The sequence below is a fragment of the Staurois parvus genome, unplaced genomic scaffold (genome assembly GCF_062004578.1).
Source record: "Staurois parvus isolate SC_StPar_1 unplaced genomic scaffold, SC_StPar_1.0 ptg001349l, whole genome shotgun sequence".
In the NCBI taxonomy this organism is placed as follows: domain Eukaryota; kingdom Metazoa; phylum Chordata; class Amphibia; order Anura; family Ranidae; genus Staurois; species Staurois parvus.
The window spans coordinates 3,267,003-3,411,181 of record NW_028319145.1 but is presented as its reverse complement, the minus strand read 5'-3'; the positions used below and the strand labels follow the sequence as shown (position 1 = coordinate 3,411,181).

General features: G+C 42.8%; 2 long non-coding RNA genes across 4 annotated transcripts; both read right to left on the bottom strand.

Annotated features, from left to right (window-relative positions):
- Nucleotides 1–22,771: 22,771 nt before the first annotated feature.
- LOC149436730 (uncharacterized) lies at nucleotides 22,772–132,403 on the bottom strand. Of its 3 annotated transcripts, XR_016308274.1 has the most exons (6): nucleotides 132,250–132,403; nucleotides 130,887–131,039; nucleotides 123,427–123,573; nucleotides 38,734–38,775; nucleotides 29,274–29,340; nucleotides 22,772–26,478 (listed from the first exon to the last, which is right to left on the bottom strand). It is a non-coding gene; the product is annotated as an uncharacterized LOC149436730 (long non-coding RNA). The 3 variants fall into 3 exon arrangements; XR_016308272.1 differs by lacking the exon at nucleotides 29,274–29,340 and having other exon boundaries at nucleotides 132,250–132,402; XR_016308273.1 differs by lacking the exon at nucleotides 29,274–29,340 and having other exon boundaries at nucleotides 130,887–131,076; nucleotides 132,250–132,383.
- On the bottom strand, nucleotides 43,566–44,185 carry LOC149436731 (uncharacterized). Its single transcript, XR_016308284.1, has 2 exons — nucleotides 43,949–44,185; nucleotides 43,566–43,843 (listed from the first exon to the last, which is right to left on the bottom strand). It is a non-coding gene; the product is annotated as an uncharacterized LOC149436731 (long non-coding RNA).
- Nucleotides 132,404–144,179: the final 11,776 nt, after the last annotated feature.

The window sequence follows — 144,179 nt, the reverse complement described above, 5'->3', positions numbered from 1 at the left end:
GTTTCCAAATGGTCAGTCCGCCCCTGGTCTAACCATTAGCTCAGTGGTTCTTAACCTTGTTGGAGGTACTGACCCCCACCAGTTTCATATGCGCATTCACCGAACCCTTCTTAATTGGAAAAATAAAATATGATTTTTCAAATTCAAAACATAGGTATATATTTAGGTATATATTTATACATAGGTGCGCAAAATGAACAAAACCATTAAGAACAAAGAACAAACCCATTAAAACATGATTTTCACACAAAAACATAATAATGAATATTTACTGCACGAATCATATGAGTCGGGTGTGGGTCTTCACCTCTGCCGAACCCGCGACACTGACTCACCGAACCCCTGGGGTTCGATCGAACCCAGGTTAAGAACCACTGCATTAGAGGAATGTAGGCTGTGTTCTAAGCATAGATAGAAAACTGATCATGCTGTGCTCATGCCTAGTGTGATAATTTTTTGATAGTAAAGCAAAGGGAATGGCAGGAACAACAGAGATTTCACACAAAGAATGCAATACAAAGAGACCAGGATACTTTTTCATACAAGTACATGGTACAGCGGGCACATATCAGGAATATGAAATGTTGGGTTTACATATTGTTTAATCAGACAAGGGAAGCTGAAAAGCAAGTGTTTTTGATGTACTGCGTCTAGCAAACCCCTAATGCTTTGGGAACCCGTTGTCATATTTTTACTTTTTATTTATAAAGCTCAAAATTTCAGGTGTGTTAAGGGGGGGGGGGGGGGGTCAGCTGCTACCTGCTTACCTTTTTGAAACGTTTACTGGGATATCTTCCTGCTCGACTTTTGTTTGGTGATTGGTGTGCATTATTGATAGCCCATTAAGGGAGGGGGTGCCAAATGTCACTTGATTTATAAAGCTGAATAGATGTTTTGGATGTAGAAGGTCTATAAATTAGTGTTAAAGTATTATATTTTAGGGTATTTAAATGATCTGTTTTGACCTTCTGTACTGAATACAGTAAAGTTACATTGCTGTAATGTTTCAAAAGTGTATTTTTATTTCAAGGCTTTGATTCGGGAGTTCTATAAACTATGTGTCTTTTTTGCACAATGCTATTCAAGAGATTAAAGGAGTAATTTCAGTCAGCCGTTCTACTTGTTTAATGAGCAGCAGAACAAAGCATCGCTACTCATTAAGTTAATTGTCTAAATTACGCAAGGAGCGACAGTCAAAATGGCCACATTATTAAACCATTTTGTCATACCTACCTTGTTCATTTAGTCACTTACATAAGAGCAGTGGATTGGCTGCAGTGCCATAAGCTCATTAACGCATAAAGTAGGCTGCCAGCGTGTCAGTATGTTCTTTTGCTCAGTGCGCCTTCTGATGTTCACTGGTTACCAGAGGCGGACTGACAACTTTGTCCTTGCCCAAACTCAAAAAAGCCTATGAAAAAGGTACCAGGGGCATCTCATGGGGCCCCCTACTGACGCCGGGCCCTCGGGCAGTGCCTGAGTTTCCAAATGGTCAGTCCGCCCCTGCTGGTTACACTACCATAGACAGCAGACACATCACTATGGCATTTCCAGTGTGAGATGTAAACTAGATTCTGAACTCAGGACATACTGAGCCTGTCACTGTCTCTTGTGTAGTGTGTGTGGACTTCTTCATGGGGGGTGTTGTTGCTTTTTGGTGGCCGTGGATTAAAAGGAAACTCCACCTAACATTGTTTTTTATCAAGTTTTGTCTGATTGCTGATGAATTGAATTACGTGGTTAGATTTCTTTTGAGGCTTTTATTGTCCATCCAAATAATTTAGCTATTTCAAAACCAAATCTTACTGAAGCCCTCTTAATCATGCCAAACCCTTTAGAAAAGTAAAAAAGTTAGTAAAATGACTTACCTGGCTGCCAACTTCCAAACCGCAAGGGGGTGACTCTACCATCGTTCCAGCAAGATCCTGGAAAATGCTAAGTAGCCCATATCTCACCAGAATTCTCTGTTGTACTGTGCTGGAACACTGTCATCCTATGAGGTTTGGGCCACTTAACATTCCCCAGGATTTCATCAGGACAGGTGACTTCACTGTCACCTATGCATTGTAGGTAAGTAAATTTACCAGTTTTCCTCCCCCACAGGCCATTTTGTTTATTTATATTAGTGGGGCACCTTGGGAAATAGAATTTTTTTAGCTGTCAAACTCCTGAACAATGCTTTTGCATTTCAGGCCTTAAAGTGGTTATAAAGCCTAAACATTTGTTATCTTAATGCATTCCTTGCATTAAAGTGTTAATAAACACCAGTCAGGTAGCCTAAAATAAATGTAAACCCAAACCCTTAAATCTTAGAAAGTTTACCATGTCAGTGTTATTTTATATTTTTTAATCTGAAACTTTCATTAAAGTGTTACTAAACTCCGCACCCTGAATTCACTATATCTGGTCTCCCTGGACCCTGCATTCACTATATCCGGTCTCCCCAGACCCTGTATTCACTATATCTGGTCTCCCCGGACACTGCATTCACTGTATCTGGTCTCCCCGGACCCTGCATTCACTATATCCGGTCTCCCCGGACCCTGCATTCACTAAATCTGGTCTCCCCGGACCCTGCATTCACTATATCCACTCTCCCCGGTCCCTGCATTCACTATATCTGGTCTCCCCGGACCCTGCATTCACTATATCAGCTCTCCCCGGACCCTGCATTCACTATATCCGCTCTCCCCGGACCCTGCATTCACTATATCTGGTCTCCCTGGACCCTGCATTCACTATATCCGGTCTCCCCGGACCCTGCATTCACTATATCTGGTCTCCCCGGACCCTGCATTCACTGTATCTGGTCTCCCCGGAGCCCGCATTCACTATATCCGCTCTCCCCAGACCCCGCATTCACTATATCCGCTCTCCCCGGACCCTGCATTCACTATATCCGCTCTCCCCGGACCCTGCATTCACTATATCCACTCTCCCCGGACCCTGCATTCACTATATCTGGTCTCCCCGGACCCTGCATTCACTATATCCGCTCTCCCCGGACCCTGCATTCACTATATCTGGTCTCCCCCCGGACCTTGCATTCACTATATCTGGTCTCCCCGGACCCTGCATTCACTATATCTGATCTCCCCGGACCCTGCATTCACTATATCCGCTCTCCCCGGACCCCGCATTCACTATATCTGATCTCCCCGGACCCTGCATTCACTATATCTGATCTCCCACACTACACACAACATGGAAGTGCAATTATTTTCGTAAATTTAAACTGCTAAATACCTTTTCTCATCAGCAGTATAGAGCAGTCTTGTGACTTCCATCAGTGTCCAGCAGGTTATTTCACATATACAGACTGATTTTACTGTTGTGGGTTTAGTAACACTTTAAGGTTAACATGTTTAGGTATCAGTACCGCCCCCTCATGCCTCCCCTTAACTTTCGATTATTCGATCCAGCACTGTGCTCGTCTGTAGCTCTTCTCTCCCCTCACTTCCTGGTCTCACAGGCTTTGTTCAGGCTACTGTTGTGCTGTCAGTCAAAGGCAGTGATGGGGACAGGGCCAAGTCCCTCTGTCTGTGTCTGTAGATGCAGGCAGTGGGGTTCGGAAGCGAGCCTGAATGAGTGCTCCCATAGGATGCAGATTCCTATGGGGGCACTCGCTGAAAAGGCCAGGAGTTTTTTGGAAAGGGTCAGGGACTTTTTTAAACTCAAAAAGTTGTGTTTTTGGTTTATAGATTTCAATGGAAACGCTGCAGAAAAGCATGCAGTGTGTTTTTTAAGAGTTTTTGCAGCATTTTGTGTTTTAAATCTGCCTAGCAACAAGAACAAAAGAAAAAAAGAAAAAAAAGCTGCTCTGGCCTGTTGTCTTGATAGTGATAATGATGGACCATGTCTGCAATTTGCGTTGGCACAGCTGCCTGTAGTCTCAACCAGGGGTGTATGTGTGGTGACAGGGTAACAACGAAGAAAAAGATTTAACAAGTACCTTCATGACAGAATCACTATATTATTTTAAATAAAGTTTCAGATTTAAAAAAACGATTGAACACTATTTTTTAAAAGCAGTTTAATGTGTTTAAAGCTATGAGATTTGAGATTTTAATAGATTGGGTTCAGATCTGCTGTAAAGGTGGAGTCAGGCCTTTAAAGCTCTCTATGGAGGATAAGTCATGCAGTGTGAACAGTTCTTGTAAAGAGCGCTTTGAAAAAATGAGGGCCAGTGTATTCTACAAATATAGACGGAATGCTTTTACTTGTGTTTTTATAATAAAAAATAAAATGACCAATAATATTAAAAAGAAGGATATTGTTCTACGCAACCAGAAGAACCCGTAATCCTCTACCTTTTCCTTTCTTTTGCTTTATTTTGTAAGCCCTCTGCTAGAGCTCAGTAGTTTGTGAACGGTCCTCAATGTTAGGAAACAACTGATGTCTTGTGTTTAACAGGATCTTGTGCTGTGCTCCAGTGACAGCAAATTTGGCAGACCACAGTCATTAGGTGACCATGCCACTAGCTCTGGATGTCATCTGATCACATGTTGGGATTGCCAGGAATCTCTGGCCCATGAATGCAGGGTTTGGAAGACAGTTTTCCTTTTTTGGCCAAGTTCCTGCTTGCTTGGGCAGTTTGTTTGAGTGATAACCACATGTACATTACTGGATCTCAACAGCTGGGAAACCACCATTTTTTAAATAATTTATTAATGCTTACGATTTTACAGTCTGTGATTGGGAAATACTGTCAGATGTAGAAGGGTTTGTAGGTTTGTGGACAGTTTATTTTGGTATAGCAGAAGAAAATTTGAAGGGCGGTACATTGCATCATAAAAGCCAAACAAAACAAAAATAAGAAACTGGGAAAGCTTGATACCAGGATATACAGGCACTATCCCCCAACAAGTAATTAATATGTGGAAATTAATTCCCAGTTGCAAATTAGGAAAAACTGGAAAGTTGGGATTTTTGATGTTCCAGACAACCAAAAAATATACCAATAAAAAAAATACTTCATGCAAAAATTATAATAGGTACAAATCAAAGCACTATCCATCAATGATAGTCACTCAAATAATTGGTACACATTTTTTGAGATCGTAGTGGACCAACGCATTTCGCTTTTTGCTTTTTAAGGATCCACTCACTTGTCTTTACCTTGGAATATAGTAACTAACAAGTAAAATGTGTAAATAAGTAAAAATGTGTACTAATTATTTAAGTGACTATTGTTGATGGATATTGCTTTTCATTTGTACTTATTTTGATTTATGAATAAAGATGTACTTTTATTGCTATATTTTTGGTTGTCTACCACATAAAAAAAAAAACACTTTCCAGTTTTTCCTAAATGGCAACTGGGAATTAATTTTCTCAAGTTTTGTTGCTGCATTCACAGCAGAAGTAGCTCAGCTAAAACCTAAGCTTGGCTTGTTAGGCAGAGGGTTGCTTTTCAGAGGGAGGCTAAGTAATGTCTTCCAGGTGTTCAGGAGGCAATACTGGCACCTCCTAAATGCCTGTTTTTTTGTTTTGTTTTTTGCCTAGTGCAATTTTGAATAGAACACACTGCAAATGTCACCCATGCATTTGGCTTGTAGTTGCGGCACAGCCCTATTGAACAAACCTTCTTAACCTTCAAAACCAGAGACAGACAAGCAGGTTGAAAATGTGTATCACAATCGAAGTTTTCACACGTAGCCAACCCTGATGCGTGCGTTTAAATGTGTGGGAGGGGGCTCAAAAAAAATGTTTTCTGGGGGGGGGTGGATGGTATGTGCTTGGGTTTTAACTTTATTTTTTTTTGCAATAAAAACTTTTTTTTTAACTTAACCTTATATTCATATTAACTTTATATTTAAAGTCCCCTATGTGTTGATTTGTAGGTGACAAGTTCCCTTTTGATGAGAAATGCAGGGTCTAAAGGACCCTGCATGTCTCCTCTGGGCTCCACTGGATGTATTGTAATGCAGATCAAAATGAAATCAGTGACCCGGAAGTGATGTCATACACGTCGCCTTCCGGGTCACAGCAAGAAGGGGAGGAGAGCAGCTGTGTGTCCGCTCTTCTCTCTCCTCTCCACCATGTCGGGCCCGCAGATGGGCAAGCGGCATCCGGAATACATGGCGGGAGCATGCTCGTGGGGGGAAGGTGGGGTGGGACCGTTACTGGGGGCAATGGAGGCCACCGAGTGACAGTGCAGCTGCTTGACTGCTTTTACCTCATAGGCAGGAGTCTGCTTGTCAGATTCACACACAGTCCTGGTGGCTGCAGCCACTGGTTTGTGTGTAAAACGCCCCACTGTCAGGTCTGTACAATGTACAGACCTGGCAGCAAAAGGGTTAAATCCGATTGTCGAGCAGTGTGGACAGTTCTTGCAAAGAAGTCTTTGAAAAACAAGGGGCGATGTATCATTCAAATTGTATTGTACAAGTATAGATTAAATACTTTTTTGCTTTGGTTCTTTTGAAAAATGCTAGTTGTCTGTCTGTCTGTCATGTTGTCTCCAAAGCTTTAATTTTGAAGTCACTGACCCAGAACGAGTATGCAGGTAAGGCGCAGCACCTGCTTGGATGAACAGCCAGTTACCATGAAGTATAGTTTGTACAGTTGTTATGAAGTTGCAGTTGTGGCAGATAGCAAGCTTGCCTTTGATCTGATCATAATAAGAGCTGCAGGAAACCTATAACATGTTTTTTATATTTCAATAATGATATTTTTCCCTGTAGCTCCTACTTAAACCAGATGAACTCCTAATGAACTCCACTCTCCCCCTTCTTTTTGTTTGCTTAATTTTTTAAGCCCACTGCTCTGAGCTCACCCAGTCAGTGGTCCTCAATGTTGGGAAACAACCAACGTCTTGTGTTTAATAGGATCTTGTGCTGTGGCCCAGTGACAGCATATTTGGCAGACCACAGTCATTAGGTAACCATTGCACTAGTTCTGGATGTCATCTGACCACATGTTGGAACTATCAGGATTTTCTGGTCAATGCATGCAGGGTTTGGAAAACAGTTTTCCTGTGCTGGCCAAGTTCTTGCTTGTATGGACAATTTGTTAGAGTGATTACCACACGTTAGCTAGGAAACCACCATTTCTAAAATAATTTAGGTTTTGTAAGATTTTTGACAGTATACTTTGGTTAAGCAGAAGAAAATTTAAAAGGCGTAAAAGAGGCACATTGCATCATAAAACCCAAACAAAACAGAAGAGTTTTGTTCCTCCACTCACAGCAAAAGTAGCGCAGCTAAAACCTAAACTAGGCCTTTCAGACAGAGGATCGCTTTTCAGAGGGCAGTCAAGTAGTGTCTTATTTTTTAAGCTGAATGGCAGTTTTAAACAGAATGCATTGCAAACACGAGCCAAGTGCAGCTTCATTGACTTAAATGGTCAACAAGCCTCAAGGCATAGCACCTGTGGCATGTGAACAGCTCTGTATGGCTATTTGCCAGGTTTTGTGTGCTACCGTCAGGTGATTGGACACTAGGCACAGAACTGTAAGGACCCCCGTATAACCCCTCCCACTGTCAGCTATCCTCAGTTTATTAGCAAGAAATAAAGATAAATATAAACAGAGGGGAGGGTCCTGTGTACTGTACTCTGCTTTATTGTACAGTACAGGACACAAATTCTTAGGCAACTGCAATACAATACAAAAAAAAAGAGGAGTGGACAACACAGCAAACAAACATCCAACAAGCCCACAAACAAGGGTATAGGACCATAACTAGACAGCTGCTTGTAACACCTTATGGCCATAATCGGCATCAGCAGAGACTTGAACATCCACCTGGTAAATCTTAGTAAACATGTGAACAGAGTATCATGTGGCAGCCTTACAAATGTGAAAAACACATGCTTGATGCTGGAAGGCCCAGGAAACTCCCACAGACCTAGTGGAGTGGGCCTTAACGGAAGGGGAATTTTAACTGTAAAGAATAGGCTGAAGCAATGACTTGATAAATTCACGAGAAGCAGGATGTTCCCTGCAAGAGCCTTCAGGAAGAATCCATGAGAAGCAGGATGTTCCCTGCAAGAGCCTTCAGGAAGAATCCACAAGAAGCAGGATGTTCCCTGCAAAAGCCTTCAGGAAACATCCACAAAAAGCAGGATATTCCCTGCAAAAGCCTTCAGGAAGAATCCACAAAAAGCAGGATATTCCCTGCAAGAGCCTTCAGGAAGAATCTACAAGAAGCAGGGTATTCCCTGTAAGAGCATTCAGGAAGAATCCACGAGAAGCAGGATGTTCCCTTCAAGAGCCTTCAGGAAGAATCCACAAGAAGCAGGATGTTCCCTGCAAGAGCCTTCAGGAAGAATCCACAAAAAGCAGGATATTCCCTACAAGAGCCTTCAGGAAGAATCTATGAGAAGCAGGATATTCCCTGCAAAAGCCTTCAGGAAGAATCCACGAGAAGCAGGATGTTCCCTTCAAGAGCCTTCAGGAAGAATCCACAAGAAGCAGGATGTTCCCTGCAAGAGCCGTCAGGAAGAATCTATGAGAAGTAGGATGTTCCCTTCAAGAGCCTTCAGGAAGAATCCATGAAAAGCAGGATGTTCCCTGCAAGAGCCTTCAGGAAGAATTCATGAAAAGCAGGATATTCCCTGCAAGAGCCTTCAGGAAGAATCTACGAGAAGCAGGATGTTCCCTGCAAGAGCCTTCAGGAAGAATCCACGAAAAGCAGGATATTCCTTGCAAGAGCCTTCAGGAAGAATCCATGAGAAGCAGGATGTTCCCTTCAAGAGCCTTCAAAAAGAATCCACGAAAAGCAGGATGTTCCCTGCAAGAGCCTTCAGGAAGAATCCACAAGAAGCAGGATGTTCCCTGCAAGAGCCTTCAGGAAGAATCCACGAAAAGCAGGATATTCCCTACAAGAGCCTTCAGGAAGAATCTATGAGAAGCAGGATATTCCCTGCAAAAGCCTTCAGGAAGAATCCACGAGAAGCAGGATGTTCCCTTCAAGAGCCTTCAGGAAGAATCCACAAGAAGCAGGATGTTCCCTGCAAGAGCCGTCAGGAAGAATCTATGAGAAGTAGGATGTTCCCTTCAAGAGCCTTCAGGAAGAATCCATGAAAAGCAGGATGTTCCCTGCAAGAGCCTTCAGGAAGAATCTACCAGAAGCAGGATGTTCCCTGCAAGAGCCTTCAGGAAGAATCCACAAAAAGCAGGATATTCCTTGCAAGAGCCTTCAGGAAGAATCCATGAGAAGCAGGATGTTCCCTGCAAGAGCCTTCAAAAAGAATCCACGAAAAGCAGGATGTTCCCTGCAAGAGCCTTCAGGAAGAATCCACGAGAAGCAGGATGTTTACTGCAAGAGCCTTCAGGAAGAATCCACGAAAAGCAGGATGTTCCCTTCAAGAGCCTTCAGGAAGAATCCATAAGAAGCAGGATGTTCCCTGCAAGAGCCTTCAGGAAACATCCACAAAAAGCAGGATATTCCCTGCAAAAAGCCTTCAGGAAGAATCCACGAAAAGCAGGATATTCCCTGCAAGAGCCTTCAGGAAGAATCCACGAGAAGCAGGATGTTCCCTTCAAGAGCCTGCAAGAAGAATCCACAAGAAGCAGGATGTTCCCTGCAAGAGCCTTCAGGAAGAATCTATGAGAAGTAGGATGTTCCCTTCAAGAGCCTTCAGGAAGAATCCATGAAAAGCAGGATGTTCCCTGCAAGAGCCTTCAGGAAGAATCTATGAGAAGTAGGATGTTCCCTTCAAGAGCCTTCAGGAAGAATTCATGAAAAGCAGGATATGCCCTGCAAAAGCCTTCAGGAAGAATCTAGGAGAAGCAGGATGTTCCCTGCAAGAGCCTTCAGAAAGAATCTATGAGAAGCAGGATATTCCCTTCAAGAGCCTTCAGGAAGAATCCACGAAAAGCAGGATGTTCCCTGCAAGAGCCTTCAGGAAGAATCTACGAAAAGCAGGATGTTCCCTGCAAGAGCCTTCAGGAAGAATCCACAAAAAGCAGGATATTCCCTGCAAGAGCCTTCAGGAAGAATCTACGAGAAGCAGGATGTTCCCTTCAAGAGCCTTCAGGAAGAATCCATGAGAAGCAGGATGTTCCCTTCAAGAGCCTTCAGGAAGAACCCACGAGAAGCAGGATGTTCCTTGCAAAAGCCTTCAGGAAGAATCCAAGAGAAGCAAAATGCTTCCCTGCAAGAGCCTTCAGGAAGAATCCACGAGAAGCAGGATGTTTCCCTGCAAGAGCCTTCAGGAAGAATCCACGAGAAGCAGGATGTTCCCTGCAAGAGCCTTCAGGAAGAATACAAATACAATTTGTAAGTCTAGGCGAGGTCGTAGCCAACAGGTAAACTCGTACAGCAAGAACCACATCCGAGCTGTAAAGAGACCTCTATAGGGTGCTTAGGGGCCAGACAAAAAGATGGCAGGACAACATCCTGGGTAAGGTGAAAGGAGGAGACCACCTTGGACAAAAAGGCAGCCTTTGGTTTCAGGACAACCCTATCCTTGTGGAACACCAGGAAATTCTCCTTACAAGACAAGGGCGCCAGCCTCAATGTTTGCCTAGCGGAAGTGATGGAGACAAGAATAACCACCTTGCGAGTGAGCTCAGCTAAAGAAATCTCCCGGATAGGTTTGAAGGGAAGCTTTTGAAGAGCACGTGGGTAAACGTCCTTCTCTCACATTTTCATTCTGCTTTAACTGATTTTCGTTTAGTTTTCATCACTGAAAACATGCTGCTGACGAAAACTATGCCAATAATATTTTCATCATTGAAATTTACACTGTATTATAGTCTAAACTGAACTTGAAGTGGCTTTTTTTAGCCTTTAATTCGTGTTTTTTTTTTGGAGGTGTGGGCTCTGAGATATGAAAACGTTGATTTTAAAGTTTTACTAAACCCACATCAGTAAAATCAGTCTGTATATGCAGTAAAGCATGCTTGTTATACTCACTGTGGGACCTAAGGGGTTAATCCTCTGCACTGTGTGAAAAGGATGTTTGATCCTGTTTTCTCTGCCCCTCCTCTTTTTGAAATGACCACCTGATACAGACTGAACCCGTGGTCACATGCACATGCTCAGTTTGGTGTGTATTGCTAGAGAGGTTTTTTTGTTTTTTCTTGGGAGGGTACATGTGATCAGCACAGGACCAATCAGCACTGTCCAGACAGAGGGTTAGGGGTTTCACATCCTCCTAGAGAAGAAAGAAAACTCCTCTTGCAAGCTTTAACCAGCGCTCTGCTGAAGTCACAAGACTGCTCTAACTGCTGATGAGAAAACGTATTTAGCAGTTTGTATTTACTAAAATAATTGCATTTCCATGTTGTGTGTACTGTGGGAGATGAGATAGATTGAATTCAGGGTCCGGGGAGACCAGATATAGTGAATGCAGGGTCCGGGGAGACCAGATATAGTGAATGTAGGGTCCAGGGAGGCCAGATATAGTGAATGGCTGGTCCGGGGAGAAAAGATATAGTGAATGCAGGGTCCAGGGAGAGCGGATATAGTGAATGCAGGGTCCGGGGAGACCAGATATAGTGAATGCAGGGTCCAGGGAGAGCGGATATAGTGAATGCAGGGTCCGGGGAGACCGGATATAATGAATGCAGGGTCCGGGGAGACCAGATATAGTGAATGCCGGGTCCAGGGAGACCAGATATAGTGAATGCAGGGTCCGGAGTTTAGGAACACTTTAAGATCAACTTGTTACTGGCTAACCAGTATATACACTAGTTGCCGAGCTGTGTGTAAGTATAGCCTGACTGGATTGCAGGCTGTGTGCTTTCAGAGATAAAGAAAGGCTGCACCCCTGACCACAAATACGTTAGGAAACAACACTGTAACAGATTACAGAAAACGTTGTGTAAATTGTATTCATTTACATTCTTGGTTGATTTTACAGCAGTTACTTTTTAATACACTTGCCTTTTGAATAAAGTGTCTTAAAGTGTTACTAACCCCAGACCCTGCATTCACTATATCTGGTCTCCCCGGACCCTGCATTCACTATATCTGGTCTCCCCAGACCCTGCATTCACTATATCTGGTCTCCCCGGACCCTGCATTCACTATATCCGGTCTCCCCGGACCCTGCATTCACTATATCCGGTCTCCCCAGACCCTGCATTCACTATATCCGGTCTCCCCGGACCCTGCATTCACTATATCCGGTCTCCCCAGACCCTGCATTCACTATATCTGCTCTCCCCGGACCCTGCATTCACTATATCTGGTCTCCCCAGACCCTGCATTCACTATATCTGGTCTCCCTGGACCCTGCATTCACTATATCTGCTCTCCCCAGACCCTACATTCACTATATCTATCTCCCCGGACCCTGAATTCACTATATCTGGCTTCCCTGGACCCTGCATTCACTATATCCACTCTCCCCGGACCCTGCATTCACTATATCTGGTCTCCATGGACCCTGCATCCACTATATCTAGCTCCACAGACCCTGCATTCACTATATCCACTCTCCCTGGACCCTGCATTCACTATATCCACTCTCCCCGGACCCTGCATTCACTATAGCTGGTCTCCCCAGACCCTGCATTCACTATATCTATTTCCCCGGACCCTGCATTCACTATATCCACTCTCCCAGGACCCCGAATTCACTATATCTGGTCTCACCAGACCCCGCTTTCACTATATCTGGTCTCCCTGGACCCCGCATTCACTATATCTGGTCTCCCCCCGGACCCTGCATTCACTATATTTGGTCTCCCCGGACCCTGCATTCACTATATCTAATCTCCCTGGACCCTGCATTCACTATATCCGCTCTCCCTGGACCCTGCATTCACTATATCTGGTCTCCCCAGACCCTGCATTCACTATATCTGGTCTCCCCAGACCCTGCATTCACTATATCTGGTCTCCCCAGACCCTGCATTCACTATATCTGGTCTCCCCGGACCCTACATTCACTATATCTGGTCTCCCCGAACCCTGCATTCACTATATCTGATCTCCCTGGACCCTGCATTCACTATATCCGCTCTCCCTGGACCCTGCATTCACTATATCCGCTCTCCCGGACCCTGCATTCACTATATCCGCTCTCCCTGGACCCTGCATTCACTATATCTGGTCTCCCCGAACCCTGCATTCACTATATCTGATCTCCCTAGACCCTGCATTCACTATATCCGCTCTTCCTGGACCCTGCATTCACTATATTTGGTCTCCCCAGACCCTGCATTCACTATATCCGCTATTCCTGGACCCCACATTCACTATATCTGGTCTCCCTGGACCCTGCATTCACTATATCCGGTCTCCCCGGACCCTGCATTCACTATATCTGGGCTCCCCGGACCCTGCATTCACTATATCGGGTCCCCCCGGACCCCACATTCACTATATCTGGTCTCCCTGGACCCTGCATTCACTATATCCGGTCTCCCCGGACCCCACATTCACTATATCCGGTCTCCCCGGACCCTGCATTCACTATATCTGGTCTCCCCGGACCCTGCATTCACTATATCGGGTCTCTCCGGACCCTACATTCACTATATCTGGTCTCCCCGAACCCTGCATTCACTATATCTGATCTCCCTGGACCCTGCATTCACTATATCCGCTCTCCCTGGACCCTGCATTCACTATATCCGCGCTACCGGACCCTGCATTCACTATATCTGGTCTCCCCGGACCTGCATTCACTATATCTGGTCTCCCCAGACCCTGCATTCACTATATCTGGTCTCCCCGGACCCTACATTCACTATATCTGGTCTCCCCGAACCCTGCATTCACTATATCTGATCTCCCTGGACCCTGCATTCACTATATCCGCTCTCCCTGGACCCTGCATTCACTATATCCGCTCTCCCGGACCCTGCATTCACTATATCCGCTCTCCCTGGACCCTGCATTCACTATATCTGGTCTCCCCGAACCCTGCATTCACTATATCTGATCTCCCTGGACCCTGCATTCACTATATCCGCTCTTCCTGGACCCTGCATTCACTATATTTGGTCTCCCCAGACCCTGCATTCACTATATCCGCTATTCCTGGACCCCACATTCACTATATCTGGTCTCCCTGGACCCTGCATTCACTATATCCGGTCTCCCCGGACCCTGCATTCACTATATCTGGTCTCCCTGGACCCTGCATTCACTATATCCGGTCTCCCCGGACCCCACATTCACTATATCCGGTCTCCCCGGACCCTGCATTCACTATATCTGGTCTCCCCGGACCCTGCATTCACTATATCGGGTCTCCCCGGACCCTACATTCACTATATCTGGTCTCCCCGAACCCTGCATTCACTATATCTGATCTCCCTGGACCCTGCATTCACTATATCCGCGCTCCCGGACCCTGCATTCACTATATCTGGTCTCCCCGAACCCTGCATTCACTATATCTGATCTCCCTGGACCCTGCATTCACTATATCCGCTCTCCCTGGACCCTGCATTCACTATATTTGGTCTCCCCAGACCCTGCATTCACTATATCCGCTATTCCTGGACCCCACATTCACTATATCTGGTCTCCCTGGACCCTACATTCACTATATCCGGTCTCCCCTGACCCTGCATTCACTATATCTGGTCTCCCCGGACCCTGCATTCACTATATCTGGTCTCCCTGGACCCTGCATTCACTATATCCGGTCTCCCCGGACCCTGCATTCACTATATCTGGTCTCCCTGGACCCTGCATTCACTATATCTGGTCTCCCTGGACCCTGCATTCACTATATCTGATCTCCCTGGACCCTACATTCACTATATCCGCTCTCCCCGGACCCTGCATTCACTATATCTGGTCTCCCCGGACCCTGCATTCACTATATCTGATCTCCCTGGACCCTGCATTCACTATATCTGCTCTCCCTGGACCCTGCATTCACTATATCTGATCTCCCCGGACTCTGCATTCACTATATCCGCTCTCCCCAGACCCTGCATTCACTATATCCGCTATCCCTGGACCCCGCATTCACTATATCTGGTCTCCCCGGACCCTGCATTCACTATATCCGGTCTCCCCGGACCCTGCATTCACTATATCTGCTCTCCCCGGACCATGCATTCACTATATCTGGCCTCCCCGGACCATGCATTCACTATATCTGGCCTCCCCGGACCCTGCATTCACTATATCTGGCCTCCCCGGACCCTGCATTCACTATATCTGGCCTCCCCGGACCCTGCATTCACTATATCCGGTCTCCCCGGACCCTGCATTCACTATATCTGCTCTCCCCGGACCATGCATTCACTATATCTTGTCTCCCCGGACCCTGCATTCACTATATCCGGTCTCCCCGGACCCTGCATTCACTATATCTGCTCTCCCCGGACCCTGCATTCACTATATCTGGTCTCCCACAGTACACACAACATGGAAATGCAATTATTTTAGTAAATATAAACTACTAAATACCTTTTCTCATCAGCAGTATATAGCAGTCTTGTGACTTCTATCAGAGCACTAGTTTGTCCTGTGGGAGGAGTTTTCATTCTCCTCTGACTGTCCTATGAGTCTGCATAACCCCTTACCCTCTGTATGTAGAGCGATTATTGGCCTTGTGCTGATCACATGCACCCTCTCAAAAAAATAAAAAACTCTCTAGCAATACGCACCAAACAGAACATGTGCAGACTTACCACTACTGCTCTGTACTATGGCAGATGGTTTGGGGACAGCAAAAGAAGGGGAGCATCAGAGAAGACAGGATCAAACAACCTTTTTACACAATGCAGAGGATTAACCCCTTAGGTTCCATAGTGAGTATAACAAGCATACGTTATTACACATACAGACTGATTTTACTGTTGTGGGTTTAGTAACACTTTAAGGCATCGATTCATTTGTGATTTGAAAAAAAACACAAGATGAATCGTGATTTCTAATCTGGAAAAGTTATGAATAGGTATTGTTCAGTAAAGAAGATTAACCATTTCATGAACAGAAAGATGATAGAACACAAGCAATCCATGAGATATCCTGTATTCTTGTAATGTCTTATCTACTAAATTCTGAAAGTGGGTTCATCAGATCGGTCATTTTCCGCAGTTACTGGCATTCCTGCGCCCCCCGGTGGTGAAATAAATGTAGTTCCGAAAAGCTACCAACCCTTATTTCGATCATTTGTTTCAAAAAGAGATTTGTGAGCTTTTTGAAAATGTCAGAGAGGGGCTCAGCTTATACCAGCAGTATGTCTACTTTAGTTTCCTGCCCTCATCACCAGTCTTCGAACTCTTAAAGAGCTAAGCTTGCTGAAGCATCTTCATCATCCGACCAGGGGAGGACTGACAACTCATGGGGCCCCCGGGCAATAGGGGATCATGGGGCCCCTGTGTCCTTGCCCAAACTCAAAAAAGCCTATGAAAAAGGTACCAGGGGCATCTCATGGGGCCCCTACTGACCCCGGGCCCTCGGGCAGTGCCCGAGTTTCCAAATGGTCAGTCCGCCCCTGCATCCGACACTTCTGGGAGTGTAAATGCCTCATCCCCTTGCTGTGCTCTCCACCAGCCCATACATCACTACTATGTCCTCAACCAGAAGGAAGAAGCAGCAAGGAAGAAGGCTGGAAGCAATGCCCGGAGTGTACGATAACCAGGCTAACAGTGATGGGTGTTAACGGCTCCATGACATCTTCTCCAACCCTCCAGTACTCTGTACAGAGCAGCACATTGGTAAAAGGCATGACCAGGGGCGGACTGACCATTTGGAAACTCGGGCACTGCCCGAGGGCCCGGGGTCAGTAGGGAGCCCCATGAGATGCCCCTGGTACCTTTTGACTTAATTTCCTAAAACCACGAATGATCAGCAACAAGGTTTTTGGTTTTTTTTTGTTTCTTGGTGGTCTAGGAACAATGAGCTGAGGTTCACACTTTGTGATGACTGCATTTGTGCCCATTCATTTGGAGGGGCTGCCGTGCCTCGCAAAATCCAGGGAAAAGGTCCTTGCACCTTTCCAAAAATTGCAGCCCGCACGGGAAATGCACTACAGCATGGATCCCAGAGCAGGTGCGATGTTCAGTGCGGGCGGTATGCCATTAGGATTAATGACCCCCCCCCACAGGGGTGAACTGAGCTTGACCCTAGGTTCACACCTAATGCAGGCCATAAACGGGTCATTATCACAAAAATATCGGCCCATATTTACGCCGTTAGTGGGGCCCACCCTTCGGCCGTTTTACTTGGATCGTCTTGTTTACTTTTATCGGTCATGCTGGAAAATCCACGAAAAACAGCCGTTTTTCGCAGACGATGGTGGCAGCATCAGCAACGGCGCCGACTGATTTTTCGTTTATCAGCCTACAATTCGGCCGATAAACGGCCCGTCTATGGCCTGCATAAGGCCGGCCATACACTATACAATTTTCTGCCCAATTTCCTTTAGATTTACCTTCAACTGTGTAGTACAAGGGCCCGCCTAATTGGATACAACTGAAAGTTGACCTCATATTATATGGTTTTTGGTAAATCTAAATCAAAAATCTCAAGAAAATTGTATAATGTATGGCCAGTCTAAGCGTTCTCTGCAGCATTTTGCAGAAAAGTAGCACAGTCCATTTAACATGATTTCCTATGGGACATGTTCATATCTGTGCATTTTCACCCGGTGCGTTTTTTGGAAAGGGTCAGGGACTTTTTTTTTCATTTAGATTTTTTTTTTTTTTAAAAAAGTTGCGTTTTTGGTTCTATAAACATCAATGGAAACGCTGCAGAAATGCATGTAGTGCGGTTTTGATGCGTTTTGCATTTTAAATCTGCCTAGCAACAAGGAAAAAAATTTAAAAATGAAAAAAAAAAGCGAAATGCAGTAAAAACTCATCGATAACACAGGTGCAAAAACGCAACGCAATGCAGAAACGGCTCAAATGCAACCTGCATAGAACCTAGCCTTAGGCCCTGTCCTCACCTTTACATTTTAACATGTGTTTTAAAGCAAAAGAACACATTTGTCATAAGAAGCAGTGCTAGTCAATGAGGCTGTTCAGATCTCTGCACTGCATTGTGCTGCAGTATGAAAAACGAGGCATGTCCACCTTTCTGTGCATTTTCATGCGTTTGTGATGCATAACGGGAAAAAACACACTAAAAAAAGACAAAAGTGGACATGGATAGTGTGAACATGGCCTTAGAGTTTCATTATATGTATGTTTCAGCATTACTTTAGCTACTATTTGTGCAGCCTGGACCTGTGCTGTAAAATGCATCAAATATTTTAAAATTGTTCGTTGACCTGGTCTACACCCTACGTCACTCAGTGATTCCTGGAGAAATGAAAGAACAGTGACCCCTGCTGACCAAGTACTATCATTAGCAACTTATTATTACCTTGAGCCTGGGTTCACATATATGCGGTGCGGGTATCGCATGTGATTCACACAGGAACCGCACCACATTTCTGTGCAAATCACATGCAATTTGTGTTCAGTGCAATTGGAGCCATACATTTTTTATGGTTCTATTCGCACCGCACCCGCACCAAAAACGTGCAGGACCCTTTTTTTGGATCAGATCGCATGGGTATTCACACCTATGCGATTTGATTCTTCACATTGTACCACGTATTGTGGACCACTTTCAGGGTGTTGTCAACTTAACATACACACTTGTAGCGGTTCGCATGAACGTGGTGCGATTCTGATTCGATGCGGAATTCGCACAGAAAACGCTGCAAATTCCTCACCTCAGCGTGAACCAAGGCTGAAAGGAAAGCTGATGAGCCTGGGTTCACATATATGCGGTGTGGTATATCGCATGTGATTCGCACAGGAACCGCATCGCATTCCTGTGCGAATCACATGCGATTTGTGTGCAGTGCGATCGGAACCATACATTGTGTATGGCTCTAATCTAATCGCTCCACACCCGCACCAGAATCGGTCCGCACTAGAATCGGATCACATGGGTATTCACACCTATGCGATCCGATTCTGCACATTGCATTGCGTTTTGCGGACCGCTTTTGGGGTGTTGTTAACATACACACCCGCAGCGGTTCCGGTTCGCATGAACGGGGTGCGATTCTGATGCGGTGCGGAATTCACACAGAAAACTCTGCGAATTCCGCACCGCATCAGCGTGAACCAGGGCTGAAAGGAAAGCTGATGCTGTTTAGTAGGATCATATATTTTTCTTTTCCTCCCTTCGTTTTCAGCTTTGACGTAGAGAATGAATGGCCACACACAGGTCTGATTTTGTTCCTCAGGTGTATGGCGTATAAATTGAAAACTGTTCAGGGTCATGTTACGTGGTCGGTATCAATGCAGATAGTGCATCAGTGGTGTTCTTTAACTGAGCCAATAGGGCCTTATGGTAAGAACCTCCTTGGCGTTTTCAAGGACACTTAGCTGATATTGGTGTGCTTTATGCAGCCTATAACTGGTAACAAGCACTACTGTAATTTACCATTGCATTCTTTATTGTCCTTTGTTTCTTGATTGAAGCTGGCGCTATAATTCCTAATTGTACTGCAAAATCAATATACTTAGAGGCTCTCCAGCTCAGACAAGAGATCATGGTGGGCAGTAAAAGTAATTCTGTTAATATTTATCAGTCAGGAGTCCTTTTTCCTGATTTATTTTATACTGGCCTCTTTATGGTTTTTCCTCTTATTACAAGTCGCTTAGAATTAAACAAACAAACGTCTATTGCTTTAGAGACGCCCCAATGGGGATTGCAGTATAATCGTCATTACTTTCAAGTGGAAAATTGGTGTTTATATATTTTATGGGCCGAGGCTGGTGTTGGCTTTCTCTGTGGCAGCTACAGACCTCTCTGGGTTATCTTTAATTATGGGGAGGGGGTGAAGCCTTTGTCAGGGCTTTCTCTGTTTTGATTTACGCTGTGCGGATGTGAACAGTAGTTACGCCAACAGGCAAAGAGACCGTCCTGAGGTGTGAGTCCGTTAGTGCCGGCCTGAATTTCAGGTGTACCCATACCTTTTATCACTTGACCATTTTTTTCATGCTATCAGCTTGTTCCAGTTTGCTGTTTGATACCATGAGGTGGCTGCACCTGTACTGTGCATGCTGTATATAAATGCTGAATGCGATTGCATATGCCCACAGCTAATACGATTCAAGCTGAACTCCAGGTTTTCCTTAAAATCCACCTCTGACAGCCTTCCCACCCACACACACTTTTGCAAATAATTAGAATTTATTTTTCATATCTTTTCACAAAGAGTTTTCTTGCCATTTAGGTTACTTGGGTTGTGCTTCTTCTGCTTGGGTCATAGGTTGTCTATTCTGCTTCATTGCAAGACAGTCCACTGCAGTAATCATGTTAACCCAGGCTTCATGTTGACACCAGTACAAAAAATGGCCACTGCCCCAGTCTATAACTGACATTCATGTTGACACCACCCTAGAGGCAGGTTCATGACAGCCTGGGCTCAGAGGAAGTGGGTTGATTGACACTGTCTTGTCATTAAACCAGCTTGTGTTAGAGACTGCTGTCCAAGCAACTAAAGCTGGCATCCTGCCATTATGATTTCTGAAACCTTGATTGAACATAACCATTCATGGGAATTATTGCAATTAAATATTACGCAGCAACAGCCCTGAAGAAGGAGGAATCTCTTCACCCTGAAACGCGTTGGCTTGATGTACATGTTGCTACTTTTTAATAAACCTCTATGAACCATGCTTCAGAAGTTGCATTTCTCTGGATACTGGGCGGTCCTTTGTTTTTATCCAAGTTGTCATTAAACCAGGAAGACTGAGGACATCTACAGCAAAAAATCCATCACTAAACTGGACAACTTCTGATTTAAGGTATTGCAGAAAAGCAAGGGACTCCAACCCGCAGCCTGCAGGCCGTATATGGATCAAGAGCGTTAAGCATCCATCTGGAGGGATGCTGTGCAAGTATTGCAGCCACTGTGCTTGGCAAGGACTAGCCAGTCCCATTCATGTCTGGAGGGATGTCAGGTTTGCAATAGCAGTCACAAAGGCAGGTACTGACAACAAGCCAGGCACAAGCACATCTATCTGAAGGGATGTTGGACCTGTCCTCTTTGCAGTAGCAGTGAATGCAGGGACTCCCAATAGCACGAGGCAAGTAAAAGGCTGTATCAGAGGGGTGCTGGGGGTGGCTGTGCTTCCCCCCCCAACACAAAGCCCCCCACCCACAGCTACCTACGACCTCTCTCTACCTTCCCACACAGCACATATAGTTGAAATCCAATCCTCTTATCAATTTTTTTTTTACATTCTAGCACAGTTGCAGAAAAGAAAAGTTCTTGATTCCCCCATCAACACTGTGTTCTCTCAGTGGGTGAGGGGGGGAGTTGTCCCCACCAGGAGAACACAGTGATTATTGCTAGTGGCTATAGCCGCTGGCAATAATTACATGCAAGATCCAGCAGGCTGGTTGTACCCAAGTCGTACAACAACTGATTTGGGTACAATCATCCTGCCCATAGATGGTTTGAATCTCGTCCGGTTCCTGCTGAAGCAGCTGAGATTTGAACCATCTTTGGCCAGCTTTAGTGTATTTTATGTGCGGCCCAAGACAATTCCTCTTCTTCCAGCGTGGCCCAGGAGATATAAAGGGTTGGACACAAGGGTTTTGTAGGATTTTATCACTAGAACACAACTTGTGGTAACACCTGAAGTAAGCTGTATAGATTTATTTGGTAATCATTACATACTGACAAGTGTCCTCTAAAGGAATATATATATATGGGAGCAGTGAACTTCTGGTATACATATTTCTAGGTCAGTGATTGACTTAAAGAAAGTCATGATGGAAATATTAGAACTGATACTGTTTGATTTGTTTTCAAAGATACTGGCTGTGGAGCCATAATTCTGAGCCTGACTTCTCTAATATCATTGAGTCTCAGACCTTTAACAGTCAGGTCCATAAATATTGGGACATCGACACAGTTGTTTTGGCCACGCCTAATGTTTTTGCTATCTCTCTGATGGGTTTGTTTTGTTTTTTCAGCCTAATGATGGCTTACTTCACTGATAGTGACAGCTCTTTGGATCTCATCTTGAGAGTTGACAGCAACAGATTCCAAATGCAAACAGCACACTTGAAATGAACTCTGGACCTTTTATCTGCTCATTGTAATTGGGATAATGAGGGAATAACACACACCTGGCCATGGAACAGCTGAGAAGCCAAGTGTCCCATTACTTTTGTTCCTTTAACAAGTTGGAGGCACATATGCAAACTGTTGTAATTCCTACACCGTTCACCTGATTTGGATGTAAATACCCTCAAATTAAAGCTGACAGTCTGCAGTTAAAGCACATCTTGTTTGTTTCATTTCAAATCCATTGTGGTGGTGTATAGAGCCAAAAATGTTAGAATTGTGTCCATGTCCCAATATTTATGGACCTGACTGTATCTGCATACCAGATGTTGGGGCATCTAATGTGCATATATTTCCAGATGAGGGGCTCATTAAGTAAGAGTGTACACCTTCCAAAACAAAACTGACAATGACAGCTCCCAAATTCGTATCCTGTTATATTCTCTCTTAGCCCGGGTTCACACTGCTGTGGTGCGAAATTCGCAGCATTTTCAGTGCGAATTCCGCACCGCATCAGAATCGCACCCCGTACATTCGAACCGCTGCGGGTGTGTATGTTAACAGCACCCCGAAAGCAGTCCGCTTTGAAGAATTGGATCGCATAGGTGTGAATACCCATGCGATCCGATTCTAGTGCGGACCCAAAAAAGGGTCCTGCGCGTTTTTGGTGCAGGTGCGGTGCGAATAGAGTCAAACAAAATGTATGGCTCTGATCGCACCGCACACAAATCGTATGTGATCTGCACAAGAATGCGGTGCAGTTCCTGTGCGAATCACATGCGATATACGGAGCCGTATGTATGTGAATCCAGGCTAGTTTCCCATTTGTGTGTGAGGATGGCTCTGAGTTACAAGTGAGAAGTCAGGTGACATCCTATAAGTGAGTTTTGTTTGTGGTTTCCTAAATGTGGATAAGTTGAAAGGACTGTAAATGACATGGCTTTGTGTATGATATTGCTATGCTTACATTGGAGTTGGAATTATCAGCCAGCCTGAGTATTAGGGAAATGTGTGACCATCTCTCTTTCCTGTCATTTTGTAGTGCATAATACCTAGGTGGCCAATTGCCTAGCTTTGTCAGGGTACGCCGTTACTGTGGGTAAAGACCTTTAACTCCGTGTAAGCTTTGATTCTCTATCTGGGGCTGCGATGGAGGAAAAGTGATGTGGGGGAGCGCCAGGAGCACAAGTGTTATTATCAATAGCATAGGAGGTGGGTTGTAAGGAAATTCTTTTACTTTGCCCTGCATGATCAGAGTGACAGGTTCACTTTATGGCCATTTCCAGAAAGTCATTTAATATACATATAGGTATGCAGATTAGATGAGAACATTTAAACTGCTTTACCTGCTGTAGCAGTGAGGAAACATGTAAATGGTCCTAGAAAGTTGATTAAATATACATGAGAGAACAATGTACAGCACATTTTATAAAATAACAAATATGAGGACGGTGAACCTGAACTCCAAGGCTCTACGGAGTGAGATCATGACTTTTGTTTTCCTTTGCTGTAACATAACAATAGTGAAAGTCCATCGCCTAGTAATGAAGAAAATCCATCCTCTGCATTACCTTGGCTTCCTGGAGGATTTCATTGTACTCTTGTCTAAAGAAAACAAGTTAAATGAAAGTGCAATACAATGTGACACTCATAGAATACAGAGGTGCATCGATGTATTAAGCAACGGCCCAATCAATGTGCTATTTGCATTACCTTTGAGGAAAGCTCTCATGCTCCTCTTCTTCGTCACTCCAATGGAGCACGCTTAATCATACCTCTCAATTCCCCTGTGCTCATGGCGGCATTGTATTGCTATTCTTCTTCTATGATATTAGCATTTGTTCTAGCTGTGTTCTAACATCCCAGTGCTAACAAGATCTGGCTCCCTGAATTACCACGTAATTTACATTTACATTACAGTGAGACCTAAGCCCCATGAGTTTCACTGCAGGAATAGAAATATGACTTCAGCCTCAAAATCTCAGGAATTTGGAATTGTGAAATGCTTTGTGGTAGCTGGTAATAATTCTTAGCAGTAAAAACGGGTACATTGTAAAGTGGAGGTGTTGCATACAGTAACCATAAAATGTCCACCATTTTCTTTTTGTACATTAAGAATTTGAAAAATGAAACAATTACTGTAGAAACTGTAAAACAATGCATACATTATTAGTTTTTGTTGCCCTTTCCAAGCATTTGGAATCAGGAAATCAGAGGTTATGTTAGTGCTTAATCACTGACTTAATGCAGAGCTATACTCACCTCTTTCCAGCACTGCCATACCCCGGAGATCCCTTACCAAGTTATGACATCTTCGTCTGGTGTTCTTCTGGGTACCAATCATCAGCTGTGTTATTGGCTGAGCTGTGATGACGTCACTCCAGTGCATTCACAGGAGTTCTTTCACCTTGGCATTGCCAAAATTGTACACTGGGCTGCATGTACACAGCTCACTGTGCAGCACAGACAGGCAGGTAAGGATCTTTAAAGTGATAATAAAGGTTCCTTTTTTATTTTTGTAAATAATAAACACATCATACTTACCTGCTCCTGTATAATGGCTTTGCACAGAGCCGACCCGATCCTCCTCTTCTTGGGCCCCCCAGAACTTCTGGCCCGCCCCCCTTGCAGAGTACACCCAGAGCAGGCTGCTTGCTCTGGGGGCACTCGTGTGTTCTCACTCCACCTCCGTGTGTCCATAAGACTCAAAGTGCAGCCTGGCCCTGCCCCCCGCCTCCTCACTGGCTGTGATTGACAGTGGTGGGAGCCGATAACTCCCACTACTGTGTCTCAGCCAATAAGGAGAGAGAGATTCAGGAGAGGCTTGGCTCTCATACACATTGCTAGATCAGGATTGGGCTCAGGAACGTATAAGGGGGAGCTGCACATGAAATGCATGAAGGTAAAAAACCTTCTGCCTTTACATCACTTTAATGTGTCTTCTGAATTTAAAAAACTGCCTGTTCACATTTTTTTTTTACAGTTCCACTTTCATAGCACAAAAATGCATGAAGTTCTGGGCATTAGTAATAATTCTTCATAGCTGCTTTAGTATAATTTAAAGCTGAGGCTGCCATCTTGACCTCAGTTTGATGTGCAGTTGTCATGGTGCTGCACATGCGATCAGTTACATGAGTCTTGCTTGCGCCCCCTACCCGGAGATTCAAAATCACATATATATACGTAATTTTGTGCAGCCCTGCCACCCTGTAGCAGTATTTCTACTATAGGGTGGTGGGAAAGCGGTTAAATAAATAAAAAGAAATTAAAAATAGCTAGATCAAGATTTAAGTTAGGATGAATGTCAGGGTCAAAGGTCAAGGGCAGGGTCAGAATATTTTAGGTAGAATTTTTTTTAGTATCAGTGTTAGGCTACGTTCACACTAGCGTTGTGTGCAGGCGGCAGAGAGAGTTTTTACCGCTTCCCAAATGCCTCTGCCAATTCTGCACATTACAGCACATGGTGCTGTTCTAACGGGAGCATTTGCGTTGCGGCAAAACGGACGCCTCTGGTCGAGTCAGGAGGCGTCTAAGCCTCCTATACTTGTCTATGGTGCCGCCGGCGTTTGCAGTGCGGTTGCGACACGGTTGCGGGGCGTTTGCGGAGCGGTAACACCACTCAAACTGCATTATAGGCATTTGTGGGGCGTTATTAACGCTCGGCAAACACCTAGCAACTGCTGCTAAACCACGCATGCGGCGTTTGCGTAGCGTTTGCCGAGCGTTAAAAAACGCTCCGCAAACGCCGGACCAACCCTTGCCAAACGCTATAGGGGCGTTTGGCAAGCGTTGGAAAAACAGCCAAGTGTGAACGAGCCCTTAGTGTGTTTTAGGTAGGATAAAACAAAAACGAAATGCTCACCATTGTTTCTGGGCCGTACGGGTACAAATCACATACACAGATGTGGAATCGCCAGGAGCAGGAGAATGTTTTTGGAGTTGTTCTTTGGTGGTATGTTATGGAAGGAGCAAGAAAAGTCCAGCTAAATGTATTTATTTATTTTACTATTTTGTGTTAGTTTATCTTTGATAAGTGTAATATAAAATTGGAAACATCCATTACCATTTACCGCCAAATGTCCTGAAAAAAAAGAAGGTATAATCCACCTAGATACACAAAGTAGTTGCAATCATATGTACAGTATAACATACGTCAAAGCTGCAAAAGTGTATTTATATGTTAGGATTTGTTTTACCATCGTCATGAAGGGGTTTATAAATTGTATTTATTTTGTCCACCCTTTTTGTTTTCTTTTTTTACACTGATTAAACATTGCCACAAGTGGGTGCTTGTTTTTAAAAAAAATGTTAGTATCCTTTCATTTTGAAGCTGAATCTTGTCCATCTCTTCTGCTTTGTTCAGTTGTAGATTATGAGAAATTGAATACCGGACTGCAGAAACAGGCAGACCGCTTAGCATCATATTCTTCCAGTTACTCAATCCTTGGTCCCTTCTTTCTTCATCAATATTGTGATGCTTATGCAGTTGATGGTATTGTGTTTGTTTTGAGTTCTCTGTGTCTATAGGAGAAAAAAAAAACAATATCACATGGTAATGATTGAACGGATGCATCCATTTTATCTTTCAGCATTGATTTGAGTTCTGCCCTGTTTCAGACTCTCTATAGATTGCCTTTACGCTGCCCGCCCCGTCTCCCCGGTGCTGGCAGGACACAGAAGGATGTCAGCAGTTTTATTGGAAGATAAATAGCATGCCACTCAGTATATATGAGGCCTTATAGAATCAGCCCGGGTTCACACTGATGCTGTGTGGATTTCGCAGCATTTTCTGTATGAATTTCACACCGCATCACAATCGCACCCCGTTCATTCAAACCGCCGCGGGTGTGTATGTTAAGTTAACAACATCCTAAAATCGGTCTGCAAAATGCAGTGCGATGTGCTGAATCACATTGCATAGGTGTGAATACCCATGCGATCCGATTCTAGTGCGGACCAAAAAAAGGGTCCTGCACCTTTTTGGTGCGGGTGCGGTGCGATTAGAGCCATACATAATGTATGGCTCCAATCGCACTGCACACAATTTGCAGTGCGGTTCTTGTGCAAATCACATGCGATATACTGCACAGCAAATGTGTGAACCCAGGCTCATGGTGCTCTCATAGGTATGCTCATAGGGTGCACCTGTGTACACCCTAATCACCCAGTGAGCATTAGCATATCGTTCTGTGTGCTGGCGGGTAGATGGGAAAGATCTCCCTCTGATTGGCTGTTCCATGAGAGAAGTACTCCTCTTTCACTGTGCCGGCAAGGAGATGGGTAGGATCTCCCACTGAGCTGCTCTCCTCTAAGAGAAGTTTGGAAGCACTTCTCTTTCACTCCGAATCTGCAGGAAGGAAGATAATGTGCCGGCAAGGTGATCAGAAAGATATCCTCTCTGACCAGAAGAGTGCTTCAAGGGAGAGCGGTACTGGCTTTACAATCAGGACACCTGGCAGGAGCCTATGTGACCTTACACCAAGCTCTCCGATTGGTTATAAAGCCAGTATCACGGGACTTCTGCAAAGAGAGTTAATAAAATGATGATGGAGTGTGAATCCCAGATCCTTTACCCCCATGTTCCCTTCCAAATTGATCCAATGTGTATTTAAGTTCATGCAGATGCAATGCGGGTATTATCACTGCAACAGCTGACCTTTTTTAAACACCTAGCCTTTAGATTGTCATAAATGGGGTTTATTCACTAAACAGGTGATTATGGGCAAATATATATATATATATATATATATATATATATTTACACACACTCACCGGCCACTTTACTAGGTACACCTGTTCAATTGCTTGGTAACACAAATTGCTAATTAGCCAATCACATGGCAGCAACTCAATGCATTTAGGTATCTAGCCGTGGTAAAGATGACTTGCTGGAGTTCAAACTGAGCATCAGAATGGGGAAGAAAGAAAATTGAAGTGGCTTTAAACGTAGCATGGTTGTTTGGGCCAGACGGGCTGGTCTGAATATATCAAAAACTGCTGATCTACTGGGATTTTCACGCACAACCATCTCTGGGGTTTACAGAGAATGGTCCGAAAAAGAGAAAACATCCAGTGAGCGGCAGTTGTGTGGACGAAAATGCCTTGTTGATGTCAGAGGAGATTGGGTTCAGCTTTTGAACTGGTTCACTGATATTGCATTGATACTGATCTCAGTAGCTACAGAACAGTAGCAGGTGAGAAATTGGAAAAAAAAATTTTAAATCAGAAAAAAAAACAGCCCAATGTACCGTTTGGATGCCAACTCCCGGGAATATTGCATTTCTCTTATCACTTCTGCCCCTTACCTCTTCATACATCTCACCTGTGTCCTCACCATATCCCAGTCTTCTAACACGTCACTTCTGTTCAAGTGCAATCAGGACATCTATGCATTCTGATCGGCTCAGTGTCCCCAAGGAGCTCTGCCCGTCACTGATAAAAGCCCAGACTCTATGTGAGTTTCCTTAACAGGCCCTCTTGTCCTTAGTGGACCTTGAAGATCGAAGTTGAGTGCCTCTGATTTAGGACATCAGTTGATTTCTATAGCGTTAGCCCTCCCAGTTTAGTAAGCAAGGGCACCATGTTTAATAGACTGTATTAGAGAGCTAAACTGTTCTGTCATGAAACACTGTAGAAGAATTTTTGTTTGGATCGGAGATTAACCCTTATTTGTAAATGATCATAGCATACATAATCCATCCAGGGGCGGACTGACCATTTGGAAACTCGGGCACTGCCTGAGGGCCCGGGGTCAGTAGGGGGCCTCATGAGATGCCCCTAGTACCTTTTTCATAGGCTTTTTTGAGTTTGGGCAAGGACATAGGGGCCCCATGATCCCCTATTGCCAGTCCGCCCCTGAATCCATCTTTTAATTTAGAGCCTCTCCCTGTAAACTACATGTTAGCGGCATATGCAGGCCATACATGGTTTGAATTCTGAATGATTTTTCATCCAAAAATCAAAAACATTGTTTGCTCGGTAATCCGCTGGTGCCATCAATGATTTAAAAAATCAACCGACCGAGTCATAAAGTTCACCCCATATAACAGGCGAAACTTCTGTTCCTTCCAGGTCACGGCTCATGTGCATATTCTTTTTGTAAAAAAGATCATACGATTTGACCATCATTGAGTTGAAAATCGGTCGTTTTTCACAAATTTTCCAACATCACCGAAAAGGGGAGGAACCACAAAAATCACCGGTGCCATTGACCCACTAACAGAGAGAAAATTGGCCGATTATTCTTAGTTTTTCGGACGAAAAATCGGTCGATTTTCGACCCATGTATGGCCGGCCTTAGTATGTGACTTGTGTACCTTCAATCCGACTCTCGTTTCTGATTTGTTTTCTTCCACAACTGTCCCTTGTGTCTAATTTTTAGTTCTGTAGAAATACATCATTATGTAGTTTAAATGATCCGTAATATCACTGTGAAGATTAATGTCAGAATATTCTTGTAATGTGTATCTGTGTCACTTATGTGAAAAAACTAGGATAACAGAAAAGTATTAATGTTCCAATAGCAGACAGTCAGAGGTGTTCTTATATTTTCTGCTTCTATTTCGTCCGTAAACATGATGGAGTTTTATCTTTTTTTACAACTTTGTGTTTGAGTTATTTGTGTTTTTCCCGAAAATGTATGTGTTTTCCCAAAATCGTTAGCCCTGAAAGGCGTCCCTCCTTTCCATGTCATAAAACCAGGGAGTGATGTACGTATAACCCCTTTACTTACACCATTTAGTGGATGAGGCGTATCACTCATTGTCTGGCATGTACCTCCGGACGGGGTAAGGCTTTTTGAAAACAGAAGACAGAACTGCTTGTGCAGCATTTTATTATCCAGTTAGTTATTTAGAAAGAGCCCAGCGTCTCCAAGTTAATAAACTAATAAATGTATTGCAGGTTATGAGTGAAGGTTATTCAGATCCGCACGTATCACACTGTACTGCGGCACACTCCAAGTGATTGATGGCCACACCAAGAGCTGCCAGTGCTGAAATCCTACTATTCTCATCCCTGTCGTAGATCCAAGCCATGCAGCAGTGGGAGGAACGCTTAGAGTGGTGCAGCAATAATGCCTCTTCTAAACTTTATTGACATGGTTAGGTGTGAAGCTGCATGCAGATCTTTCAGCGTTTATGGAAAGGTCATATGAATGATTTTAGACTTTCTAAAAGGATCGCTCCAAGCAATGTACAACATTTGTATAGTAGCTGCAAGCTGTGATCTTCCAGGAGATAACACCAACAGTAACGCAGTAGGGTAATAACTGAAAATTATTCAAATATATTTTTAAAGTGCGAGTTCACCTTTTCACAAATAAATGTAAAAGGTGAACTAACACCTTACACCCCCCCCCCCCCCCGATCCCCACTGCATTTAACCCTGTGGGTGATTAGCTGCCACTGCCCGTGCAAGCCGGTGCAACAATCCAGGAATTTGAAAGCAAAGTTCTTCTTCACCTTCTTTCTTTAGGGTTACAGATCAGAGTGATTCGGATTGGTCAAATTGGTCACGTACCAGCTCATGACCAATCAGAGCTACAATGATCCATCCCAGGAAACCCTAAGGAAAGAAGGGGAAGAGGAGCAGGGATTTCAAATCGCAGACCACTGCATTGGCTGTGTGGGCTTTGACAACTCGAATAAGCAGGTACCAGACTAAGACGGTTTTATGGTTGGAATAGTTTGTGTGTGTTACCTTGTACTTGTATTAATCAGTACTTTGTTCTCTTTCCTTTGTGCAAATTACCTGGTGATCCTGCCTGCTTTCTTATTTCAAACTGATCACACCAGGTAGAGAAGCACACACACACCCCAGCTTGGTCAGTTTGCTTCTTCTACTTGAGAGCACAGCCTGCCTGTACTCCAGTGGTCAGACATCTGCTGACACGCCCCCCTGCACAACTTTTCACTCAGAAGATCAGTGTGCTGCTGTTTCTCTGCCTACTGTTGACACACCCCCTGCCCAGCTCCTCACGATGTATATCTGCCTCTGCATTTTAAACAGGACTGTGTTTGTCCTCCGTTTAAGCTGCTGCTGTAACAACCCCCCCATCATCATAAGGAGTCTCCACCCCACTTTTCTAAGCCCCTCATGCAGCTGAGAGCAGAGGTTATGTGATCACTTAAAAAGAAAAAAAAGGTTGTTTAAAATTTATACATATATATATATATACACACACAAGTGTTTTGACTTGCATTTCTATTTTAAAAATGAGTTGTTTTACAAGGTAAAGGTTCATATACTTTAACAAGTGCAACAGAGGAGCTCCTTTCCAAAAGTTAAAATCGAGGCTGCACACTGGTAATGTTAGCCACAGTGACAAGAATCCAAGTAGTGGTTTCAGCTCCATCTCCTCCCCTAAGACGCACTCCTTTACGCGTTTCACCTGGGTAGGGCTACAATTAAGTCCTGTCCGAGTACAATGCCTAAGAGGGTTTGTCTTATGGGAGGAGATTTGGCTGAAGCCGGTCCTTGGATTCTTGTTACTGTGGCTAACATTAACAGTTTGCAGCCTCATTTCAACACTTGTAGATCTGCAATAGAGTGACACATGCTGAGCTAGAGGATCAGAACCTGGTAACCATAGTTTAGGCAGGAGGGCTAAGTATGCTGTGGCATTCAAGAGGTGCTAATTCCAATATGCATTAAAGGAGCTCCTTTGCTGCATTGCTGCACTTGTTAACGTTGCCTTAACCTGCCTTCTGAAACTACTCCAAGCAGAAAACCAGAGTACAGATTTCTATCTGTTTATCTGAGCAACTTTAAGGCACAGTCAAAATCCCTGAGCCCTGACGAAGGGGGAGCCTATTTGGCCCCCAAACCATGTTGGCTTCTGGGTGGAGGGGCGGAGCCTGAACATGGCGGCAATGTAGGAGCTCGTGGACGGAGCTCCGTGGTCTGACCTCCCCAGGCCTCCAAGCTTATCCCCTGGAGTATGTTAGAGCCTAGCGGTGGGGGACTTACCCGGTCTGACGGCTCCCGGCGGAGGAGAGACTGATGCGGGTGAGGGAAAGGAGAGGAGCGGCTGGCGATTGAGGAGGAGAGAGTCCCTGGACGCTGGGAGACGAGAGGGGCCGGCGCGATCACGTGACCGGCCGCAAAGCACCTCTGGGAGACCGGGAAGCCGGCCGGCCGGCGTTTTGTGGAGAGAGAGCAGCGCTGACCTGTTTGCCGGGGGCCGATACACTCTCACACTCTCCCACTTTCCCCCTACCCCCCTAGTAACCCTGGAGCCTAAAAGTAGGAGAAAGGAGAACTACTGAGACCTGGACAAGGAGTCTGAAGAGACCCTGGGGAGTTCCCCCCCATGAACAGACCCTCAGAGGAATCGACCGAAAAGGCACTCACTGGAAGAAGACATAGGAGGAGGGTGAGTGACACTTATGAATAGCATTTTTTGAAGATCTATCATGCTGACCTCTAAAAAGTGGGTATAAGAACGGGGGACCCCTAGAGACTGTATAAAAAGTGGAAGAGGTACGCAGAGAGAAGAGGAGAGGCTCGGGGAGAAGAAGGGGGAGAGGGGGGAAGGAGGAGGAGGAGGAGAAGAGAAGGAGAAAAAACCAGCAGGGGGACAGAGCAGAGACTTGAAAGATTTAAGAAATAATTTCCCGCCCTACCCACAAACTTACAAAGGACCATAAGAAGGATAAGTGCCACAGAGAAAAATGAAAAACAAAAATGTAAAAGGAAGTGGGCTTAAAGGGTCCCAGACTGGCACAATTAAAAAATACACATCCCAAGGAAACGTAACCCCAGAAAGACCTCAGAGCAGATCTGAAAAAGGAGAAGCAGACCTTAGTATGGAAAGAAGCCCTAGAGTATCAATGGGCCCGGACACTAGTAACCAGCAAATACCAGGCAATACAGAGGCGGAAAAAGACCTACAAATACCTAATAAAAAGGAAATGGCAGAAATGTTTAAAGAACTGGAGAAAACAATAAAACAAGAAATGGTAAACATTCGCAGTGATCTGGGGCACCTCTTGGAGAGAATTGAGGAAACGGAGGAGAAAGTTAAAGGTCAGACCCAGGCTATCTCTGAACTTGAAAAAGAACTAATTAATATAGGGAAAGTCCAAGAAAAACTGGTATATAAGGCTGAGATACAAGAAAATAAAGATAGGAAAAGAAACATCTTGATACGTGGGGTTTCAGAAGACCTAAAGGGAGAAAGCTTGCAAGAGGTGGTTTGCAAAATATTTAACATTATAACAGACAGCTCTGAAATGGAAAGCTCTAAAATAGAAGGAACCTTTAGAAAAGGGAAAATCTTGAGAAACCAGGGGAAAGAAAGGCCGAGAGATATAATTGTCAAATTTTATGAATTTCGGGATAAAGAAAAAATCTGGAAGAAGACTAAGGGAAAATCAGTAATTAAGTATGAAGGAGGAGACATACAGATATATGCGGATCTGGCGCCAGAGACTTTGTGGAGAAGGAGAACTTTGAGACCCCTATTGAAAAGGTTGAAAGAACAAAAGGTGCAATATAGATGGGGGACTCCCGAATGCCTAATAGGATGGAAAAATGGGACTACAGCATACCTTAGGTTTCCAGAAGATATGAAAAATTTTTGTGACAGTTTAAAAATTCAAAGAATGGAAATCCCTGGCTGGGAAGAAGAACGATGAGAAAGTAGAACGAAGAGAAAAGAGGACTGGCAATTTGTGAGGGGGAGGAGGTGGAGGGGGCGAGAGGGATGGAGGAAGAGAGAGGTGTGTGGTTTTTTTTTTTTTTCTTTTTTTTTTTTTTTTTATCTCCTTCTTCTCCTCTCGCCACCTACCCCCACTCTATTGCCTTTGTTATGGATTTTTTCTTCTTTTTTTTTCATTTTTTCTCTCTCTCTCTCTTTTCTGCCGGTGATAATATCCAGGTGGGGCTTGGGAGGTTATGGGGAGGTTAGTCAAGGGGAAAGTCGTCCATGGACGGAGTTTTAGCCCAAGGATCAAATCAAAGGTGGATTTTTAATCCATAAATGATTAGTAGGCAAATGTTAGGCCTAAAAAGAGGGGGGAGGGGAGGGGGGAGGGAGGGAGGGGGTTGGAAGGTTGGCAGGGTGGGAAACGGGGGGGAGGGAGGGGGTTGGAAGGTTGGCAGGGTGGGAAATGGGAGAGGGAGGTTGTTTTCTTTGCAAAATAAAAGATGATATAAAAACAAGTGAGAAGGGAGAAGGAGAGAGAAATAAAAAATATAGATGGAGGAGAAAAGAGGAAATTTAAGGAAGATGGAAGAGATTCAGTTTATAACATATAACATAAATGGGTTGAACTGTCCCGGGAAAAGATATAGATTATTTAAAGAATTACATCATAGAGAAGCCTCAGTGATATTTTTACAGGAGACACATCTTGAGATAAGCTCAAATGTTAGACTGAGGTCTAAAAAATACCCAACATGGTACTATGCAGATTCCCCGGTTAAAAGAGCAAAAGGGGTAGCAATAGGCCTGGCAAAGAACGTTAGGTTTGAGTTGGAAGATAGAAAAACAGACCCAGATGGGAGATTTTTGTTCTTAAGGGGCAAGTTACAGGAGATCGAGTGTACACTGGCCAACATCTACTGCCCTAATAAAAAACCGGAGGAGTATCTGAAAAAGGTGTTGAGGAAGTTGATGGACTTTAAAAAAGGACGTTTGATCCTGGCAGGGGACTTTAACTTTTGTATGGACCCACAAAGGGATGCCACCTCCCATATAAAGACAGAAGGAACTAAGGCCCTGAAATTATTGAAAAAGGAATTACACATAAGTCAACTGGTAGATGCCTGGAGAATTACACACACGCAAGATAGAGATTATACTTTTTTCTCAAATATGCACAAGAGATATTCAAGATTAGATTATATATTAATAGAACATCAATTAATCGACCACCTGACCCAGGTAGATATAGAGACAATAACTTTATCAGACCACGCTCCAGTTACTATGAAAATGGAATGGGGGAGAAGGAAAAGCGGAGGGCTGGGATGGAAATTGAATGAGACACTTTTAGTGGAAAGGGAAATAGCTCAGAAAATAGGGGAGGAGATCGAACGCTTTTTTAAGGAGAATGAGACAGGGGAGGTGTCAACAGCCACAGTGTGGGAGGCTCACAAAGCTTATATAAGAGGAATACTAATGGCGATTGGGGCTAGAAAGAAAAAAGAAAGAAGGGAGAAAATGAATGAGCTCTTAGAAGAAATAGATAAATTAGAACAAATACATAAGAATAGAATAACAAAAGAAATAGAGCTGAAGTTAAAAAAACAGAAGGAAGAACTGAAAGAAATGATAGAAGAGGAGAGGAGAAAAGTATATAATAGAGTTTTAAGTGAGAGATATAGATGGGGAGAAAGACCTGGAAAGTATCTGATGAGAGCCCTGAGGAAAAAGAAAAATAGAAATTATATAGAAAAAATAAAAGATGCTAAAGGAAACATGAAACACTCAAATAAAGATATCACCAAAGCCTTCATAGAATATTACAGGAAACTGTACAATATAAGCCCCTCGGAAAGTTCAGAAACTATAGACAGTGAGAAAAACCAGAAAAGAAAGAAATATTTGGAAATGGCTAGGTTATTAAAATTAAGTGAGGACCAACTAAACTCCCTAGACGCAGATATCTCACAGGAAGAAATAAAACTAGCATTAAAGGGGACAGTGTCGGGGAAAAGCCCAGGCCCAGATGGTTATACAGTGAGATACTATAAAAAATTTAGTGAAATCTTAGTACCAAAACTCAAAAACTACATGAATGCACTAGGTGGAGAGATGGAAGTAAGAAGAGAATCATTACAAGCCCAACTCGTGCTCATTCAGAAAGAGGGAAAAGATCCCTCTCAGTGTTCTAGCTATAGACCTATTTCACTACTGAACACAGACACTAAGTTGTACGCAAAGGTCCTAGCAAACAGATTGAAAGAGCTAATGCCTGGATGGATACATGAGGATCAGGTGGGCTTTGTTCCAGGGAGGGAAGGAAAAGATAATGGGGTACGATCATTGATGCTAATCCAAAAGAGTAAAAAGGGAAAAGAACCGGCGGTACTACTGTCTATAGATGCTGAAAAAGCGTTTGATAGGGTAAATTGGAGATTCATGATGGATACTCTGGAAGCTTTGGGAATCGGGCCTAGGATGAGAGAATGGATAGGAAAGCTGTACAGATACCCCTCGGTGGTTATTGGGGTAAATGGGGAGAGGTCAGAACCCATTGAGATGTCAAACGGAACAAGACAGGGATGCCCACTATCTCCATTGCTGTATGTTATATCTCTAGAACCTCTACTATCAACAATAAGACTGAATAGAGACGTAAAGGGAATCCGAATAGGAGATACGGAACATAAAGTTGCTGCCTTCGCAGACGACTTGTTGTTCTATGTAGGAAACCCCAGGATAACACTTCCAAACTTAATGAAGTCACTAAAGGAGTACGGAGAACTATCAAATTTAAAGATAAATCCAACAAAAACGGAGATTCTAAATATAAACATCTTAAAAAACGAAAAAGAAAGGATACAAAAAGAATTTCCCTTTAAATGGAAAGATAGAGATATAAAATATCTAGGAGTAAAACTCACAGCCTCACATAAACATCTATATAAACTAAACTATATTACACTGATAAATGAGATTAGAGATGAATTAAAAAGATTGGAGGGAGGAACCCCGACATGGATGGGCCGTATTAATCTGGTAAAAATGGTAATAGTACCAAAAATCATATATAGATATCAAATGATCCCAATTAAACTCCCAGAGATTTTCTTTAAAATAATTAAGAAATTGATAACAAGATACATATGGAGGAATAAAAAACCAAGACTGTCATACGAACTGCTAAGTAGGAGGAAAGAAAGAGGGGGTTTAGGGCTCCCAGACTTTAAAAGATATTACAAAGCGGTAATACTGGCAAGAACCATAGATTGGATATTTAATAATAAAAAAAGCTGGGTGAGAATAGAGAATGAACTCAGCGGAATAGACTTGGGAAGAATGATATGGGTACCAACACAGTATAGGGGTTTAAATGACAATGTAAATACATACACTTTGAATGTTTTAAAGATTTGGGATAACTTACACAGAAGTATGAAATGGACTTTTAATTCTACACTGATTCCACTAAAAAATACAGAGTTTTTCCCCCCAGGTAGAGAAGAAATAGGAGGGAAGTGGTTTAAAAAAGATAAGGTGCAATTAGGAGATATCTTGGTGGGAGATGAAATAGGAGCATATGGCGAATTGAAAAAAAAAGAGGGAGAGATTTTCACTAAATTAGACGAATGGCGGTATTTCCAATTGAGGTGTTTTGTCGGAAGTTTGCCAAGACCTTTAAGGACAAGAGACAATTGGAACTTGTTTGAAAAGACATTGGGAACACAAGGTGATGGGAAACACGGGACTGCTAGAATTTATAAAATACTCACTGAACTAGACACAAACACGAAACCAACATATTTAACAAAATGGGAAATGGATATGGGAGTTGTGATAGATGAGGAAAAGCAGAGGAGAATGTATAGATTAATTCACGAAAACGTCTCTATGAGAGAAGTAGAAATGAACTATAAGTGTTTGACAAGATGGCACATTTCACCAGTAGTAGAAAATAAGATGTGTGGAGAGAGTACACCGCTGTGTTGGAGGGGATGTGGAGAAATAGGCACAATATACCATATATGGTGGGGATGCCCAAAAATCCAGATATTCTGGACAACAATAATCCACTTAATAAGAAAATTGACAGAAATAGATATAAATCTAGACCCAGAAGTATGTATTTTGCACATCACGGATATAACGGTAAATAAATATAAAAAATCAGGGATATGGAACTATATAAATGCTGCAAAAGCCCTGATACCCAAGTTCTGGAGGCAAATAGAGGCACCAAAGGAAGAGGACTGGATTGAAAGAGTTGAGCAGATTAAAAAGATGGAAAGGCTGTGCCATACCCAAGAAGATAAGATGGAGGTTTATCATGGGAAATGGGAGAACTGGGAAAAAGCCAGATTATATATGAGGTGTAGGAAAGAATAAAGATAACAACAGAAAAATTCCACTTGTTGATATAAGAAGACGTAGAGAAAAGATAGAATAGGCAGAGGGGACATAGGGTGGGGGGTGGAGAAGGGGGGAAAAGTTTGCATAGAGTATATAAAGTAGAAATGTTGGTTAATATAATATTATAGAATATATTTTATATATATATATATATTTATATTGTGATGATGAAATGTAATTGAAATGGAAAATTAATAAATATTTGAATTATAAAAAAAAAAACCATGTTGGCTTCTTTCTGTTTTAAATCATTTTATCAGCAAAACTTTGGATCCTTGGCACTTCCATTGGACTGTATGTATTTGGATCCTCAACTCTGGGTCAACGTGTTTTTTTAAATAATGTATGACATCCCGCATATCAAGGTGTAGCCCCTTTTTTTTTCTTTTTGTGTTACTTTAACTGATTTATTGAAATTCTGTATCCAGTGTGTCACTTTTACTTGTGTTTGGGCAGGACAGAGCAGAGTGATGATCCAAGAGGGTGCGACTGCTTCTTCACTGCCCATTCAGCAGGCTAATAGTTTGTCCTTGAACCATTCTGTGCTGCCAATGCAGTGAAGGTTCAGAACCTTGTTTTTCTGTCTGGCAGCATGCATGGATTACAAGAATGGCTGTACAGAATCCAAATCTATAGGCAGGCTTAATAGTTCATGTGTATTTATTTATTTTATGTATTTATTTGCTTGCTTGGAGTTCAGTGTTAATTAAAATTACCTGTCATCCTTGGCACAGCGACATACATTTCACCACTGGCTGCTGAAATGAAAAAGAAGGGACAGAGCAGGGGTGACTCAGGACATCATTTCTTTAGTCTTTTGTATATTTGGTTCTGGTATTCTCAGTTTACATGCACTGGTTGGACAGGAGGTCAGATGTGTCAGGAGAGAGCTAACATTCTGTTTTTAAATAATCTGAAGAAGATCTATCTCTGATTTCATCATTTTACTTTCCTGCTGTCAGTTCTCAATTTAATTGATTGCGCTGAGGCAACACATATAGTTCTTATCTATGTTGTTTTTTTTGGTCATTTACATGTTTATATATATTTTTTAAACATCTTAACTTCTGTCTGACTAAATACTGTATCTATATGATCCTGAGGATGTGGTTGTCCTCTAATTTATTCATCTATGTATATTACAGTATATCTGGACAGCAGAAGATTAATTTACACAGCCTGAAGACTATTAACAGTTTAACAAACAATTGACTGTACAGAATACCTTCAATTAGGTCAGCTGCCTGCTGGCTGCAAGTGGGAAATATGAAGCATTTGAACTATTGGATCAGGATAATTATTAGAAATTTAGCATTTTTTTTAAATGTGAGGTCAAAGTTGTGGCCTATTTTTCTTAGTGCAGATTTCCTTGAAGAACTACAATGTAGAACTTAAAGTGTTATTCTGCAGTAGGACAACAACCCCAAACATACAGCCAGTGTCATTAGAGTGTTACTAAGCCCTCAACAGTAAAATCTGTATATGCAGTAAAGCATGCTTGTTATACTCACTGTAAAACCTAAGGGGTTAATCCTCCACATTGTGTAAAAAAGGCTGTTTGCTCCTTTCTTCTCTGATCCTCCTCTTCTTTCACAGCCCCCAATCCATCTGCTGATAGTACAGAGCCCTAGGAGGCACTCTGCACATGATCAGTTTGGTGTGTATTGCTAGATAGGTTTGTTTTGGGGGGAGAGTGCATGCGATCAACACAGGGCTAATCAGCACTGTTTAGAAAGAGGGTCAGGGGGAATGCAGTCTCATAGGACAGTCAGAGGAGAATGAAAACTTCTCCTACAAGCTTTAACCAATGCTCAGCTGAACACTGATAGAAGTCATATACTGCTGATGAGAAAAGATATTTAGTCATTTATATTTATTAAAATAATTGCATTTTTATGTTCTGTGTACTGTGGAGGACCAAATTTAGTGAATGCAGGGTCCGGGGAGACTGGATATAGTGAATGCAGGGTCCGGGGAGACTGGATATAGTGAATGCAGGGTCCGGGGAGACTGGATATAGTGAATGCAGGGTCCGGGGAGACCAGATATAGTGAATGCAGGGTCCGGGGAGACTGGATATAGTGAATGTAGGGTCCTAGGTTTAGTAACACTTTAATGTATGTTTAGTACACATAGAAGACAGGGTAGACCAATAGGATTTACAGTTAAGGCAAACATCCGAGTAACCCCCTTGGTGATAAATAAAATTTTTAAACAAGGGAAATATTTAAATGTACATGTTAACAACCATCATGAGAAAAGTATGGAGCCTTCAATTGCTGGTCTTTAGAAAATGCTGTTTTCCTGCCTGTGTCTGGCTTCACTAGTTATAGGTCACAGACTGGAACAGACTTCTGCATCTGCATGAAAGCCAGGGAACTAGCATACTCAAAGGAGGTCAGCATTGATAGGTGACAGTTTCTATAATTTTCTCATGACAGTGTCACTCTAACCAGACCCACCAGTTGGTCAGATTATACTATCTCCTTTAGAATGATCAACAACTGTATAGTGTGATCTCCTACCTGATTAGATATACATGAAATGGTTTCTTTATTTGGACCTTAGTTGTACAGTTAGTCTGTATGTGTTGCCAGCTGAACATTGCTATTTTGTGGGCTAGATCAGTATTTCAAAAGAGCCTATTGGTTAAAGGATAAGCTCTCCTCCTGATCCCCCTCCTCATTGTGACGTCGGGCCAGGGGTCTTCTCCCCGCACCCGCTGTCACAATTTAAAAAGAGCGCAGCCCTGCAGGGCTCTGTCCACATGGCCGTGTCATGCCTTCACAGAGTTCTGTAAATGAATATAATACAACTGACCATTTGGAAACCCGGTCACTGCCCGAGGGCCCAGGGTTAGTAGGGGGCCCCATGAGATGCCCCTGGTACATTTTTCATAGGCTTTTTTGAGTTTGGGCAAGGACACAGGGGCCCCATGATCCCCAATTGCCCGGGGGCCCCATGAGTTGTCAGTCCACCCCTGTACTACAATTACGAACAGCCTCTGAGGCTGATGGTTTGTAGTTCTCAATGAACTACGAGGGCACTGGTGAGCATTCTCAAAGTTCAATTGATTCTTCCTGGTCTGAAGTACTGTAACTGCCTGCTTGTACAAGGTAGAGGCACACAGCTACAAAGACAGTCTGCAGGAGCCTGACAGTGCACCCACGGTCTGCTGATCGCGGGTACAATGCTTTACAGGCTCCTAAATAAAGAAATGATAAATACACATTTTTCTGCCTGCAAAAAATGTGCATTTATTTATTTTTTTTTAAAGGTGAACTTTATTTAGGCTTTGTGAAATCACTATAAGATACTGTATAGTGCTTGTTTTGTCAGCAAAAAGCAGTGATATTTCAATGACATAAGGAGGCAATACCAAATGGTATAGAGTCTATAAAGCTGGCCATGCATGGTTCAGCTTTTCTGTTCAGCCCAGGGGCGGACTGACAACTCATGGGGCCCCTGGGCAATAGGGGATCATGGGGCCCCTATGTCCTTGCCCAAACTCAAAAAAGCCTATGAAAAAGGTACCAGGGGCATCTCATGGGGCCCCCTACTGACCCCGGGCCCTCGGGCAGTGCCTGAGTTTCCAAATGGTCAGTCCGCCCCTGGTTCAGCCGGTATGCTGAACAAAAAAAACTGAACCGATTCCCCCATCCACAAATTCCAGGTGCAAGGGGGAATCCTCACTGCGCTATTGTAATCTGACAGCAGGGAGACTCCCCCCACTGTCTGAATACACAAATCAGGACTGCAGCCATTGGCTGCAGCTGCTGATTGAGCAGCTTTTATCTAACAGGATGGCTGAACAGAAGCTAAATGATGTGCAACTGCAGTGGCTGTACATGGATCGAAATTTGGCCGGTTCCTGCTGAACTGGTTGAATTTTTATCTAAGGCCACCTTTAGTTTACTATAAAATAGTGACACCACTGATGGCATGTATTATGTCAAGGGATTAAGCTTTCTAGTAGACTTTTTAGTACACTAAGAATACAGTGCTGAAGCATGAGATGACCATTTTGTATATATTATATCAGAGAATACAGTAATAACATCACTGTGGCAAGAGGCCACCATCTTGTATTGAGAAACATACTGGAGAACAAGTGGTGTCATTTTTTGATGGATATCACTGTAAGATAAACAGGTGTCATATTTGTTACCAACATGTCAGATAATACAAACTATCAGCTGACTAGAAATTATTCATATTAACATGTCACAAATAGCAGCTTTTTGGTTGCATTGTGGATTCACATATCTGGTATTTTCCCTATGTGTCAGGGAGTATTTGTTCAGCCAGTGTACACCGATAGCACAGAAAAGCTGCAATCACCAGTGTTTTCTGTAGTTCTGATAGGGTGAGGTCCAGTCTGTATGATAGCAAATGATCTGAATTCCCCTCTTGCCCAAACTATGTGCATGAAGCAAAGCGCTGCAGCAACTTGTGACACCTTCTGGGACAGGAATCTGAAGTACCGCCAGCTAACTGATTAAAATCACCCAGAAACAATGATTCACTTAAAAAATGGCTTAGTTAATGTCAGCAACTTAGGATAGTGCTTTCTTGGCCACTGTCCCAGCCAATACAGGTCCGGAGGGTCATGAGTTAGACCAATCGCATCGTCTTCATCATCCATTCCTTCTTTACCGTCTTGGACCCTGTTCAATAAGGGTAAGAAATCTTTATGTGAGGCTGTGCATATTCATTATGACGTTTAACACTTCCACTGCAGCAAGACGACCATTACAAACCTCCATTCTTAAAGGGATATTAAACCGAAATGGAAAGAATTATGTAATGTGGAAACTTCTCAACATTTACAGACTTGTATGCAAAGGTACATAAATCTGTATTGCAAATGAGAACTTGTTACATTCATGTGCATATTGCAGAAGTAAATAGTTTCTGCCTACTTTGACCTTTGTATGTAGAGGCTATGATAAGGAAGGTAGATTGTAAGCCTCTTGCACAGGGAATTAATCGTTTTCTGTGACCAGGAAATAGGTTAGTGACGCATAGATTAGAAGACCACTGAAACGGAAATGACAAAAAGGACAAGCATTCAATTCTTTGACATTCATGAGACATTAGTACAGAAGCTGTTATTCTGTTGGCTGCCATTTTACATAAAGGATAAAAGGAAAGTTCAGTTCATAGTGTTTTTCTGTGGATTAACAAAACATGACATCATACATTTGATTTAAAAACTATTGCCCCTTCAGAATGTTGCCGGGTGTAGATTTTGTATTTTTACCCACTAGGCCATAGATGACCAAATAGTAGATTTACATACTGCACACTTTGTGATCTCCAAGACCATTGCTCAGTGCTCGCCATCAAGTTTATCACAATAATAAAGCAAGAGCAAGCCACCAAAAATGACACTAATTGTTAATGTCATAAGCACCTCTCCGACTCACTTGTACAAGTGTGGATACATAAACCCAGGGGACAGCATACTAAACAATATGATAGTGTGACAAGAACACGCCTATCTGAAAAAGAAGGTTTCTAAAAGATCCACGCGGAGTAGTATGAATTCAAATGAATTTAACAATACTTTATTTGATCACATAGATCATGGGGAGGTTAAACATGAGCACGGTGTACATATGAAAAATAAAATCATGTTTAAAAACACTTAGCGTCTTCAATTTAGGGTCATCTTAGCCAACAGAGCACCATATAAGGCAGAGTAGTGTAATGATGGAATAGTTATCCTGGATTTCCGTAGGTTTCCTGCTTAATATTTGTGTGAACCGTATATTCAGTGGGTGTGTTCCCAGTATATGTCAGGGACCTCCTGGAATGTACAAGCTGGAACACAAAAATACATGGTATGTATCTAGCAATATGGAAACCAAATCACATCCAAAATTTACCAGGCCTCCCTCCACAATAGTCAATGGATACTACTGTTACCTTCTCAAAGGTGAGACTATCATACCCGCCTCTCAAATGTAGGGACTTCCTGGATAGCCACCCCAAATGGAACAAGGTCCACAGTACCAAATGATTCTGAGGATATACATAGAAAAAGATAATAAATGTGTAGATCATGGGCATCAGGTAACCCCGAAAACAAAACACACATAGAGATGTGGATATATTACCATCAATGAGGATCAAGAAGACTCCTGTCGACTTGAACTAAGATCAGGTCCTTTATGCTTTTCCAAAAATGCATATGGGGGTGAGGGACCAGGTATACACGATGCGTGGATTTCAAACACATATAGTGTGTATATAGCATATAGCAGGCCGTAGATACCTGAATTTAATATACCCAGTAAAGGGTTTCCAAAAATTGCTCAATTTGAGAAGGTTATTTGCGGTTTTATAAGGATGTGGCTATGTCACAGCAAAAGAATACCTGAATAGGATAGCGTATATATATATATATATATGTAGATTCTCCTCCTGAGAGGATTTCCAAAAAATTCCCCGAGTATACAGGGTAAATTAGGCCCATACAACATGCCCTATGAACACCATGTAGGCTCTGTAAATCTCAACAGCCGTAAGCTTTTAAATAACTTGCCACCGGTGGAAGATATGTTTCCCTGAGGGATTGCCGTTTGCGAACCGCTGTGATAATAGCCCACTGGTAGTTCTCAAAAGGTCTTGGGCCTACCTAACAGGGAGCTGTGACACCGCCGTTCCTTCCCGCCTCGTGGGCGCCGCACCCTGTGAAGACGCCGAGCGTAGTGACGTCAATACGTTGACGCGTTTCGTCCGCCAATCACCGCAGACTTCGTCAGAACTGGGAGGGGACTTCAATCCTTTGCCTTATATGGTGCACTAATTGCATACCAAAAAGTCTCCACCTCGCCATCTTGTGTTGAAAGAATATCACTACATTGGGAATATCCAAAAGTGAATTAAAACATATATCTTGAATTTTAAAATGATTGCTGGATGTGGAAGAGGAGCCCAATTACTATGGATCAAATCATCTTCCAAGAGAATGATAAACAGGAGATTATTATTAGCATATTTCACTTTCACATAGGGAAACATCAAAACCAAGTCCAGCTACCAAGATTTCAAAAACAGTCCTATTGTTCTATATGCTCACCACCTAATAAGAGTAGAAAGAATTGAACAATTGGGTTCATATTTTGTCCACAGAGGCCCATATTTAGTTTATATATAAGGTATCGCAATGTAGATTATAACTCAGGGTATATAGAGAGTTCAAGGGAATTTATTTCAAAAACACCCCAAAGTTAAGTTCTGTGTTTAGTCCAGATGGGACAAGTGCCCCTAGGGTATAAATCCAGAATTTTTCTTTTTGTAGGAGGACTTTATCAAAATCACCCCGACGAGCCGAAATATTCAGCAGAAAGATCCCTTTTACTTTTAGACCATCTGTTTTGCCCCCGTGTACTTCTTTAAAGTGTTGCGCCAATGGGTTCACTTTTTCTCCCTTTCTTACATTCCTATTTTCATTTCTAATGTCTCTCAGATGTTCACCAATCCTAGTCCTAAGGCTTCTTTTGGTTTTACCTATATAAATCTTTTTACATGGGCATTCTATCATGTTTTTAAACATGATTTTATTTTTCATATGTACACCGTGCTCATGTTTAACCTCCCCATGATCTATGTGATCAAATAAAGTATTGTTAAATTCATTTGAATTCATACTACTCCGCGTGGATCTTTTAGAAACCTTCTTTTTCAGCTCGCCATCAAGTTGCATGCCACTAAAATATTGCACTTGCTGCCCTGTTGACGGCCATGTTCCTTTCCAAGTGTTATAGGCAAAATGTACCAAACTACAAGTGCACAGATAGTTAATGTGAATAGTCCAAATGCATCAAAGTAGGGGAAACTAGTGGCTCACAGTGCAAGGAACTCTTGAAAGTTCCGGATCTGGTCCTGCAGGCTCCATTAATAGACCCGGGCTGGTTGTGGTTGGCACCAGGGGCGGACTGACAACTCATGGGGCCCCTGGGCAATAGGGGATCATGGGGCCCCTGTGTCCTTGCCCAAACTCAAAAAAGCCTATGAAAAAGGTACCAGGGGCATCTCATGGGGCCCCCTACTGACCCCGGGCCCTCGGGCAGTGCCTGAGTTTCCAAATGGTCAGTCCGCCCCTGGTTGGCACTCAACCCCATTCCTGTCTGCTTTGTTATGCTGTCATAACCTCGTACATGTTGTTTGTGACTTTCCATACGTTGACTTTGTATTGGCTTGTCTCAGACTTGAATATTATGTATGTATGTACATATGGCATGTATTGTAGCTCTTGAAAACTTTCTAATAAAAATACATTTAAACAAATAGTATATTTTTCCCTGCTATACCACCTAAATTTTAAAGTGAACCTGTAGCAAACGTGAGGTTATGCAAGGTCAGTCTGTAAATGTGAGCACCTAGGTGTCAAAGTCCATTTTGTTGCAGGCCGCATCAGCATTATAATGTATATAAGATCAAGCCGCGCATATCCCCAATCCACTGAAGTCACAAAGCATCAGCATTATGGTTGCCCTCAAATGGCTAGTTGTATCTGTAAGATTAAAAGTCCAGAAACCCCCCCCTTACATCAGATGTCAAGAGCCTCTCCACCATCAGAAGTCAAGAGTCCCCCATCCTCCCTTTCATCACAGTGCATCTTCCTTACCGTGTGCCACTGTTGGGATGAAGCTGCGGGTGGAGCTGGGAAGCAGAAAGTGCGGACTCTGGAGGAGGACCAGAGGAGGGCTGGTGTTAACTGCCAGAGTCTGCTGAATGCTGAGACCAGGGGAGGTGGAGATGAGGGGGTGCTGGGGCTGCACAGAGAGGCACAGGATCTGTAGCAGGTGTTCTGTCCTCCTCTCTGCTGCCAATTGAGACAAGGAAAGGGGGCGAGGGTGGTGCTGCAGCTACAGGAGAGGTACAGTTGCAAGAAAAAGTATGTGAACCCCTTGGGATTACGTGGAGTTTTGCATGAATTGGGTATAAAATGTGCTCTGAACGTCATCTAAGTCACAACAATAGAAGAACACAGTCTGCTGAACATAATACTACACAAACATTAGATGTTGCCATGGTGTAATTACACATAACATGTAAACATTCACAGTGCAGGGAGGAAAAAGTATGTGAACCTTTGGACTTCATAACTGGTTGACCCTCCTTTGGCAGTAATAACCTCAACCAAACGTTTCCTGTAGTTGCAGATCAGACCTGCACAACGATCTGGAATCATTTTGGACCACTCTTCTTCACAAAACTGTTTCAGTGTAGCAATATTCTTGGGATGTCTGGTGTGAATCGCTCTCTTAAGGTCATGCCACAGCATTTCAATCGGGTTGAGGTCAGGACTCTGACTGGGCCACTCCAGAAGGCGTATTCTGTGCTGTTGCAGCCATTGTTTTGTTGAATTACTTGTATGCTTTGGGTCATTGTCCTGTTGCATCACCCATCCTCTGCGGAGCTTCAGTTGGCGGACAGATGGTCGTACGTTTTCCTGCAAAATGTCTTGATAAACTCTGGAATTCATTTTCCCATCAATGACGACAATCCGTCCAGGCCCTGAGGCAGCAAAGCAGCCCCAAACCATGATGCTCCCTCCGCCATGTTTTACAGTGGGGATGAGGTTTTGATGTTGGTGTGCTGTGCCTTTTTTTCTCCACACATAGTGTTGTGTGTTCTTCCCAAACAACTCAATCTTGGTTTCATCTGTCCGCAGTATATTTTGCCAGTAGTGCTGTGGAACATCCAGGTGCTCTTTTGCAAACTTCAAACGTGCTGCAATATTCTTTTTGGACAGCAATGGCTTCCTCCGTGGTGTCCTCCCATGTACTCCATTCTTGTTTAATGTTTTCCTTATTGTAGATGTGTCAACAAAAATGTTAGCATGTGCCAGAGATTTCTGTAGGTCTTTAGCTGACACTCTGGGATTCTTCTTTACCTTATGCAGCATTCTGCGCTGTGCTCTTGCAGTCGTTTTTACAGGACGACCACGCCTAGGGAGAGTAGCAACAGTGCTAAACTTTCTCCATTTGTAGACAGTCTGTCTTACAGTGGACACATGAACATCAAAGCTTTTGGAGATACTTTTGTAACCCTTTCCAGCTTCATGCAGTCAACAATTCTTGATCGTAGGTCTTCTGAGAGCTCTTTTCTTCGAGGCTAGGTTCACATCAGACAGTGCTTCTTGAAACCAGTAAACAAAAAAACAGGTGTGTGTTTTTTAAGGGCAGTACAGCTGTCAGCAACACATCCAATATCATCACACTGATTGGAGTCAAGGTTGGCTCACTCCTGGCTCCAATTAGCTCTGGGAGAAGTCATTAAGCTAGGGCCTCACATACTTTTTCCTCCCTGCACTGTGAATGTTTACATGTTATGTGCAATTAAACCATGGCAACATCTAATGTTTGTGTAGTATTATGTTCAGCAGACTGTGTTCTTCTATTGTTGTGACTTAGATGACGTTCAGAGCACATTTTATGCCCAATTCATGCAAAACTCCACGTAATCCCAAGGGGTTCACATACTTTTTCTTGCAACTGTACACGGGTCACATGAAATGGCCTGGCAGGCCGGATTCAGCCTGTGAGCCTTGTGTTTGACACATGTGGCCTAGAGGACCCTTCACGTTTTTGTCGAGTTCCCAGGAGTCCAGACATGTTAACCTGCCACTAAAAACAAAGTCCAATCACTAGTTAGTATTATTGGTTTGGAAATTAGAGGGGTTTGGCTAGTGCTAGGACTTTGACGTATGTACATATGCCTATTACGTTCCCTAGGCTTAGGAGTGTACAGTCAGAGCCAGAACCATATGTCAAAATGACCAGTAGACCCAGAAATAGAGGCATCTGACATTATATGCCTGTCTTGACATTGCCTGCAAGATTTGATCTTGGCTTCTTATTGCCTCTCTATTGGCCCTGCAATGTAATAAGCCATCTTACTGACCAGTAGTGAGCGTATAGAGGGAGTGAAAAGCCAATTCTTGCATATATCTTTAGTTTCCTGTATCTCAGGATCTGCTATTTGGATTATGCAGTATTTGCTGAAGGTAACTTTTATTTTGCATTTTCCATCAGGTTTTGCCTGCGTTTGTGTCATTACCATGAGTGTGTCACGCCCTTTTTCATTTCCTAATTTTGCTATTTTATAAAAATGGTCCAGCTTAAAAACACGTAGTCAGACTTTCCCAGGCTGCACCTATTTGCGTTAAAACTGCAAAACAAATAATGTTTATTTGTTTTGCTTTTTTAACTCAAATTGGTCATTTTAAAAATTTGACCTACACAAACTATACTTCCTATTTTTTTTTTATAGCAAACCTATTTAGGGTTCGAAATATAATTTATGAACAATATTTTCACAGTTTCCGAAGCTGGGGGAATTGTTGGCGTGGAAACGATGTGATCTCAGCTTCCAGAATGATTGGTTATCCTGCCTTGAGGTTCAGTGGTGTGGTGTGTCAGCAAAGTCGGTCATCAGGACCGACTGATGAGACAGAAACAGGGTGGTCGGTATAGAACTTTGTTTTAGTTTTAGAAGCTGATTCAGATTGCAGTGGCAAGCTGAGGTGGAGGCTCTAAACACAGGCCTTATTTTTTTATTTTCTATTTTCAAATTCCTTTATATGATTATGGTTGGCAGAGGCAAAACAACCTACTAAGCATGGAAATTTTATTGTGGGTATTATATTAGACCTGTTTAGGTGCAATGATTTTTATTAATGAATACTATGAGGCTTTCGGTTATGTTTTAAAATGTATTTTGGTATTAAAGATTGTTGGTATTAAAGATTCTGTTCCTGCTATACCATTGGTATCCCATTTGTGAAAGGAACTATGTACTTGCAAGAAAAAATATTTTATTGGTTAACATAAGAGCAAGTTCCCTTGATGGCAAATGGTTTAAGCAAACGCTTGAAAAAAAAAAAAATTAGACTTACTGGAAACGGCAATAGCAGAAAAATAATGGCAAACCAGCAAAAACAGGGGTGAAACTGCAGGAAAAAAATGCTTCTGCCTATTTAATTATGCTCTGCAATGCGGGTTCTGCACACCGTGGAGACGCAAGCACTTCTGCATTCTTAGTAGCCTATAGGGTGTAAGGTTAAGAAAGATGGTTTTAACCTCCCTTGAGCCTCTTTATTAACCCTGACCTTGCGTAACCTCATGCTGGTCTTCTAGTCTTTTCATATCGCCAAAGTGTAATCAATAGTCCCTCTCGCATTAATGTATCTGCTTCCCGTCACAGAAGAGGGTCGAGAAATGTAAAGTGAATAAAATAGACTGAAGAAGCTAGTTTGAAATGATGTTGTTTATTTAAATGTATCAAAAAGAGGAGAGGATGCCAATGGTACAAGTAAATATTAGTATATCCAGTTAGTTTTTTGTTGTAAGTAATGGCAGTAAAAATCTGCAGAATCACACTTCAAAGCTTTCCAGTGAAAAAGGAATATACATCTTCAAGCAATTTTTAGGCACATTTGGTTAAAATCCATTTTCTGAGCTTCTAGTCTTCAGTTGTAAAAGTGTCCCCCATGCTGTAGAGTAACCTCACCCCCTGTCTGCACACCTTAACACCTTTCTTCACCCCCCTCGCTGCCTGAAGTCTATCACAGCTGCCATGCATGAAAACCCCATTTACACTGCAGGTAGTTGTCACTCACTACTGTTCTCTGCCTCAGCAACCCATTCAGGAACTCAAACTGTCAGCCTGTTTTGAAATTTCATCTTGTGTACAGACAAGGATTGAGAAAATGGGAAAAAAAAAAAAATTGGGTAACAACATGCAGAATTTTGAACTTACTTATTTATAAAAGTGCTGAAAAATGTATTTAATCACTTGAAGGTTCTACCCCCTTTCTGACCAGGCCATTTTTTGCTATTTGGCACTTTAAAGTGGTTCTAAAGGCTCAAGGTTTCAATGGCTTATACCGGAGCTGTGATAGTGCGGCGGGCAATCTGACACTTTGTAGGAACTGGCTAACTGACACTGACTTTACCAGTGACACTAATACAGTGATCAGTGCTAATATTATACACTATCATTGTACTAATGACACTGGCTGGAAAGGGGTTAACATCTAGGGGCAATCAAGGGGTTAACTGAGAGCCTAACAAGTGTTAAAGCGGAGTTCCACTCACACTGTAAAACAATTACAAAACAGCCATTTCAAAACTTTTTTTTTTTTTTTTGTAAGACACAAAAAGATCCTTCCATAGTGCAATGATGTTTTATTTAGAAGTGAAAAACAGAAAAAGATTGCACTCAAATGTATTCCCCTAGTACATCAGCCTGCCACCACAACCCATGGGTGTACTGCATGGAACCTGGGGAAACCAATATGGCTGCTGCGTCCGGACATGCGTCACCTCGTGACTGGAAATGGCGTACCGACGCGTTGCGTCACGTGCGTTGTGACTTCATCAGTGTTAACGCCCACCGGTGACCATGAAACCTTTATATAGGAACAGATCAAATTATCTGAACCACGATCTCGCGGTGTCCTCCCTGCAGCCTGTTTCACCGGCCATCCTGTATTCCAGGCGCTGGCATCCTCAGTGTGGGCACCCTGCTGTGACAGCTTGCAGCTTCATAGCCGGGTGTCCACTGCGTATGCACGAGTAGCGCAGCGCTTCCTTGGCTGCCCCAGGTCTCATTGGCTGAGACACAGCAGTTGGAGTCAATCACAGCCAGTGAGCCAATGAGGCGAGGGCAGGGGGCAGAGCAGAGTCACAGTTCTGTGGCTTATGGACACAAAGAGCCAAACTCAGGAGCAAGCACGCACCAGTACCTCCATAGCAAGCGGCTTTCTATTGAAGGCACTGGTCAAGGGGGAGGGGGGAAAAATACAGAACCTTCAATACCACTTTAAAATTAGAAGTTTACCTCAATTCAGAATAGTCCAATAATGCAACCAGATAGCTTAGACAGGGTGGGACTACAGCAGCTGGTCACATGATTCTGTACTCTGCAGTCTACCTTGTGTGTGTAAGCAAGGTTAGGGAGAGGCCTCAGAGGAGTTGAGCTGAAGTTTATAGGACATGAAGTTTTGTGGCTGATATCAGGGTTATTTATTTGAGGATACCCCAAAAGGAATTTAGCTAACATTGTAGCTCATTGCATGTCAGGGTGAAGCCTGTGGTACTTAGCAGACAGGTAACATCTCCGGAGTGAATTAGAAACTGAATCGATTGAAAACTCTAAAATTGTATTTGTTAAAAAATAACAAACGGGTTTATACTTACCTGCTCCGTGCTATGGAATTGCACATCTCTGCCTACAGAATCCTCACAGTACCTTGGATTGAAGGTGTGGCATTGAAGCAAAGCATGTACTATCATCATTTCTGCTATGACTGGTTGATCGCTGTAATAATCTGTAGAATTACTTAGCAGTGTAGCAAACGGAATGCTTTTAGCTGCCTCTGTTAATATCTGCAAATACTGAACTGTATTAATCTAACCAATTAAGACAGCGAAATGGAGCCTACAAAAATATTTCACATACATTAGATGATTAAGTAATTACTTAGTGGCATACATATATATTTACATTGGGAAAGCTTATGTCATAAAAGGGAAAAGCAAGCAGCCTGGTGTACGCAGGCTTTCGGAAACTTTGAATTTAATGCGTTGGGCAATCGGGAGCCAGTGGAGGGAATGACAGAGGGGGTGGCAGAGGTGGAGCGGCTGGTGAGGTGGATGAGTCTGGCCGTTGAGTTCAGGATAGACTGAAGCGGGGATAGTCTGCGATGAGGTAGACCGGTGAGAAGGGAGTTGCAGTAGTCCAGACGTGAGATAATAAGGGAGTGAATGAGTTGTTTAGTAGTGTCTGGGGTTAGGAACGAACGTTTTTTGGAGATGTTTCAGAGGTGGAGCCTGCAGGAGTTTGCCAACAATTGGACATGGGGTTGGAAGGACATGTTTGAGTCTAGAGTGACACCTAGGACTTTGGCTTGTGGGGTGCGACTGATGGTGGCGTTGTTGGTCGTGATGGAGAGGGTGGAGGGGGAGGCACGGGCTGGGGGGAAAATCAGGAGCTCGGTTTTGGAAAGGTTCAATTTGAGGAAATGGAGCGACATCCAGTCTGATATGTCGTTCAGCAGGTGGGTGATACGGTCGGAGACTGAAGGGGTGAGGCGAGGGGTGGAGAGGTAAATTTGCGTGTCATCGGCGTAGAGGTGATAGTTGAAGCCGTGGGAGTGTATCAGTGCTGCACCGCACAAGCGTGAACTCAGGCTAAGTGAGACTACAGGTCTACACGTTGGGTGCATTGTTCAGTAAACTATATAAGGAAGCTGGTGGGAGAACATCTCCAGTTCCAATTGGGACTAAACTGAGCAGGTGGGACAAAAGTGATGTCCAGAAGCCAGTGCACAGACTTGTGTATAAGGGTGGCATGCACAACCTGCAACCAAGAATAGCACATTAGGAAATGATTACCATTTATAACTAACTGAAGCCTGTGAGATTAAGATTGTACCCTTTCTTTTACCCACACCCTCCCCTAATATTAAATGACACCTTAAAAACCCTCTTTATTATCAATCAAAGCCTCCTGGCATTATAGGTGACTACACTTTGACACTTTCACTTTAATAGTGTAGCCAGAACACTCCTGTTATAATAGTTTACAGCAGCCTTTCTCAACCTTTTCTTTTTTGTAATTCTTTTATTTATGAAATAGAGTCACATTACAAAGAAACAGAAATTCCAACCATCGGCATAGATCTATCAAAACCTCAATGTACAAAAAGGTGCAAATGCAGAAAATTAACATCACCTTGACTACATAAGGGATAATAAGGAGCAGTTAAGATCCAAATCTGACCAATCTGGTGAGGGACAGGACCGGTCAAACAGGATGTCTAGTTTAATGTCTAGCAAACTGAGAGAACATCAGAGTGTGTTTAGATCAGGGGCAGACTGACAGCCCAAACTCAAAAAAGCCTATGAAAAAGCTACCAGGGGCATCTCATGGGGCCCCCTACTGACCCCGGGCCCTCGGGCAGTGCCCGAGTTTCCAAATGGTCAGTCCGCCCCTGGATGTTAACATCCCTTAGTTTCTATGAAATAAATGTATTGTCCACTCCAGCACAGAAAAGGAGCCACAGCAAATCTTCCCTAAATAGCAGTAGGGCCCAAAAGTACAGCAGTTGTAAAGTAGTTCTATTTTTAATATTGGGTGTAGAAAAATACTGATTGTTCAGTGCTATGTGCTATTCAGTAAAACAGTTAAGGCGAATTAGAATGCACATTTAAATGTGTGCCGTTATTGTATGCATTTAATTCAACTGCTTTTTCAAATGTTTTTCAAATTCATAGCATCTTTTCATTTGCCCTCTTGCACATTTCTTCCATCTTTTAAAATTTTTTTATGATAGTTTTTTTTCTGTGTCATGATAGAAAAAAAGAAGGAGAACATGGGGAGGGTGAGGCCATATTAAAGCTAGTGCACTATAGATCCTGAGGGCAGCACTGACAGAGAGACAAGCAGTTTATTATGGATAATATCAAGCCGCATTTCTGAGTGGGGCCAAGTGGCCATGTGACAGATTCTGATTTATTCCTCCTTCTCTGCATAAGATCTGACTTGTTATGGCAGTATATATTAATCTCATTAATCTATGCTTTGATATATTCACTTAGGGGCAAGGGTCCTTTCTCAAGCATTAAACTCAAGTCATTTTACCAGGTTGATTACATCCTTAGCTTTATGCAAAGGGTAGATTCTATTTTATAACAGCCTATAGTGACCCCAGATTCCCACTGGCTCCACCTGAGCAATGGTATCCTTAAGGTAATTATGTGTCCGAGCAAATATAAATGATGACACCCTTTCTACAAGTTTCACCTCTTCTATCCTAAATCATGTACAGGCGTACCTCAGTTTATGAATTTAATGCGTTCTTTTCGAATTGCGAAAAATTCTTAAACCGAAATGTGGTTTCCCATAGGAATGCATTGAAAACCAATTAATCAGTTCCAGAGGTCAGAAAAAGGTAAAAAAAAGTATTTTATCTGTTCAAAACTCTTTATAAAGTGCATTTTAAAGGCATAAATACTGTACAGGGACATGATTAAAAATTAATTTGTAAATGCATTGAAAACCAATTAATTCGTTCGTATTGCGCAAAAAATTTGTAAATGCATTGAAAACCAATTAATCTGTTCCGGAGGTCAGAAAAAAGTCAAAAAAAGTCTTATCTGTTCAAAACTCTTTGTAAAGTGCACTTTAAAGGCATAGTACTGTACAGGGACATGATTAAAAAAAAATCATAAATGCATTGAACACCAATTAATCTGTTTGTATTGTGAAAAAAATTTGTAAACCGAGGCATTATTTTCAATGGATTTTCATTCGTAAACCAAAAATTACGTTAACCGAGGTGTTTGTAAACTGAGGCCTGTAATGTGATTATCTTAGAAAAGGCAGATTTAACAATTAATGGTATAAACCAGGGGCAGACTGACCATTGGGCTCTCGGGCACTGCCTGTGGACCCGGGGTCAGTAGGGGGCCCCACGAGATGCCCCTGGTACCTTTCATAGGCTTTTTTGGGTGCGGTTTGAGTGTGGGCGAGGACACAGGGGCCCTATGATCCCCTATTGTCCCAGGGGCTGCATGAATTGTCAGTCCGCCCCTGGTATAAACCCATTGGCTGCATTGGGCATTGAAATTTCTAGCTTTCTAGGGAAAGAAGAGACTATAGCATGTTGAACTCCAAAAAAGTTGTGCTATAAGCAGAGGTTGCCTTCAATTAAAACCCAATGTCGAAACAACGTTTACAGGAAGGGTTGAGCCTGGCCCAATCCTCTCAAGCCTCCCTTATATTCACTGTTGCAGTCCATCACATTAAAGGCCCACTTACACAGACCCACACTGGGCACCACCATCTTAGATGTGATGTCAGCAAGCCCAGCTGACTCAAAACTGACACCCTATAGTACTCACCTTTGCTCCTCCCCCAGATTAAAAGCTTGTGTAGGGAGGTGAGGGAAGAGGCCAGTACAGATAGTAATTAGACACTCCCAGAAGAGGAGGGATCTGTGATGAGCAAGGTGGGAGGGGGCTGTGGTAGGGAACTGACATTCCTCAGTAGTCATACTTGCCAGCAAGTTCAGTGGCACATTGTAAAGTGAATAAAATATTGTAAATGGAAAGGTAGAATGCTGCAAGAAAGAATTTAAAATACTTGTTTGTTTTGCCTGAAACATTTTAGGTTGGTGACTGACTCTTTGTAAAACATAGCTTGGCCTTTTTGACAGTTGTGTACCATGGTGATGGAACTTTTCTATTCCCGCTTTTAATTCAGCTTCCAATTTGCTGATATTTAGCTGAAATCCCAAATCCAGGATATAGGCAACCCCCACCCTGCCTCTAAGTAACCACTGGTATAAAAAAAAATGGCAAATTGTACTTAACTGAAGCTAAAGTCACAGAATTGTCTTTTTCTCCTCCTCCCCACTACTTTCTGGGGTCCTTCTTCCGTTGTCCGCATCGCTGCCTGTTTGATGTGCACTCCTCCTATTGGTGGAAGCAGGTCAGGTCCTCTCTCATTGGTTTCAGAGGAAGTTGGTGAGGGGACCAATGCCCAAGAAGCAGGGAAAGATGCCTGGTCCCCAGAGCAGGATATTAGCTTGGCTCATAGAGGAAACTATGAGTTTGATGCATTACACTGCAGGATTAGGAAGGGGTGTTTGTAATCAAGGCAGAGGGGTAAGGTAATTGATCCACGATACACTAATTTTTTTTTAATTTTTTCCCGGAGTTGGACTTTAAATTTAAATTCATGGGAAACAATCTAACTAGAAAAGAGAGAAGTCACCTACTCCTTTGGTCGTTTGGCTCTAGTCTCTGATTCATGCAGGCATTTTTGTTGGCATGCAGTTTTATCTACAGGGTAGAAACATTTACAGGTAAGTGAACATAGCATAGCATGCAAATAATAATGTCAGCGTTTCTTCAGGTAGTTTATATATTATCTGGACTTTTTCATTTGAATTTTTCATAATTTGTGGCCATTCCCATTTCCTAATTAACTACAGCAGAGAGCTACAAATTTTTCTGCTCTTGCCAAACCTGCTTCCTGCTCTCATGTAAGCACTAATTACTGTTCCTGCCATAAATTAGACATATTGGAATTCAGCGGGCGAGAAAGACATTTAACCTTTTTGATACTGGAGGGGTTAGCAGGTCCACGCACCTCCTACATCCTCCACGATTTATCACATCTTAAGCTTTATTGTCTTTCTCAACAAGTGTGGCTGATTCTTAAAAATAGATTTACTTTTATGACTGTACTTGGCTTGCTTCCAAGTTTGCAGATGGAGCTTTTAAAAACTCTAGCCTCCTAATGCGCATTTAATGTAAAAACAAGTATTCTTTTTATTAGTTAAATAAATATGAAATGGGAAATCTAAATGGGGAGAAGAGAAATGGTGTATCTTTGAAGATTTGAAGATTGCTAGAAATAATAACTTTTATAAAGTTATATGGTGTGTTGATATGATACGGCACTTTATGTCATCATTCACACTTGTCCCTGCTCCTAGAAGAGTTGATGATCTAATGTCCTACCACAGGCAGCATTGGTATTCAAGACCAAATATTTCTCAGCATTACTGTATTAAGTATTATAGCAATTACCTAACACCAAACTACTTGTGATCCAGCCACCCTCACCAACAGCATATTAAATTATGGAGTTCACTGCAGATAATAAATACAGCTTAGTCACTTAACTTGGTCATCAAACCACCCCAATCTGCATACTCAACAACGAAGGAGCGTAACTGCACTGAGGATGTCACCAATCTGCTGTCACCTCCTCTCAGCAAGCTCTCACCAATATAACCTGTAATGTAATACAACCTGATTGGCTCACAAAGCTGGCCTACTCTCTCTCCAGTCTGTCCTGGATGCAGATATAAACACAGGTTTGCACACTTGAACAAGCTTAACTTAAAAATAGCATTAATTATTTTTAATAAGTATATACTTGGATTAAATGGTAGTCTTTAAAGAGGTGCTGTCCCTTTTTGGCACTGTGAAAAGCCCCTTCCGCCCCAAACTCCTTAATAACTTTTTAGCTATCCCAAGATATTCCTACCTGTGATGCCACCAAAATATCTGGTGTGGGCTGGAATATTGACATCACTCTCTGTTCCTTCCTCCCTGACCATACTAGTGCCAGTCGAATGGCTGCCAGAACCAAAAAATGTCACGTGGCTGGAAGGCACAAAATCCCATACAGCTGAAAGAGTTGGATATTTTGCAGCGGTTAAGATATATGAATGAGCAGCGTGGGATCGTTTGTGTGTATCGGAGGTGGGGGATGCTTTTCACAGACACTCTCACTTTGTCCTGAGTTTATGCCCATATGGCAGAATGTATCAAGACCCTTCCTCTCTGTACAAAGACTCCAGCTACTATATTTGCAGATGCCTTTGCATCCATATCTTTCATATTAATGTTTAGTAGAAAACAATTGCCCTTCAGAACCAGACAGTTTCTAAAGTCTTAGTGGCTGTAAATAGCTGCCACTGTATCAAAATAAAAATCTTATCCTGGTGTGCTAGCTTTGTGAATTGAGCCTATAGTAGTGGTTGTAAATAACCAAGGCAGTGGTTTCCAAACTGCGGCCCCTCCCACTGACACCAATGACGGGGCATTATTCCTCCCACTGACACCAATGATGGGGCATTATTCCTCCCACTGACACCAATGATGGGGCATTATTCCTCCCACTGACACCAATGATGGGGCATTATTCCTCCCACTGACACCAATGATGGGGCATTATTCCTCCCATTGACATCAATGACGGGGCACTATTCCTCCCACTGTCACTAACAATTGGGCACTATTCCCTTCATGGACACCAATGATGGGGCACTATTCCTCCCTCTGACACCAATGATGGGGCACTATTCCTCCCACTGATACCAATGATGGAGCACTATTCCTCCCTCTGACACCAATGATGGGGCACTATTCCTCCCACTGATACCAATGATGGGGCACTATTCCTCCCACTGATACCAATGATGGGGCACTATTCCTCCCACTGACACCAATGATGGGACACTATTCCTCCCACTGATAGCAATGATGGGGCACTATTCCTCCCACTGACACCAATGATGGGGCACTATTCCCCCCACTGATACCAATGATGGGCCACTATTCCTCCCACTGATACCAATGATGGAGCACTATTCTTCCCTCTGACACCAATGATGGGGCACTATTCCTCCCACTGATACTAATGATGGGGCACTATTCCTCCCACTGATACCAATGATGGGGGACTATTCCTCCCACTGATACCAATGAGGGGGCACTATTCCTCCCACTGATACCAATGATGGGGCACTATTCCTCCCAATGACACCAATGATGGGGCACTATTCATCCCACTGATACCAATGATGGGGCACTATTCCTCCCACTGATACCAATGATGGGGCACTATTCCTCCCACTGATACCAATGATGGGGCACTATTCCTCCCACTGATACCAATGATGGGGCACTATTCCTCCCACTGACACCAATGATGGGGCACTATTCCTCCCACTGACACCAATGATGGGACACTATTCCTCCCACTGACACCAACATTGGGGCACTATTACTCCCCCCAATACCAATGATGGGACATTGTTTACTCCCACTGACACCAGGACATTTTCTTTTTTCACTGGCCACAGTTCAGCCTCCTAAAGTTTGAGGGACAGTAAACTGGAGTCCCCTGCCTTAAGTCTATGTTAGAATTCCAATCTCGTTGCTGGAGACAACTCTGCAGTGGCAGGATCGCTATGCAGGACACCGCAGGACAATGACATTCTCACCGGCCTGCATTACTTACCAAGTTTACTAGTATGACCTGGACTTGAAATTTAAGAGAAAGAGAAAGAAAACTGTACAAAATATGTAAAACACACACTTGAGTCCAATTATGTATTCTTCCGAAAAATCTTTAAATAAAATGTTAGTACTGGTCATTTATTTGCCTGAAATGTGCCTTTATACTAAACTCCCACTGGAAAATTCGTTAAGAGGGGGCAAATCACACCCTGTTCCCTTGCACAGTGTAGGTTGTGTTGTGTGTACTTACTGTATTGTGTTGTAAATGTTCAGGCCCATCCCTTTACTGTAGGCAGTCATATAACATGTCATTTCACTTTTAAGTCTTTGCAGTCAGCTGGGAGAGAAACCGGTCACTAGTGGCAGCACCATTGTAACATCAGTGTTCAGCATTTACAAACCAGAGACTTGGGGTGCTTGCTGGGAGACCGGTGACATATACCCAGGCCTAGCCATGCCATGGTGTTCCCCCAGTTTGTGACTGTTGTTATATATATAAATCTACTTGCAACATGAGCTGAAGCTGCCAGGAGCCGGTGGTGCCGATGTACTTACACCGATTCTTGCCGTCTTTCCTCATCTTCTCCCTATGGAGCTTTAACCACTCAGTGCTGGATTGCCTGAAATAGTTCAGTGGTTTAGCACACCTAATTACATTAGCCAATTCAAGAGCTAGAGTTCATTAAGGCAAAGACAACCAGCAATTAAATTCAATGATTTAATTCTACAAATGGTCAACAACACTACAAGGTACTGCTGAGAGGCAGCGACAAATAATGCAACAAACTGCAGAAGAGACGTAGGGCTCTATGAACAAAAACAGGAACAAAAAAAAAGAGCCTCACCAACCTGTGCTCAGTTGTCTCACAGAATCGGGTTGCTCTGATAACAGGCACCTAGTTCTATGAGACACATTACAAAGATGCACCAATGTACCGGAGCCTGAGGAAGTCTTGTTTGTTTATTTACTTTACATATTTCTCTCAGATGTAGTTCTACCCAACGAGAGCTCTCTATCATTCATAACGTTTTCTAAACCACTAGATTCCTTCTTATGCTTTCGTGTCAAGCTGTGGCTATTTTTATGGACTCATCTGGGTTTTTTAAATATTCCATCTCCGAAAATTCTCCAGTTATTTAAGCATTTATCAGCTTTGCAATAAATGACCTATGTTTCAGAACTTTAAAGTTCAGTTAATATTGCAAATTTGTATTTTCACAGCTTAAAACTGTTTAAAGCAAACCTGTCATGCGTGTATCAAAAATATTCCATAGCTGCCTAAAAGCTATGCAATGGGCAGATTGGGGAGACCCCAGCCCCATCTACAGGTTATGGTCTACATCTTTTATATATGACCACTGTAAATTTAAAGTGGTTCTAAGGGCTGAAGGTTTTTTTATCTTCACGCATTCTATGCATGAAGGTAAAAAACCTTCTGTGTGCAGCTACCCCCACAGGCTCCCCCCCCCAACACTCACCTGAGCCCCTTCACGATCCAGGAATGTGCACAAGAGCCTCAGCTGTCCCTGGTCTCTCTCTGCTCATTGATTGAGACACAGCAGCAGTAGCCATTGGCTCCCACTGCTGTCAATCACAGCCAGTGAACCAATGAGGAGAGAGCAGGGGTTGGTCCTATGGATGCCTTGGGAGTGTAAAAAAACCTTCTGTGTGCAGCTCCCCTCACAGCCCCCCCCCCCCCAATACTCACCTGAGCCCCCTCTTGATCCAGGAATGTGCACCAGAGCCTCAGCTGTCCCGGGTATCTTTCTGCTCATTGGTTGAGACACAGCAGTGGTAGCCATTGGCTCCCACTGCTGTCAATCACAGCCAGTGAACCAATGAGGAGAGAGCAGGGGTTGTTGGTCCTCTGGATGCCTCAGGAGCAAGCACGCACCAGTGCCCCCATAGCAAGCACCTTGCTATTGGGAGCGCTGGTCAAAGGGGATGAGCCATTCACGCCAGTGGGGGACCCAAGAAGAACAGGATTTGGGCTGCTCTGTGCAAAACCATTGCACAGGGCAGGTAAGTATAACATGTTTGATATTTTTTTTAAAGAAACCAAATTAAATTTTAGTATCACTTTTAAGCTGTGGTAATTAGTTTGTTGAGTTTGATTTTACTAAGAGAGGTTGAATCCAGACATTTATAAATATGTCCCAAAGCAATATGTTGCTGTTTTCCTAGAAGGTAATATAGCATATACAATGGCTACACAAGCAATCTTGTAATTTAATGTTTCTAAAAATGATCTTTCCTTTTGAAATTACGTTGCTGTAGTTTTCTGTAAAAGTCAATGCAATACAGAAACCTGGAGGCATTCTGTACCCCATTGGTCTCCAGAAATGTCATTTCCAACTTGGGTGAAGAACTCTGCACTAAGATACAAGTCAGGTTTTAGGCATCCTCTGCAATGCATATTTTTTGGTGAGATACTCCCTTACCCTAGGTTCACCCCTTAAGCGTTTTCTGCAGCGTTTTGCAGAAATGCACTACAGTCCATTTAACATGATGTCCTATGGGACAGGTTCACATCTCCATGTTTTCACCGGTGCATTTTTTTGGACTTTTTGAACGCAAAAAGTTGTGTTTTTGGTTCTATAGACTTCAATGGAAACTCTGCAGAAAAGCATGTAGTGTGTTTTTGATGCGTTTTTGCCACGTTTTTGCATTTTAAATCTGCCTAGCAACAAGAAAAAAAAATGCAAGACTCATCAAAAACGTGTAAAAAACAGAAGTGCAAAAATGCAATGCAGAAACGGCTCAAACGCAACCTGCATAGGTGTGAACCCAGCCTTAAGCAATCAAGTTTCTATTTATTAATATGTTCTTTACTGATGTTCTTAGGTGCTGAATGATAGCTGAGTATGCCTCATCTCATTTCTGTACACCTTACAACGGGAATCTTGATCCCAGAACACATTTTTTATATTGTTGCCTTGTTCCTTTTGTGCAAAACTGTCTGCTATCCCCTTCCTGTTGCACATATGCAGTGAGAATTCTGGTTGCTGGATGACATATGCCATGATAACTGTCACTGTGTACTCTGCCAGGAATGTGCAGAGGAAGAGGCTATGAGATGTGTGTAGATCCGAAATTCACAAAGTTGTGGCATTCCTGGGCCAGCCTTTAGGGTTCATGTACACTGAAGCTGATAAACTCACGTTTAGGAGCTGTTTAGCATTTTTTTTTCGGCAGCCCCTGAACTCTCCCTAATGTTTTCCTATGTGTCCATGTACACATCGTTGTTTACAGTCGTTTACAGGCAGTTGAGTTTTACAGATGTTTTTTTAACGCAGAAAACTTGTGTTCAGGGGTAGATTTTATCAGCGTTTCAAACACAAAACGCTTGTAAACCCGGCTAAACGCAGCTAACCGCGTTTATAGGCATTTGCGTTTGAAAATTTTTCTTAACTCCTCCATTTCCAGATGCTGTCCAGAGCCTTTTTTCATCATGAAAAATGCATGCAAAGCGTTCTCCCGGTACTCAAATGGACCCGGTACACCATACTTTGGTTTTGCATGAAAAAAAACATGTTAGACACTGCTGCAATAATTTCTGTACAGAAATGAGCCAGAACACATCCAAACAGCACAAAAAAAAGACAGCTAATCTCAACACATACTGCCCTCTCTGCTTCTGCTTTCTCTATTTCTCTAAAAATGTCTGAAATAGTTTTTACTATTTTTTAGTGTTTTCTTGGCATTTTGAAAGGTGTCCTGAGGTTATCTTAAAAAAATGCTTCTAAACACAAACACTCATAAACGCGGTATGCAAACGCGGCTAAACAGACGTTTTTTAATCTACGTTTTCCAGCAGTCAGTTTCCATCGTTCAGAAGTGTCCCGTGTATATGGAGCCTTAGAATCAGGAAGGTAGCTACAAAACGTTTGCAGAAATTGGCACTACAGTGTTTTCAGCACAGGCAGAGTGGAAAGCTAAACAGGGGAAAAGTTCAAAATTGTATCTGAAAATAAAGAAGGCAGTTTTATACATCACATGTTCCAGTCCTGTTTACTTCTGCCTGGCATTTCTATTGTGATATTCTAACAAATTAGGAACAGGGCAACTTGGGTAGACCTTAAATATGAAACTTTCAAAGTAGTCTTGACCCATTGAGCGACAAAGTTTGAAATTATCCTAAAGAGTTCAGTTTCAGAGTTTTTCTCTCTTTCAATAATTTGAATGATTTTTCCAATAAAAAAGGAAGTATACAAAACATAGTGGGGTTGACACATCAGTACAATCATCTTCCTTGCACAGAAAAAAAAGGGAACCCATCATAAGAAGAGGGAGTAAGAGCAAGTGTGAGTCAAATTTCCCAACTTACGAGCAGATAAATCAGCCGATGTAATGTCAAATATTAAAATCAATGCATAAAAAATCTGCAGGCAAACAAGGTGACTACAAGTGAATGGGACCTCACTGTCCCTTGTCAGTATGCATGAAATATTATTTCCATTACAGTTTCAGTGGTTTTTGCAGATATCACATTATTCATGGAAATATATTTGGCACGAAATGTATCATTGTTAGAGGAAGACCTAGATAAAAAAGGGAATAGCAACTACAGGACAGATGAGGTTCAGTGTTGAAAAATAAAAAGTTTTACTTTTGGATGCTAAAAATATGCATGTAGCATACTCATTTGGAGAGACTCCTGTGGGTAAATCTGTGATGGAGGGTCCTTGTGGATCACAGACTAAGAAACAGCATGCAAAACCAGTCTGCCAAAGCTAGCAGAATACTCTCTGGTCTAAAAAAGGGCATATTCAAAATGCATTCTGGTTGAACCTCATCTTGAATATGCAGAACATTTTTGGTCATCAATTTACAGAAAGGATGTCTTTGAACTAGAAAGAGTTCAGAGAAGGGCAACAAAATTAAAAATTAATTGGAGGACCTCAACTATGATTACAAAGATTATATTCACTCTTGGAAAAAAGAGAGATATAATAACAATGTATACTTATATCAAAGGCAATTGTATAAAAAGTAATAATCTGCTTAATCTGAAGCCCCTAAAGAACATACATGGCCACAATTTAAGATGGGGCAAAAAGAGTTTGAACCTTAAACCAAGAAAGGGATTATTTACCGTTAAAGCAGTGAACATGTGAAACTCCATTCCCCAAGAAATGGTATTAGCTGAGAATGGGGATAAAGTCCAAAAACTTTTAGATATTTGCCTCAGTCAGCATAGTATTCAGGGCATGGAATTCTTAAATTCGGTAGGAGGTTGATCCAGGGATTCATCTGATTGCCAGTAATGGGCCAGAGGAGCAAGGAAAAGACAGGAAAAAGGATTTTATTTTTTACCATCTTAAAGCAAATTTGCCAGAGTTTCTAGGATTTTATTACACAAAACTCACACTAACAGAGGCTGAACATGATGAACCTGTGTGCCTTTTATTTATTTCAAGTACTTATATAGTGCTGTCAATTTACGCAGCACTTTACATATATATTGTACATTCACATCAGTCCCTAACCCTCAAGGGGCATACAATCTAAGGTCCCTAACTTACATTCATAAATACACATATTAGGGCAAATTTAGACAGGATCCAATTAACCTACCAGCATGTCTTTGGAGTGTGAGAGGAAACCGGAGTACCCGGAGGAAACCCACGCAAGCACAGGGAGAACATGCAAACTCCATGCAAGAGGCGCCATGGTTGGGAATCAAACCCATGACCCATTTATTGCAAGGCAGACGTGCTAACCACTAAGCCACTGTGCCTTTTTGTTTATTACAAAGTGACTGTAAACCTCAGGAACATTAAAACTGAACAAAGCATATCCCTCTATAGTGTGTGCTTTTCTCAATCCAAAGCAGTAATTGTCATTTCTGTCTGCTGGTTCATTCCTACTATCAGCATGAATCACTTCTGACAGGTTTTCCTGACACCAAGAGAAACATGGTGACAGGGGAGGGGCCTCCAGCAGATTGAAAGTCTCAGTTCTGCGTGCTGTGTGAAGGGGAGTTTGTCGTTTCCCTCCAATCAGATCTCAGAGCTATCCTCACTAAGCTCTGCAGTGTGCGATTTCAGCTGTCTATCCCCTTTTTTCTGAACTCTCAGACAAGCTGTAAATATTCAGCACTTTGAGTGGATGTAGAGGAGAGAAGATTGCTGAGAAACAGGTACAACTTGTGTAGGAGGCTTTGCTTCATCTCTGTGTATCACCAGTGAAGGCCAGTCACTTCACTGGGTATATGGAAGGGTTTACAACCACTTTAACTACTTTGTAACTTTGCTGAGTATATAAAATGTGTCCTTTTGGAATTGGTATACTTTTTATGAGAGGACCTCTCTTTTTTAAATACAAAGTTATTTTTCAGCTTCAGTTGTGTACCTTGTCTTTATCTTTTGTTTTGGTTGATATACATGTAGTATGTACCAGTTTAGAATAAAAGGACAGTAAGCTGGCCCTTTGCTTAAAGAGTTTGGAGACCCCTGATATCAACTAAACAGGTTAGAAAGCCTTATCCCATCAATACTGTATTCCCCCTGATAAGCCAGCTTCAGAGATGTCTGCAGCTCACCTCCCCCCTCGTCTTCCTATAGGCCTAATCATGAATGGTCATACAACGTACCTGTCAATATTTAGGTCACAAAGGACACCCGATGGTGTCTATGGCCTGATTTGCTGATGGCTTGTACTTCGCTCACTGCAGTAATTCCCAAAACAATAATTATTGAAGAACTTGTTTAGAAACACCATGAAATGTGATGAAAAAAAAACTGCAATAGGAGTTGTCTTGTTTCATCTCAGTGGAGAATGTTTACAGGATTCTAATTCAATTACGTGACACCCATTATGTTTTAACTGTGCCATAACCAAGAGTAATACTGCATACTTTTATGGCCCTCAGGTAATAAAGAGCGTCGTATTCATAAACTTGCTTCCATGTAAAGACTTGGAGAGATTAAAACACAGCAGCAAATTCCCAATTTCTCTTTAAACAGTTAACATTTCATTGATCTCAGTGCCTGCATTTTGATCCAATGGCCTTTTTAATCCATGGAGGAAAGGGAAGTGAAAGTCAGTTCCAGAATCCAGATTCCATTGTACTTGTGCGGCATTGCTACCAGTTATACAGTTTTTAATTTTCTGTTTATTGTAAATATTATCATTTCCAGCTCAATTTTTTTTACATGATATTTTAAAGCTGAACTCCAGGCACACTGCTAAATACACAGATGAAACAAATATATGGCAACCATAAAAGGCCCATCACAGCGGCCTTTTACCACGTGATCAGAAATGTCCAATGACACGCTGATCACCGGGAAATGCAATTGCCGGTTCTCGGCTGCACTTTCCTCACGCTGTCAGAGCGTGAGGAAAGTACTGCCGAGAATCGGCAGTTGTCAGAGCAGGGATCGGCACCGATCATCAGGGCACTGGTGATCATTGCCCTGATGATCGCTGCCCAGCAGCGCCACCCACCAGTTCCGCCCTCCTGTGCCCAGCAGTGCCGCCCACTAGCTCCGCCTACCTGTGCTCAGCAGTGCACCCACCTGTGCCCAGCAGTGCCCACCAGTACCACGCAGCAGTGCCACCTACCTGTGCCCAGAAGTGCCACCCACTTGTGCCCAGCAGTACCACCCACCTGTGCCCACCAGTGCCACCCACCAGTGCCCATCAATGCAGCCCAGCAGTTCTGGCACCAGTCAGTGCCCAGCAGTTGCGCCAGTCAATGACTAGCAGTGCCGCCAGTCAGTGCCCAGCAGTGATGCCAGTCAGTGCCACCTATCAGTGCTGTCTATCAATACTCATCATCAGTGCCGCCTATCCGTGACACCTCATTAGTGCTGCCTATCAGTGCCGCCTATCAGTGCCCTTCAGTGCTGCCTATTAGTGCCCATCAGTGCTGCCTCATCAACGCACATCAGTGAAGGAGAAAAATTACCTGTTTGAAAAAAGGTATAATAGAAACAAAGAAACTTTTTTTAGCGCAAAAAGTAAAGCGCCCAGCGGCGATTAAATACCACCAAAAGAAAGCTCTATTTGTGAGAAAAAATGATAAAAATTTCATATGGGTATAATCTTGCCTGACCGCACAATTGTCAATCAAAGTGCGGCAGCGCTGAAAGCTGAAAATTGGCCTGGTAAAGAAGGGGGTATAAGTGCCCGGTAGGCAAGTGGTTAAGGTACGTTTTACACAATGTGCTTGTATGTAATAGCTACAATTATGTCAACTGAACAGAAATTATATAGCGCCAACAGTCTGCTCAGCGCTTTACAATATAGAAGGGAGACAATACAGCAATAATATAGGAGGGTCCTGATCCTGGGAGCTTACAATCTAAGAGTATGTACAGCTGTAGAATAGAGATACCTCAGATTTGAGATGATCACAGACACTTTTTGGTTATGATCACCACATCTGATTGCTTCTGAGGAAAAATATTGAATAAGATTTTCAAAAACAGAAGGCTTGTCCTTCTTCCTAGACTCCGATGTTCATACCGGCACAATACCTGAGCATAAATAGCTCGGCAAACTGCAGATATGCAAATTTGAAGGCAACAGAATAAACCTTGTATGATCTTTGCTTTTTATATTACCTCTTGGCCATCATAAATGCCACCCAGTGTTTTGTTTATGAAAGGTTCACGGTCTGTAAATGGGCGATAAATGCTTTATGCGTATCTGCTAGACTCTATACATTAATGCATTATGAGGTTTCGATACGAGGTGACCCCTGTAATGCATTTTGTCGTGGCTCGCTTCGTTTCTTTGTTTTCTCTGCTAGTTCTTACTCAGCGTCACTGAATGGTAATGTGCTGACGAGTGGCACACGCCTGTGATTTATAGAGGACCTTCCGCTGATGTCTCTGTCAGAGGGGGTCGCAAGCTGTAAATCACCAGTTTTTAAACTGTAGTGAAAGTCTCTGAAATAGACTGAAGAGATCAATGCTGATTCTCCCCCATTCCTCTCTTCTTCCAACTCCATCTCTCTCGCCTGTCTCCTCTGGTAATCTACAGGCTGCTGCCTTTTCCCAGGGGAAGTGGACTGTGTCAGCACCACCATTAATAAAACCCTTCTTGGGTAATGATAATTAAGTTACTTAAGTAAACGTCAAATGGGGTAAGCGGGTGCTTTCAGTGAAATGAATTGGTGAGATTCAGCGTTCAGATATATGTACTGCACCATAAAAGCACCTCAGAAAAGCTAACTATATGTTATCTTGATTTACACAGGGAGATGTAAGTAATCCAAGATTCACTAGTGATATCCTAAGTATAAGGATGAACAAATATAAGATGAATTGTTGCAACAGGAAACCTCTGGCTGTTCCAAAGTTATTGGGCCATTCATTTTGCCCGATTTCAAGGGTTCAATGCAATGTTCATGGCCAGGCCATTGATGCGCTAGTAAACTATAGGAACAAAAAAAAGTTTTCCCCTGTAGACAAATACTGTGTTCGGTAGGCCCACTCTCCTTGCTGTTTCTGAGCATTCCCAGTAAAGTGTAACCTGGAAGACAGCACATGAGCTTTCTCAGCAAGTCCAATCAGACAAGAAAGCTGCATTCACCCTTTAAGACATTAGCATAATGTCAATGCTCATTAGACGCCATTGGGACTTCTTAGTTGAGGGGAAGGTCATAGCAAAGGAGAAAGCAGAGTGTACAGAAGATGCATGCTATACTTCTTTGCTTTCCTAGAAAACAGTATTGATGGTGCTCTAAATATATAACCGGCAGGAAGAAGCTCATGTGATTGATTGGAAGTGTAGGAGTACTCAGGCCCAGAGGAAGTCATGTGACTGTGTGGCAGAGGCAATATGACTCCTTTCAGCTGCTGAAGAACTAAAAGTTCCAGCATGCCATGCCCTCCCATTCAGAGCCTGCAAGGTGCTCATGCTGAATGACAAAAAGGTGCCTACTTGGGGATGAGAAGTAAACTTTAGAATAATTTTCATTAGGTTAATGTACATCTCCCAGCAATCCTGATTTTAGTGTCATTGTCATAAATGAATGTCTCAGTCTAGGTCAGCCATTGTCAACAAGAGTTCTATGGAACCCTAGAGTTCCTCTAGAGGTTGCTTAAGCTGTCACTGATTGACCTTCCATCTGATGGCACCTACAGTTACAGGTCCAGTGCCATTTGGTAGAGCCAGCAGCATGACACCAATGCTCTATATTCACTGTCTATAAAGGTAGCATTTTGACCATCACTGTAAGGGGAGGCAATCTTTCCAGTGGCTATGCATGTGCCATTCCTGACTGATCCCTGTGGAAGCCGGAAATCACTGTAGCAGGCACCGGTATTACAGTGATCACCGATAGTTTCTGGATCCTGTGCCAAGTAAGTGTCCTGCCGCATAGTGAACATAGAGAGTCACTCGAATGGTTCAAGAGCCGTTCAGAGAAAACAAATGGCGGCCGGTGAGCATGTACATTAAAACCTGGGTGTGCCACTTCCGGGAGACTTTTCCCTGTCAGAGGTCGCTTGTGAAGGATCAGGTCAGGGTGGATGGGGGTGGACAGGGCAGGGCTGGCTGGGAGCAATGATTAGGGCTGGGTGGATGGGGCCGGGCAGGGCAGGGCTGGCTGGCAGCAATGATCACGGCTGGGTGGATGGGGCCGGACAGGGCAGGGCTGGCTGGCAGCAATGATCACGGCTGGGTGGATGGGGCCGGACAGGGCAGGGCTGGCAGCAATGATCAGGGCTGGGTGGATGGGGCCGGGCAGGGCAGGGCTGGCTGGCAGCAATGATCACGGCTGGGTGGATGGGGCCGGACAGGGCAGGGCTGGCAGCAATGATCAGGGCTGGGTGGATGGGGCCGGGCAGGGCAGGGCTGGCTGGCAGCAATGATCAGGGCTGGGTGGATGGGGCCGGACAGGGCAGGGCTGGCAGCAATGATCAGGGCTGGGTGGATGGGGCAGGACAGGGCAGGGCTGGCTGGCAGCAATGATCAGGGCTGGGTGGATGGGGCCGTACAGGGCAGGGCTGACCGGCAGCAAAGAGCAGAGACCCACAACACTACTAGGAAGTGACAGTAATCAGCCACATTTGACTGCCCAGATCAAACGTTGTCAGTTACATGGAGAAGGGTTGCTGAATGGCTTGATTAGGCAGTTGTTTCTGAACAGCCATTTAACACTCCAAAAAGTGCATAATACAGATGTTTTATGTTTTTTATAAAATAAATGAAGGGTAGATTTGGCGTTTTGTCTGGAATTCCACTTTAGTTCATTCATCCTCCAATGCCTGTACACACCTGCTATCATCTTCATGAGGACTTCAAGAATGCTGCATTGCACAACATTTTCAGGGCTGGCCCATTCCTTTCCACTTCCTGTAATTCCCTACTGATTTGTCAGTGTGATGTCCGGCTATAGCGTCCAAAAAGGAGGAACGGGCAAGCCCTTGACTTTTTGAAGAAGTCTGAGGTGTCTGCATTTTGTTCAGGCTGCGGGGTTTTTTAAAACTAAAATTTCAGCATAAAATGGAACTCTGGGCAGCAATACAACAAATAAAACAGGGCTGATGAAGACTGTATTGGTACATTTTGTCTAGGGCATCATCTAAATCAGAGAATGACTTACCTTACTGTATGGTCCCATGACAACTGGTAATCCTTTCCACCTCTCTCCAGTGACAGAATGTGACCTGGCACTCCTATGTCAGGATATGTCAATGCAGGATAAACAGTAGCCTGTGGCCCTGCATTGTATGTGGTGAAGCTAACAAGAGGGGTGGGGACAAGACCAGCCAGAGACCACCAAGAAATCAACAGGGAGGATGACTACAAGACCAATTTGAATTGTTAAATTCTTGTCCGGACTTAGTCTACTGACTAGTTAAGTTACTGACTGCTAAGTGATTACTTTGGTTATTTAATAGCATTCGACGATTTCTTCGTATAAAGGGAATTGTATATTTAAGAGATTTGAAACTGGCCGGCATGTAACACGTGAACCTCCGAGTGAGTTATTGTTTTGGAATGGATGAGATCCCAGTGATTCTGTATCCAGGCCAATGTATGGAGGCCCTTCAAATTATTTTTCTGAGATTTACAAATTCCCTGCTGCAGACCTTCATTTTTATGTACACAAAATGTGTTTTATGGACATGCTGTAAATGTGTACAGTAAGTGTATAGTGACCTGAAGATGAATCGTTCATGTTAAGTGCTTGTACTTAGCGCTTCACGTGTACTTCATGAGCCTGTGCTCTGCCTTGGTAAATCCCACAATCTGCAATATTTCTTTGCATGGTCTTCTTATGTTATTTTAGGTCACGTGAAAACATTTTTACAAAAGGCATACTCTTTGCATAATCATAGACAAAAGATGACAATGAATCCCGTTTATAGAACACAGACATTTAATGACATTTAATCAGAATATAATGCATTACAGAGGCACAAGATTTTAAAAGCAATGTTTCCAACTTCACCATTAAATGACATGCTCATATTTGGATGTATTTTGATGTCCTGGAAACTCTTAAATAATTGCAGGTAGTGAACGTTAAATATATAGGCCACAAAATACATTTAAAGATGATATTTTTTTTTTAAGTACGTTTCTCTTTCCAGAAATTGCAAACAGCTTTCGGCTTCAATTAGTATCTTATACAGAATTCCTAATCAAAGGGGGATTCTGGGCACCATCCTTAACTCTGTCTCATCCCTCAAAGCTTGTATTAGCCCCCATTCAAACCGATGCAACTTGTCTTGCGGTATGACAGTTCAAATCACATGACAAGTCGCACCCAATGATCGGCAATGGAACCGTTCTAATCGGTGACTCCGACTTTGTTGGAGTTGCACTGATTTGGAAAGCAATTCCTGTGCTGCTTTTGCCGATGTCAAGTGTGACTTGCATGAAGTCGCACAGATGTCTTACAAGTCACATCTGAAGTCGCACTGACATCTGACTTTGAGATTGTGCGACTCCAAGTGAATTTGCACACTTTCAAAGTAGTATTCAGTGTGAACCCAGGCTTAAAGTATAACTAAAGACATTTTTTTTAAGTTTTTGATAGAGTAGAGAGGAATTAGAACACCCATCAGGTTTTTATTGCTGTCTGTGAACCTGTAGAGAGACTCACAAACACTCTGGGGTTTATTTACTAAAGCTGGAGAGTGCAAAATCAGGCTCACTTCTGCACAGAATCCAATCAGCTTCTGACCTCAGCTTGTTCAACTAAGGTTTGGCAATACGACCTGGAAGTAAATTGGTTTCTATACAAAAGTGAGGCTGATTTTGCACTCTCCAGCTTTAGTAAATGAACCTTTATGTGCAGGGGCGGACTGACCATTTGGAAACTCGGGCACGGCCCGAGGGCCCGGGGTCAGTAGGGGGCCCCATGAGATGCCCCTGGTACCTTTTTCATAGGCTTTTTTAGGTTTGGGCAAGGACACAGGGGCCCCATGATCCCCTATTGCCTGGGGGCCCCATGAGTTGTCAGTCCACCCCTGCTTATGTGTCGTTTTTAATGATATTACCAAGAGTGAAATTAAAAGATAATCCCAAATTTTGGGTTGTCACCAGAACAGGACCAGAGGGGAAATCTCCCAATATTAAGTCTGGTGACCCTGGTGACAAGGGATTCCATCACTGTGGAGAGATTTCCTTTTACTTCCTATTTTGTCTATTGGACAGGAAGTGAAGGGAAATCCCCCTATGAAGATAAGGCGGACCTGAACAGATGGTCCATGTATTCCAATCCGTTCTAATCAACTATAAAAAAAAAACAACAGAAGGGTCCGTCTATATCGGAGGGAAGTCGGGTGTAAATGGACAGCCTGTCTGTTTACACCCAACCACCCAGAGAACAGAGTGGGCTGCCTGCATAAATGTAGTGGACATGGGCTTGTCATCCGCCTGCTCTGCTCAGTGGGGGATCAGTGGACAGATTCCCCACTGAGCAAATTGGATTAAGCACCCCCAGACTGTGAAAGGGGTCTTACTCTATCCAAAATGAAAAAAAAGGTTTTCTTTTAGTTCTACTTTATTGTTAAATATCATGAAATAAAACTGGAGCAGACAGAATTTGGAGCAGCCGTGCATGACAAGCAGTCAGGTTCTATTTCTCATTTTCAAAGCTTAACTGAACAAGCTGAAGATAGACGCTTATTGGTTGTCATGCATAGCTGTTCCAGATTCTGTCTGCTTCAGTTTTCATATGTTCTCCTCAGTGCTTTGATATTTAACATTAAAACAGAATAAAGTCAAAACTTTTTTTCATTTTGGATAGAGTAAGGGAGGGTTATAAAGTCTTTCAATGATTGTTTTGCCATGTGTGTCCCATTGGGGAGATTTCCCTTCACTTCCTGTCCCTGTTTTGTAGATTGTACGATTTATTGTAATGTTGATACAGGATGTTTTAGCTTTATCAACTCACCACTTACATGATCAGATTTTACATACTTCTCCTAAAAATCTTATTTTCATTAGTTTAATTATTGCCTTCTCATGTGTGATGTGTAAAACGTAGTTAGGGCACTGACTATCCCCTTGTGTTAATAGAGGTCCAGTGTTCTTGAGGAGACTTCACACAACCCCTTATTCTGGTGAGAAGGGGGGGTGGTAATTCATCTTCCCTGTAAGTACAAAAATGTGTGAAGGATATACTGTATATAAACAATATATCATCATTGATGGCATGTTAGGAATAGAATGACAAGATCATCATCTTACATCTTAAATGACATTAAATCATATGTCACCCCAGCCTCAGGCCCTGACCATGGGAAATGACCAGGTTAACACGTTTTCCTTGTTAAGAGGCATATACTATGCATTTTGCTGCAGCTAGAACAATGATAACATGTTTTCTCAAACGCTTTCCATTTCCCTGACTCCCTACACAGTACTGAGATCAATGCAAAGAGAATATTGAGATTATTAATCGTCTAAAGCCTCACTTATACAGCATTGACTAGCAGGCACTTAATGGATCAAGTACTGCCCTCCAGATTAGAGCAGAGGCGGCTGATGAATTGTCCTGAGACATCCCTCGTTATCGTTCTGCTATGGACAGTGGCCCGCTGGCCGTTTGTCTTTTGGGTTCTTGGTGACGAATCCTCCTCCGGCTGGCACAGGCATCTGCGTGATCAATGCACAGCTGCAGCTGGTTGAAGGGGACCAAATCCATCCAACAGTTGATCTGGTTCCATTTTACCAGCTTCAGCAAAGCATTTAGGCGTGGGAAGATTGGTGGTGTGCAAGTCACTTCCTATCAGAGAGAAATGAAAACTTTTTTTCCTTTATAAGCTATTATACAACAGCCACATCAATGTACTCATCACACACAACATCACATAAAAATGTATTTTAACAGACACAATTTGTAGCTCAACTTGGGTTACATCAGCCACGTATACTAAAGTGTATCTTGGGGCCAAAATGTAAAATCATGTATTCATTTGCATGTTGTATTTCAGTTATTTCCAGCCTACTCCCATTAATCTGAACAATTTTGAAGTTTGTAAACTTACTTTGTAAAGATTCTTACACAATGACCTCCTTGAATTCTGTGACATGTAGTCACTATGTCCTGTGAGTAGGCAGTGCTGTGTCACACATTTCACAGAGGAGAGAGAGGGAGAGAGAGAGGAAGAGAGAGGGGGGGAGAGAGGACAGAGAGCTAGAGAGAGGGGGGGAAGAGAGGACAGAGGGGGGAGAGAGAGAGAGGACAAAGAGGGAGAGAGAGAGGACAGAGAGGGGGGGCAGAGAGGGAGGGGAAGGGGGGAGAGAGAGAGGACAGAGAGATAGAGAGGGGGGAGAGAGAGGGGAGAGGGAGGACAAAGATGGAGAGAGAGAGAGGACAGGGAGGGGGGAGAGAGGGAGAGAGAGAGGGGGGAGAGGGGGGAGAGAGGGGGGGAGAGAGGAGAGAGAGAGAGAGGACAGAGAGAGGGAGAGAGAGAGAGATGGGGGGTAGAGAGAGGACAGAGAATGAGAGGGAGAGAGACAAGGGAGAGAGGAGAGAGAGAGAGGGAGAGAGGACAGAGAGAGAAGGGAGAGAGGACAAAGAGAGGGGGAGAGAGAGAGGACAGAGAGAGGGGGGGGAGAGAGAGAGGACAGAGAGGGGGGAGAGAGAGAGGACAGAGAATGAGAGGGGGAGAGAGAGAGGACAGAGAGAGGGGCGGCACACAGAGGACAGAGAATGAGAGGGGAGAGAGATAAAGGGGGGATAGAGGATAGAGAGAGGGGGGAGAGAGGGGGGGGCAGAGAGAGGACAGAGGAGGAGTGAGAGAAGGGGGGGAGGGAGGGGGGGGCAGAGAGAGGACAGAGGAGGAGAGAGAGAAGGGGGGGGGAGCGGGAGAGAGAAGAGAGAGAGAGAGAGAGAGAGAGAGAATCATCTGCATGTGCTGAGTTTGAATTGATACAGGTTTGGGACTGGTTACATTAATGACAAAATATATTTATACATTCACCCCTAAATTTGTAAGGCCATCTTTTGAAAACAGGTAAAGGGGTCCCCATTAATAGTATACTTATAGATCAGCCAGAACAGACAAGGCCCCAAAATAATTCCCTGTATGTCTACCTGCTCTCCCCCTATGGGTTTTTGAACATGCAATTGCAAAGACGTGATGACATTACACCCTGCTGATGAGTGGATTCTTCATAATGCAGAATAAATAAATAATCAGCATATTAAGATACAAGATTGTGTCACTTATACAGTGGCCTTGAGGGAGAGGAAAGACACAAAATACTGAAGGGAAATCTTACAACTGGAATCTTGGAGAGACAAACGCTGGCAGGTTGTTCAGCTTACTACTAAATAACAGTTACTACATACAGTATCTATATATTTTCAGAAGTGTGTATACTGTATTTGTGTACATACATGTGGTTTTCAACTAAAGCACACTAAACACATTATTCTTACATAGTTTTGTCTTAAATACTACAAACAAAAGGTTTATCTTCTAACAAATTGTGTGGGGTTTTTTTTAAACACGGCAACAATTAAGTGGGTTTTAAAACATCTGCTGACTACATAATCCCATACAGTGTAGTGCGCTCAGCATTTTTACACAGCTCCGGCTTCTAAATACTGCTTTCTATGGCAAAACCCCAGCCTCCCCCTTACAATCAATAGAAGATGAGACACCATGAAAATGCAATATGAGTCCAATTAGTTATAATTGGAGCAAATGGTGATGTAGATAAACTGGTGGAGTAAGATGTATTTGTTCTGATCGCCGGGCGCGTATTTCAATGCTGTGTGCACATCGCGTCCGGGCCCTCCTAATCCCATTTTGAGCGATGAAGCTGTTTGGGGACATATGTTACAACAACTATCCTCATTACTCAGGACAGAATTAAAGTGTTTTTGCAAATTGCCGTTTTTATTACTCTTCTCGTTCAGATCAGTGTATTATGACTGTCTCCTACTGTGCCAAAGTGTAAGACATCATATCTTAAATTCTGAAAGCACCAAGCACAGGCCAGAATTACCCTGGATACAGTAACTGCAGCCACTATTAGCCCAAAATGGCTGCATTGATCCTGGGCTCCAGTACAGCATGTATCTGTGGTAGAGAAATAAGGTGAGAGCCATTCCATTGCTTTGAATCCTGTGGAGGGCCACTGATGTTCCACTCTCTCCTATACCCACCTATTTCACTTGATTTCCCTGTTAACATATTGAACCATACTGTATAATCAGCCCTGCCCCCAAAGAATCGTAAAATCTTATACCCTACTACTGTGATATTTAGTATACAATTGTGCTCAAAAGTTTGCATACCCTGGCAGAAATCATGGAATTTCAGCATTGATATTGGAAATATGACTGATCATGCCAAAAAATTGTGTTTTATTTAAGGATAGTGATCATATGAAGCCATTTACTATCACATAGTCTATCAAGAGATCCACAAAATTTACACTTCTTGATAAGTGATTGAACAGTACTGACAGGCATATTCAAGGCTTTGGATATCTTTTTATATTGTTTTCCATCTTTATAAAGTTTCATTACCTTGTTACGCGGGTCTTTTGGCAGTTCTTTTCTGCTCCCTATGGCTAAGTATCTTGCCAGCTCAGTGCATCTATGGGTGAGCTAACAAACTCATTGACTATACACAGACACTAACTACAATTTAAAAAGCCACAAATGTGGGAATTTAACATCTAATTGACATTTTAACCCGTGTGTGTCACCTTGTGTGTCTTTACCAAGGCTAAACATTCCAGGGGATGGAAACTTTTGATCAGTCATTTGGGTGATTTCTGTTATCATTATGATTTAAAAAGGAGTCAAACAACTATGTGATAATAAATAGCTTTTCTCTTTTATTTTTATTTTTTTTTTTATAAATGTTTATTAATTTATCAATCCAAATACAAATCGTGTTCACATTTCTATTAAAAAGATTTTCTCTTTGAAAGGTGCTGGGTTATAGCAGACAATTTTATTAGCGTGAAATTTTTTTCATGCAATATCATATGCACAGGAATGTGCATGATATTGCATGCATTTGTACTGCTTGTGAAAATGCTCTATATTTTGTCAGGTGTCCTATGGCGCTGTTCATTCCTAATGGCACCCCAGAATCACCAGCTAACACATATGCGCTAAAACACGCTACAATGCATGGTAACTTAATGCCATGCATTGTAGTGCGATGTGATTGAAAAGAACAGTGCCTGAACATGTTACCTCCATCTATTGCAGTGGTTCTCAACCTTCCTAATGCCGTGACCCTTTAATACAGTCCCTCATGTTCGGGTGACCCCCAACCATAAAATTATTTACCCAGTAATTATAATTCATGAGTGTCGTTTTACCTCCAATACTGCTGCTTTCAACACAGTAGCTGCTTTCAACAGAGTAGCTGCTTTCAACACAGCAGCTGCTTTCTACACAGTAGCTGCTCTTTACACATCGGAAATATGTGTTTTCTGATGGTCTTAGGGGACCCCTGTGAAAGGGTTGTTCGACCCCCAAAGGGGTCGCGACCCACAGGTTGAGAACCACTGATCTATTGCAATCTATAATTGGTGCATATTTTGTTCATGGCCAATGGGCCATCTTATGTCTGCCATAGCAACTTTAAGACTGTATTTGAAATGTAGTGCTGAACAAGTGATGAGTGTACCCAATTTCTATCCTGAACCTTGTATTTTTGTACCTTTCTACAAAACTTTAATAAAAAAGATTTGAAAGAAAAAAGAGCAGTGCCTGTGCGATTGTAGTGTATTGGTCATTCCGATAAAATAAGTGGGCTGTCCTTAGCATGACAGGCTTAAACACAAAAACAAAGGTACAGTAACACACCTGCATTGCTGTCAATGGAGCCTTAGGGCTAGTTCACACTAGGTGCACTTCAGTGCGCTTTTTTGTGTTTTCCATGTATTCCAATGACCTTGGTTCACACTATTACAGTCAGTTCCAGTCAGTTTCCAGTGCAGAAAAAAAAAAAGTAGAACATGCTGCATTTTTTTCTGCACAGAACCATACTGGAACATAGCAAACTGCACCGAAACTGCGTGTGGTGTGAACTGTAAACAAAAACGTCTCCGGAATGCATCCTGAGTGCGTTTTTGTGGTGTGAACTGGCGCTCAACATTTGGGTGATTTGTAATTGCAACAAAGCGTATGATGCGCAATCCTGAAAGGCACCCCAAGTTGAGTGCGACTTTGCCACAAATGTCACTCGACAAAACGTGCGTGGAAATATGCGTCTGGCTCAGGATCAATACTTGGTCCCTAAGCTTCTTGGGTGTGACCAACGTGCATAGGGTAGCCCATTTAAGTAACTGCCCTATGTGTGACACGTTTGAATTGCACTTTTAAAACCTGCATTCCCATTATGCAATATATGAACCTAACCAGTCTGTCCTTTTAACCAAAACCATAACCCTTAACCTAACCCTAAACATTAACACTTAGATAAACTACCCTAATGCAGGCCATACATAAGTTGAATTCCGAACGATTTTTTTGTCCGACAATCGAAAACGTAGTTCGCTCGTTTATCAGATGGTGCCAAAAATTATTTCAAAATTCGGCCGACCAAGTCATAAAGTTCACTCCATATAACAGGCGAAACTTCTGTTCCTTCCAGGTCACGGCTCATGCGCATATTCTTTTCGGAAAAATGATCGTACGATTTGACCATCATTGAGTTGAATATCAGTCGTTTTTCATGAATTTTCCAATATTCCCGATCACTGAAAAGGGGAGGAACCATGAAAATCAGCCGGTGCCATTAACCCACTAAGCGAAAATCGGCTGATTATTCTTAGGTCCAATTTTCGGATGAAAAATCGGTCAAATTTAGACCCACGTATGGCTGACCTTACTCTTCAACTAATACTTACACCTAAAACACATGCTGAATGAAATCCCTAAACTGAAATTGTCAGGTCAATACTCACCATACTAGGCCAATACTTGGCACCCCCTCGTAACAGCTTTGCTAAGGATGGTGCTAGAATGATAACACCGAAAAGTATGCTTCCCACTTTGTAAGTCATTTCTGTAATTTTCCCCGACTGTAAAGCTGAGGAGTGTAATCATAATAGTAGGTGCAATGAAAACGAAACTAAACACAGCTGGTTAATAGAGGAATTATGTCGTTTTCAATCACAGGAGCTATAATAATTTCATGTGTCATTTTTTTGAAGCGCAAGAAGGTATCCGCTTCACCGACCCTGCATTTCACCAGCACATGGCAACGGCAAGCCTGGTTGGGACAGCTTCAATGTAAAGCAGCCTGGTTGTGTGCTGTATAGGGAGCTGGAAATTTGCTGACACAAGCTGGATCAAGGTCACAGTCAGGACAAGCTGCACATTGTCAGTGATGGAACGTGAGCTCAGGCCGATCTCTCTACACGCTAATATGAATAGTACCCTGCTGCTGACAGCCACACTGCTCTCTGTGTGTTCAGGGGGATCCTGAAGACCCCACGTTCCAGCACTGTGGGTGTATATCACTAGAAGATCATCATTCCCCTGCATTCCACAATCCAGTGTGGGCATTTTATTGGCCTGTTGAGAGGTGCCTGAAGTACACTGTACAGTATGGATGACAGGTCTGTGTCCACTCATGCAGAGCGAACATGGACACAGCCTGTGGTCCTCTATGGGCAGTCAGATGTAGCCTGTTGGTTTACATTCAGTTGTCATCTGATCTATTCCGCTAGATCAGGGGTCTCCAAACTTGCGGCCCGAGGGCCCGATGTGGCTCTTTACTACCCTTTATCCAGCCCCTGGGGCACTAGTCCTCCCACTGAGACCAACAATGGGGCAGTACTTCTTCCCATGAAACCAATGATGGTGTATTATTCTTCCCACTAATACCAATGGTGGGGCACTACTCCTCCTCCTACTGACTAACAACCCTGAGGCCATGTTTATTCTCACTGATGCTGGGGCCAGAACATTTTCTATCCTCACTGGCCCTAATCTGGCCCTCCTAAAGTCTGAAGGACAGTATACTGGCCCTTTGTTTGAAAGGTTTTGAAGGGCCCTGCACTAGATGAATGGTGAACAGATCCCGATTCAATTATTTTGAGCAGATCTGGACAATGGATGGTCATATCGGTTCCATCTGAAAAACGGGACAGGTGGACCCGATCAGTCCACCCGTGTGAAAGAGACCCAAGTCAGAAAGCAGGCTCTTTGAAATGTGTGACACAGCAGTGCCTACCCACAGTTTATTTGTGTCACAGAATTCCCAGAATTATATGTGTGGGGATCATCGCAAGCTAAGTTTACAAACTTCAAGATCTTTCAGATTAATAGGAGTAGGCTAGAAATAATTGAAATACAATGTGGAAATCAATATAACAGTTTTACATTTTGACCAGAGATTTGTGTTAAGAAAAACAACCCTGCAGAAGGAGACACTCTCTTGTTCTGCCGCCCATTCCTCAGATCTACACACAGTTGTCAGCTATGGCCAATGGCCTTCACATTTGACACTTCAGGATGTGTCAGTTGCCAGCCCTCCTTCCACGCACTGTGGTTTCATCCTTCAGCCCTTATACCTCTATAGCACGGGTGTCAAACTGTCCAGCTGTTGCCAAACTACAAGTCCCATGAGGCATTGCAAGATTGACTTTTACAAGCATGACTCCCAAAGGCAGAGGCATGATGGGACTTGTAGTTTCGCAACAGCTGAAGGGCTGCCAGTTTGACACCCCTGATCCATAGGATATAATAGTGGGTTAGGTGCCAGTAGATGGATCCAGGCATTCAGCACTCCAATAAGGGATATATGTGAAAATTCTGCCGAGAGCTGTAGCTCTTAAACAGGAAAAGATGGGTGGCAGGACAAGTGGGTATAAAAGGTCTTCTGTAGCCATTTTTAAACAGCCACATGCTTGCAGAAGCACAAGCCTAGTGAACACGTAAACAAGCCCTTACCTATATTCCTGTTCAGTTGTACTGACAGAACTGTAATAAAAATAGTGGGCTCAGGAGGAGGAAATAATCGACACCTGCTTGCTGCCACTAATGTTGGCGTATAGCTGTACAGTTATATACACATTTGGAGACACTCCCTCTATTGGTGATGTACGTGTCACTGCAGACACCAACACTTCCTGTTAAACAAATGAATAAAATAAAATCTCACAAATGTGGCTGCCCATACATATAGATAAAAGCAAAACATATACCCATAAACAAGGGTTAACACACGAACTCAGGTTTTTCACATTAAGTGTATCGCTTCTACCATCTATGTATTAAATCCCAATTGAAGTACCACACTTTTCTTATCTCTTTATATGTTGGCAGCACAGTGGCTAAATGGTTAGCACTTCCACCTGGCAGTACTAGGGTTGTTGGTTTGAATCCCAACCACAGCACCACCTGCCTGGAGTTTGCATGTTTTCTACGGGTCTGCATGGGTTTCCTCCAGGTACTTCAGTTTTCTCCCACACTCCAAAGACATGCTGGGAGGTTCCTGTCTAAATTGTCCCTAGTGTGTGTATGTATGAATGTGAGTTAGGGACCTTAGATTGTACGCCCGTTGAGGGTTCGGGACCTTAGATTGTACGCCCCTTGAGGGTTAGGGACCTTAGATTGTACGCCCCTTGAGGGTTAGGGACCTTAGACTGTATACCCCTTGAGGGTTAGGGACCTTAGACTGTACACCCCTTGAGGGTTAGGGACCTTAGACTGTACGCCCCTTGAGGGTTAGGGACCTTAGATTGTACGCCCCTTGAGGGTTAGGGACCTTAGATTGTACGCCCCTTGAGGGTTAGGGGCCTTAGATTGTATGCCCCTTGAGGGTTAGGGACCTTAGATTGTACGCCCCTTGAGAGTTAGGGACCTTAGATTGTACGCCCCTTGAGGGTTAGGGACCTTAGATTGTACGCCCCTTGAGGGTTAGGGACCTTAGATTGTACGCCCCTTGAGGGTTAGGGACCTTAGATTGTACGCCCCTTGAGGGTTAGGGACCTTAGATTGTACGCCCCTTGAGGGTTAGGGACCTTAGATTGTACGCCCCTTGAGGGTTAGGGACCTTAGATTGTACGCCCCTTGAGGGTTAGGGACCTTAGATTGTACGCCCCTTGAGGGTTAGGGACCTTAGATTGGACGCCCCTTGAGGGTTAGGGACCTTAGATTGTACGCCCCTTGAGGGTTAGGGACTGATGTGAATGTACTATATATATGTAAAGCGCTGCGTAAAATGACAGCGCTATATAAGTACCTGAAACAATAATATGTCTGTTTTATTATTTGCAAATTTTTTAGGTTCATTTACCACTAGTACGGGCCGTGTGGCCTTTGTTTGCTCAGACACGGACGTGTCCCACACAAAAAAGGTGCATGCACCTTTTCAAAAATGCATCTGCAGGGAAACCACATGGTCTTTTTTTTTTGGACCATGTGGTTTTCCTGTGGTTCCTGCACCCGTGATCCTGCTGCGGGCTGAGATGCATGGGGGTGCCATTTAGAATGAATGGAAGCCCCGCACGTCTCGCAAGAGCAGCGCAATTTGGATGCAGGTGGTTGCGGTTGCATTTCCTGCATCCGAAACCTGCCGGTAGGCTAATGTAAACCCAGGGTAATAATACATTTTTCTTTGAACAAAAATAGTAATTCCTGTCTTCACACTGCAGTGCTCTGTGCTGGCATAGCTGAGTATCAGCCACGCCCCTCGTCACAGGTGTCCTTACACAGATCGTAGTGCAGAGGAAAAGACATTTGTGTCAGACCAAGATTGTTATTGAACGCTGATTACGGAGTGTACTCTGGTGCTATCAGACTGCAATTTTGGACACCCTGCGCAAGTCTAACAGAAAAGTGGAGGTTTGGCTATGAAAGTGCAGGTCCTTAGTACAATGTCTATGTGACTGTATATCCATTTCTGTGACTTCAGCTGGACCTTACAAGACCAGGGGCGGACTGACAACTCATGGGGCCCCCGGGCAATAGGGGATCATGGGGCCCCTGTGTCCTTGCCCAAACTCAAAAAAGCCTATGAAAAAAGGTACCAGGGGCATCTCATGGTTTCCAAATGGTCAGTCCACCCCTGTACAAGACTATAGTTTTTTATTTTCTTTCAGCAATCTAGAGGCTTAAGCAGAACTTCACTCTTTCAATAAACATATTTTAATCCTTTTGCTGCTATCATTAGTAAATAGATAGGAAGGTATATTATATTTTCTTGTTTTAAACTTTTTAAAATTTCTTCAGTTACTTCCTGGTTTGCAGGCCTAGGCAAATGATGTCATACATCTCAGAAGTCTTCAGGAGAGGAGGAGGGGTTTTCTCAGCTAAATACATCCCCCTGCCTGCATGCCTGAGCTAAGGCCAAACAGATTCCAGGAAGTAAATGCTACATGAATCATCTGCCCTTACTCAAGATGGCCACGGCCAGAAATGCTCGGGGGGGGGGGTTCAAATTAATTTCCAACAAGGCATGGAGACGTGGATGGATGGGAGAGTTTACTTTAAATATTAAAAATGAATGAAATGGTGTTTTCGGTTTGTGGTGCTCAGATGCAGTGTAGTTACGCTAACAACTTAGTCCTTGTAGCTGTTTGAACTACTAATCCCAGCAGGCCATGCCAGGACTTGCATTTCCTTAGCAACCTGAGCAGTGCAGAATACCCGATGCTTTTGTTGGCGGACTATGTGACCTGCTGCTGGAGAGACATTTTGTGCAGCAGATTGACATATTCTGACAAGTTTATTACTGAAAGAGTTCATAAATAAATAGAGATCAGCAGTGCCTCCCAGTGCATTAGAAAAGCACAAACCATTTTAGTGTACAACAGCAGACAAGTGAGGCCGGAATATTTATTGTGATTGTTTTCCAGTAGATTTATTCTTTATAAATAGAAAGGAGGAAAGTGTCTCCATTATCTACAGTAGCCAATCACATAACAGTTGTCATCTTCGTAGTACAGGTTAGGCACAGCAATTAGAGTGATAAAAAAGACATTGAAATAAAACGTCTGTAGTACTAAAATCACACATTTTTCCCCCACGATTTTAATGTCCTTTGTATTTTTTTTTTTAATTACTATTATTCAATTACGAGTATAAAAAAAGACGGCTTTTTTGCCTTTAGGTCTTTTACACGGGGGCTTCTGCTTGTATGTGAGAGTAATGAGGACAAGGGGGCACTCTTGACATCTGGAGGAAAAGAGATTTAATCTCCAAACACAGGAAGGTTTCTTCACAGTGAGAGCTGTGAAAATGTGGAATAGACTCCCTCAAGAGTTGGTTCTGGCCAGCTCAGTGGATTGCTTTAAAAAAGTCCTGGATTCTTTCTTGGATACACAGAATATAACTGGATACTATCATTTATAGATAAAGTTGATACAGGGAATATCCGATTTTTTTTCCTGCAGGAGCAAATTGGATCGTGCTTTGCTGGGTTTTCTTCCTCTGGATCAACTGTGGGTATAGGATTATGACTTTTTTTTTCTTTAATGGTTGAACTGGATGGGCTTTTGTATTTTTTAAGCCAGACTAACTATGTATGTGACTATGTAACTATGAATGTGCACTACAAGCTTTTACAAAGCATCACTTTGCAGAAAGCTTCAAGCTACGTTCTTGAAACTTTGAAAAACTCTTTGGCCCCAATATAGGGATGTTTAAAGGAGAAGTGTGGGAATGCAAAAAAAGCAAATGCACCTACTCACCTCTCTGCTGCACTATTGGTGTGATGCTGCAGCTGTCCTCTTTTGGCTCAGAACCTGAGAACTGAGTGATCACATGACCAGTGATCGCTCAGTTCTCGGTCTGCTTTTACTACAGAGTGGTGATCAGTCAGGTGTGCTGTGCTCCTCCGACTCTCACTGGAGCACCAGGCTGTGGAGGGGGCGGGTGTGGCTGTCTCAGGCTCTCATAGAGAGTGGCACATAGAGAGGCTAGGCAAGATGCCGATCAGCCATCTGGGTGGATCCCGACATCACTGTTGGGATCCTGCGAGAGCCTGAAGTGGCTATGTGAAGTCATCCAACAGCAGGCTTTTGCTCCCTGTTGGCTGCTTCTGGGTCACAGGAGAGCACAAGTAAGTGTATTCCTGTGACCCACAAGAGAAGTACGGTCAAAAAAAGGTGTAGCCATGCCTTTACTTTAAACATGCTGCGAGGGAGCTTTCATGCGTTCAGCTTATTTCAAGTGATGCTGAAGATTTATGAGATCTTTCCAAAAGCTTGATGCACATACCGCTCTAATACTGTATATGATCAACTCTGGAGGATTGATTCATTATGCAAATAGGCTGTTGACTTTGCAAGGGAAGTTGCACTTTGCAAGGATTGTTTCTAAGAGCTTTGTGAATGAGAGGTGACATTTTACATTTCAAAGAATACTCAACCAAGAAAAAAAAACAAAAACAGATGTTTGCTTGCACGTGATTTGGATCATGGAACTAAGCTATGGGGGAAATTCACTTGCAAAGTGCAACTTCCCTTGTAAAGTGAACAGTCTATTTGCCTGGTGTACAAAGTCCGGGTGGGGCATTGGGTGTTCTCGCTCTGTTCTTCCTCCAGTTTTATTGAATACCTTGTACCTTGCTACCAAATGAGCACTGCAGTACAAATGATTGGTTCCTTGTGCTGCGTCAAATTCAGTTACTTACATTGCTTGTATTTAAAAAAATAAATGTAAAAATAAATGTAAAAATAAATGTAGTGATGTATTCATAAATACACAGCTGTGTCTTTATATTTGCTTGGTGTACCATATGCATCGGACTACCTAATGTCCTGATAGATTACTTCAAACCACTGTGCTGCAATGGTGTGTGCCAATAGAATGTAGGACATGCTGTGCTTTTTTCTGTGCAGTATGTTGCAGTACACCGCATCACAACCCGCTGCAGTGAATAAAGATGAATGAAATGTCATTTCAATAAAGTTGAAAAAAAAAAAAAAGGAAAATGGTGCAATACGTCATTTATGGTGCATCAGCACCGCTCTCTTCAACTCTCAGCTCATATGATTTCAGCTGTATGCTTTTAGACTTGGTTCACACTATGTCCCGCATGTGAATCTAATGGGAATCGCACTGTATTCCTGTGCAATTCACATGGATTCAGTGCGGTGTGATTGGAGTCCATTCATTGTGAGTGGCCTATAGTTGCACCGCATCGCGCCAAAGACCTGTATGTAACTTTTTTGGAACCACAGTGCAGCCGGATCACATGGTTGTTTTGTACTACACGATCTGGTGCAGGCAAACTGCACCGAAAATCCATTTGGGGTGTTGTTAAGATTGCACTGACATCCTCTGCGGATCACAAGGGCAGTGCAGGAAATGCACAAGGATTGCGGCATTTCCTGCACTGCATAAGTAGGAACCTAGGATTACAGAAATATTGCTCTTTAGCATGTGAGGCTTCCAGTCAAATATAATTCCTACATGCAAATGCATGCTAAATCCACCTGACTTTCTTTCAGACCAGGGGCGGACTGACAACTCATGGGGCCCCCAGGCAATAGGGGATCATGGGGCCCCTCTGTCCTTGTCCAAACTCAAAAAAGCCTATGAAAAAGGTACCAGGGGCATCTCATGGGGCCCCCTACTGACCCCGGGCCCTCGGGCAGTGCCCGAGTTTCCAAATGGTCAGTCCGCCTCTGTGACGGCCTACCTAAACAGTCCGTTCAATGGCTTCCAACCAAGCAAGATCTTGTACTACCAGGGGCAGGCTGACAACTCATGGGGCCCCCAGGCAATAGAGGATCATGGGGCCCCTCTGTCCTTGCCCAAACTCAAAAAAGCCTATAAAAAAGGTACCAGGGGCATCTCATGGGGCCCCCTACTGACCCCGGGCCCTCGGGCAGTGCCCGAGTTTCCAAATGGTCAGTCCGCCCGTTTCAGACATCAAAGTCGCACACCATACACTTTCCAACAGCAGAACAACCAAAAATGTACACATTCCTTCACATTTAAGAAAACTCTATCTTTTTGTTTCTATTAAGGCATTTTACTTAGGGCCCGTTCACACTGACGTGCTTAATAACGCAGTATGCATTTTGCAAAAATGCATATTACGTTTTTAACAAATTTTTAATTCATTGCATTAACATTTAACACAACACACATGCATTTTAGATGTGCTATGCAAGTATTTTCATCCCTAGTCAACTGAAAAAAAATGCAGTCAAAAATCGCACCACAGTGCATTTTTGGTGTATTTTTCATAAGTTCCCATTGACTTCTATGGGAGATGCATTTTTCGTGTGCTTTTACAAACAAAGCACCTAAGATGCAGCATGCGGGACTTTTAAAAACACAACACACTTGCAGCAGTTACAGAGGATTTAAAGGAGACAGTTTTTTATGGACTTTTGTTGTACTTTGACTCAGCAAAAGTTCATCAGCATGAACAGGGCCTTATACATCCGATACTCAAAGATAATAAATGAGAAATAAGCAATAAATCACATCACAACTCTTTACACTCTTCACACTGATGCAGTACGGCACACCGCATATGATTCGCACTGGAACCGCACCACATAACTGTGCAAGTCACATGCGATTTCTGTGCGGTGCGATTTGAGCTATACATTTTGTGTGGCACAAATCGCACCGCATCCACAACAAAAAAAGTGCAGGACCCTTTTTTTTTGTCCGCACCAGAATCAGATCGCATAGGCGTTCACACCCACACAATCTGATTCTGCACATCGCACCGCGTTTTGTGAACTGCTTTCGGGGTGTCGTTAACTTAAAATACACACCCGCAGCGATTCGTATGATTGGTGTGCGATTATGATGCGGTGATCGCACAGAAACCGATGCAAATTACGCACCGCATCAGTGTGAACCCGGGCTTAGCGTCAGTCTCTGAACCCCAGTCATGTGTATTGTCTGAGCAAACATTTGTTTTATACAGCAGTATTCAGAAGAGTGAAACAGGTGAGAGCCTGTCATTTCCCATATCTGTACTATAAGAAAAATGAAAATAAGAAAATAGAAAATGAATCGGCTAAGAAAACACGGGGGGGGGGGGGATATACTGAGTGTAGATAGAATCTGGAGCAGCTGTACATGACAGCCAATCAGCTTCTAGCTTTCATTTGCAAAAGATACCTGAACAAGACTAAGATAGAAGCTGATCGGTCCCCATGAACAGCTGCTCCAGATTCTGTCTTCTCCAGTTTTAGTAAATTTCTCCCCAATGTGTCCATCAAAAATTATTTGCAGAATGACCGTTCGTTGGTCTGTCTATGTATGGACCGCATAAACAATCCAGTCACTTGCTTTTATGTTAACCCCTTCATGACGGAGTAAAACAAATCCAAATTCCTGAACACAGTTTTGCAGCTTTGATATGTGAACTGTACATCACCAAAACTACTTAGTGTGTCCAGGTGGATTATACTTTTTTTTCAGGACAAATTGGGCTTTCATTTGGTGGTGAATGGTAATTGATATTGTTATTATTACAGCTACTTATATAGCGCCATCAATTTGCGCAGCGCTTTACATTTATATATTGCACATTCACATCAGTTCCTAACCCTCAAGGGGCGTACAATCTAAGGTCCCTAACCCTCAAGGGGTGTACAATCTAAGGTCCCTAACCCTCAAGGGGCGTACAATCTAAGGTCCCTAACCCTCAAGGGGCATACAATCTAAGGTCCCTAACTCACATTCATACATACACATACTAGGGCCAATTTAAACAGGAGCCAATTAACCTCCCAGCATGTCTTTGGAGTGTGGGAGGAAACTGGAGTACCCGGAGGAAACCAACGCAGGCACAGGGAGAACATGTAAACTCCAGGCAGGTGGTGCTGTGGTTGGGATTCAAACCAACGGCCCTAGTACAACCAGGCGAAAGTGTGAACCATTTAGCCACTGTGCTGCCCTTATCTACTGTTTTTTTTATCAAAAGAAAATTGACACAACATAGTACAAAAATATCTTTTTTTACATTTAGCTGTGTATTTATTGCTATTACGATAGCCAACAAACAACCTAAAATAAATTCTCCAGCTCCTGACGATTGCAGAGGTACCACGTGTATTTAATCCTTCCAAAAACACACTGACACTAGCTGACAATAATACTGTTTTTAAAAAAGCTTTTTTTTAATCCTACCCTAAATACACTGACTCTGACCATGACCTTTGACCCTATTTTATCTTTTTTTTTTTTCTGTTTTTAACACACACTTTGTTTATAATTTTTCCCCTCCAGCAAGTATCACCTACAGAGAACAATGGTAGTCTTAGCTATTACCCCCACCCAGGGGCGGACTGACAACTCATGGGGCCCCCGGGCAATAGGGGATCATGGGACCCCTGTGTCCTTGCCCAAGCTCAAAAAAGCCTATGAAAAAGGTACCATGGGCATCTCATGGGGCCCCCTACTGACCCCGGGCCCTTGGGCAGTGCCCGAGTTTCCAAATGGTCAGTCCACCCCTGCCCCCACCTATAGCTTTAGCAATCACCTCTCTTACTTCGCACAAAGCACTGTGTATTCTGATATTCAAAGTAATCCCTGATCCTATCCCCACAAAAAACATGCAGGTTTCAACAACCTTTTTCTCCATTCAAGAGGAGAAAACAACACGGGCGAGCTATACAGTGACTGATCACTGTGATTGCCAATCAGAAGCTACCACAGGAATCATGTAATCAGGACCCCCCCCCAGGTCTCTCAGTTCTTGACTGTTTTATGGGACCTGGGATTCCCAGTGAGGGCCTGGTCTCTGTGCTGGGAGCACGCAGCACAACACAAACATGAATTTGCATATATGCGTACCCACGGATATGGCCCCGCTTCCGTGAGGCCGCATATTTATTTATTTCAGGTACTTATATAGCGCCGTCAATTTACGCAGCACTTTACATATATATTGTACATTCACATCAGTCCCTAACCCTCAAGGGGTGTACAATCTAAGGTCCCTAACCCTCAAGGGGGGTACAGTCTAAGGTCCCAAACTCACATTCATACATACACATACTAGGGCCAATTTAGACATGAGCCAATTCACCTACCAGCATGTCTTTGGAGTGTGCGAGGAAACCGGAGTACCCGGAGGAAACCCACACAGGCACAGGGAGAACATGCAAACTCCAGTCAGGTGGTGCTGTGGTTGGAATTCGAACCAACGACTCAAGCAGGCGGAAGTGCTAACCTTTTAGCCGCTTGGCTGCCCATATTTGTGTACAATCTTCAGCAAAGGGTTAAAGAAGCTGACTTTTATGATTTAGCCCTGGTTCACACTGAATGCAGCTTTGAAATCACGCTATTTCAGCTGAAGTAGCGCTATTTCAAAGCCACCGGTCAGTGCGATTTCATGTTCGGCTTGCTGACACCTCTCCGACTTCATGCAAAGATATCAATGCAAGTCGCACATGAAATCGCCAAAAATAGTGCAGGAACCTTTTTCAAGATCGGTGCAAGTCGGAGTCGCACCGACTGGAACGGTTCCATAGGCAAAAATAGGGTGCAACTTGTCATGCGTTTTTGAACTGTCAAAACGCATGACAAATTGCATTGGTGTGAACAGGGGGGCTTACACAAATGTCTTTCATCTAGCCTCAGAAACAAAAAAAAACAATACGACCTGATAGTTTGTCACTCGCAGGTCTTAGGCAGTTCCATGTTGGTCAGTTTCCCTCCACAGAGGTCAGCATATGCACTGATGCTGTGACCGAGAACTGCCTTGGATAATAATGCCAGTCCATACACCAAGGTAAAGATGGGTTCTGGCTGAGGATAAGAGGAGAGTATTTGGGGTGGGGGGGCTGATTAATATGTATGTACTGTTTAATAAGTAAAAAACTTTGTTATATTGAGGAGATCTTTCTTCACTTCCTGTCCTGTAATTACAGCCAGAAAAAGAAAATTTCTCCCATCTATTTCTGGAGAGGGGAATTCCTGAGCTATAAAACACATTTCTGAGGCACCACAGCTCTCCTACTCATGCTATGGTCTGCACCTTTCTGTTCTACTCGGCTACCTATAGACCACCCTTCACACTCTGCACCCAGTGGGGGTACAAGAGGAGCAGAATAGGGTACAGCACACCACAACCACAGCAGCTGCTTTCTCATAATGAAGCACTGATGATTTTTGGGGTACTGAGACACGGTGGGGGAGATTTACCAAAACCGGAGCTCAGACAAATTTGTGCAACTGTTCATAGTAGCCAATCAGATTCTAATTCAGCTGTCCGATGATTCTTTGACAATAACATCTAGTAGCTGATTGGTTACTATACACAGCTGCGTTAGATTCTCTATGCTTCAATTTTAGTATATCTCCCCCGGTATGGGAAGTCCTGCCGTTGGAGTCATAGTGATTACAAGACCACAGGTTCACTTTAAGGACCAGTTCACACGACATGCGTTTCAGTTGCTTTTTTTCTGCATCCAAACTGCACAGAAAGTAGGTGATGTGGTTGTCAGTGTCACAGTTCACATCAGTGCTTGCAGTTCCAGTGCGTTTCGGTTGCGGAAAGAAAAGTAGCACAGGCTGCATTTATTCTATACAGAACTGTACTGGAATGTGGTAAAGTGCATCAAAAATGCACTGGAATGCACATGTTCCTATTTAAATTGAAGAAAAAAAGAGGGGGAAAAATTAACTGGAATGCATAAAAAAACGCACAGGAACGCATCAAAAACGCACATGCAGAAACGCATCCGGAACGCATCTGGACTGGGTTTCAATAGTGTGAACCGACCCTCAATACTCTTGGTCAGATTATAAATGTATAAAAACAAACAAACAAAAACATTTTTGAAATAAACCTCTTAAAGCCATTAAATGATTATCTTAACACAGTCTCAAATGTTATGTTTACATTTACATTTTGTATGTGAAAATATTTCTTTTTACGGCTTGATATTTTTCGTGGTACCACGTTTGTCTTAAGGAAACCCCGATGCTTCTGTACAACCCCCAGGCACATCATGGAATCCATGACACTCCGGTATCTGATTATCCATTTGCAGGCTGCACTGCAGTGCTGAGGTTCTCCCTCCTGCAATACGACGTGCACATTTTCCAGGCTGAGTCAGCACTATTTTTTTTTTTTTTTTAATTGGATGATTTGCGAATAACATTTTCAATTTATTCTAAAACAGTGGAATTCATTAAACCCACTCACTGTCTCTTCTATCACCTCACCCAATAGACAAAATTAAATGAATTACTCTTGCCCACCTAGTTAACATCCAAGCAGGGCACAGGCATTATATTTAGCCATGGTGTAAACAACGAAAATCCTTTGGTGGCTTTTGCCTTTGGCTTTTAAGAAGAATTCCACTGAGCCTTGTGTAGACGATAAACAGGCTAACTAGCCTCAAACCCAATTGGCCTGATTTTATGTCTATATGATTGGTAAGATATTAAATTGCATTGAGTGTTAAAACATACGCAAGAGGTTCGGTGTCGTACTGTAATAAATAATATCGTGTAAAAAAAGAAATGGTGTAACGAATTCAGCAGTATTATTTACTATATATATATATATATATATATATATATATATAGATAGATAGATAGATAGATAGATAGATTTTTTTTTAATATATACATATGTATATTTCTATTTATATATATATATATATATATATATATATATATATATATATATATATGATTGTATGATTCTTGGGGGGCAAGGCTGACTTGTACGGTTCAATATGTTTTAAAGAAAATCAGGTAAAATAGGTGGGTAACGCTTTCTGAGCCAGTCAACTGAAAAATTAGGAAATGAGTGTAGAAACGTTCCTGTCAGGCCTCTTTCAGGTTCAGAAAAGATAAAAGGTTTTTTTTTTTTTTTTTGGTCTTGTTTTAGTGTTTGTTTTATTTATAAGTTATATTATATGGGTATGATCATTTTTTTCAGTAGCGATAGATTGGATTTTTTTCTTACATAAGAATGATTTAAGATGTTATATGGATACTTATATTTCTGAAAGGTTTATAATTATACTGACAATTAACTGTAATTGTAAAGAGAGATTGGATTGTCTGATTGTTGGTTTTGTAAAAACAAATAATGTCTAAAAATTAATAAAAATTATTGAGAAGGAAAAAAGGTGTATTTTCACTGAGTGCATCATCTGAATTACTGTGCTAAAACATGCATGTTACTACAATACAAGTACTGTGGTGCATTGCAGTGCATCCCAAGCACTAGTACAGTAGTGAGCAATGTACTCACACAGCAGTGTACCACACTGCACCACAACACTGCTGTGAAAACATTATTATTATTATCATTATTATTATACAGGATTTATATATTATTATTATGCAGGATTTATATATTATTATTATACAGGATTTATATATTATTATTATACAGGATTTATATACTATTATTATACAGGATTTATATATTATTATTATTATACAGGATTTATATATTATTATTATTATACAGGATTTATATATTATTATTATGCAGGATTTATATATTATTATTATACAGGATTTATATATTATTATTATGCAGGATTTATATATTATTATTATACAGGATTTATATAGCGCCAACAGTTTGCTCAGCACTTTACAAAACATTGTATTTTACTTAGATTTTTTTCACTATCTGAACCTTGGAGAAGGGGTTATATATATTGGGGCAACACAGTGGCTAAATGATTAGCACTTCTACCTGGCAGTACTAGGGTCGCTGGTTCAAATCCAGGCACCACCTGCCTGGAGTTTGCATGTTCTCCCTGTGTCTGCATGGGTTTCCTCCAGGTACTCAAGTTTCCTCCCACACTCCAAAGACATGCTGGGAGGTGAATTGGCTCCTGTCTAAATTGGCCCTAGTATGTGTATGCATGAATGTAAGTTAGGGACCTTAGATTGTACGCCCCTTGAGGGTTAGGGACCTTAGATTGTACGCCCCTTGAGGGTTAGGGACCTTAGATTGTACACACCTTGAGGGTTAGGGATCTTAGATTGTACACCCCTTGAGGGTTAGGGACCTTAGATTGTACACCCCTTGAGGGTTAGGGACCTTAGATTGTACTCCCCTTGAGGGTTAGGGACCTTAGATTGTACGCCCCTTGAGGGTTAGGGACCTTAGATTGTACACCCCTTGAGGGTTAGGGACCTTAGATTGTACGCCCCTTGAGGGTTAGGGACCTTAGATTGTACGCCCCTTGAGGGTTAGGGCCCTTAGATTGTACGCCCCTTGAGGGTTAGGGACCTTAGATTGTACACCCCTTGAGGGTTAGGGACCTTAGATTGTACGCCCCTTGAGGGTTAGGGACCTTAGATTGTACGCCCCTTGAGGGTTAGGGACCTTAGATTGTACACCCCTTGAGGGTTGGGGACCTTAGATTGTACGCCCCTTGAGGGTTAGGGCCCTTAGATTGTACGCCCCTTGAGGGTTAGGGACCTTAGATTGTACGCCCCTTGAGGGTTAGGGACTGATGTGAATGTACAATATATATGTAAAGCGCTGCGTAAATTGACAGTGCTATATAAGTACCAACAATAAAATAAATATTTATTGTTGTTCATGTAAGTTTTTGCCTGCTTTGAGTTGCATTAGCTGGGTATTCACAAAGAACGCATGTGCAGTAACACACAAAAATATGCCAAAAATACTTTGCAAGCCCCTAACGTAATAGGAATATATCATCTGTTTGGTGCAATAAGAGGCTGATTTGTAACGAAGAGTGCATTTTGTTTATTGTGACACAAAAAAATTATATTAACTAATAAAAAATGAATTTAAAAAACACTTATTCTGTCACTCCCCCCCCCCCCCCAGCCGGTATCTGAGCTGTGGGATTTCTGGGGGGAGAGACGGTGGGAACTACTTTTTGGCACTACCCAATCCATCTTCCACAGTCCTCACCTAGGCATGGATGACGTCATTCAAATAGGTTTTCAGGGGTGTTTAACAGGCTATTTGGAGGTAATGTGATGCCTCCTCACTGGCTTTTTTTTTTTAATGTAATTCCTTTATTTAGCAAAGGTCGGTTTACATAGGATGAAAGAACATAGCAGCCATAGTAAAAAAAAAACACAATTACGCATTGAAAAAGCTGATAACAACATCCAAGTAAGACAGCATAGAACATTTGAACATTTCAATAATGGAGTGTATCTAGGAATATTCCAATGGGAATGGTAACACAAGTAGTCAAGTCCAGTGGAGAACATTTATCTCAGTGGATTTTTTTAACCCTATAATTACCATACCAACACGCTGTAACTTTGTGCATTGCACGCAGTGGCGGGGCATTTGCCACGCTTACTTGTTCTCTTCAATGGGTTACGTTCAACAGGCTTAATGACTACTGAATGGGACAGGAGTGATAGTTTTTGCTGCGGGCGCAAAGCATCACAACCTTGGCACGTGAACAACCCTGTCTGCTGCTCTTGCAACTTAAGGGAATGGAACAACTGGGGAGCACAAAAAACACGGCTCAACTCTACGTTTATAATGTCATCAACTGCAAGTCTAAATGAGCCCTAAATGGTAATGGAAAAAAAAATCAGCAAAGAAATTATAGCTAACGGGATGTGCTGTTTAGGGTTAGGTAAGGTTTAATTAGGGGTAGATTATTATTACTTACTTGTAAGGCTGCTTCAACTGACATTATATACAAATCAAAGGTAACTCCTTTGATTTCCATATGAATGAAATGGAGTAAATACAAAGTAATAATGTTACTTTGCATTTCTTCTGAATTACCTCTGAGCAGTGTTTACAAACACCGCTCCATTAATTTCGGGGGATATTTGATTTTTTAATGTATGGTTTGTTTCCATATATACCGTACTAATGGATTATGTTGCATACAGAGGAAATCATGAAATAATACCTGAAATGTGCAATCAGACAACTCCACATCCTCTATTACCAGGATCCTATCATCGCATAGGTGTCTTCTCCAGAGAATCCATTGCATGACGCAGTTATAAATACTTATAAAACCTTTGTTTAGGTATAGTAAACTCTTCCTGTAGCTGTTGAATTTATTCCTAGGATATCATTTCAATGTCATTGCTCATATTTTAAAATGCCCCGTTATTTGCAGAGGGCAAATTCCTCCAATGTTGCCACTTCTTTATACAGTTACCCCAAATAGGTGTCAATTCCTTAACCAAGCTCCAATTTTCGGCTAAAGTGGCCACCATCCAGGGAACACAAAATCCTCCTCTGGTGCCTCTTGTAGGTCTATCTCTCCCACACGTGCACCTATCAGCTGATATAGAGGGTGGATCCCCTTACCAAAGCATACACTTGCACTGCTATATAAGACACTCATTTGGGGGGGGGGGGGGGGGTAGCTATATCTCATCATTTGGATGCTGTAATCAGGGGCGGACTGACAACTCATGGGGCTCCCGGGCAATAGGGGATCATGGGGCCCCTGTGTCCTTGCCCAAACTCAAAAAAGCCTATGAAAAAGGTACCAGGGGCATCTCATGGGGCCCCCTACTGACCCCAGGCCCTTGGGTGGTGCCCGAGTTTCCAAATGGTCAGTCTGCCCCTGGCTGTAATGTTTCTATACACAATCTAGTTTTTTTCCCATCTATATAAGATCTTTTAAAGATCTTTGTTCTAAAGATATTATTTACAATCCACACTAGTGAGTTATGAGTTACATATAATATTTGAGGCATCCATATGTTTTTTATAAGATTGGACCTACCAGCTATAGACATGGGGTTTTTACAACATGAATTAGACTATGCCCGAAAATTGACATTAAGTGGATCTAAATTGAATGCAGAATACATTTACAAATATTTAAAAGATGTAACCATCTTCATGGTTGTGGAAAACCTGGGCTCAATACAGAAACATCACAGACTTACTCCAGTTAATTAATCATCTTAAAATATTAGCAAAGGCAGAAATGATAGTCATTGCATTTTCTAGAGTGGCTTGTATTGGCTTAAAAAAACAAAAGAACGTAATCTGCGCATAGCACTATATATTTTTTCAATAGGACCTCATTGTTTTTCCTTTTATTGTGGCAATCCTGCATTAAGTGGTTGTTTCTCTGCAAAGAGTTGAAGAAATGGAGTATTACAGCACAGTACGTAGAACACATTTATAATGATCAAATCCTACAAAATCAGGAAGCTTCAGCTCTGCAGTTCCGTTGATCCTGGCCTTGTTTTTCCTTTTTCTCAGCAAATTATAGGAGTGATATTTGTACTATTGAACATAACGCCTCCTGCTGAGAATAGAAAAGATGTATCATCTACACCTATATACCAAGTGCACCGATATTGCTTCAAAATTCAATGTTTTTTTGCAAAATAAAAAATCTTTTGCACCTTCATTTTAGCTTTTTATGAAACATTCTTCAACCATCTCATTAAACGGTCAGTATGTACTCACCGGCCACTTTGTTAGGTACACTTTGCTAGAAAATCTCCCCCACACCATTACACCACCACCAGCGTGAACCCCTGATACACGGCAGGAGGGATCCATGCTTTTATGTTGTTTATGCCACATTCTGACCCTTCCATTTGAATGTCGCAGCAACCAGTCTGCCCATTCTCCTCTGACATCAACAAGGTACGTTTGTCCACACAACTGCCACTCACTGGATATTTTTTTTTAGTCCATTCCCTGTAAACCCTAGAGATGGTTGTGTGTGAAAATCCCATTAGATCAGCAATTTTTGAAATACTCAGACCAGCCCATCTGGCACCAACAACCTTGCCACATTCAAAGTCACTTAAATCCCCTTTCTTCCCCATTCTTATACTTGGTTTGAACTTTAGCAAGTCATCTTCACCACTTCTACATGCGTAAATGCATTGAGTTGCTACCATGTGATTGGCTGATTGGCAATTTATGTTACCAAGCAGTTGAACAGGTGTACCTAGTAAAGTGGTCGGTGAGTGTTTTCAGTATAAGAGACTATAATCAATTTGAATCATTAATTTTAACTGTTTTTAAAATGTGACAGATGTTTATGTTGTTTTTTTACTATATGTTTGCAATTTTGGTTTACAATAAATGCACGATAAAGGATTTCCAGCATACTATGGGTTTGCTAAAAAGACCACACAGCAGTAGCCATCTGTTTTCAGGCAGACTGGTCCATGTGAAACTATCTGGTAAGTGACCAATCTATTCTTGCACTCATTCCTTTGTGATTGTAACCTTCGGACTTCAGTGGGGAAATCTACTCTGATGCTGACTGCACATAGACACGGGAGTGGTGCTCCTACTGTACACAAACTAGGGTTATGGCTTTATTGAAGTATATGGTGGAGTAGATAAAGGCACCGATTATGTACTCATCGCGGTTGGGAAGGAAGGGCAGGAGCAAGGGAGAGGTATGTATATGCTGGGGTGGTTGTGGTCCTCGGTTAGATTTGTTTCTGCAATGCATAGGTCTGAAAGGGGTGCAAATGGGCTGCTTAATGCAACACAAGTTCAGCAGGCAATACCGCCCATGAGTTACATTGTACTGGAGTAAAAAGGCCTATACAAAGCGAAATTATATCAACACATAACAACTTACACTGTATCTGGTCTTGTGAGAGAGAACTAGTCCACAATCTTCTGTTGTGAAGTCTCACAATTAAACTGTCCGGGAGTCTTGATTGAACCCTCTGCTGATCACCTAAATCTTAAAGATCAGCTTTTGCAGTATTTACATCTATTCTTTTTTAACGTGTGATTTGTGTCAGCCTACAAGGCTGCATAAGTATGCAAGCTTCTGCTTTATTTGTGTCAACTTGTCCTCTAATGGCCTATTAAGAATCTTATGAACTTACCTCCTTGTAAAATTGTCCCTGTGCAAGTGTTTTCTGAAGCTGTTTACAGTTCATGGGATTATTGTATACATGCAGCATATGTCTTGCATGCCATTCAATGTACAAACATTGCATGCACCTTAATAACTGGCCCTGATAAAGTGCAATCTATGCAGACGTTTTCAGTTCTGCATCAAGGCAGCTAGTTTACCAACCCTGACTGTATATAGCAGGGGTCTCCAAACGTTTCAGTATTAAGGTCGCATTGTATATTTTACAAATATTTGTGGGACAAAAAAAATTCTCATCAGAGTCTCCGTTACATCAGGGTCCCCATCAGAGTTCTGCTTTAAATCAGATTCCCCTTATATAAGGGTCTCCATTAGAGTTACCCCTTTACGTCAGGGTCCCTATTAGAATCCCCCCTTGCATTAGGGTTCCCATTAAAATCTCCCATGACATCAGGGTCCCCATCAGAGACCTGTCTTAAATCAGAGTTCCCCTTTACATCAGTGTCCCCATCATAGTCCCCCCACCTATACATCAGGGTCCCCATCAGAGCTGCCCTCCTATACATTAGCGTCCTCATCAAGGTTCTAATTTAAATCAGAGATCCCCCTTATATGAGGGTCCCCATCAGAGACCTGTCTTAAATCAGAGTTCCCCTTTACATCAGTGTCCCCATCATAGTCCCCCCACCTATACATCAGGGTCCCCATCAGAGCTGCCCTCCTATACATTAGGGTCCCCATCAGGGTTCTTCTTTAAATGAGAGTTCCCCCTTATATGAGGGTCCCCATCAGAGACCTGTCTTAAATCAGAATTCCCCTTTACATCAGTGTCCCCATCATAGTCCCCCCACCTATACATCAGTGTCCCCATCATAGTCCCCCCACCTATACATCAGGGTCCCCATCAGAGCCGCCCTCCTATACATTAGCGTCCTCATCAAGGTTCTAATTTAAATCAGAGATCCCCCTTATATGAGGGTCCCCATCAGAGACCTGTCTTAAATCAGAGTTCCCCTTTACATCAGTGTCCCTATCATAGTCCCCCCACCTATACATCAGGGTCCCCATCAGAGCTGCCCTCCTATACATTAGGGTCTTCATCAGGGTCTTCTTCTTTAAATGAGAGTTCCCTCTTATATGAGGGTCCCAAACAGAGTCCTGCCTTAAATGAGAGTTCCCTCATAATCAGGGTCCCTATCAGAGACCTGTCTTCCATCAGAGTTCCCCTTTACATCAGTGTCCCCATCATCGTCCCCCCACCTATACATCAGGGTCCCCATCAGAATCCCCCTTTCTTACATTAGGGTCCCCATCAGAATCCCCCTTCCCTTACATTAGGGTCCCCATCAGAATCCCCCTTCCCTTACATTAGGGTCCCCATCAGAGTCCCCCCTCCCTTACATTGGGGTCCCCATAAGGTTCCCCCCTTACATCAGAGTCTGACTTAGGAGTCCTCTTATACAACAGGGTTCCCATTACAGTCATCCCTTATCAGGGTCCCTATTAGAGTCCCCACTTGCATCAAGGTTCCCATCAGAGTCCCCCTTATATCAGGAGAGCTGCCAGCTGAATAAAATCTTGTAGAGGGCCAGATGTGGTCCACAGACCATAGTTTGGAGACCCCTGGTATATAAAAACCTCTGTCCCCATATAGGCTACAGAGACCTACATCACTGCTTTGTAAGAGGGCGCATGTACCAAACATGAAGCTCTGCAGGTATGACACCTATGTCAGTTACACCTTATAGAATTCCTTCTTACTGACCAATCTTTCAGAAATTGCAGATTTTGGGCAAATATATAATTCCTGCACCTGGAATGCTTGTATGGATGGTAACTTGTGTCTTTTAGGTATATGTATATTTGGATCATATACGTAGCCCTGTAACATATTTCAGCTGATTCATTTTTGTTTTAGTCTATGCCGATAAGCCATATAGCTGTGAAACCGCAGGCTGAGCGACTTGGGCCACAAAACTTACAGGCTGAGGAATTTTATTGCTCTCATCAATAACTTTCAGTGAAGGAAGCGGATAGATATGTTACAGCTTGCTAAAATAGTGTCTAATCACCAACTTGTTTCAAAACACTGAGCTTTATTTAATAACATCTGCAAAGAGCAATGGTGTGCAGTAGCCCAAAGGAAAGAATCACTCGTCAAATGTCAAGACTGGGTCCGCTAAATACCATAAAGAGAATTACTGATTGGATACTACAGGAAACAGTGCCATATTCCTAAATAAGTTCTAGTGTCTAGTTTAAAGTGCTACTAAACCCAGGACCCTGCATTCACTATATCTGCTCTCCCTAGACCCTGCATTCACTATATCCGGTCTCCCCGGACCCTGCATTCACTATATCTGGTCTCCCTGGACCCTGCATTCACTATATCTGGTCTCCCCGGACCCTGCATTCACTATATCTGGTCTCCCTAGACCCTGCATTCACTATATCCGGTCTGCCCGGACCCTACATTCACTATATCTGGTCTCCCCGGACCCTGCATTCACTATATCTGGTCTCCCCGGACCCCGCATTCACTATATCCGGTCTCCCCGGACCCGGCATTCACTATATCTGGACTCCCTTGACCCTGTATTCACTATATCTGGTCTCCCTGGACCCCACATTCACTATATCTGCTCTCCCTGGACCCTGCATTCACTATATCTGGTCTCCCCAGACCCTGCATTCACTATATCTGGTCTCCCTGGACCCCGCATTCACTATATCCGGTCTCCCCGGACCCTGCATTCACTATATCCCCTCTCCCCGGACCCTGCATTCACTATATCCACTCTCCCCGGACCCTGCATTCACTATATCTGGTCTCCCTGGACCCTGCATTCACTATATCCGGTCTCCCCAGACCCTGCATTCACTATATCCGCTCTCCCCGGACCCTGCATTCACTATATCCGGTCTCCACGGACCCTGCATTCACTATATCTGGTCTCCCTGGACCCTGCATTCACTATATCCGCTCTCCCCGGACCCTGCATTCACTATATCCGCTCTCCCCGGACCCTGCATTCACTATATCCGGTCTCCCCGGACCATGCATTCACTATATCCGGTCTCCCCGGACCCCGCATTCACTATATCCGGTCTCCCCGGACCCCGCATTCACTATATCCGCTCTCCCCGGACCCCGCATTCACTATATCCGCTCTCCCCGGACCCTGCATTCACTATATCTGGTCTCCCCTGACCCTGCATTCACTATATCTGGTCTCCCCGGACCCTGCATTCACTATATCTGGTCTCCCCGGACCCTGCATTCACTATATCCGGTCTCCCCGGGCCCTGCATTCACTATATCTGGTCTCCCCGGACCCTGCATTCACTATATCTGGTCTCCCCGGACCCTGCATTCACTATATCTGGTCTCCCCGGACTCTGCATTCACTATATCTGGTCTCCCCGGACCCTGCATTCACTATATCTGGTCTCCCCGGACCCTGCATTCACTATATCCGGTCTCCCGCAGTACACAGAACATGGAAGTGCAATTATTTTAATAAATATAAACTGCTAAATACCTTTTCTCATCAGCAGTATATAGCAGTCTTGTGACTTCTATCAGTGTGAGGCTGAGCTTGTAGGAGGAGTTTTTCGTTTTTCTCTAACTGTCCTAGGAGGCTGCTCAACCCCTGACCCGCTTTCTGGATAGCGCTGATTGGCCCTGTGCTGATCACATGCGCTCTCCCAAAAAAACCTCTAGCAATACACACCAAACAGAGCATGTGCAAACTTGCCACTACTGCTGCTCTAACTGTGGTGGATGGATTGGGGACTGTGGAAGAAGGGGAGGACCAGAGAAGACAGGATCAAACAGCCTTTTTACACAATGCAGAGGAATAACCCCTTAGGTTCCACAGTGAGTATAACAAGCATGCTTTACTGCATATACGGACTGATTGCACTGTTGTGCATTTAGTAACACTTTAAACAGCTAGGAGGCGCCAGGCAAAGGGGTTAATGAATCCTCTGCATTAAAGTAAAAAAAAGCTTTCAATACCAGCTCCCCCAGATACCCCCTTAAACTTACCTTAGTCTATGCTCGATCCAGCGCTGTGTTTATCTGCTGCTGCTCTTCTCTCCTTTTTCTGGTCCCACTAGAGGCTTTGACAGCATAGGGAGCCATTGGCTCCCACTGCTGTCAGTCAAAACAAGTGAAGAGACAGTGATGGGTGGGCCCAAGCCATGCTGTGTGTTTCAATAGATGCACACAGCCCAGCTCAGGAGTACACCTACACGAATGCTCCCATAGCAAGCAACGTCGTTTGGTGGCACTCAGATTATTATTATTATTATTACATCGAGTTTATATAGCGCCAAAGGGTTTGCTCAGCGCTGTACAATAGAGGGGGGGACAATACATGAAACATTACAGCACCTACAAACAGGACACGAGGGGTTAGAGGGCCCTACTCTTTCGAGCTTACAATCTAGAAGGGAGGGGGTAGTGGTACAGAAGGAAATGGCTGTGGGGGATGGAGTGGTAGGAGGAATGAAGGAGAACGGCTGTTAGGTGAGGGCGGGGTAGGCTTCCCTGAAGAGGTGGGTTTTCAGGGAGTGCCTGAAGGTGAGGAGGGAAGGTGACAGTCTGATGGATTGGGGTAGTGAGTTCCAGAGGATGGGGGAGGACCTGGAGAAGTCTTGCAGTCGTGTGTGGGAGGAGACCAGGGAGCAAGATAGGAGGTCCTGTGAAGAGCGAAGATAGGAGGAGGTGCGGAGAGTGCCAGAAGGGTACCCCAGAAAAGGATGGAACAGAGCAGGTAAAAGCAGGTAAATATATAAAAAAAATTTATTTGAAAAAAAAAAAAGCCTTTAGAATAATTTTAAAAAAGTACAATGCAGGGCCAATAGCACAGAACTGTCAGAAGCATCAGCTCTTCCACAAGTACAGCACTGTGCAGCCGTTCATGCCTACAGCTTGCTGAATCTCCCCAGCTACAGGCATACTTAACACCTAATGATGTCCCTGTGCATGAGCATAAAAGTGCTCTTTAATGTATGCAAACTAACATACATACTCCCTCCATCCCCTCGTGTTTTGCATTGTATTGGTATTGTTCTGTCACATGTTCTGTCCCCCTCTGTAATGTACAGCGCTGAGCGAACTATTGGCGCTTTATAAATACTGTATAATAATAATAATAATAGAATAATATATTGCAACGCTAGGTTTATTTGTTTCACATTGTAAACCTTCGTCCAAAAATGTCACAACTGCAAAGGGATAAAAAATGAGGTCTATTGTCAGCAGCTTAAAAATCCCCATCAGAAAGAAAAATGGGTAGTGTGGTCACTGTTAAAATGAGTGATGTGATTAGAAACACTTTTTAAACCCTTGGATTGCCCTGAAAGTACCTCTAACAGTTGTGGCAGTAAAGGAACATGCATCTCTCACTCATCCAACAACAGTATATAATATACTGATCTATGTATAATATGTACTGTATATCCTGGCACTGTAACCAAAACTCACGCTGCTGATGACGCTGCTGATGATGGCCTTACGTTTCTTGTGACAGTCTTGCTTGGTGCATTGTTTATTGGTACGGTTGTTCTCAGTGCAGAACTTTTAGTACCTTTCTTCACATGTCGTAATCTGGCCATACACTGGTAGATTTACGAGCAGTCACATGAAAATTCTCAGTACATTCAATGATGAAATTTGAAAGTACTTACAAATTTTGTTTGCTTTTAACATTCAATTTTTGAATGAATGTAATTTCCTAAAAAGAAAAAACATTTAGACATTTGTTTGTTTAAAAAAAATATTTCTATTCTGCTTCTTTGAATTCTCTCATAACTGCATTCAAAAATGAGTGTCAATTTGACCCCAGTAACATTTAAAATGAAAAATGATGAACAAAATTCAGCTTGTGTATGGCCAGCTTACCTTCTAACTTTGACCTAACTCTTCATCTGACCCTAAGGGCTTGTTCCCACCTGCCTAAACTTCTAACTCTTAACAAATGCTCCTTTAGCATTAGAATGGGTGTTAGACTGGCGTTTTACAAGCACTAAAATGCTCCCCAAATGCCCTATGCACAGTTTTTCAATGTTATTAACGTGCCACAACCGCACTGCAGACGCCCTGCAAATGCCCTGGTCTCCCCAGACCCTTCATTCACTATATCTGGTCTCCCCGGACCCTGCATTCACTATATCTGGTCTCCCCGGACCCTGCATTCACTATATCCGCTCTCCCTGGGCCCTGTATTCACTATATCCGCGCTCCCCGGACCCTGCATTCACTATATCTGGTCTCCCCGGACCTTGCATTCACTATATCTGGTCTCCCCGGACCCTGCATTCACTATATCCGCTCTCCCCGGACCCTGCATTCACTATATTCAGTCTCCCTGGACCCTGCATTCACTATATCCGCTCTCCCTGGGCCCTGTATTCACTATATCCGCTCTCCTCGGACCCTGCATTCACTATATCTGGTCTCCCAGGACCCTGCATTCACTATATCTGGTCTCCCCGGCCCTGCATTCACTATATCTGGTCTCCCACAGTACACACAACATGGAATCTTGTGACTTCTATCAGTATCTAGCAGAGCACATGTTAAAGCTTCACTATATCCGCTCTCCTCGGACCCTGCATTCACTATATCTGGTCTCCCAGGACCCTGCATTCACTATATCCGGTCTCCCCGGACCCTGCATTCACTATATCTGGTCTCCCAGGACCCTGCTTGCAGTATATCCGGTCTCCCCGGACCCTGCATTCACTATATCTGGTCTCCCCGGACCCTGCATTCACTATATCCGGTCTCTCCGGACCCTGCATTCACTATATCTGGTCTCCCCGGACCCTCAATTCACTATATCTGGTCTCCCCGGACCCTCAATTCACTATATCTGGTCTCCCCGGACCCTGCATTCACTATATCTGTTCTCCATGGACCCTGAATTCACTATATCTGCTCTTCTGGACCCCGCATTCACTATATCTGGTCTTCCCAGACCCTGCATTCACTATATCCGCTCTCCCCAGACCCTGCATTCACTATATCCGCTCTTCCGGACCCTTCATTTACTATATCTGCTCCCAGGACCCTGCATTCACTATATCTGCTCTCCCTGGACCCTGCATTCACTATATCTGCTCTCCCCGGACCCTGCATTCACCATATCCGCTCTCCCCGGACCCTGAATTCACTATATCCAATCTCCCTGGACCCTGCATTCACTATATCCGCTCTCCTCAGACCCTGCATTCACTATATCTGGTCTCCCCAGACCCCACATTCACTATATCCACTCCCCCCAGAGCCTGCATTCACTATATCTGGCCCCCCCGGACCCTGCATTCACTATATCTGGTCTCCCCGGACCCCGCATTCAATATATCCGGTCTCCCCGGACCCTGCATTCACTATATCTGGTCTCCCCGGACCCTGCATTCACTATATCTGGTCTCCCTGGACCCTGCATTCACTATATCTGGTCTCCCCAAACCCCGCATTCACTATATCTGGTCTCCCGGACCCTGCTTTCGCTATATCTGGTCTCCCCCCGGACCCTGCATTCACTATATCTGGTCTCCCCGGACCCTGCATTCACTATATCTGGTCTCCCTGGACCCTGCATTCCCTATATCTGGTCTCCCCGGCCCTGCATTCACTATATCTGGTCTCCCACAGTACACACAACATGGAATCTTGTGACTTCTATCAGTATCTAGCAGAGCACATGTTAAAGCTTGTAGGAGGAGTTTTCATTTTGCTCTAGAAGGCTGCAGAACTGGTCCTGTGCTGTTCACATGCAATCTCCCAAGAAAGAAAAAACCTCTCTAGCAATACAGACCAAACTGACTATGTGCAGTGTAACTCCACGCAATAAGTCTTATCAAGAGATAAGAGGGGGACACTGGAAGAAGGGGAGGATCAGAGAAGTCAGGATCAAACATTATTTTTACACAATGCAGAGGATTAACCCCTTAGGTCCCACAGTGAGTATAACAAGCATGCTTTACTGCATATACAGACTGATTGTACTGTTGTGGGTTTAGTGACACTAGGTAATCCTACCATGGAGGTCCAACACTTCCTGTTATAGGGTGACACTGCTCTGTCTCTCAGGGAGCTTTCACACTGCCCTTCTGCACTTTCCCCGCAGTGTGGGTGCAGCGTAGTATACCTGTGTTTTTTGTGCGGATAACCCGCTGTTTCACATAGCCTTCCATTAGATCAGGTGTTTAGATCAGTTGCATTTTTGGTGCATTTTCTGAAAGCACCCCAAAGATGCAATATGCGGGACGTTTGTTGTGTTTTCAGAAAATGTACCAAAAATGCCAAATCTAATAGAAGTATATAGGAAAGTATGGGCAACCTGCGCAAAAACTGCAGGTACACAGTGCTGCACCCGTGCTGTAGGAAACTGTAGCGGGGCATTGTGAAAGGGGCCTACTGCTCCTGCTTTCCCACCCTGTCACATGTGCTTCCTATTAACAATACAAGGGGCTGTTTCCAAATACATTAGGCAAGCATAATTTACTGTTGTCACCATCATCAAACCCTGAACTGAAAAAAGTCATGCAGCCATTGCTGGAGTGCATGTAGACAGGAAACAGCTGCAAAGAGGCTGCGGTAGATCAGAAGCACTGACATGTAACAAAGGAGGAAAATAAGTATTTTATTAAAAAAACAAAATGCTAACTGTTTATGTCGCACAGTGCTTTAGTAAACGTAATGTCACTCAGCTAGGATTTACATCTGCTTTAGCTGATTTAAGTGAAATATTTTTTTGGTCTTTTTGAAGAGAGAAGTCGTCATTAAATGCTTGAAAGTTTCCAGCATCTATGTTCAGTCTCATGTGAGCTCCTTCATTTTCCAGGAATTTTGCACCACAGGAATCTCAGTCCATCTCTATACATGAAACATTGGCACGTAGCATTGCTACCAGACGGTTGTATGCATTTGACACCCTACGCAAGGATTTAAGAATTTAGGACATTGTATTGCTGGTGAGAAAAAACTTCTACTTTTGCTTAGGAAAACCTGAAAGCTGCCATTGCTTACTCTTCTTCTAAAAATCCTAGTAGCTGGCTGTCATGTGAATCTGATGTCTTCAATTCACTGGGTCAGGGTCCTGGAAACAGGAGAATTTTGATAGGCTTCATTTGCTGTCCAAGGCAGACCATACATTAAGCAATTTTATTTTCTTCAGCCACTGGTCGAAGGAAAGAAAATTTTTCGAGTCCCCCATTAACACAGTCAGTGTTGATGGGGGAATCCCTCCCACAGCGCTGTTGTGTTCTGCCATAGAGGAGGGCAGGGAACCTTCCCCACTGGCAGAATATTATGATTACTGCTGCACGGCTACAGCTGCCGACAGTGATCAGGAGAACAAAAACCCCAAGAGGCTGGTTGTACTGAAGTTGATAGATGGGATGGACCAGGGGTGGACCATTTGGAAACTCGGGCACTGCCCGAGGGCCCGGGGTCAGTAGGGGGCCCCATGAGATGCCCCTTGTACCTTTTTCATAGGCTTTGTAGAGTTTGGGCAAGGACACAGGGGCCCCATGATCCCCTATTGAGGGCCCGGGGTCAGTAGGGGGCCCCATAAGATGACCTTGGTACCTTTTTCATAGGCTTTTTTGAGTTTGGGCAAGGACACAGGGGCCCCATGATCCCCTATTGCTCGGGGGCCCCATGAGTTGTCAGTCCGCCCCTGGGATGGACTTCAGTACAACCAGCTTGCTCATAGATGGATCAAAATTCGTCCTGTTCCTGCTGTACCACCCGAATTTCAATCCGTCTATGGCCAGCTTAATTGTTCTAGGTCATTAACTCAGAATTTATTGACATCAGAGGATCAAAATTGCTGCCAGGCAACTAGCATTTTCAGAAAGAGGCCAGTAATGGACTCTTTCAGGGTTTTCTCAGCACAGCTTTCAATTCACGGTTGATGAGCTGTTAACCCTTAACTTTTTCGGGGCGGGGAGTGTGAGAGAGGAAGTCCACAATTAGTATGCATGATGATTTTTTTTTTCAACATTTTTATTTTAAAAGAACAGCCTCAACAATGTAAAACATTACAATAACACCAGTACAATGTAAGCAAGGTGAGGTGATCAGCAGGGGGTATGCCCAACAAGCTTAGTATCCCAGAATCATCTCCTACAAAGACGCATAAAATACTGAATAACTCTGGAAGTCAGAAGACGGTAGACCAGATAGAGGTCTAACCTTCACTTACGGACAGTGGAGGTCCCCGTGATGATTTTTCTTTTATAATGCCCCTTTTTTTTCCCGTGTCCCCAAACCACTAGCCCCCCTCACACAAACTAGCTGCTAAGGAGACATGTATGTGTGTGCACCCTTGGGCGGTGCTGTGTGCATCTATAGACACACACAGTGTTCCGCAAGCAATGACCCTTGGCCTTTGGCGCCAATGCCGTCAGTTCCTACCTCCAGAACCCAGATGATTGAGAATGTAGCAATGATTGGTGGCAGTGACAACAGGCCAAAGGTAAGCTTTGGGGACATGGGGCACTGAAAGGTACTGGGGCTTCATTACCTTCATGCAGACAATGCAATAAAGTTTAAAAAATGCTTAATGTTTAGTACCGCTTTAAGGCCCCCCCTTTCACACGATTGGTCCGATTGTGTGCGCCTGTCTGTTTTTCAGGCGGGCCCGATCGGACCCTCCATTCACTTCTGTGGAGTGGTGGACGTAAACAGACTTTTGTTCGTTCACATTCGCCTACCTCCAATCTAATCCGCTAAAAAAAGAAAGTGCCTATATTCCCCTGTCTGGTCAGATTGGATCAGAGGATAGTCAGGTGTAAATGGACAGCCGGTCCATTTACACCCAACCACCCATAGAGCAGAGTGGGCTATGTCGATGTCTGCTCTGCATAAAGGGAGTGGACATGGACCAGTCATTTGCCTGCTCCGATCACACAGATCCCCCGCTGAGCAAATGGATTCCACCCTGTGTGAAAGGGGCCTACTTGACAAATGTCAAAACCTCGCACAGAAACTGAATCAAACTGACTGCCCTGCTTGCAATTTCCCTATAACTGCACATAACCTAACCATGAATCAATGAACCCAAATCTGTAAAAATTCAGACCAATGTGTTCCCTGGTTCCAGCACCTCGGTTTTTCTAGTACACACACTGGGCTGTGAGAGGTAAGTTGCACAACATATTCTTGTGATGAGAGGTTGTAGGACCACCCAGAGAAGCTAGGGAAATCATCAGATCTCTGTTTTTGGTTAATGCAGTGGTCTTTCTTTCTGATTTTACTTAGCACAAGGCTAAAGGTTGATCTCCTTTCAGCTTCTGGCATCTCGTGGAGTCTCCATTAGATTTCCTTGTAGTAGTTTTTATCTCTGTCCCCTCTCAAAGGGCCATAACAAAGGTGTTGCTATCTTATAACTGCCCCCCCTCCCCTCCAAAAAAAATGGGATTACTAAGCATTATGGAGAATCCGTGGGGAAGCGTGACACCATCATGTAGTTGGGATTGCTGTGAACTCTGACGGAGCATTTTTTATAACGAAGAAAGAGATGGAAGAGACCAACATGCTTCAAGTTGCCACTGACCACACAACTCTCGAATACTGTATCTTTTTTTTTGGGTAGTGCTGGCCTTTGAGGTCTCCTTGGTATATGTAAAAATAAGCACTTACTTCAACACACATCATTGTTTATAAAGAATATAAAGAATATAAAGAAACGTAAGAAGGAGCAATGTGGACCTTAGGGGTGAAGAAGCAAGTTACATTATCTCTGTATTTAATTGCTATAAATAACATCTAGTGTACAGATCCTTGTGAAAAACAGCAATTAGGATTTTTTTTAGAGACACAGCTTCACAACCCAGTGATGTCCGAATTGACAGCTGTGTAAATGCCGGCCTTCATTTTTTTTCCCTTTTTTCTTTTGGAAATAAAGCCGGACAGCATGTTCCCTCCTTATGGAGCCTCTCTCTGGCCCTGCCGCAGTCAGCTCTTTGAATATTTAATGTCCTGATGAGAGAGGTTCCACCTGCTGACACAGTCAAAGTGGTACAACAATACACACACGCGTACAAGATCATCAATTGACTCTTCTCCCAGTCTGCTGGGTCAGGGCTTTTCTCGTGTTTTATCCTTTTATAACTTCTTTTTTTTTTCCTTTTAATTGATCCTTTCACTACTGGAGCGAAACACTGTGAGACAGCTGTGAGTTTCATTTCTGTACAATGGTGCAGCATGCAGGTATGTTAATTAAACTGCATGATTTGTTCAGTTATGCATATACTTTATGAACAGTTTTCAATAAAACCCAATGTACCAGTTCTGTGCCAGCTTTGGGAGCAGATACATCCATTTTTTTATTGTGAAACCAACCATGAGAAAAACATAGAGGCTGTCATTAGTGACCTCTCCTTCTGGAAATGTTGTAAATACTAGATGTCTGTCTGTTATGCTGACCCTCCTAAAACCTGACTTTCAGTTTTAATCAGCTAAATACATTCCAAGTGCCTCAAAGAAATGGTGTTCTAAGTCTTATAGTTATTTTTTGTTTGGTAAGCAGCCATAGCCTAGGTAGAAAAGCATTCCCCCCTGCCAGCATGCTGAAGAGAATGATGCTTTCTCCCTCTGTGGAAGCAGTGGTCTCTCTGCATAGGTCTAACATGCCAGAGTCAGGGCTAGGGTGCTCCAATCAGCAACAGGTATAAGCTTTGCAGACTGCAGAATTAAAGCCCTGAATCAGCAGTTGTCAACTTCTGCATAAGGACTGCTACTTCAACATAGTTAGCAGTCTCTTGGAGTACTAGAGTACTTCTTGGCTTCCGGTTCATACACTATATTGCCAAAAGTATTGGTCGGCCTGCCTTTACATGCATATGAAGTTTAATGGTATCCCAGTTTTAGTCGGTAGGGTTCAATATTGAGTTGGCCCCGCCCTCTGCAGTTATAACAGCTTCAACTCTTCTGGGAAGGCCGTCCACAAGGTTTAGGAGGGTGTCTATGGGAAGGTTTTACCATTCTTCCAGAAGCACATTTGTCAGGTCAGGCACTGATGTCGGGGGAGGAGGCCTGGTTCGCAGTCTCTGCTCTAATTCATCCCCAAGGTGTTCTATGGGGTTGAGGTCAGGGCTCTGTGCAGGACAGTCAAGTTCCTCCACCCCAAACTGGCTCATCCATGTCTTTATGGACCTTGCTTTGTGCACTGGTGCGCAGTCATGTTGGAACAGGAAGGGGCCATCCCCAAACTCTTCCCACAAAGTTGGGAGTATGAAATTGTCCAAAATGTCTTGGTATGCTGATGCATAAGAGTTCCCTTCACTGGAATTAAGGGGCCAAGCCCAACCCCTGAAAAACAACCCCTCACCATAATCCCCCCCCAAACTTTACACTTGGCACAATACAGTCAGGCAAGTACCGTTCTCCTGGCAACCACCAAACCCAGACATGTCCATCGGATTGCCAGATAGAAAAGTGTGATTCGTCACTCCAGAGAACACGTCTCTGCTCTAGAGTCCAGTGGCGGCGTGCTTTACACCACTGCATCCGACACTTTGCGTTGCACTTGATGATGTAAGGCTTGGATGCAGCTGCTCGGCCATGGAAACCCATTCCATGAAGCTCTCTATTCACTGTTGTTGTGCTAATCTGAAGGCCACACCAAGTTTGGAGGTTTTTAGCTATTGACATCTGCGCACTTTGCGCTTCAGCATGCGCTGACCCCGCTCTGTCATTTTACATGGCCTACCACTTGGTGGCTGAGTTGCTGTTGTTCCCAGTTGCTTCCACTTTGTTATAATCCCACTAACAGTTGAGCGTGGAATATTTAGTAGCCAGGAAATGTCACGGATGGACTTATTGCACAGGTGACAACCTATCACGGGACCGCGCTTGGAGTCACTGAGCTCCTGAGAGCGACCCATTCTTTCACCAATGTTTGTAGAAGCAGTCTGCATGCCTAGGGGCTTGATTGTATACACCTGTGGCCATGGAGGGGATTGGAACATCTGAATCACATGATTTGGAGGGCCGGCCCAATACTTTTGCCAATATAGTGTATATCCAGGTAGTATTTAGGAAGCCACATATATTGGATATTCTATAAGTCTGATGTACTCTTTTGATTTGAAATCGTGCAGATTCAGTAAACATGTCTATAACATGAATCCTGGAGCAGCCAAGGGTTTGTTATGATTTTGCTCTGGGACACAGTCATAGTTTCATTGCCTGCTATCTTTATTGGGGATCTCCCTTTTTCCTATGTGTGCATGCTTCCAGAGACTCTGACTTAATAGTACATTGTAAAATCACTTTACTTAACAGTGTGGCCTTTTCTGAGGATCCTCTTACACCCCGGTCACACCGATGCTGATTTGAAATCGTGCGACTCCACTGTAAGTTGCACGATTTCCAAGTCAGGATGTCATTTGAGGTGCTATTTGCAAGACAGCTAAAACAGATGTCTATGCAAATCGCACCAAAAGTAGTGCATACACCAAGTCGGAACCGCACCGATATGACCGCTGTAATTGCGGACAATAGGGTGCGACTTGGCATGCAATTTGCAAGTCGCGTGGCATGCAAATCGCATGCCAAGTCACACCCATTGCGACTGGGGTCTTACTTTTCTCTCAGGTTGCATCAGAAATAATAAAATGGATATGTTGGTATTTTACAATAATTTTATACACCCTTTGCTTTTATATGTGAACATGTTATGAGCAAAAATATAAACCCCCCCAACTAAAAAAAATAAATAAATAGATTCTGTTCCTCAATAAATATTGATTCTGATGTTTTAATTATAACTGACCAGAGCAAAGGGACATTGGGGGAACTGGGACTGTCTTCAAATAACAGGGACTAGTGGCAATAGTATGCAATCTCTTTCCACCACCTCCAGATTCTCCTTCCATCCACAACTCTCCTGTCCGCTGCCATGCTGCATCAAAGCTGTCCAGTGATTTTCCTTCTATTGCCGCTAACCCCTACCTGGGATACATACTTCTTTACATTCCACACCAGTGGCATGTCCATATGGATATATAAAGAAGTATGTCCCCCAAACAGGGCACATCTCTTTCAGTTCCAGATATTGGAGTTACCAGAAAACGGCGTAGTCCATCTGTTTCCTTGAAAACTTCACTTAAAAGAGAAGTTTGGGCTATGTAAAAAAAACAAACACACATACTCACCTCCAGGATGCAGCATTGGTCCAATTTCTGCAGCTGTAACCCACTGGCTCTAAGCCCAAGAACGGAGCGGTCATATGAATGCTAATCCCTGTTTTCTGCACACTCTGAGCAGAGAACGATGACTATCAGTGACCATTCTCCGATCTGCCCCTCCAGTGCTCACTGGAGCGCTGGGCTGGTGAGAGGGCAACTGCAGCTGGCTTTTAGCCAAGTGCTGAGATCTGAAGCCAGCTGTCATTCAGGACGCTGGGTGGATCCCAACAATATGTTCGGGATCCTTCCAGAGCCTGGAGCTGCTCTGTGACGCCAGCTGATAGTGGTCAATAGCTGACTCTGGCACACAGGAGAGCAAAAGTAAATGCGCTCCTTAGACCCAGAAGAGAAATATGGCCAAAAAAGCTTTGGCCATACTTCTCTTTTAAAGAACATAGAGTATTAAAGTCTAATAGAGAGTTCTTACAGCTATTTACAGATGAGTAACTAGAAGGAAATTCTGAAAGGGACACAATCATGTAAAAACTTCTGAAGATCCTGAGTAACATTGAGGGATAATTCACACCAGACACCTCCATACAATGCATCTGATTTTGTTTTTTGGATGCACTGCTTAGAAAAATATCCTCTAAAGTCCAAGACCTGTAGCACAATAAAGTAATATTTAGTTGTGACCTGATTGTTGCTATTACATACAATGTAGCTTGATTCAGCAGTAAAGTCCCCCCCCCAGTCCTCCCCACCCAACAACTGAGCAAAGCGGAACTTTAAGTTCAAGTATTGCTCAAGCTTATAAATAACAAAAGGATGCAATCAACAGATATTACAATTAGATCACCTTACAGTGGGGAAGATTACTGCTGATTTTTACTGTAGATATCGTTTTCTAGGAAAGGAATACTCTGGTAGTTCTCCCGTAAAAGAATACTCCTGCAAAAAAAGATCTCGGGGTCCGGGTGTAGTACATGGCACTCACCTCCACAATCCAGAGATCTCAAGATGTATAATTGAGGAGTCAAGTCTCTTTCACAGTCCCATGCTCCCCTGCAAGATGTCAGAATTAGTACGCGGTCCAAAAGAAGTCTGAATTTTGCCAAATGATCACTGGGTGAGTGCCACACTTAGAGCAGAGGAGTGCGGCTGCTAAACTTTACACCTGGAGATAAGTGGCACAGAGGTGTTATATTTATCAGAACTCTGACCCCTCCACAGTGTAGGGACCTTTCCACCTTGGAGTGGTGTAAAAAGTATAATTTTTATATGTGTGTGTGTACCCCAAAGTTGTGTCAAATCTGGATGTCACAGCATGTCCTTAGATTTTATTTTTGATAAAAGGTTATCTAAAAGAAACTATCGCTGGCATTTTCACATAAACTTTGACAGCTATGTGACAGCTATTGGAGTTGGTGATACTTTGCCACATTACATTGTGGAATAGGGTGTATTTATTCTTCCCATATTGCAGAATTTGAAACATTTTTGGGGATTCAAGTGGCACAGTCAGAAATAATTCTGTAATTTAGAAGGTAAAGTCTGCCACCTTATGGTGCCTCCTTTACAGCTTAGAACCTTTCTTATCATTAGGGGTTTATGAAGCTGATTTTTGTTTCTTTTTTGGTCAGTCACTGCTCTTTCCCTCTAGATAAGACCTCCGCCAGGGGTATCTTCACTCTCTCCTGCACATTCAGGAGACATACGTGTCCCCATTAATGAAGTTACATTACGTTAAAGTTTTTTTTATATTTGGAGGCAAATTCGTGATTTCACACTTGTGCTGCTGGAGACTTTCAACCCTGGTTCACACCGGTGTGACTTGCATGTCAGGTCGCACCCTATTGCTCATCTCCAGGACTTCTCCAGAACCTCCCCTATCCTCTGGAACTCTCTACCCCAATCTATCAGACTATCACCTACTCTGCCTACTCTGAAAACCTATCTCTTCAGGGAAGCCTATCCTGCCTTCAGCTAATAATGGAATCTTCTATTCCTTCTACCAGTCCATCCCCCACAGTTATTACCTTTTGTACCACCAGCCCCTCCCTCTTAGATTGTAAGCTCCCAGGATCAGGGCCCTCCTTTCCCTCTTGTATTGAACTGTATTGTTGCTGTATTGTCTCCCGTTATATTGTAAAGCACTGAGCAAACTGTTGGCGCTATATAAATCCTGTATAATAATAATAATAATTTACATTAAAGATAATGTAAGGTAATAATATCAGAGATAAATAAGGGTGGTTATAGAATATATAATAATAATAATATTGTCCACAATGGAACCGTTCGAATCGGTGCGACTCCTGCGCCATTCCTACGCCATCGGAGTCACACTGATTTTGAAAGTAGTTCCTGCCCTACTTTTTGTGATTGTAAGTGTGACTTGCATAGACATCTGTGCATGAAGTCACACAGATGTGTTCCAAGTTGCACCTGAAGTTGCACTGACACGCTATTTTGAAATCGTGCGTCTTCAAAGTGTGATCCATCGTGAGCCAGGGCTCAGAGCCCTTGAGCCCATTATACAAGTGTCAAAAGGGGGCTTGCATCTCAATATCACTTCCACAATCCACAAACGTCAGCATGTATTTTGATTTAGGGTATGATAAAGCGACTGGTTAGTTAAATGTACACTTTGCAGTGCTTTGCGGTCCATCAAAGTGACCGGTGCTGCAGTAAATCTGGCACTTTAGCACTTGATCACTAATATATAGCTACTCTGGGCAGGACCTACCACACATGGGAGGCCATAGAAGAGCCATCACAACAACTTTCTTCCAAGATTGTTCATAAAAATAACAAATAAAATTCCCGTGAATCCCACCCTGCATTGATCACAAAGCTGATTTAAAAAAAAAAAAAACTGGTGTTAAAAACGCAGGGCTGGTGAAGATAACAAACAGCATTATGGATTGTTCCTCATTTGGAGTTATGGCCTAAGACTAGGTTGTGACAGTTCATCAATGCTGTTACCGTAACACACCTTGGCTATACATGCATCATTTACAAGTATTACGTCATCAGTGTGAACAGGGACTGCTCCGTACGCAGACATTGATATAGCCTCACCCCTACTACAAACACAACCAGACTTATTTTTTGGTCAAATATTTCATCCCGTGTGATTAAATTACTAAAATAATTAGCATCTATTAAGAAATTCTTCCTCTGCATTGCAACACAGTGCAAGTTACAATTGTACCCTTTTAAATAAAAATGTGGCATTGTAGGAAATCATTTGAAGAAGCAGCTATGTACGTTGTTATGAATGGATGATCAGCCTAAAATGGCCAATTTAAAGCGTATTTCCACCTTTGCAGCCAAACTTGAGAAATTCCCACTGAATGTTTATTATGCATTTCCATTCACACTGCATACCTAAAAATAGTTAAAAAATGTACTTTTCTAGTTTTTCCTTTAGAGCAGGATGATACACAGGGTTCTTTGGATAGCTTGTATTGTTCAGAATAGCTTTCAGTTAGAGGACTGCTTTAAGGACAGTTCTTTTTTTTTTTTAATGCATTAAATTGGAGCTCCACCCAAAAGGGGAAGTTCTTCTTTAAGGCCTCCTCCCCTGCAAAGAACTGACAATTTCGGGAGCGGGGAGGGGGGGGTGGTATTGGGGAGCTGGTACCTGTCAAAATCATCGCCTAGGCAATCAGAAGTGGAGGTTCTCCTCCCCTCTGTGTGACAGGTCCCAGACTGCGGGACCATTCACAATGCATAGTGCAGCTCACGCATGCACAGCGGGCACCCAGTTATGAAGCCAAAAGCTGTCACAGCTGGGTGCCCACAGTTAAGATGCCGGCGCTATGGACTGAATACGGACCCCAGCTCCCCCTCAGGTGAGCACTTCACTGGATCCTGGTACCTGTAACTGTCTGATTATTAACATCTCATAATAGATATCTGCCAGCACAAGAAGAGTTAAAACAGTTTTAAACCCAAAACCTAAAATGTACTATATAGCAGCCATGACCAATCCTTAGATGTGGTGGCTGCATCAGGTTTCTTTTATTTGGCTTTCTCTGCTCTGTTTTTAATTGATGGGCTGGCCTGTAGTACACCTCCCGTATTAGTGAGACACCACTCTGGATGAATGGGCACAGGAGTCACAGGAGACAGCAGCATTATCAGTCTGGGGGCGAAGGGAGTGTTAAATATATTAGTAGATTTAAATACACTAAACAAACTGAAGCCAAACTCCAGCTCACACTTTATAATCAGTTACAGCAAACTTTTTTTTTTCCCTTTTGGGATAAAGGTTTTACATGAATAAAAAAAATCTGATCAGTTTAATCACCATTGCCATTTAATGGCTTGTCTTATCCATGTAAACTGACACAAATCCATCTGCTGGGGAGCTTGAGCTTCTGAAAAAGAACAGACTTGCTGGCTGGATCACCAGATAAAAATAGAGGAAAGAAAGCCTAAAGGAAAAAAATAATTTCTTAATAAAAAGAAAACTGATGGTATTGGAATTGGTAAGATGTTTGTTTTTGGGTTTAATACCACTTTAATTATGGTATACACAACTCCCCAGCCCCTTTCTCAACATTACAAAGAAGAGGAAAGCTAAGTAGGAATTTTCAGCAAATAAAAAAGGTAAGCGGTCATTTTTGACATATTTTCAAAGCTATCCTATGTGAATGAGGACGTGTAACATATTGTGAGGAGTGAGCTTTTAAGGGCCAGTCCAGTCGAAAGTGATGTTTCGTGTTTCTATAGATTGTACAGAGTTGAATCGATCCCCAGTTTTAGATGTATTCCTCGGGCATCCTGAAGGAGAGAGCTCTCTGCTAAATTCATCTATAGACAAAAGGTTGTAACCACTTATTACATTTATAATCTTAGATAGAACCAAGTGAGTGCGGTAGCAAAACCGCCAAAACAATATAATAGGTGTAACCCCAATTTTGCTGCAAAACTGGAAATACACTTTAAAAGAAGCCTGCAATGAGAGAATCATGAAGGCCACCATTGCAGAAACTCCTGAAACGGCTCCTTTCCTAGCTTACATGATGACCCTCCGGCTTGTGTACAGTAAGTCACTGACCCGGGATAAGTACACAGATTAACGCTTAATAAATTGCCTTGACCGTCAGGATCAACATATTTGTTCTGGGTCAGTGGCTCAGGAAGTCCAGGGGGTCAGCAATGGCTACCCCTGTATTATTTGATTTCAGATTTACTTGAACGCAGCCTACAAACATAAGTGAATAACTGTTATAGAATGTATGTGTTTTAATAGCACGTGAACCCCATCGCTGAAAACATACAGCCGTCCCGCATTTAATGTATTCATCCCCTATGCAGAGTATAGAGTAACCTCTTCAATGCCACTGCATTCACCAGGGAATCGGTACTGTTTGCTAAGCAGTATTACCTTAATGAAGCATAATCCCTATTGTAAAATATATGTTTGGATGGGAGGAATGCCTGACCGTGTTTGCAGGTATGGAGGTACTTGTGACTTTGACAGAAGCTCTCTATATGTCTGTAAAGCATTCAATTTGAATGTAGTCTTTTTTTTTTATGAAATAGATAGAGTGCCACAAGTTTAAGGATCATCTCTATATCAATGAATATAGCTTTTAAGGGTCAGTCCAGTCGAAAGTGATGTTTCGTGTTTCTATAGATTGTACAGAGTTGAATCGATCCCCAGTTTTAGATGTATTCCTCGGGCATCCTGAAGGAGACAGCTCTCTGCAGTTGGCTTTACAGATGGGGGTCTCTCTCTCTCTCTGTGTATATATATATATATATATATATAACTCTTTCTCTCTCTCACCCTATTGGAGTTTCCATTAATGTTACATTAGTAAGATTACAGTGAGACAATTAAGACTGTTGCTGCCATATAAAGAGTGAAACTCCCAACAGGGACCTCAGCGCCTTAAAGTCCCCAACAGATAATAGATACCAGTAGATGAATCAGCTCACCAGCATCTATTGATAAGCAATATTAGGATTGAGAGGAGAGACCCCTAAAGAGCCTGAAATACACATTATAATTTTTATTCTATGAATAATTATTGATAAATGTGGCAGGCCATTAAAGACATACAGATAAAATGAGAGGCCATGTGTGTACAGGGCTGTAAAGACTACAGAACATTTCCATGCGGTATGATGTACACACAAAGCACTTTGTCTCGTATCCTTCCCTTCATAGCCTGACACGTGCTCACAGCTGCATGCAGCACAGGCTTGGGATAGCTATAGTCCTTACACTGCACTGGGCAGGCCTAGTGCTCAGTACATAGCTGTTAGCTGTCCCCGATTTTCCAGCTATAAGACGTGGGAAAAGTAAACCAGAAATAATAGAAATATAGAAGCTGCCACTTCAGGTGCAGGCTCTGGGAAGTTATCCCAATCCTGTCTTTACTTCCCAACGTGTCACTGTCCCTTAGTAAGCATGCTGGATGGAAGTTCTGACTTTTTTCACAGTTTGCTGGCTCTCTGCTTGTCCTGGTCAGTGATTCAATAATTAGTGAAACAAGGATCCTGCCCCAAAGCCAGCCTAATTACAAGTCAACAATGGCAGCTGTCATATTTCTATTCATGATGGGCTCACTTTAAGCTTTGTCCTTGGCAGCATTCCTGGTTTTCAGTGCTGGCTGGCTACACAATAAAACACTTCCTTATTGCAATATAGTCTTCTTTTTCTTAATCAATATCTGAATTTTTTTTTTTAAGTTACAGTTATTTGCAATTTATGCTTCAAATGCAAAAAAAAAACGCCATAAGGATGTATTTACTGGGGATTAGTTCCACTGTCTTCTGTGACAGTGTGGTGACACCAGCAAGCTTAGAAACACCATCTCAGTCTTCCAAGAAATGTAGTAAATCATTGGCAACTATGTATATGATGCCACTAAATATATCCATATACATTGGATGAAAGTTGGCTGATGGAAGTAATGTTAGGTAGGTCATTTTATTTTCCTGTAAGTGGCTGTTTTTGTATGTCGTATGATTGTAACAGGTCACCTCAGGATACCAAACTGGTTAAAAAGTCAGTCTTTTGCGAGTCCTTTTGTCTTAACCAAGTTGCCTAATGTGTTCTATGTTGAGCATAGCATAGATCTGCATTGGGGTGATCCTAGGAAAGACGAGCAACCTATGGCTAGCCTAGCGTTCACACAGAAATGACAGCATTCTAAAGATCTTTATGTGGCTGGTTAGTTCATTTCCTAAAGTACAGCAAGCCTGTATCACAGAGATGTCCACTTTGGTCTTTGAGGGCCATGATCCTTCCAGCTCTAGGACAGTAAATGACTAAAGTAACAACTTCCTGGGATTCAATAACATTCATTCTAACCCGAAGTTAGTTAATATTTAGACCCTTGCAATTCATTTATGATCTGTAATTGCCTATATAATCAAGTGCAATCACTAGATGCAAATATTGCAGAGCATTGTTCAGTTGCAGATATTTGTTGTAGTGCATAGCGAGAACTACTAATCACAGTGGGCTGAAACATTGGGAAAACCTGTCACAGAGTGTAAAGTGTATAGATTTAACACCATTTGAACACTGCTGATTCATAATAGGGTCTGAGGGAAAATTCACCGTGCAGAATTATCGTCCCCAAAATTCTGCATTGTGTGAGGTCATCCAGGGCAACAGTTTGACTTTGAAAATGTGTAAAATGTTCAATGAAACAGTCATTGAAAAGAGAATAGAAAATATCACTGTTATATTCATTCTTCTGCAAAGGAAAAGAAAAAGCATCTCCATGCAGAGCAACTTGATTCCTAGTTTCCAACATTTAAACCCATTTCTAGGGACACTTTGTTGCTGCACCATTCATGCAACCATGCGTGATCAGGTAATGGGACCATTAACCACCATATTTTCCATTATATCACATCTCCAGAATCAGTTAAAATTGTTTTTGCATTTAAAAAAGCAAGCACCAGTAACTTAAAAAAAAAAAGCTTATAGAGAATGGAAACATAAGTATTTACCACACTGAAAAGGAAGGATTTAACTGTTCATTGGGGTCAGAGCTGAATACCCCTGATATTTCCTAGGATTAAAATTTTTCAGAAACCTGGGATAGTTGGCAACTATGGTCTAAAGACCATCGCAAAGGTCACAGCCCGTGGACCCGAAATCTTTCATCACCACTGCAGTCTGGTGTCAAGGTGAGCGGCACAAGTAAGGTTAATACAACCAGGCAAGCAGACACAACAGAATGAGCCACAGAGAATGAATTAAAGCCAGGTCTTACCTTCGGGGTCCAGATCCCTCTGCTGCAGGCGGCTCTTACAGAAGTGCATCTCTCCGCACTATAGACAAAAGGCTGTGCCCTCTGTTCATATTCTATTTTCTAATGTTAAATGGCACTGAATGTGTCTGGCCTCTCCCGCCCATGCATCTGAAATGAAAGATAAATCAGGGAGGCAGGTAAGGCACAGGCCAGGCACGCCGGTCTCTGTCGGTCTGTCTCAGCACTTAACACAAATCTGTCCCTTCTCTTTGTCTCCTCTCTCTCTCTCCCTCTCTCTCTTTGCTCACTCATTCCTTTGCATCTACTCTGAGCTTTAAAGCTCCCCTAACAATGTAGAGTGACTTCCACTAGTGAAAATGATGATCACACTAAACAGAGGGCTATTATGAGCTGGATTTAGGCATCTGACTAAACCAGAGGTCACAGTTGTGTTTCCTGCTCAGTCAGCATTGCTGTAATGGAACGCTCAGCTGGTCAACTTACCTGCCTCACTGCACTGTCTCTCCCAAGCACTCTTCTCTCCAGTTACATTAAACACACACACACACAACTCCCAACTATGGAGATCAATAGCAATTTACTGGCTAACAGAAAATGGCTGTTTTAGTGTTAATGAATTTTTTTTTTTTGCTGCTTTGGCTACGGTTTTCATAATGAACCTTTTACGAAGGGCCAGATTGAAATGACTGTAGCATATGGGCCACTTTGATTTTGTCTCCGCATTTTTATTTTATGTACTTAAAGTGGTACCATTCATTTTTAACCCCATTTTTTAATTGTTTTATTTTGGTATTTGTTATGTCTGTAGTTATATTCTCTTTTTCTTTTTTAGGTTATTTTAATGTATCTGTTGTGTGATGCAGTGGGGGGGCAGTCTATATTGATACTCTCATCCTACACAAGGCTGTGAAAGTAAAGCTCTCACTTTGATGGTTGCTTTAAATAAAATGGTATAGGCATCAGCCGAATTTGATGTTATCGGCTTTACCAGGGGGACCATTTCTAGAGATTCGAAAGCTGACAAAACAGTTGATTGTGTTTGAATCAGCATCAGACCTCGTTTTTTTTTCTCATATGACCATTGCAAAAACATTCACACTTGTATAACATTCAAATTCTTGGGAGAGAAACTACATACACCAGCCTTTACACTGGGGAATAATGGCGATCTGCTGATCTACAATCCACCTAAAAGCAATATTATGGGTGCCTGCTGTCATCCACAGATAAAGCCAATTATTATTGTATGTCTTTGGGGTTTTGAGTTCTATCCATAGACAAGGCAGAACCTCTATGTGCACAGCATTGCAGGTATTTACATTATCCTTATCAGCAATCCCTTTTACCCTTCCTTGATACCCAGATGCATCGCGTAAAGCCAGAGGGTCTTTGCTTCCTCTAATGTTGCATAAAAATCTTTATTTTCTTTTTAGTAACCCTTGTAGACCCTCCAGATGCCAAAGCACAACATGTAAATGATTGGAGATGTTGCTTTATCCTTTATAGAATGTACTGTGAGCTGAGCACTGGTATAAAATGGAGGAGCCATGATGATGGATCCCTTTGGCCTCATGGGCCTAGGTGCATTGGCACCTTCTTCACACTCTATAGTTACACCTTAATTGATGACTCTAAATAAACAGTAGTTGCATTTTATTTGACTTTATAACATTCTTGAAGTGAAAGTGATTTGTAGGTAATAAACGGGTAAAATGCTAAGAAAGCCCTTAGCAGCCATAGCCAGCTATACTATAACAGCCCATTTTTATTAATCATGTATGCAAAAACCAGCAATAGTAATAGCCATTGTAAATGTTTTCCATGTTATGAATACCAGTGTTCCTTTTAAACCACCCTTTATGCAAGAAAGGCACCAGAAGCTTGTCCCTGTATATAGAGCTAATTGAGTCAATAATCCAATGTTTTTGCTAATGACTAGGGAAAGTGGGATTGAATTCTTTGAATGGACCGTCTTCCCAAGCGCTGATTAATATCGCCTCTCCCTAGAGAGTACAAGAATGGCTTAACGCAACTGTGCATTTAGTGAATTGTATACATCTAGGAGTTTGTGCAAATAGCTCAGTGCATAAATGGGACCGAATCAGAATAATTAACAAGTCAATCATTTGACTCAGGTTTGAGTTGTTATCTAAAAGAGTATTACCTTTAAATGAGAGACCAAACAGTAAGTACCAAAAATGAGAGACCAAACAGTAAGTACCCATGGCTATTCAGCAATGACATCATCATAGACACAGGTATGAGCATCACTTACTGTGTTCATGGGGAGGCCAGCTCCAAAACTACACTCTATGATGACATTCAGTACGTATTTATTAAATACTAGGGTGCTTTGAGTTTTTTGATATTCAAAGTTGACTTATAATGAAACAATGCAGCATATGAGGCCCCATTGATGTGCACTAACCCATAGCAAGCAAACGTTTACTGCTGTGTCTGATTGGTTGCTTTGGGTTTTTGAATCTTGCAGATCTTTATTTGCCTTGTTAAAACCTCTTGTACAGAAGTCCTTATAGCAGGAACAGGGGTGTGGAAATTTTTGAAAAAAACTGCTTCTCCAGGGACTAAATTGGTGTCCCAATCTACCTCATGACAATCTACTGGTCCTGATAGAAAAAAACCGTATTTAAATCTGAGGTGCTTTTAGGAATGTCTGGGGCTTTTAAAAACAAAAGGGGCTTTATGGCGACTTAAACATTTAATATTTTTACCATTGTGCTGTTTATCTCCTCGTCACCTCCCTGCCTGTCTCCATCTCTGCACCCATGGACTAGCAGGGAGGGGAGAGACCTTGCAGTGTAATGAGCACTGATTGGGTGCTCCTCAGGAAAGGGGAGTGTCAGGCTTATCCTTTTTCCCTTCTGCTGCCAGATCCCTTTTTGTTTTTTTGCACGTTTATAAAATCATTTTAGGCCTGAAGATTACATAAAACCTCCAAAACATTTAATGTTTTCTGAAATCAGAGACCCTAGAGAATAAAATAGTGGTAGTTCCAATTTTTTATATCACACGGTATTACCAGAAAGGTCTGAGAAACACAAAATTTCAGTAAAAAATACACTTACATTAATTTTATGGCACAAAAAAGGAATAAATTATCCTAATTGATAAAATATAAAAGATGAGGATGCACCGAGTAAATAGATATCCAACATGCCAAACTTTAAATTTGTGTGCACTCGTAAAATGGTGGCAAACATTTGTACCCTATATTTTCTATAGGCAATGCTTTTAAAGCCCCTAATAGGTCATCAGTTTTGCATTATGGATATCTGGTGCTAGAATTATTGCTCTTATTCTGGCGTGTGCGGAGATATGTAACATGAATATCGCAATCGACCTTTTCATTAGTAGATGCCCTGGCATGTGCTTTTATGTTTTTACATGCTTTTTTTTGGGGTGGGGGGTTATGTGCTTGGGTGTAACTTTAATTTTTTACATAAAGCCCCCTATGTGGTGATTTTTAGTGACAGGTTCTCTTTATTGAGACATAGCAGGTTGGGTGGGCGGATGCTGGCACTGTAGTGGGTTTTGTGGAAGCAATTGGGCGGCAGTACTACCTCCCGAATGCTTCCACCTGACAGGTGAGGTGGACATGCAGCAGGGCTAAAGATTAAAAAAAGAATGACCTGCCCAGCACCCAGAACTACATGTCCCGGGCATCGGGCGGCACAAATTGAACATCCCTGCAAGAGATTCCATTCTGTCTAAATTAAATCAAACAGCCTTAAGCAGGCCATACATGGGTCGAATTCCCGAATGATTTTTCGATCGAAAACATCATGCGTTCTATAATCTGATGGTGCCACCAATGATTTTGAAAATCGATCGTTTTTCATGAATTTTCCAGCATGCCCGATAAATGAAATGGGGAGGAACCACGAAAATCGGCCAGTGCCATTGCCCCACTAACAGAGCAAAAATCGTCCGATTATTCTTAGGTCCAATGTATGGCTGGCCTTACGAGTACCATAAAGCATCCCTGTGTGATTTAAGCTTGATTGTAATCTTTTCTGTAGAGAGCAGGGGCAGACTGACCATTCGAGAACTCGGGCCGGGGTCAGTAAGGGGCACCATGAAATGCCCCTGGTACCTTTTATAGACTTTTTTGAGTGTGGGCAAGGACACAGGGGCCCCATGATCCCCTATTGCCTGGGGGCCCCATGAGTTATCAGTCCACCCCTGCACTTGAGTGACCTGTTTTGCCAGCTCGCCTTGTCACAAAGGTTAGAGAAAATTAGGATGTGTGTTTAATCATCAGAAATTCAAGTTAAAAAAGCCTCTGATGAAAGCAGACGTTCCCCGACTCGCACACTTGCAGTTCCGTGTCACTATAAATGAACCAATTCAGGTTCCGTCTACAGCCCCAAGAACTAGTATGCTGACTGTGAATTGGAACAGCAGATTTCTAACTCAGGTAACTGATTTCCTTTAAATCAATTCCCTTAGAATATCCCTTATTGCATATACTTACTAATATTATATCTGGTCATCAAAGCACAGAAAACTGCAATGCAAAGAACCATGATGAAGTAGTAAAGGGTCAAAGAACTACAATGAAGTGTTAAAAGATCAGTCCACCTAAAAGTAATATTTCAGTTTTAAGTGGCTGCTTGGAATTAAACTTTCAAGTGGTGCATCCTATAGCCACTGAATTTTGTTTCATTCATTCATCACCTTGAAAGCAGTCTGATGATTGCTGATTGGTTGTTACCGACTACTGCACTTTGCGCATTGCTTTCTGCCCCTATTAACGGAGCCCGTCGTCCCTCAGAAATGATTGCAGTAAGAGTTAGCCAAGGTAACCCCATGCAGATGTAGATACAAGCTCCTGCAATTGCACTGAGCCCTGGAAGACCTATACATATAATAGGACGTCAGTTCATCACATTGTAACAATAAATGATATAAGGAAAATGTGAAATTGTTGCCAAGCTGCTACTTTCTTGCAGGAAACAAATATCACCATATCCTGTTATTTGCTGCTCTCGACTGAAAAAGCACATTTCTTTCCCATTCTCTTGCCTTGCCCTGAATTATCGCCTTTTACACTTTTGTTTTACATTACCGTATTATTATTCACCTAAAATTTTACAGACACCATAATAAGCCAGCAGCGCTATGTAAAATAGGTGACTGCGGAATACCTTTGTTTTTTTTTATGATGGGCCTTATTTCAATATCTCTCCGCTTGAAAATAATCTACACCTGCTGTTATGTATTAAACAGGACGATCCACAGCTTTTATTTGTGCTTCTTGTACTTATAGGACATTTCCGAGATCACTTTCAGCTGTGCAGTAACATAATGCCGTTGTACTGGCCAATTTCTTTGACATCCAATTGTGGCTCGCATTAAAAACCAGGAACATCAATAGACTAAAGACATACGTCCTGCAATCTGCAAAGAAAGTTTTTAAAATTGCCTGATATCAATGTATGATATGCGGGTAATATACACATGAGTGTGTACATTGTTATATATATCAAAATCAACATTAATTCTGGATGCACACTTCCTGATATTTGCTAGAGATGGTTATGATTTGGACATCGCTAGAATAAACTAGGCAGTGTAGGGGTTAATAACCGAATGTTCGCATTGACAACCAACAAACGTTTATGTAGCCTTAATGTTTGGATTTCACAGCAAATCTGCAACTAGCCCTTCAATTCAAAGAATTTTCAACAATGTCCCACCCAGAAAAGAAGTTGCACTGGTTTCAGTTGCTCGTCAATGACTGCGCAGTTCTGAAAACCGAGAAAAGACCTGATAAGTGTGCACACAGCAGCATGCTGAACCTGGGAATATTAGTGGATAGGGAGTGACACATGAGCCAGCTTCATAACTCATCTCTTTTGCTTGGGTGGTAATATGGCACCTTGAATGTCACTTTTTTTTTACATTTCACCACAAACCAGGCCTTGCCTCTAATTCTCAGCAGCACAAGGCCACAAAATGCTGTACAGCAGATAGTGGACATCACTGAACCCTGTTAACCCTAAATATCTTCCCTTACCTCTAAAAGTGCCATGCTGGGACTTGTGGTTCCTTGTCAGTTTCATTGCAGATGCTTGACCAGGCCTTTTTTAATTATCATTATTATACAGGATTTATATAGCGCCAACAGTTTGCTCAGCGCTGTACAAAATAAAAAAGGGAGACAATACAGCAACAATACAGCCTTTGCTGTAATACCAAACAAAGCTAATGATTTATAAAACAAGGAGAGAAGAAAATAAAATTTGACTTTTGCTAAAAAAAACCCCCAGTATCGAGTTGGCATTATTTAGCGTGCACTGCGAAAAAATGAAGCTGCAATCCAGTTGCTGTGGACGACGCAGACCCTTTCTGTGTTCCTGTATTTTAGGAATCCTCAACACTCATGCACACTGTAATAATTACACACAGCAACTCATTCATCCCAAATTCAAAATCTGTATGCATGAACCGTATCCAAATATTAATGGCATTGAAAGCTTGAAAATATTTAATAAAAAACTATCAGGAGCCAACACTGCAAAAACCAACATAATAACAATAATCTGTGAAATGATTCATGTTCCACACTTGTGCATGTTATAACACATAGATGTCACAAATATCTCCGAAAATAGCAATGAGCATCACTAACAACACGTGTGGTTATTTAATACGCAGAGCGGAAGGCGGCAGTCAAGTTTAAATTGCAGTAACTCATAGCAACTAAAAACTTGCTCCCTGTAGACAGTTTGGAGCAGACACGCATATTTCTAATCGGATAATATGATCTGGAGACTTGGCGCACTGGTGTCTGTCCTTCTACACAAGTTTCATCGTAAGAAATACCCAAAAATGTTGCATGCGATGTTTAGTGCAGATAGACAGGCTATAAATAATGACGATAAAGAAAGCAGTCCCTATATGACGTTAGACCTATTTTATGAGCGCAAACCAGCATGTAAAAACCTTAGCACATGTCTACCGTGACCACAAATTGAGTCAAATGTCATTTCTCGCAGTGAATGCTCCTAATTAAACAAGCACAGCGCTTCCTCTAGCATCTATTCACTATCACGATCAAAGCTTGCGTTATCCGAGGAGCAATGCCACCAACAACGCAGGCCTCCACCGGCAACCAACAGGTTAACCCTGTCCAACGATTACATGTCAAAGTTGTAAGGTTTCAGGCTGATACATGTGCTTTAGCTGCTTGCGCTGCAGAATCCTGCAATGAGTAATTTCATCCTGAACAAGCCAACCAAAGAAGCACATTTGTGCACCCCCTTGATGCAAAGCACAGGGAGACAGGGAGGACAGGCATCCTCTTACAGGGAAGAGATGCTCATGTAAGTCACCAGTCAAGTTTGAATGGAGCAGGTAATGTGGTGTGTTAGTATTTAACGCGCAAAGGTCTGGTGCAGCCAGAGAAAGAAGAGCATAGGCAGAAAGATACATACCCTGACAGAAGAGTCTGTTGCAGCAGTGGAGTCACCAGAGCTGAAGCCGAAAGCTGAATCAGCTTTTGAGAGTTAGGGATGCATAGAGGAGGGTCATAGAATCACAAGGTAATATTATGCTGCAGCCGCCTTCCCCTCTTCCAGAGCCAATCTCTAATGCAGGAAGGAAAAAAAAAAAATAAAACAGGCCCTGTAATGGTATTAGTCTATACTTTGAGAGAGAGAAAATACCCAGCCCCCCCCCCCCCCCCACTAGTCTCACACACACACACCACCCCCATCACCGGCATCTCCACCTCCCTCACACTCATAGCAGAGCACCTTAACACAGACCAATTCTTTTTGCATCCTCCCTAGGGATGGAGCATTGCGATAGATGGGATAGCAAGCCTTGAGGATAAGAATCTCCAGCAAGATGGGAAGCGGCCTATGGAGAGGTGCCTGGAATAGAGGCAGTATTCACAAGCTCAAGGTTCCATGCACAGGGGACATTGCTAAGGGATGACCGTCCACAGGCATATGCATTGACGATGGGCGTGCTTGTTTACTCATTGCAGGGTTATGTTATTCTTGGCTTGGAAGGCAGCTTAAAGTGCAGTGTGGTCATTATGTTGTAGAAAGCAGGCCGGCGTCCCAAGCACAATTTCTTTCTCATTCTACTTTCAGCAATAACGTGTCAGAGACCATGACCTCTCTTGCGACCGAGTGACATGGAAACCACTAGCAATGAATAGTCTACACACCCCAATGCAGTAAGCAGACATATGAACCATTATCTTTAGGCACAAATTATACAATGTTGGGATTATGGAACAAAACAGATAGTAATTACATTGTCTTGTCTCGTCTATGACCTTTCTCGGCTATCTTGCAGCAGTGCAGTAATCAAAGTGCAGAAATGACCCACAATTCTTTGAGCTTACTCTATGTATGTTGGATAAATGATGATTCTCCCACCCTTTGTAAATCTTTCATAGACAGCTAAAAATATTTGTACACACCCCCCACACCTCCAAGTGCAAAATATACTTTAAAACCCATACAGACCTAAAGCTAAAATAGAGCAAATACTTCTTTTTTTTTTTGCAGAATTAATTATTTTGCTGTCCTGACATAAAAATATCAAATTTCCGAGAAAGGTGGAGGTGTATTCTAAATCTTGCAGCAATGTGGCCGTTACTGGCATTACAGCTCTCGGGTCCTACAGTTTCCTGGCTGTGTTCATGTAAAAAAAAAAAAAAAAAGTCAGATAGATAATGAATACTCTTGCATCTGAGTGGCATTAAAAAACTAGCCTGACTTCTTAATTCTGCAAATGAGCATTGTCCTTTAAACATCCTTTAAATGAAAAGTTAGCACTCACGTTCAGATGATGTTTCGTAGCTGTCAGTCTGGCCGATAAATATTCACATTGCTGTGAAGTACGCGCCCAGAGGAGAGAGCTCAATAAACCAGGAGGACGTAAACGTCTGACTAGAATGGGTCATGTCGTAGAAGGCAATGAAATTGTTTTCGTGAGGGAGAGGTGGGATCTCAAAACTGAAGCATATATATCCTGATAGGCGTTCAATTCTTGCTGTGGCAGGCAAGTGGCCTCATTTACCAGCAACTTCTGTCTGATCATTTTTAGTCAGTCATATTAGAGCCAGCACTGAGAAACCTGTCAGTCCATTGATCCCTGGGCCCCAAACAAGCTTTGGGTTTGCTTCTTACCTCGACCTTGTTTAAGGCTATTTTTAGAAAAAGATTACCAAATGCCTTTTTTTTTATCCTTTTCTATTTCCTTTTTACCCCCTTCCCCACGGTCCTCTGCTATGTTTAAGAAGTAAAACAAGTTAAATAGGTTTAAAGTTGTAGTCTAGTATTTTTGCTACAGCAGCATACATATTATTTATGTATATTGGTGTGCATCCCATTAGCATCTGCTAAAAATCCACAGGGGAAGGGGTTTTGCCCTGAGTGGCTGTCTTCCAACACTGTGAGAGTTAACAAAGGCATGCTGCTGCTGCAGAGAAAAGTTGCACCGCTGGTCTACCCCCTATTGCCTTCTCCACCATTAACAGAACTCCTACTAATGTGATACATTGTGGAACAAAAATAATAGGAGCTCTGTAAATGGCTGAGAGGGGAGAAGGGGCGGCGAGATGTGCAGCTTTTCTCTGTAGCAGTGGCTACTGTATTGTTATAAATACAAAACAGTGCTGCACAATATCTCTATATCATATTATACAGACTTGCTACTGTTAAACTGCATATACAGTTGCAAGAAAAAGTATGTGAACCCCTTGGGATTACGTGGAGTTTTGCATGAATTGGGCATAAAATGTGCTCTGAACATCATCTAAGTCACAACAATAGAAGAACACAGTCTGCTGAACATAATACTACACAAACATTAGATGTTGTCATGGTTATATATGTAGGATCTATATGTAGGATATGTAGGATCTATTTTATGTCTATAAGCGTGAAAGTCCAATGCTTATGATGCACTTATTGCACCACTAAATATTATAGTCTATGTCATTGAACCACATACACTGTTAAATTATTTATAGTGAAATCCCACTGTGTTGCTCAATTCTCAATTCAATTCAGTCCAGTTTATGTGGTCATACATACACTGTGCAATCCCATCACCACCACAATATTGCTGTCACTTTCTTTATTTGTACCAAACTTAATTAGGCCTGTTGTGCTATCCCCTTTAAATGGGCTTTATACATCCTGGCTGATATTTCCTTAACCAACTCTGGAAACTAAATCCACCGCCATCTTTAGCTATCCACTGGGGGCAAAATCACCATTTTCCCAAAAGAGAATGAAAGTGATAGTGCTCACTGTATTCCCACCTTTTTTTTTGTTAAAAAAACATAAAAAATCCACTCACATAGACTGTGCACTGATCTGGCGCACTTCAAAGATCACAGCATGTGTTTCCTTTTACGATGGCGTTCCGCTCACTTCTGGTTGTGGAGTGATCTTACCAGCTCCCTCTTACGCGTTCCATCATAGTTACATAGTTAGTCTGGCTGAAAAAGACAAAAGTCCATCCAGTTCAACCATTAAAAAAAAAAAAAGTTATAATCCTACACCCACAGTTGATCCAGAGGAAGGCAAAAAAAAACCCAGCAAAGCATGATTCAATTTGCTCCTGCAGGGAAAAAAATTCCTTCCTGATCCCCCGAGAGGTAATCGGATATTCCCTGGATCAACTTTATCTATAAATGTTAGTATCAAGTTATATTCTGTGTATCCAAGAAAGAATCCAGGACTTTTTTGAAGCAATCCACTGAGCTGGCCAGAACCAACTCTTGAGAGAGTCTATTCCACATTTTCACAGCTCTTACTGTGAAGAAACCTTTCCTTGTTTGGAGATTAAATTTATTTTCCTCCATTAGGGTGAATAGCTCTACACGGAGTTCACTATGTAAACCACTGATGTATTTATACATGGAGAGCATATCCCCCCTTATGTATTATACATGGAGATCATATCCCCCCCTTATGTATTATACATGGAGATCATATCCTCCCTTATGTATTATACATGGAGATCATATCCCCCCCTTATGTATTATACATGGAGATCATACTCCCCCTTATGTATTATACATGGTGATCATATCCCCCCTTATGTATTATACATGGAGATCATATCCCCCCTTATGTATTATACATGGAGATCATATCCCCCCTTATGTATTATACACGGTGATCATATCCCCCCTTATGTTTTATACACGGAGATCATATCCCCCCTTATGTATTATACATGGAGATCATATCCCCCCTTATGTATTATACATGGAGATCATATCCCCCCTTATGTATTATACATGGAGATCATATCCCCCCCTTATGTATTATACACGGAAATCATATCCCCCCTTATGTATTATACACAGAGATCATATCCCCCTTATGTATTATACATGGTGATCATATCCCCCCTTATGTATTATACATGGAGATCATATCCCCCCTTATGTATTATACATGGACATCATATCCCCCCTTATGTATTATACATGGAGATCATATCCCCCCTTATGTATTATACACTGAGATCATATCCCCCCTTATGTATTATACATGGAGATCATATCCACCCTTATGTATTATACATGGAGATCATATCCCCCCTTATGTATTATACATGGTGATCATATCCCCCCTTATGTATTATACATGGAGATCATATCCCCCCTTATGTATTATACATGGAGATCATATCCCCCCTTATGTATTATACATGGAGATCATATCCCCCCCTTATGTATTATACATGGAGATCATATCCCCCCTTATGTATTATACATGGAGATCATATCCCCCCTTATGTATTATACATGGAGATCATATCCCCCCCTTATGTATTATACATGGAGATCATATCTCCCCTTATGTATTATACATGGAGATCATATCCCCCCTTAATCTCCTCTTCTCAGTAGAGAATAAATTCAGTTCCTCTAATCTTTCCTAATAGCTGAGCTCCTCCATGCCTCTTATCAGTTTGGTTGCCCTTTTCTGTACTTTCTCCAGTTCCTCAATGTTCTTTTTGTGAATTGGTGCCCAAAACTGAACTGCATATTCCAGATGAGGTGTTAATAATGATTTGTACAGCGGTAATACAGCACATATTGGACCAATTAAACAGTGCATTGAGGTCAGCTTGTAAGTTGAAGACATCATGTAAGGACGTTTTTCCACTGCACAAAACCTTACTTTCTATGTTGTTTCTGGGGAACCTTGAGCTTTTTGCTTCTCCCATGAACTTCCTATTTAAGCCATGCCTCTGCACTTCCTGTTTGCCAGATTATTGTGCTCTCTCCAATTCATATTTTGCTCCTTTGCATACCTGATACTGTCCTTATCTTCACTACCACTCATTATAGATCCTTGGCTTGTTCATGGACTATGCTCCTGCCTGATCCCATCCAGTTACTACTCATTACCAGCCTTTTGGCTTGTTCATTGAGCACACTGCTGCTTGCTCCCTAGATGTTTTATCCGCTACCTGACCCCCACTTGCTCTCTTCCTGCAGGGGCAATTCAGAAGGCCATGATCTGGCTTTAACACAGAGAAACTCATCGCCACCATCTGGAGCTCCGGTATAGACTGGCTAGTGCTTAGACCCTCACTTGGGGTATCCTGCTTGTGTATTCATCCAGCTGATTACTGCATAAACCTCTCTACTGCTATAGCCACTGGCCTCTGATCCTGATGCCAGACTGTAACACCTTCATGGTTTTGCATTGGAATGTGGTGGTGTTGAGGCCCAGGTCTACCTTCCTGCGTTTTGCTTCAACCTGGATATTCCCGTCCCTCTATCTGGCTCCAGATTCACTAAGAGAAAAATTGTTGTCTGGATGTGTTTCGAGCCGTGAGAGTCTAACATTTTACAGATCAATACTCCATTGAGGAGAACTTTATTCAGAAGTGGAATGTTCTCTCTGTAGATTCAGAAATATCCTACCTTAATAAAACACTGACCATACCTGTTGAGGATACACCATTGTTTGAGGATCCCACTGATAAACATTTGGAAACCCTTTCCAAATCATTGTTTTCACTAGTAGGCCCTGTTTGCATACCCGTGATGTCAGTCTGTCAAACCTTTGGGAATACCTAAACTTTTGTCAAACGATCCAGCTATTACACTTAGCGATCCTTTATTTGTAGAGTGCTTAGCGCTTATACCTTCAGCCCTACACTGTTTTGTTAGTTTTATCTGTGGCCTTGTGGCTCAAGAAACCAGCTCTAGAGTTGGGGAAATCCTTCCTCCTGCTGTCTTGGAAAATCCCAACAACGGATGCCAGCCAGAAGGGCTGCTTAGGGGTCCTAGATACCTTGTTTGTGAAAAGCACTTGGTCACAAGAGAAATCTTGTTGGTTGTCCCTGCAACGCTGGGCATCTTGATTGGAGTGTCATGCAATATGGACAAAGTCACAGCAGTGGAATACATCAACTATCAGGGAGGAACCAGAAGGCTTTCTGCTTTAAGAGAGGTAGTAAGAATTCCAGCTTGAGCAGAACCCCATATTATTATTATTATTATTATTATTATACAGTATTTATAAAGCGCCAATGGTTCGCTCAGTGCTGTACATTACAAAGGGGGACAGAACATGTGACAGAACAATACCAATACAATGCAAAACATGAGGGGATTGAGGGCCCTGCTCTTTCGAGCTTACAATCTAGGAGGGAGGGGATGGGGCACAGGAGGAGATAGCTGTGGGGGATGGAGTGGTAGGAAGAGTGGAGGAGGTCGGCAAGTTAGCAGGGGGTGGGGTAGGCTTCCCTGAAGAGATGGGTTTTCAGGGTGCGCCTAAAGGAGAGGAGAGTAGGTGATAATCTGATAGGTTGGGGCAGGGAGTTCCAGAGGATGGGTGACACCCTGGAGAAGACCTGGAGGCGGGCGTGGGAGGAGGAGACCAGGGAACTAGAGAGAAGGAGGTCTTGTGAGGAGCGGAGTGTGTGTGCTGGGCGGTACTTGGATATTAGGTCGGTGATGTAGTTCGGGGCAGTATGGCGGACGGCTTTGTACGTCAGTGTTAGGATTTTGAATTTGATCCGTTGCGCAATCGGAAGCCAGTGGAGGGATTGGCAGAGGGGGGTGGTGGAGACGGAGCGGTTGAAAAGGTGAATGAGTCTGGCAGCCGTATTCAGGATCGACTGAAGCGGGGATAGCCAGCGGCGAGGCAGGCCAGCGAGGAGGGAGTTGCAGTAGTCGAGTCGTGATATGATGAGGGAGTGGATGAGCTGTTTAGTGGTTTCTGGGGTTAGGAACGTTCGGATTTTGTTGCGGAGGTGGAGTCTGCACAAGTATGTTAAAGATTGGACTTGGGGCTGGAAGGATAGGTTGGAGTCCAGAATGACACCAAGTACTCTGGCCTGCGGGGCGGGTTTGATGGTGGCGTTGTTGGATGTCATGGAGAAGTCAATGGGGGGTGGTGTGCGGGCTGGGGTCTTGTAAGCCAGTCTTGTAAGCCATTCACTTTCTAGGCGTGCACAGATTGACCGGATCTCAATTCCAGGGACAGGTTTACAACCTGCTTTACTTTCCCTGGTTTTAAGAGCATGGCTGATGAAGCCCAGATCTTCAGAGACAGGGTTCTTTCTGATTCAGTAATTCCCATACTATTAAAAGCTATCAAATTTACTTCCCACAAGGTCTACTATTGCAATTGGAAGACATATTTCACCAGGTGAAAGAAAGAAGTATTGACCCCAAGAAATACTCCTGGTAAGTGTCAGTCAGGTCTGGATAGGAATTTGGCCCTAAGAACCATTTTCTGGCACTTGTGATTCTTATTCCAAAGAACGCTAGCCTCCCATTCTTTGATTTAGACAGGGTGTCTCTTATGTAGCTGCTCTGGGACAACCACCTGTGATTTTGTGGGATTGGAATCTTGTTCTGTCCCACTCTTCACAGACCTCTTTTGGAACCATCAGGGATAATTTCCTTTCCACTCTTACTCACAAGGTTGCATTGCTTTTTGCTATTACCTCTCTGAGGTTTGTGTCTGAGCTGGCTGCATTGTCCTTTAAAGAGCTCTTTGTAGTCTTTAATAGGAATAAAGTGGGGTTGAGACCCAGAGCTTCCTTCCTTCCTAAGGTGGTTTTGGTCTTTCATCTCAACCAGGACATGTTCTTTGACTTTGTTCAGCTCTAGTATTCCAGAAAGGAAATGTCTCTTCACTGCCTGGATGTAGTTTCTTGCTGTGCTGCTTTTACCTCTCAGCCACTGCTTACATTGGAAAGAATGTCTTTCTTTTTGTCATGTGTGATGGTCCCTGAAATAGGGAACCAACTTCTCACTTCACCATTTCACGGTTGCTCAGACAGATCATCATACAATCTTATGGTCTTAAGGACAAGGTTCCACCTTTTTCTATCAAAGTGCACTTTACTAGGTCTGTGGGGCTTTTCTGCATCAGGAAACTGTTTCAGATTTGCAAAGCAAATTTTACCTGGTGGGTATTCAGGCCTCATCTGATGCCAGCTTTGAGCTGCAGACAACCCCCGCAGTTTTACTGTTTTATCATGTAGATCTATCAGTGATTTGTTGCTGTTGCCCACCTCTCAGGCAGACTGTTTTGGACTTCCCAATTGTCTCTCAATCCTCTAAAAACCTAAAATCTGTTTCTTGAAGTCCATTAAAGGGCACAGGTCTCCACCCTTTGTATTTGTAATATTCTCATACTGATTTTTTTTTACAAAACCAAGGCAGGCTGGGAGTGGGAGGGGCTTTAGCTGGATGGCCAAATGTGTTTTGTTTGCCGCTGTCCAAATCCTGTAGTCAACACAAGAGATGGTGCATACATTTAATGAGAAATGTCCCTTGTGCTGGTGCCGGCTGTCCTGGTTGAAATCTTCCATCCTCTGACCTGTTGCTGTGGACCTGTCAAAGGCACTCGTCCAGAGTGTCAGCTATGCTTGCCCTTTCTGCCCTCCATTCCATTCCTAGAAGCCGTGCTTTAGCTTCCATCAATGAAAAGTGCTCTATGAATGGAGATGGGCAGATGAACGAAATACCGTCCCTTGTGTTGATTTAAAATAAAAATCTTAATTAAACATTTAAAACAGAGTTTCTTGTCTTCCCCCCAGCCCGGACCCCACCCCCCATTGACTTCTCCATCACATCCAACAACGCTAATATCAAACCCGCCCTGCAGGCCAGAGTACTTGGTGTCATTCTGGACTCCAACCTATCCTTCCAGCCCCAAGTCTAATCTTTAACAAGCTCGTGCAGACTCCACCTCCGCAACATCGCCAAAATCCGGACGTTCCTAACCCCAGAAACCACTAAACAGCTCATCCACTCCCTCATCATATCACGACTCGACTACTGCAACTCCCTCCTCACTGGCCTGCCTCGCCGCTGGCTATCCCCGCTTCAGTCCATCCTGAATACGGCTGCCAGACTCATTCACCTTTCCAACCGCTCCGTCTCCACCACCCCCCTCTGCCAATCCCTCCACTGGCTTCCGATTGCGCAACGGATCAAATTCAAAATCCTAACACTGACATACAAAGCCGTCCACCATACTGCCCCGAACTACATCACTGACCTAATATCAAAGTACCGCCCAGCACGCACACTCCGCTCCTCACAAGACCTCCTTCTCTCTAGTTCCCTGGTCTCCTCCTCCCATGCCCGCCTCCAGGACTTCTCCAGGGTGTCACCCATCCTCTGGAACTCCCTGCCCCAACCCATCAGATTATCACCTACTCTCCTCTCCTTTAGGCGCACCCTGAAAACCCATCTCTTCAGGGAAGCCTACCCTACCCCCTGCTAACTTGCCGACCTCCTCCACTCTTTCTACCACTCCATCCCCCACAGCTATCTCCTCCTGTGCCACCATCCCCTCCCTCCTAGATTGTAAGCTCGAAAGAGCAGGGCCCTCAATCCCCTCATGTTTTGCATTGTATTGTTGTTGTTCTGTCACATGTTCTGTCCCCCTTTGTAATGTACAGCGCTGAGCGAACTATTGGCGCTTTATAAATACTGTATAATAATAATAATAATTTAATTTTATTGAACTCCAAAAAACTGTTTTTTCAGTTGCCAGGAAACATTTTAGCTGTGCTAATCTCAAATAGCCTACTCATCTGACTTTTAATAAGAGTTTTTTTTTAATAATAAACAGAAACTAGATTCAGCATGCTTTTCAAAGTGCTTCGGGATGGAAAGGCTGTCTTCGGTACATGGTTTTGAGAACTGCAAAAAAGCAATACTCATATACTAGCCTGTATTTTTGCAGTATTAGGGGCTTTTAGCAATACATATAATGGCATTCATAGGGGTTCAGAGCTGCAAAAATAAATGCCAGGATAACATACTGTGCGCTCATGCAGCAAGTACATTGTGGGGTCGGTTCACTAAGAGATAAATACTGCATGAATGTTGCCTTAAAATATCTCATGCGGTACAGTATTTATCTCACAAGTAGTCAATTTATAAAAACAAAAATGTTATTTGACAAATGCTTTAAATATTTATGTTTTGTGGTATTTACCACTTAAATATAATGTTATTTTTTTATGTTGTTTTATTGAAATTTATGAAAACATTGCTGGCATGGCTTTATTCACAGAACAATCTCCCTCTAGTGCAATTTTACATTTTATATACATTACTGAGCTAAGGGCATAACATTTCCACACTGATACATTGTTTTCTTTCACCCTAGGCCCCCTTTCAAACGAAGGGTTCCATCAGATCCACCTGCCAGTTTTTCGGACAGACCTGATCGGATCCTCCATTCACCCCTATGGACCGGCAGGTGTAAACAGATTTGTGTCCGTTTACACTCGCCTACCTCCAATCCGGTGAAGAAAAACAGATATGGATCCTTACCCCTCTGTCTAGGCAGATCAGACCGGAGGGCAGTTGGGTGTAAAAGGACAGCGTAGTCCATTTACACCTGACCGCCCATAGAACAGAACGAGCTCTTTCCATGTCCTCTCTGCAGAAACTGAGCAGACACAGACCTGTCATCCACCCGCTCTGCAGACAGATCCACTGCTGATCTAAACGAAGCCTACCTCATGTGAAAGGCACCTTAGTGGTCAGTGCAGAGTTTGCCGTATTGTTATTTTGTACATTCTTAAAACATTGACTGCCTGTACCATGAGACAAATAATCATTTATATTTTTACCTCACACCTTGCAGTATTTACCTGAAATTGAGTATTTTTCTTTGATGAATTGACTAAATAAGCAAGATTTTAAAAAAAAAACCACAAATATCACATATAATATTAGTTAGTGAGTTGACCTGTGTCTCTGAAATGAGTTTAAATACCATCATGAATATATATGTCTTTTTTAATGTATCAGGTTTGGTTTTATCAATATTACAAGTAACAAATGATAGGTGTCTGATGTTTACATGACTTACTTCTCCTGTAGATCACAGGAGTGTAGTTTGTTCTGCACTCCTGTGACCCGTTTTCAGCTGATAGCAGGCTAAAGCCCAGTGTTGGCTGATGTCACTCAGTTGGTCCAGGATGGGGAAAGATCCCGACTTTAAAGTCAGATCCAACGCAGGGTCTGGAGCGGCACCTGAGCCAGCTGCTCCCTCCCCCTGCATAGCCCAGGACTCCAATGAGTGTGTGTGTGGGGGGGGGGCAGAGCAGAGAGTGATGACTGACCATCACCGCTCTCTGCTCAAAGCAACAGTGAGAACTTGGTGATCAGCGGTCATGTGATTGCTGAATTCTCACACTTAGAGCCGGCGGGGGACAGATGCAGCATCGAATAAATTTGGACATAAAAAGAGATGCCATACTTTTCTTTTAAACAATGTTACTTTGAAAGTGAGAGATATATTGTGGAATGGGCAAATAGTATCACACTCTTCAGAGCACAGCTAAACAACTGTGAAATTCTTGGGATAATCTACTGTGGATGTTTTGGATCATAGATGTTCTGGGTTTTTTGTGCATTGAGATTTGATACATTTACAGAATTGTGTATGATATTTTACACTGGAGAATCTTTACATATGTATGTGTGTGTAAATGTAAATGTATATATATATATATATACATACACATATATATCCTGTTACCCATCTACCTTTTCCCTCAAACTCAATGATTAAGACTCAGCAGGGGACAAGACTGTCAGGAATGACAGGTGGAGTGTCTTTTGCCCATTTTTTTGGCAATCAAGACCAGAAGAGGCTTGCGGCTCTACCTTAATCTGTTTAAAGATGAACAACATTGCATGGACGGCACTGACTGAGTCAAGGACTGGCTGTACATACAACAGTACAGTTAGACAGTGACTGCTGTATCTGCTGCAGAGAATTTTAGCCTTTCATTAATTTTTTTTATGTTTAGATGGAGTGTTCCTTTAAGTTCTCATGCACACTGGGCATTTGTACAGCTGCAGTTTTTGGCTTCTGGCATTTTTTTCTAAAGCCAGTAAACTCCCCAGCATGTTATCCTCTGTATCTATGCACACATAGGCTTTATTCAGCGTTTTTTGGCAGGGACCTTTTCTGGCTGGAAAAAAACACCAGAACTAGTGCGTTTCAAAAGGAGTTTTTTTAGCTGTCAGGCTAGGTTCACACCTATGCTGGTTGCGTTTGAGCCATTTCTGCATTGCGTTTTGGACACGTTTTGCGAGGTTTTTTTCGTTTTCATTTTTTTTTTTAATTTTCTTGACGCTAGGCAGATTTAAAATGTAAAACGCATCAATAATGCGGCAAAACGCTCTACATGCTTTTCTGCAGCGTTTCCATTGAAGTCTTTAGAACCAAAAACGCAACTTTTTGCATTCAAAAAAGTCCCTGACCCTTTCCAAAATGCACGCTCAGATGTGAACATGTCCCATAGGAAATCATGTTACATGGATTGTACTGTGTTTCTGCAAAAATCTTAGGTGTGAACCCAGGGTAAATATGCTCTAACACTGATAAAAGCTGAAAAATGCTAAAACAAATGCTAAAAAATGCTAAAAAAAATGCTAAAAAAACTGCAGCTATGAGTGTTTTTGAGCCTCAAGCTTTTGTGGGAGTATAGTTTTACTAAAAAAATGCTAAAAACCACAAATGCTGAAAAATGCAAAAAAAAAAGGCTGAAAAAAGCTAATGCAAAAATGCTAAAAAAAACGACAAACGCGCGTTTTTAACGCAGCATTCTACAGTTAATGCTACTGGCGTTTTTCTAATGTCCAGTGTGCATGAGGCATAATACACTCCTCTTTCTGTTCCTCTTTGCTACTGTAATACACTGCCATGTTTTCCTTGCTCTCCTCTTGTAAAGGGAATGGTAAGTTTCTTGGTAAGAGGTGTGATGTGTGCTTTTACCTATAGAAAGCCTTGATTTTAATTTACGCTCAGCTGTGAAATGATGACCACAAGATGATGTAAATACAAAAAGCAACATTCTCAGTAAATTCACGGTGACGTGCGAGTCGGTAAAGACATAATCTGCTGCCTCGCAGTCAAGCCCCTCCCTCTGCTGTGTACAGGAAAACGTCAGGATAGCAAGACCAAATGATTTGTGGGCTGTAGCTTCTGATGGCTGCATCTGCCTGAAACATTTTCTTTCTGACGACTTTTTTTTTTATGATAAAACACCTGTTATACTCTGTAAAGTGATATTTCCCAGCATGCAGATAGATTTTGATGTGACAGGAACTGCAGGCGTTTGTTGTCCTGGAAAACACAGTGTATTATTTTTTTATTTACACGCTATCTGATCATGCAAATTTTGCTGAAAACATTATCCCTTCTAAACAAATTGTTCGGTCACAGCTAGTAATG